The 144,179-nt window shown below is 43.5% G+C and overlaps 1 protein-coding gene across 2 annotated transcripts; it reads left to right on the top strand.

Annotated features, from left to right (window-relative positions):
* The first annotated feature begins 79,672 nt into the window (after positions 1-79,672).
* LOC109876984 (cAMP-specific 3',5'-cyclic phosphodiesterase 4D-like) lies at positions 79,673-138,488 on the top strand. 2 transcript variants are annotated; one of them, XM_020469312.2, is made up of 14 exons: positions 79,673-80,019; positions 105,198-105,389; positions 108,518-108,554; positions 108,743-108,819; positions 109,408-109,457; positions 120,376-120,488; positions 130,568-130,661; positions 130,785-130,963; positions 131,175-131,273; positions 131,381-131,545; positions 131,731-131,830; positions 132,239-132,393; positions 132,618-132,923; positions 133,097-138,488. In XM_020469312.2, exons 1-14 carry the CDS (start codon positions 79,901-79,903, stop codon positions 133,574-133,576), a joined length of 2,166 nt encoding a protein of 721 aa, XP_020324901.1. In that variant the 5' UTR covers positions 79,673-79,900; the 3' UTR covers positions 133,577-138,488. The 2 variants fall into 2 exon arrangements, with proteins under 2 accessions (XP_020324901.1, XP_020324906.1); XM_020469317.2 differs by lacking the exon at positions 79,673-80,019 and adding an exon at positions 88,229-89,095.
* The last annotated feature ends 5,691 nt before the right edge of the window (positions 138,489-144,179 follow it).

Genomic DNA, 144,179 nt, shown 5'->3' with positions numbered 1-144,179 from the left:
TGATTTCCACGTTTTTAGTGTGTTTTTTCAAGATAAGTGATGAGAAGAGAATCATCCAGCCCATTGGTATCTCACTATACCCATCTATGTCATGTCTTGAAATATGCAGACAGATGGATTAAAAGTAAGTTTACATTGTAATACTTCTGACAGACAACTTTCTAGTTCAAATCAAATCAATTTGTATTTGTCACATGCGCAGAATACAAAATGTGTAGACCTTACAGTGAAATACTTACTTACAAGCCCTTAGCCAACAATGCAGTTTTAAGAAAATACCTGAAAAAAGTAAGAGATAAGAATAACAAATAATTACAGAGCAGCAGTAAATAACAATAGCGGTGCTATATACAGAGGGTGCCGGTACAGAGTCAATGTGTGGGGTCACCGGTGTCGAGGTAATTGAGGTTGTATGTACATGTAGGTATAGTTATTAAAGTGACTATGCATAGATAATAGCAGATATGCATAGATCATTCTGCCCACAATTTATGAACATTATAGTATTCCCAGAAAGCATGGATAATTGAGCCATTATTAGTTTTACACTTGTTACATGACTCTGTTATTGTGCAGTAAAATTTGTGAATTTTTTTCTCTTGTATAATAAGTTCTGTATGCTCTGCAAAAAAAGAAGCGTCCCTTTTTCAAAACCCTGTCTTTCAAAGATATATTTTTTAAACCAAATAACTTCATAGATCTTCATTGTAAAAGGTTTAAACACTGTTTCCCATGCTTGTTCAATGAACCATAAACAATTAATGAACACTCACCTGTGGAATGGTCGTTAAGACACTAACAGCTTACAGACGGTTGGCAATTTAGGTCACAGATGAAAACTTAGGACACTAAAAGGCCTTTGTACTGACTCTGAAAAGCACCAAAAGAAAGACGCCCAGGGTCCCTGCTCATCTCCGTGAACGTGCCTTAGGCATGCTGCAAGGAGGCATGAGGACTGCAGATGTCGCCTATGGGCACAAACCCACCGTCGCTGGACCAGACAGGACTGGCAAAAATTGCTCTTTACTGACGAGTCGTGGTTTTGTCTCACCAGGGGTGATGGTCTGATTCACGTTTATCGTCGAAGGAATGAGCGTTACACCGATGCCTGTACTCTGGAGCGGGATCGATTTGGAGGTGGAGGGTCCGTCATGGTCTGGGGCGGTGTGTCACAGCATCATCGGACTGAGCTTGTCATTGCAGGAAATCTTAACACTGTGCGTTACAGGGAAGACATTCTCCTCCCTCATGTGGTACCCTTCCTGCAGGCTCATCCTGACATGACCCTCCAGCATGACAATGCCACCAGCCATACTGCTTGTTATGTGCATGATTTCCTGCAAGACAGGAATGTCAGTGTTCTGCCATGGCCAGCGACAAGCCTGGATCTCAAACCCATTGAGCACGTCTGGGACCTGTTGGATCGGAGGGTGAGGGCTAGGGCCATTCCCCCCAGAAATGTCCGGGAACTTGCAGGTGCCTTGGTGGAAGAGTGGGGTAACATCTCACAGCAAGAACTGGAAAATCTGGTGCAGTTCATGAGGAGGAGATGCACTGCAGTACTTAACGCAGCTGGTGGCCACACCAGATGCTGACTGTTACTTTTGATTTTGACCCCCCTTTGTTCAGGGACACATTATTCCATTTCTGTTAGTCACATGTCTGTGGAACTTGTTCAGTTTATGTCTCAGTTGTTGAATCTTATGTTCATACAAATATTTACACGTGTTAAGTTTGCTGAAAATAAACGCAGTTGACAGTGAGAGGACGTTTCTTATTTTGCTGAGTTTATTAGTTTACTCTGGATTAAGCGTACATTTTCATTAACTGTAATTTCAATAGTTATGCTCCAACTTTCCCTCCATCTTGTGCCAAGAACAGTTATTTTTAAGTCTTGGTGATGCTAAATAGCTGAGAGCGTGGTAGAAACTTATTTAGTTGAAACTGGAATTAAATTACATTCCATCAGCGTTCTCTCTCTCTCTCTCTCTCTCTCTCTCTCTCTCTCTCTCTCTCTCTCCCACCTCCTAGTATTGACACTCGTTCAGCAGAAGATCCTCCTCTACCTGTCAGAAGGTCTATTTATAGAACTTCATTTGGCTGTGTCGTGTGCCGTGTTTGCCCTGTTTTTTGCAGTATTGCGTTGTTTACAATGTGTGTGTGCTTGCAGTGTGAGCGGTGGCTCTGATAACAGTGCAGTAGTATCTAACAATTCACAGAAATACACAAATCTAAAAGCAATGTCGGAGTGGCATTGGCTAAAATACAGTAGAATAGAATACAGTATATACATATGAGATGAGTAAAGCAGTATGTAAACATTATTAAAGTGACTAGTCTTCCATTATTAAAGAGGCCGGTGATTCCATGTCTATGTATATAGGGCAGCAGCCTCTAAGGTGCAGGGTTGAGTAACCGGGTGGTAGCTGGCTCGTGATGGCTATTTAACAGTCTGATGGCCTTGAGATATAAGCTGTTTTTCAGTCTCTCGGTCCCAGCTTTGATGCACCTGTACTGACCTCGCCTTCTGAATGATAGTGGGGTGAACAGGCCGTGTCTCGGGTTGTTGATATCTTTGTTGATCTTTTTGGCCTTCCTGTGACAGCGGGTGCTGTAGGTTTCCTGGAGGGCAGGCAGTGTGCCCGTTGATTCGTTGGGCAGACTGCACCACCCTCTCAAGAGCCCTCCAGCCCTCCAGTTGCAGGTGGTGCAGTCGCCGTACCAAGTGGTGTTACAACCCGACAGGATGCTCTCAATTATGCATCTGTAAATGTTTGAGGGCTTTAGGGTTCAAGCCGAATTTCTTCAGCCTCCTGAGGTTGAAAAGGCATTGTTACACCTTCTTCACCACACTGTCTGTGTGGGTGGAACAGTTCAGGTTGTCAGTGAAACTAATATCACATTTTGATTGATTTCCTCAATCAGCGTTTGGAATTGAGATTGAGAATGTAGTACCACAACCTTTATAGTGAGTCTGAGCTGTGTGTATAATACATATCCTGAACCATTTTAACATTCACTATGTAATCTGTAGACCAATGTATATAATTATTCTAACAAATACAGGTGTTCTTACCATGACTGTCAATATTGTTATGTATCCATATGGTTTTGTATTTATGACACACAATGCAATATGGTGGATGTGGGCTAGTGATGCGCTGGTCAGTTGTTTGTTCACCTGTACCAGCCCACAACTGCTAATAAGCCATCTGTAACCTCCCGACTATATGTGATGAAGTGAAAATCTGAGGTCAGCACCCAACCCTAACCTACAAATAGGAAATGTGCTGTACAGTTAGAGATTTCCAACATTTTGGTAGGCTATTTGTTGGTCAACTTGTCTATAATTAAATAGCCTACATTTAGCTTCTCTTCTGTATACTAAATAAACCCTTGCTCACCAAAAAAATTTAATAAATCGCTGGGTGGGTCACAATTGAGACCAGCGACTCATCTGCAAGAGAGCCATGTGAACATGGACAAACAATAAATCATATCAATACAATAAATACAACAAGATTAATCAAAACAAACACAACTCTCACATATCACCTCCCTTAAACTGTCCAATGGAGACCAGTGAGTCTAACTTCAAGGTGGCCTGAAGGTTATTCCACGAGCTGGGGGCATTAAAACTAAAAGCATTTTTCCCCAGCTCAGTGGAGACCTGCAGAACCTCCAGAACCAGCCAGTCCAGAGAGCGGGTCTGACAATTGCTGAATCTTTAGTTAATACATGAGCTGAGTTAGTGGGGGAGTCGCTTCATTTGCAAGAAGTAGCCAATGCTGGGCCCTTCTGGTAGTCAGAGACTCCCAGCCAGCTATACAAAATGCAGTGATGTGTACAAAAATTGTCCCTAGTAGTAAAACGCAGTGCTGATTGAAAGACTGAATGTTACGGTTTTAAAGCAGAAGCTGCGGCTTGCGTGTCGATGATATCACCATAATCAAGTAATGGGAGGAGCGTTGTTTGAACAATCTTCCTTCTAGGGTGGCAGGTAGCCGGGCGGTTGAGAGCATTTGGTCACTGGTTCGATTCCCTGAGCCGATTCCCTGCGCCGACTAGGTGAAACATCATTCGATGTGCCCTTGAACAAGTCACTTAACCCTAATTGCTCTTTTAAGTTGCTCTGGAAAAGAGCGTCTGTAATTGTAAAATATACTTTCCAAAGTAAGGTAGGATTTATTTCTATAACCTAATCTTAATTCTCAGCTGTTTTGTCTGTTTTTCAATGTGTGTTTATAAAAGAGAGCTTATTGTTATTATTTTTTATTTATACCTTTATTTAACTAGGCAAGTCAGTTAAGAACAAATTCTTATTTTCAATGACAAACTAGGAACAGTGGGTTAACTGCCTGTTCAGGGGCAGAACGACAGACCTTGTCAGCTCGGGGGTTTGAACTTGCAACCTTCCGGTTACTAGTCCAACGCTCCAACGCTTATTATGTGGAACTTGCTGAATTTTGGCTCCCTTTAATGTGCACGTACTCAGGTCCTCAGGGTCAATATTACGAGACCTAGAGAACAACATACATACATTTGGTTTTATTAGCATTTAACACTAGTTTAAGATCAGTAAGCAATTTTTGAATTGAGTCAAAACCATGTTGAAGGTAATGAATGACCTGCTGTACTGAGGGGGCACAGGAGTAAGTATTTGTATTATCTGTGTAGAGATGAATGTTACAGGTGTTAACAGAGACCAATATTATTTGTTTAAATAGCGAAGAGAACAGGGCCTAAATTCTACCCCTGCGGCACACCTTTCGTAATATTGAGGAAACTACATTTGATATCGTCAGTAAGCACACATTGTGTAATGCCGTTAGACAGTTCTTGAACGATTTGCAAGTTGCCTGATCTAGGCCTATTTCAGACAACATTTGAACAGGTAAGGACTGGTCAACCATATCAAATGCCTTCAATGGGTCAATAAATAAAGCAGCACAATGATTTTTATGGTCTAAACAATATAGGACATCATCTAAGACAAGTGTAGCCACTGAAACAGTGCTATTCCCAGGTCTAAAACCAGATTGGTGCTCCGTAAGAATAGAATGACAATTAAAACAAGTTCTAAGCTGAGAGTTGACCAGGGACTCTTTAGCAAGGCAAGAACTTGGAAAATGGACAGTAGTTAGCGAAGTCAGAATGATCTCCGCCTTTGTGTAGGGGGAGGACTGAGGATAACCCCAGAAACAATTGTCAAGTAAAAAATATAGCTTAGTGATTCTGCAATAAGTGGGGCAGAAAGTTGTAGCAAAAGGGATCAAGTGTGTCATCCCCAGTTCATAATTTTTTATTTATTTTACCTTTATCTTCAATAAGGCACTTAGTACATCATAGACATGAAATGGTTGAAATGAAAATGAGGGAAGTGTAGCTGGGAATGTATCTTTCTCTGCAACCTGGCTTGAGGTGGCTTGGAGGCATGAATGACTCCCTCTACTGGAATCAGTTTTCAGAAGCAATTTTATCAAATAGGTGACCCGCTGAGGCGAAGTGGTTATTAAAAGCACCACAAATGTCCATCTGTTATGGGACCATAGCAGTGGCGGCCGGTGCCATTTACTTTGTGCTTCATGAGCTTGGCCTTATTTCTATTACAGCATATTGGATGACTGTCATTCATATTCCATTCACCCAGCTCAATGTAACATCAATAGGTTTAGGCTACTACATGATACACACATTTTCCCTGTACCCATCATGAGGTTGCTACAACCTAGCCTATGAATGAAAGTTTACAATATGCTGTAGGTGCACAGGTCGAGAGACGTTTGAGTAATCGAGGTGACAGAGAGTGACACATTCAATACCACCTTGCACACTCTTGCCTGCGTCTAGCTGATCTAGGGTGTAATCATTAGTCCTACAGTTGCAAATGAGATTCCAAGAACACAGGATGAGATGTTACTATCCTTTGTGCAAGCACTTCCAAGAGTTAATGAACAGTGAGCGTGGTGAAATTTGGGGAGCGCATCATCAGTAGTGTACCTTTGGTTCCTAGGGTGTTTCGGCCTTTCACACTATACACCCTCCCCAAAGGCGACAGGGTGATCAATCCTACGCTTGCGTCCCATTTGTCCAATAGAGTTTCTATTGGACAAATTCAGGTATGTGTATCCCTGTTTCTTTCTGTTTGCTTCCGATTGATAAACGTTTTTCAAAATAATCGGTGGAATGAATAGACCCCTGATCACACGCAAACACAGTTCACTTTCATAGCAGCCATATACAGTAAAAACATCATGATCACTTTGCTCCTTGTACTGTATATATGATTCCTTCTCGCGACTATCTACGCTCTCTCCTCTTCTCATGTTTTCCCTTCGTTTGTGGACTTTAGTGCACAAAACATCAGCTGTCTGTGACAGGGCGAAAAAACCTTTCCAAGCTGCTACACATAGCCTACATCATTGTCATACATAGCTACTAGAACTAACGCGTTTGTAAACCTGTGTATATTGGTTCCTAACTTTCTTGAAAAGTTGCATATCGTGGGGGCTATTCGATGCTAATGCAGTACGCCACAGGATGTTTTTGTGCTGGTCAAGGGCAGTCAGGTCTGGAGTAAACCAAGGGCTATATCTTTTCCTGGTTCTACATTTTTTGAATGGGGCATGCTTATTTAAGATGGTGAGGAAAGCACTTTTAAAGAATAACCAGCCATCCTCAACTGACAGAATGAGGTCAATATCCTTCTAGGATACCCGGGCCAGGTCAATTAGAAAGGCCTGAAGTGTTTTAGGGAGCGTTTGACAGTAATGAGGGGCGGTCATTTGACCGCAGACCCATTACGGACGCAGGCAAAGAGGCAGTGATCGCTGTGATCCTGGTTGAAGACAGCAGAGGTGTATTTGGAGGGCAGGTTGGTTAGGATGATATCTATGAGGGTGCCCATGCTTACGGATTTGGGGTTTTACCTGGTAGGTTTATTGATAATTTCTGTGAGATTGAGGACATCAAGCTTAGATTGTAGGGTGGCCGGGGTGTTAAGCGTGGCCATCTAGTGCGTTCGGAACAGAGAGTAAAAGGAGCAGGTTTCTGGGCGTGGTAGAATAGATTCAAGGCATAATGTACAAACAAAGGTATGGTAGGATGTGAGTTCAGTGGAGGTAAACCTAGGCATGTGACGATGGGAGTGACGATGAGAGAGGTATTGTCTCTAGAGACACCATTTAAACCAGGTGAGGTCCACCATAGGAGGTGGAACAAAAGGGTTAGCTAAGGCATATTGAGCAGGGCTGGAGTCTCTACAGTGAAATAAGACAGCAATCACTAACCAAAACAGCAATGGACAAGGCATATTGACATTAGGGAGAGGCATGCGTAGCTGTGTGATCATATGCTCCAGTGAGTAGCTAGGTGGGCTGGAGACACGGCGATTCAGACAGCTAGCGGGCCGGGGCTAGCAGAAGGGCCTTAGAGGGACATCGCGACTGAAGAAGTCTGTTGTAGCCCCCTCGTGCGGTTACGTCGGCAGACCAGTTGTGATGGATCAGCAGGGCTCCATGTAGTAAAAGGGTCCAGGCCAATTGGCAAAATAGGTATAGTAGCCCAAGAAATTGGCTGATGGACCTCTTCAGCTAACAGTCCGATATGCTCTAGACAGCTAGCGGGTCGCGGCTAACAGGCTAGCAGATGGGCATTCAGGTTGACGTCGCAACGGAGGAGCCTGTTGAAAAGCCCCCTTGGGATGGTTACGTCGGTAGTCCAGTCATGATGAATCGGCGGTGATCCGTATAGACAGTAAAAGTCGAGTTTGAAGGTAGGCCTTGAAATACATCCACAGGTCCACCTCCAATTGACTCAAATGATATAAATTAGCCTATCAGAAGCTTCTAAAGCCATGACATAATTTGGGGGAATTTTCCAAGCTGTTTAAAGTCACAGTCAACTGTATGTAAACTTATGACCCACTGGAATTGTGATGCAGTGAATTATAAGTGAAATAATCTGTCTGTAAACAATTATTGGAAAAATGACTTGTGTCATGCACAAAGTAGATGTCCTAACCGACTTGCGAAAACTATAGTTTGTTAACAAAAAATTTGATGAGTGGTTGAAAAACGAGTTTTAATGACTCCAACCTAAGTGTATGTAAACTTCCGACTTCAACTGTATCAGAATGTACACGTTGGTTAGAGTAAGCCAGAGTAATAATAAAATATATTTTTGAGATCAAATTTCTGCCATCTACATGAATCAGTCCAATGCCGCAGCTGCGGCTGTCAGTTGGTAACCCCTTAATTGAAAATGACATAGGGCTAGTTTGAATTGGTATAGATACAAGATTGTCTATAACTGTACCATTGGGCCCAATGCTTTGAGTGAGGACATGGATTAAAATGAGTCAATGAGGGTTACCTGTTGCGGCCTGCCGCATGATGAGAATGCTGATAATTTATGGTTAGGATTTCCTGAGCGGAACTTCGGGTGTTAAATAAATCAGACTGAATGCTTCAATCTAGTTGACATTGGTAAAGTTCTCTTTCATCTCTACTTCTCTTCCGCAGCGAAGACGTTTAGGGGCCGGGGAGTAAATGCAATAATTTAAATATAACATTTCTAAATGACATCAGTTTGACTGTTTTTATAGAAATTAAAAGCTGTGAAAACTACCCAACATGTTACTAATAAGATTTCCTGTCAGCTTGGATACATATTTTATGTGGTTGAAATACTATCAGCATGCTGAAAGAAATTAATCCTATTTCTCCACTCCTGTTCCTGAGTCAAAACCGATATTTGGTGTAGCATTTTACTGCAAGAAATGCTTAATTGTGCAGTGGTTTATATTATATAAGGCTCTATGAGAGGTTAGTCAGTGTCCAGATTCCAGGCTACTATTCCATTTAACCCATCTGAACATACAGTTACATTAACGTACCATTTTGAAGTCCCCATCTTGTGACTGTCAAATATATATAGCGCCTCAAAATCATCATACATACGGTATCATATATACATCATACATACTGTATCATACATACATCATACATACATCATACATACAGTATCATACATACAGTATCATACATACAGTATCATACATACTGTATCATACATACATCATACATACTGTATCATACATACATCATACATACATCATACATACTGTATCATACATACAGTATCATACATACTGTATCATACATACATCATACATACTGTTACCACTTCACCAAATCTTTCCTAAACATCAGGCTGTTCTGACCCTCCTATTTTTTTTCTGCCCTCCATTTCGCAGCTTTTCTCTTATTGAATTAAACAACGACGTTAACTTTTTCTGCCCAAGTTCCCAAAAGCATTTGGCAATTGCTGTGTATTTGGCGAGCGTACAGTTAGACCCTATTTAGGATTAGGCTATGCACTAACGGCAAATACAAATTATGAAAGAAAAACCTCAATGTAGCTTATAGATATGAATTGCACAGGAATGATACATTTATGGATTTTCTTTTGCATTGTTTTCTCTTTATTCCACCCACCGCCCCTCATCCACACAATATTTTTTGACCCTAAACTTGCCCTCACTGCAGATATAACCGCAAGGACTGCAGGTTATGAGTCAACCCTCACATCCCTAATGTAGGCTGTGAGTTTCCCAGCTTTTCAAAGTAGATTATGCTCGTGTCATACAGGTTCATTACAGAATGAGGAGGTTTTGACATCCATGTTCCCTCACAATCTTTAAATAAATATTCTCATAGCCTCTTTTCAATCCTAAAAGCAGACAGTTAACTGTAACTATGTAACTTGGCAACAGGTTCTGCTGAGATGCCCACACACAATGTAAACCAAACAGGAAACAGGAACACAAATAAACACGTACTCTCTCACACTGCCCACACACACACAAACACACATGCACGCACACACACACACATGCACACACACCAGCCTGGATTACTGTTTTTCATACCAGGATCAGCAGTATGACTGAAATTATACTTCTCATTAAGCAGGATGAGATTGATCATCACAATTGTGTTTCAGGAAGCTCTGGTGCAGCACCCAGGTGACTGATAAACTGTACAAACTGCCATATGTAAAGCCCTTTGAGACCTAGTGGAAGGGCCAGACACACATATGACCCACACAAAAATACATTTCCTCTAAATCCACTTTTCTTCTGAATGACTAGCTTTATGAATTATGATTTAAGAGATAGTCTTACAGTGTAATGACATTATCACTTTTTAAATAGTGTTTTTATTGAAAATAGAATATACAGTGGGGCAAAAAAAGTATTTAGTCAGCCACCAATTGTGCAAGTTCTCCCACTTAAAAAGATGAGAGAGGCCTGTAATTTTCATCATAGGTACACTTCAACTATGACAGACAAAATGAGAAAACAAATCCAGAAAATCACATTGTAGGATTTTTTATGAATTTATTTGCAAATTATGGTGGAAAATAAGTATTTGGTCACCTACAAACAAGCAAGATTTCTGGCTCTCACAGACCTGTAACTTCTTCTTTAAGAGGCTCCTCTGTCCTCCACTCGTTACCTGTATTAATGGCACCTGTTTGAACTTGTTATCAGTATAAAAGACACCTGCCACAACCTCAAACAGTCACACTCCAAACTCCACTATGGCCAAGACCAAAGAGCTGTCAAAGGACACCAGAAACAAAATTGTAGACCTGCACCAGGCTGGGAAGACTGAATCTGCAATAGGTAAGCAGCTTGGTTTGAAGAAATCAACTGTTGTGATCAATTAGGAAATGGAAGACATACAAGACCACTGATAAACTCCCTCGATCTGGGGCTCCACGCAAGATCTCACCCCGTGGGGTCAAAATGATCACAAGAACGGTGAGCAAAAATCCCAGAACCACACGGGGGGACCTAGTGAATGACCTGCAGAGAGCTGGGATCAAAGTAACAAAGCCTACCATCAGTAACACACTACGCCGCCAGGGACTCAAATCCTGCAGTGCCCGACGTGTCCCCCTGCTTAAGCCAGTACATGTCCAGGCCCGTCTGAAGTTTGCTAGAGAGCATTTGGATGATCCAGAAGAAGATTGGGAGAATGTCATATGGTCAGATGAAACCAAAATATAACTTTTTGGTAAAAACTCAACTCATCGTGTGTGGAGGACAAAGAATGCTGAGTTGCATCCAAAGAACACCATACCTACTGTGAAGCATGGGGGTGGAAACATCATGCTTTGGGGCTGTTTTTCTGCAAAGGGACCAGGACGACTGATCCGTGTAAAGGAAAGAATGAATGGGGCCATGTATCGTGAGATTTTGAGTGAAAAACCTCCTTCCATCAGCAAGGGCATTGAAAATTAAATGTGGTTGGGTCTTTCAGCATGACAATGATCCCAAAACCACCGCCCGGGCAACGAAGGAGTGGCTTCGTAAGAAGCATTTGAAGGTCCTGGAGTGGCCTAGCCAGTCTCCAGATCTCAACCCCATAGAAAATCTTTGAAGGGAGTTGAAAGTCCGTGTTGCCCAGCAACAGCCCCAAAACATCACTGCTCTAGAGGAGATCTGCATGGTGGAATGAGCCAAAATACCAGCAACAGTGTGTGAAAACCTTGTGAAGACTTACAGAAAACATTTGACCTCTGTCATTGCCAACAAAGGGTATATAACAAAGTATTGAAATAAACTTTTGTTATTGACCAAATACTTATTTTCCACCATAATTTGCAAATAAATTAATAAAAAATCCTACAATGTGATTTTCTGGATTTCTTTTCTAATTTTGTCTGTCATAGTTGAAGTGTACCTATGATGAAAATTACAGGCCTCTCTCATCTTTTTAAGTGGGAGAACTTGCACAATTGGTGGCTGAATAAATACTTTTTTTGCCCCACTGTAGCGCTATAGGCCTAGTTGACGTGTGTCCACTGTATCTACATAGTTCTCAACGCAGTGACTTACAGTGTTTGTAGGACATCAAACATCTACAAATGTGACTGCCATGTCAGCAATAAGACCGTGGTTTAAATTGCTTTCAGATGAAAAGTCAAGTGTCACACTGATGATTGAAGAAGTGTCAGGGTGTGTGTGTGTGTGTGTGTAAAGCCATTTGCTCTCCTCAATTTAGAAATTGGCCCTGGCATAGGATGATAAGTCCTTTAAGGGGAAACTCCACTCAAAAATTATATTTTTGTATTTTTTCCCATTAGTCCATTGTTAATACAGTGATTGAGGAAAAGATGCTTTCACTATTCACCTGTTGTGCACAGATGCCCAGTGGTTACCAGGGAAACAAGGTGCCAACCTATAAATGATCCGGCGGTAGCCAACATTGACAGGGAACTCTTTACTGCAGAGCATATCTTGGTCACTGCAGTCATGAGGTCCCCTCTGTTACTCTCGCAACAACTATGACCTTTAGAAATGTCTCTCTGTTCAGGCATTTTTTCCTCTTTTCTGTTCCTGCTACATTATCACAGTGTACAACGGTTTCCCTTCCCATCAGCATGTTGTTGGGAAGGGAACGGAGAAGTATGTCTATCAATCGCCACAACAATAAACACTATTGAATGGAAGTTCCCTTCCATGTCTGTTTCTTAATGGTTTGCTTTGTTGGGCTTGTATCTGCTAGTTCAGAAGCCTATTGGAACGGCCTTAATCCTATATCTACCTCATTCTGTCAAGTCACACTTCTCTGACTGCTCTGTCTTTGGGATGGTGGTGTCACTATGTCTTTGACATACTCTGTCATCACTTCTCTCTGTTTCTGCTTCAGTCTGCTACTGTTTGTTAGCTGCCTCCACTACAGTAACAGTATAAGGTCTTGGTAATAGTCTGGCAGTTAGATGTTAAACAATGTAGTTGTGTTTAGTTTCCAGGATCAGGGCCCATCAGGTCTCATCAACAATCTCAGTATTGGGAGAGAGAGAGAGAGTACAAGGAGGGCAATCAGATGCCAAACTCTAAACTGTTTGTGTGGTATGAAAAAAGCCTAATGTGGAGAATGCACTTCTAGAAACAAGGTGTCCTGGTCTGGTGAATAATGTGCGTGGGTGTAGACTTAGCAGGTAGACTTGTGCTACTGTATGTATTTGATCAGGAAGTTGCAGTGTCCTCTCTGTGGTGTAGCTAGAATGTATGTGTTTGTCTTTTAGCGGCAGCAGGGGGTATAATTAATTTGAGAGCAGAACTACTTAATCCTTCTTTTAAGTAGGAATTCAAGAGGGATCATGGCATCCAGAAAGGAGAAAATTAGAGATGAGGATGGGGAAAGAAAGGGGGATTGGAGTTGGTTTGCATCAGTGGCTGCTTGCTGCATCCAATTCTTTGTTTGAACTCTACTCGTTTCTATTCGGATGAAAAGAGGAACTCACATCCTCTCCTCTGTGAATGAGGGAACGGGGAGAGATAAATCTGTTGTTGGAGGAGTGCCAGACAGGTAGATAGTCTGTTCTCTAAGACGTGCAATTTTCGTCTCAACACTTTCTCAAAATGATGAATGCAGTGACGCCAGTTCCACAGAAAGCACAATGGTAGTGGCTCTAGAGCAGAGATGGGCAAGTCCAGTCCTCGGGCCGGAGTCCAGTCCTCCCCCATCCCCAGCAAAGACAGCTGAAAGATCATAAACTGAAAATCATGATTAGGGGATTATTGGAGTCAGGTGTGTTAGCTGGGCATGTGGCAAAAGTGTGACACTAATCAGGCCTGCGAGGACTGGAGTTGCCTTGCCCACCCCTGCTTAGAGTGTAGAGTGAAATCAACTCTAAGGCTTTGAACACAGCACTGTAGGTGTTAGTATCAAGACCACTTGATTGAACAGGGAAATCTAAAGTGGAAGGAATTCAGTTCTGAAGTGTCACATGCATATAACAGATGTGATCTTCAAACTCTCTTGCGTTGTGTTTTTAAAGAGAGGAATGCCCAGCCAGTGGCCCTCGTTGATGAGCGTTTATTCTGATGATAGACACAAGGAAGCACATTAGATGTGCAGGACAACAGTATGTTGATGGCTGTATATTTGTGTTGCGTCTGTTAGCATGTAAATAACTGTGAATTAGCAGAGAGTTAATGTGACCATTACGATTTAGAGCATGCCAGCTAACTCGCTCTTACAGCAATAACTTACAAAAGCACATCCCAGGATTCCCCCAATATCTAGGTACCGTACACATATACTGTATTTACATCAGGACATGGACAGAAAGTATTCAGACCCCTTGACTTTTACCATACTTTGTTACGTTACAGCCTTATTCTAAAATGGATTCAATAAAAAATGTCCCTCATCAATCTACACACAATACCCCATCATGACAAAGCAAAAACAAAGTTTTAGACATTTTTGCAAATGATTAAAAATTAAAAACAGAAATAACTTATTTACATAAGTATTCAGACTCGAAATATAGCTCATGTGGATCCTGTTTCCATTGATCATCCTTGAAATGTTTCTACAACTTGATTGGAGTCCACCTGTGGTACATTCAATTGATTGGACATGATTTGGAAAGGCACACACCTGTCTTTATAAGGTCCCACAGTTGATAGGGCATGTCAGAGCAAAAACCAAGCCACGAGGTCGAAGGAATTATCTGTTTAGCTCCGAGACAGGATTGTGTTGAGGCACAGATCTGGGGAAGGGTACCAAAAAATGTCTGCAGCATTGAAGCTTCCCAAGAACACAATGGCCTCCATCATTCTTAAATGGAAGAAGTTTGAAACCACCAAGACACTTCATAGAGCTGGCCGCTTGGCCAAACTGATCAATCGGGGGAGAAGGGCCTTGGTCAGGGAAGTCACCAATAACTTGATGATCACTCTGAGACAGCTCCAGAGTTAATCTGTGGAGATGGAAGAACATGACACATGACAGCCTGCTTTAGGTGCCAAAAGGACACGATTCTCTGGTCTGATGAAACCACAATGGATTTCTTTTGATCTCTTTTGCCTGAATGCCCAGCATCCCGTCTGGAGGAAACCTGGCACCATCATGCTGTGGGGGATGTTTTTCAGCGTCAGGGACTGGGAGACTAGTCTGTATCGAGGGAAAGATGAACGGAGCAAAGTACAGTGAAATCCTTAATGAAAACCTGCTCCAGAGAATGAGAGAAACTCCCCAAATCCAGGTGTGCCAAGCTTGTAGCATCGTACCCAAGAAGATTTAAGGCTGTAATCCCTTGCAAAGGTGCTTTAACAAATTACTGAGTAAAGGGTCTGAATACTTATGTAAATGTGATATTTCGGTAAAACTTTTTTTATAAATTTGCTAAAATGTAAAAAACACGTGTTTTTGCTTTGTCAATAGGGTGTTATGTGTAGATTGATGAGGGGGGGGGAAACAATTGAATCCATTTAGAATTTGGCTGTAATGTAACAAAATGTGGGAAAATGGGGTCTGAATACTTTCTGAATGCACTGTACATTGTGATGAATATATACAGTATTTCAGACTGGGAATAATTGATGTTTGGGATTTGCCCACATCTGCAAGCATGACGAATGCATAACACCTTACTGATATGTAAATTCGACCAACCAATAGGAATACATAAACATTGCATACATATTTCTGCAGTGGCAAGTGGAAACATAACCAACCCTGTTACATACACAACCCTTTTCACCCCACAGCCTGAGCCCAGTGATCTTTGTGACTTCTGGAGAAGACCTAACCTTTGTTGATAAAGCCATCAGACAACACAGCAGGCTATATCTAATCTGAGAGACATAGGGTATTTCTTCTCTATCTCTTGCTTTATATCACTACAGTTTTCTTAACATTCATGATTACAGCCAAACACATGATGTACAGTAGCCTTCATTTGGAATGACTCTAAAGGCCTACTGGTGTTGCTGAGAGGTGTATCCCAACCCTTTGAAGCAGAGAGCATTATTAGACCAGACTAGAGGAATGAGCTGTTCTGCCTCTGACCCCTAATTAACTAACTATATAAATAACTAGAGAAATAACAAACTAACTACCGATTGGTTATTGTACAGTTATTTGGACAAAAATGATGCCACTGTGCATCATCACGTCTTTCATTTTGCTCTTCAAAACTTCCCTCTCATGTCCAAAGACATGTCCTAGTATATTATCCATAGATGATTCTTATGCTGTATAATCTAATGCTAGGCTACTGTAAATATATAATTGTTGTCACCACCGTTTAACACATCAGATTCATAAAACAATTATTAGATTAGATTAACCGTGCATGTTGCAGCCAGATCCTAATGAAATTCGAAGGTAGCTATGAGTGAAGACGTTTTTTAATGTAGAAAATGCTTGATATGCGATAGACCAACAAAAGCGCAGCTCGGCACTTTAAAACACATCTGACTGTTAAATTAACTTGTAATTAAATTAGGTTGGATTTAATCACTAGCCAGACATATTTGTGCTGTGTGAAGGGACAGCATACATTATGAATGCAGCTTTAACAGTAAATGATGTCTTTCTGTGAGTCCTGTAGTGAAATAACAAGCTATGTAGCTCTTTGCTCCAAGGCCACATACAGATGTGCTGTTAGAACCAGCTAATTATAGCCTCACCACCCCATGTATCTGATAACCTCTAATTGGAGAGATTGAAGGGAAGCAGCAATATTACTATAAGAAGAGTAAGTTTGATATCCATGCTCACATGTACTTCAAACTCTCTGAGGAAGATGATGAAACTCTATGGCACGACTATAGAGTGAGACCAGACATTATGCATACAGCAGGATTGACACAGAAAAGAGTAACACTTTGTAATTTTGTCCAGAAATAAACCATGTGTAAGGCAACAAATATAAACACCACCCACTTGGGAGCCTGGCCCACCCACTGGGGAGCCAGGCCTAGACAATCAGAATGAGTTGTGTCCACAAAAGGGCTGTATTACAGACAGAAATACTCCTCAGTTTCATCCTCTGTCCAGGTGGCTGTTCTCAGACTAACCCGCAGGTGAAGAAGCCGGATGTGGAGGTCCTGGGCTGGCATGGTTACACGTGGTCTGCATATTTATGCCTTATAAATGGTTTATTAATGGATGTTATTATAAAATGTTGCCAAAAATGCATACAGAATCTGTTTCAGAGACAAAAAGACTGGGAAAACTTTGTTTTTGGGTTAATTCTGCCCCTTGGAGCACATACTTAAATTGATGCTGTATTTCTGCATTTAATTAGGCTCTTCGTTTAGTTTGGATACCTTATCTATCGACCTCAAGTGGTTGGTAGAGAATGGAAGGAGCTGAAGAGAACCCCGCCCCCAGACCAGACAAATGTTAGATCTTGTTGGTGTTGTGTCGTATATGCATATGTGGTGTGGCAGGGTGCCAGTGTTGGGGTGCATTGGCGTGTTACTGCGGGGGGCTCTGACGTATGGAGCGGACCTGTAGGAATGCTGTGTGTTTGTGTGTGTCTGAGTGTGTGTGTGAGCAGGCCTCTGGGTGCCGGCAGCAGCGGCGCCTGTGGACGGTGGGAACACAGGCGAGAGTGGGTTCCCGGTCAGTCCGGAGTCACAGGGAATAAGCCAGTATGATTAGGTAGAGCTTTGGGCCCTTCTCTGCGTTTGTTGTGGAGCTTAAGCTCTTAAGAGTCTGTACTGAGGTGAGGATCTGCATTATTCTGCTTCTCCCTTTTCTTTCTTTCTTTCCCTCCGTTTCTTCATGACATGGTGTGTTATTTTGTAACATCCTGGCTCTGTGTGTGTGTGCGCTTGTGCGTGTCTGCATGTGTGCATGTTGAAGGATGATGGTGTGAGAGTATTTTGTAGCATTCATAATGTTTGATGTTGGAGAACACACAGCCTCTCTATGTATTTTACACACACGTACACGCACATGCACACACACACACACACACACACACACACACACACAGCCTTTCTCCTCTCTGCTCTCCACCACCCAGAGAGTGGGTGATTAAATCCGTTTGTCGCTCTGGCTTTAATGAGAAACACACACCTGTTTTCCACAGATGTTCTCTTTAACAAGCTGCTGTCCTTCATTCTCAGATGGGAGGTGTGGAAGTGATGGCCATCTGATGCTATAAATCAGACAAACCAAGAACCTCTTAAACAGGCCATCAAATCCAGGACAAGTGTAGTATGAGCTCATGTAATCAGGCTTCTCAGTGAGCTCCAAATCTGTGAGTCATATAGCTAATTCAGGGGTCACACACAAGCTATGACAGGGCCATCACGGAGATGGTTGTTGATTTGGGCTGCAGTCAGGGTAAGACTCCTTGGTTCCTGTCAGTCCCGTCCCGTCCCGTCCCGTCTCCCCCCCCCCCCCCCCAGGGTTCAGAGAGGGTAGAACTGGGCTCCAGTTACACATGCCTCAGACTCAGTGGTGTTAAGTACTTTAGTCAAAATACTTTAATGTACTATTTAAGTCATTTTTGGGGGTATCTGTGTAGTGGACATTAATGTTTGATATGTGAATATGCAAGACTAAGCAATTAGCCTATAAAAATGTATCTGACTCCATAAAGATAATTAGCAATATGCAAGAAACAATGATTGATTTACAGTAATAGGCAATGAAGAAATGTCTGAAAATGGATTCTAAATACAAGTGTATTTAATTGGATTCACATACAAGACATAAACTTAATTTATAAAGCATTAACAAGTATTACAAGGCATTAGTCTAAGCGTGGTCAGGGAGAGAGCGAGAAACGATTGCCTGAAAGGCACTGTCCCAAAAGTCCATGGGGTGGAGAGAGAAAGAAAGAGTATTTCCCTGCAGGTCAGGCACAAATAAGAGAATGAACAATGAATCTTAAACCCTTTTTATAAGCATCTGAGTTGTTTGGATTCAAAACCTGACGTGTTGACCAATAGTATTACTGCAAAGTTAACCTCCAATCAGATATTAGACATACATGATGTAACCTCTGCTTCTCAGAGGTGAGACAAATTGATTGGCAAGACCAACGCAGAGAATGCTGAATTCCTCAGACAACAGAGGAAATTCTAGCATACAGTTTATAAGAAGAGTCACTTCGGAGGCTGCCCTGCAGTACATCTTACTATTTAGATTTTTGACTAAAACTTTTACTTTTACTTCACTACATTCCTAAATATAATAATGTACGTTTTACTCTATATATGTTCCTTGACACCCAAAAGTACTTGCTACATTTTGAATGCTTAGCAGGACTGGAAAATGGTCCAATTCACGCAATTTTCAAGAGAACATCCCTGGTCATCCCTACTGCCTCTGATCTGGCGGACTCACTAAACAAACATCTTGATTTGTAAATGTCTGAGTGTTGGAATGTGGTCCTGGCTAGCTGTAAATTTAAAAAAGAAGAAAATTGTAGCATCTGGTTTGCTTAAATAAGGAACTTTAAATTATTTATACTTTTACATTTGATACTTACATGTATTTTAGCAAATCATTTACTTTTGATACTTAGGTATATTTAAAGCCAAATATTTTTAGACTTTTACTCAAGTAATATTTTACTGGGTGACTTTCACTTTTACTTAAGTCATTTTCTGTTAAGGTACAGTATCTTTACTAAAGTATGACACTTGGGTACTTTTCCCACCACTGCTCACACTCTGTCTGTCTGTCTGTCTGCCTGTCTGTCTGCAGTCACACTCTGTCTGTCTGTCTGTCTGCAGTCACACTCTGTCTGTCTGTCTGTCTGTCTGTCTGCCTGTCTGTCTGCAGTCACACTCTGTCTGTCTGTCTGTCTGTCTGTCTGTCTGTCTGCCTGTCTGTCTGCAGTCACACGCTGTCTGTCTGTCTGTCTGTCTGTCTGTCTGTCTGTCTGTCTGTCTGTCTGTCTGTCTGTCTGTCTGTCTGTCTGTCTGTCTGTCTGTCTGTCTGTCTGTCTGTCTGTCTGTCTGTCTGTCTGTCTGCAGTCACACTCTGTCTGTCTGTCTGTCTGTCTGTCTGTCTGTCTGTCTGTCTGTCTGTCTGTCTGTCTGTCTGTCTGTCTGTCTGTCTGTCTATCTGTCTATCTGTCTGTCTGTCTGTCTGTCTGTCTGTCTGTCTGTCTGTCTGTCTGTCTGTCTGTCTGTCTGTCTGTCTGTCTGTCTGCAGTCACACTGTCTGTCTGTCTGCCTGTCTGTCTGCAGTCACACTCTGTCTGTCTGTCTGCCTGTCTGTCTGCAGTCACACACTGTCCTGTCAGACAGACAAACAGACAGACAGACGTATTATAAAGATTCTTTAGGTTTTGGAAGAGCACTAAATAAGACCTTGTTATGTATTGTTATGTATTACAGAGATATACTTTATATCTTCATTACTCCCCAAGTGCCTTGACGTATCCACCCCATTAGAATAACAGACAGACGCTTGGCACTTATGTGTTTCACAATAACTCAGTCCTCTCCCTGTGAGGTATGAGCCTGAGAGAGCATGTCATGTTTTTAAATCTGGTGTCTGTCTGCCAACTGTCTCTGTAGAAATGTCAACAGCTAGCGACATGTTATAGGCAGTTAACAAGAGGATGCTCCACCAGCTCATAGATACATGGTTAAGTTTTCAGCCTCTCAGAGCAGCACAGGGAGCAGGAACATCTAAATAACATCAAGTCATCATGACTGACAGGGAGATAACTGGCTGATGCTCTTATGAATGTCTAATATGCTCCATAACTGTCTCAATCCCAAATGCCTAGGGTTGATGGCTAACCTTTTGGCAGCGATGTGATTCTGTATAGCTAGCTACCCTCGAGCTGCAGCAATTGGATCTACGTAGCTATTGACTCTTTAACAATTGATACTGTTTATGGGTTGATAATAGAAATCCAGAAATCAATCAAATTTGAGAATATATTTCATTCTCCATTACTTGTGATCTACTATCTATAGCCTTTAGTCATTTTCTTGCCTGGCTATGCTGCTCCCCTGGCTGTAAGCCAGTCCTGGCTAGATATCGTCATCACTCCTGGGGCTGTATTGACCGTTTGGTTGTCACAGCAAAGACCAACACCAGGAAGACTACAGGGAGACACAGCCCAGACCAACACCAGGAAGACTACAGGGAGACACAGCCCAGTCCAACACCAGGGAGACACAGCCCAGACCAACACCAGGGAGATATAGCCCAGACCAACACCAGGGAGACACAGCCCAGACCAACACCAGGGAGACACAGCCCAGACCAACACCAGGGAGACACAGCCCAGACCAACACCAGGGAGACACAGCCCAGACCAACACCAGGGAGACACAGCCCAGACCAACACCAGGGAGACACAGCCCAGACCAACACCAGGGAGATACAGCCCAGACCAACACCAGGGAGACACAGCCCAGTCCAACACCAGGGAGACACAGCCCAGTCCAACACCAGGGAGACACAGCCCAGACCAACACCAGGGAGACACAGCCCAGACCAACACCAGGAAGACTACAGGGAGACACAGCCCAGACCAACACCAGGGAGACACAGCCCAGTCCAACACCAGGGAGACACAGCCCAGTCCAACACCAGGGAGACACAGCCCAGACCAACACCAGGAAGACTACAGGGAGACTACAGGGAGACACAGCCCAGAACAACACCAGGGAGACACAGCCCAGAACAACACCAGGAAGACACAGCACAGTCCAACATCAGGAAGACTACAGGGAGACACAGCCCTGCCCAACACCAGGAAGACTACAGGGAGACACAGCCCAGTCCAACACCAGGGAGACACAGCCCAGACCAACACCAGGAAGACTACAGGGAGACTACAGGGAGACACAGCCCAGAACAACACCAGGGAGACACAGCCCAGAACAACACCAGGAAGACACAGCCCAGTCCAACATCAGGAAGACTACAGGGAGACACAGCCCAGTCCAACACCAGGAAGACTACAGGGAGACACAGCCCAGTCCAACACTAGGGAGACACAGCCCAGTCCAACACTAGGGAGACACAGCCCAGACCAACACCAGGAAGACACAGCCCAGACCAACACCAGGAAGACACAGCCCAGACCAACACCAGGAAGACTACAGGGAGACTACAGGGAGTCAGGCTGAATCTAAATGAGGAGCCATACCTTCACTCTGTGTAGAGAGTGGCCCTCTAGAAATACTTTACGTTGAAATCACTGTTGTAGTCACTGCATTTTCACTTGTTTTTATTGTTATTGTCATCATTGTCATTATCATCATAGGAATTGTCATTACCATTTCTAAAGCATCTTCATTGTCAAGTTGTCATAGTAATAATCTGTACTCTACTAGGAAGTATAGAGGGCGAAGAGGGATGAATAGAGGAGAAGGAAGACGGCAGATGGAGGGAGTGTGACCGTGGAATAGATATTTAGAGAGAAATGGACAGATGGGAAATACATAGAAAGAGAGAGAGTTGATGTGTTGATAGCCACTCTCAACCTATGTCCATGACTTGTGTGTGTGTGTGTGTGTGTGTGTGTGTGTGTGTGTGTGTGTGTGTGTGTGTGTGTGTGTGTGTGTGTGTGTGTGTGTGTGTGTGTGTGTGTGTGTGTGTGTGTGTGTGTGTCAGCTGCACTCAGCAGCAGGTGTTGGAGTAGGCTTGGGGTCACACACTCCACAGCCCTAGTGCTTGTTTCCAGAAAATGACACCTAATTGCAGTCAATGGCATGCCCTGATTTTGTCTTTCCCTCTCTCCCTTCTTTCTCTTTCTAGGTAAGTGACACTTCAGAAGCGGTTTTCTGAGAATCTGAGGCTACAGAAGGTAACACTGCTCTGTGGTTTTGACCATCGGTCTACAAAGGATGGACTCTTCTCCTGTTAAGGGATGGCGTTACAGTAGCTACCCTAGGGTATGGGTGTCCTTGCTTGTGTTTCAAATGGCACCGTATTCCGTACTGCACTAGGGCCCTGGTCAAAAGTAGTGCACTACAAAGGGAATAGGGTGCCATTTGGGATGCATGCAGACCCTTTTGTTATATTATAATGGGATGTGACACAGTTTGACGAATGCATATGGACCTGCTTGGGCCACAGAATACAGTATGTACGTTTTCATAGTAGCCAGCGATGAGCAATCACCAAAACTAACACAGCTAGTCAGATGTTTTGTTTGTCTGTTTGCATATCCTTGAAAAAGTCCTTGATTTGGATTTACTTGATTTCTCACAGGCTCACAGAACTACAGTAGGATCAGAATTTTATCAGCCTATTGAAAGAGAACATTCCTGCAATGCAGATTTTTTTTTACATATTATATGAGGTATAAAAAGTCTTCTGAAGACTAATTTCCACTTTTGAAATTTCAGACTTGACTTTCCCTTACGAAAAATGTATCAACCCCTACAATGTATCAACCCAATCATCCATTCATTATAAACCACATAATAATTCACATTTTCTGTTGCTGCAGGATTATTTTCCTGCTGTAGCAAACTGGCTCAAATTAAGCTCCAAAATCAGTAGAGACATATCCTACTTTATAGCTAACCCAGGAAGCAGCTGCCGTATCCAGGCCATCCTGGTGTTGATCAGTCCCTACAATTCTACTGTTGTGTTGTTTCCATGAGTCTCTCAGAGTGAGTGTGGCCAGCTGTGGCCGTATAGGGGCCAGTGTGTAGTTCTTGATGATAATCTGTTGATGTAATCAGATGGTCGGGGTTAAGGGTCAGATGGTCTGGGTTAGGGGTTCTTCTCATTATCTCCCAGTCTATTAATTTTCTGTGGTTACGCACGACAACGCAGCTCAGCTCAGCGCTGCCCCTCTCTCCTCCACAGTTCATCAATTAATCCTCCCAGGCTGAGCTTTTAGTGTGTGTGTTCATGTGTGTAGCATATCTTTGTGTTTTTATAGCCCATCAATACAGATCAATGAAGGGAGAAATTAGATCTCTTTATAGCACTGAGAGAAAGTGTTAATTAAGTAAAATCGTGGGGCTTGCTTTACCATTTAAACATATCTTTGTGGTAGTTGTAGAAGTTTAAAAAGTTCTACTTAAATAAAGCAGTTCAATTAAATAAATAATAGTCAAAGTTAAGTGTAGTAAAATAATTGGTCTTATTACTTTGGATTGTGGGGCAGTTAGATCGAACATTTCATCAAAAATAACTACACTCTGGCTACTACAATTGTATACACTCTCCTACTAGAATACCACAGTATATGACAACTGTATTAAGAGTACAGAAGGCAGTGAGGCATTGTTGAAGTAAAAAATAAAATAAAAAATACTATTCAATTGGACAACAGTGGGATGCACATGAAGCCCTCTCTAAGCTGGAGGGGGATCAGTGGGAAGAGGGAGACACTGGCCAGAAAGGGGAACCCTTTTAACTGAGCATAGCATACCTAGGGCCTTAAAAAATCTGGTTTTGCCTGATTCCATTTTGTTTCTTCCCAAATTCAGTTTTCTGCATTTTGTTTTTCCAGGTTTTCGTTTTTCCCTGTTTTTTAAACGTTTTTCGTTCTCAAAATCACACATGTTTAATAGAAAAACAATTCAGTTGGATGTTCTAAGTCCACAACAATATTTAAACCACTTTTGAGGTCAGGAAATAAATTAAGAAATTTGGATTTTGGGCTGTGGTTACCCTTTAATGCAAGTGCACACCAGCAAGAGACAGTTGTTTTGTTAGCCATGTTTCTGTAGCATTCATGTGATTGCAGAGTTTGCTAAACAAATGGCCACTGGATTTATGCAAATAATCATATCATTCTGCCAGGTAGACATAGGCTACTTTTTAGTTAACATTGAGAAGATGTTTGGGAAAGCCTTTCCATCTCTACAAGAAGGTTATCATTAGCATCATCGCTAACGGCAAAGTGTAGACATATGCACGCACTAGTGGTGACTCTTAACCCATAGTCACCGCATGGGGCAAGCCGGTTTAGGGTCATGAAATATTGTGTGGATGACTGGCACATGGGTGGTGGGCGGGTTGAATAAAGAAAAAAATATGCATCAAAAAATAGGTTTGTTATTGTGCAATTCATATCTATGAGTTAGATTGAGGTTTTTCTTTCATCATTTTTTCTGGCATTAGTGCATAAACCTAAACTTTAGGGCCTAACTGCATACCCACCGACTGAAACCTGGCACAGTGAAGTGGACTCTATTCTGTTTCTCAACAGTGCTACAAAAGAAAGGAAGACAAAGTAGGCAGTTATAAACTCATAACTGGACAGTGTTGTTATTTGCCTTTTTTATGTCTGTATAGGCTGTTAACCCACACAGGCAGTTGGCTTACAAGATCTCCATTTATTGTTTGACATTTTGTTTCATTTCAGCTAAACTGTAGGCTATGTTCAATAAGCCTTTTCAAATGAATAGGCTTAAATGCTCAATAAATACAAGGGCAAAGTAGCCTGATCGTACAGTGCATTTTCACTCATTTATGTGCAAGGTGCCATTTTAGGCTATTGTTTGAAATGTTTTGTTTCTGCAAAATATTAGGCTACTGTTCAATAGGCCTGAATATTCAATGACTAAATGAATAAATGTTAATTAAAACAGAGTTTTCAGTAAATGTTCAAGAGAAAAAAGGGAAATGTACAGCTCATTTTCTATATTTGCAGGTTTAGGGTCGGTCGGTCGGGTGCGGGCCTCAGAGTTTTACTTTATCACATAGTCGAGGGGTTGCAGATGGGTTATTAAATCCAATCCAATCACATTTTATTGGTCACATACACGTATTTAGCAGATGTTATTGCGGGTGGGGTGAAATGCTTGTGTTCCTAGCGCCAACAGTGCAGTAGTATCTAACAATTCACATCAATACACACACATCTAAAAGTAAGAGAATGGAATAAAGAAACATAAATATTTGGATGAGCAATGTTGGAGTGGCATTGGCTAAAATACAGTAGAATAGAATACAGTATATACATATGAGATGAGTAAAGCAGTATGTAAACATTATTAAAGTGACTAGTGTTCCATTGTTAAAGTGGCCAGTAATTCCATGTTTACAGACAGATTATTTCACCTACAATTCACTGTATCACAATTCCAGTGGGTCAGCAGTTTACATACACTAAGTTGACTGTGCCTTTTAACAGCTTGGAAAATTCCAGAAAGTGATGCCATGGCTTTAGAAGCATCTGATAGGCTAATTGACATAATTTGAGTCAACTGGAGGTGTACCTGTGGATTTATTTCAAGGCCTACCTTCAATCTAAGTGCCTCTTTGCTTGACATCATGGGAAAAAGACGCTTTCTGTCTCATAGAGATGAACATACTTTAGTGTGAAAAGTGCAAATCAATCCCAGAACAACAGCAAAGGACCTTGTGAAGATGCTGGAGGAAACCGGTACAAAAGTATCTATATCCACAGTAAAACAAACCCTATATCGAAATAGCCTGAAAGGCAGCTCAGCAAGGAAGAAGCCACTGCACCAAAACTGCCATAAAAAAGCCAGACTATGGTTTGCAACTGCACATGGGGACAAAGATCGTACTTTCTGGAGAAATATCCTCTGGTCTGATGTAACAAAAATAGAACTGTTTGGCCATAATGACCACCGTTATGTTTGGAGGAAAAAGGGGAGGCTTGCAAGCCGAAGAACACCATCCCAAACGTGAAGCACGGGGTGGCGGCATCATGTTGTGGGAGTGCTTTGCTGCAGGAGAGACTGGTGCACTTTACAAAATAGATGGCTTCATGGGGTAGGAAAATGATGTGGATATATTGAAGCAACATCTCAAGACATCAGTCAGGAAGTTAAAGCTTGGTCACAAATGCGTCTTCCAAATGGACAATGACCCCAAGCATACTTCCAAAGTTGTGGCGAAATGGTCTAAGGACAACAAAGTCAAGGTATTGGAGTGGCCATCACAAAGCCCTGACCTCAATCCTATAGAATATTTGTGGGCAGAACTGAAAAGGCGTGTGCGAGCAAGGAGGCCTACAAACCTTACACCAGCTCTGTCAGGAGGAATGGGCCAAAATTCAACCAACTTATTGTGGGAAGCTTGTGGAATGCTACCCGAAACGTTAGACCTAAGTTAAACAATTTAATGGCAATGCTACCAAATATGAATAAACTTCTGGCCCACTGGCAATGTGATGAAAGAAATATAAGTTGAAATAAATTATTATCTTTACAATTATTCTGACATTTCATATTCTTAAAATAAAGTGGCGATCCTAACTGACCTAAGACAATTTTTACTAGGATTAAATGTCAGAAATTGTGAAAATGTAAACTCTAAAATTGTGAAAATGTAAACTTCCGACTTTGACTTTATATAGGGCAGCAGCCTCTAAGGTGCAGGGTTGAGTAACCGGGTGGTAGCTGGCTTGTGATGGCTATTTAACAGTCTGATGGCCTTGAGAAAGAAGCTGTTTTCAGTCTCTCGGTGCACCTCTACTGACATCGCCTTCTGAATGATAGCGGGGTGAACAGGCCGTGTCTCGGGTGGTTGATATCTTTGATGATCTTTTTGGTGCAGTTGAATTGCCAGGCGGTGTTACAGTCCGGCTCTTAGGGGGCCAAAGCTGAGGTTGAAGAAGCACTGTTGTGCTTTCTTCACCACACTGTCTGTATGGGTGGACCATTTCAGAGTGTCAGTGAAGGTTGTCACCTTCTCCACTGCGGTCCCGTTGATGTGGATAAGAGCGTGCTCCCTCTGCTGTTTCCTGAAGTCCACGATCAGCTCCTTCGTTTTGTTGAAGTTGAGGGAGAGGTTATTTTCCTGGCACCACTCCACCAAGGCTCTCACCACCTCTCTGTAGTCTCGTCATTGTTGGTAATCAGGCCTACTACTGTTGTGTCGTTTGCAAACTTGATGATTTATTTGGAGTTGTGAATGGCCATGCAATCATGGATGAACAGGGAGTACAGGAGGGTGCTGAGCATGCACTCTAGTGGGGCCCCTGTGTTGAGGATCAGTGAAGTGGAGGTGTAGTTTCCTAACTTCACCACCTGGGGGAGACCCGTCAGCAAGTCCAGGACACAGTTGCACAGGGCGGAGTTCAGACCTTCCTCTTGTCCAGATGGGATAGGGCAGTGTGATGGTGATTGAATCGTCTGTGGATCTATTGGGGCGGTAAGCAAATTGAAGTGGCTCTAGGGTGTCAGGTAAGGTAGAGGTGATATGATCATTAACTAGCCTCTCAAAGCACTTCATATTGACAGATTTGAGTGCTACGGGGCAATAGACATTTAGTTCAGTTGCCTTTAATTTATTGGGTACAGGAACAATGGTGGACATCTTGAAGCAAGTAGGGACAGCAGACTGGGAAATTGAGAGGTTGAATATGTCCGTAAACACTCCAGCCAGCTGGTCTGCGCATGATCTGAGGATGCGACTAGGGATACCGTCTAGGCCTGCAGCTTTGCGAGGGTTAACACGCTTAAATGTCTTACTCACATCGGCCACAGAGAATGAGAGCCCACAGTCCTTGGGAGGGGGCTGCATCGGTGGCACTGTGTTATCCTCAAAGCAAGCAAAGAAGGTGTTTAGCTTGTCTGGGAGTAAGACGTCTGTGTTTTCCCTTTGTAATCCGTCATTGTTTGTAGAACCTGCCACATACGTTTTGTGTCTGAGCCGTTGAATTGCGACTCCAACTAGTCTCTGTACTGACATTTTGCCTGTTTGATTGCCTTACGGAGGGAATAACTACACTGTTTGTATTCAACCATTTTACCAGTCACCTTTTCATGGTTAAATGCGGTGGTTCAAGCTTTCAGTTTTGTGCGAATGCTACCATCTATCCATGGTTTCTGGTTTGGGTAGGTTTTAATAGTCACAGTGGGAACAAAATCACCTATACACTTCCAATTTCGGGTGTGTGCAGGTGAACAAACAGCTGACCCGTGCATCACTAGTGGGCTCCACGCACGCACACACACACACACACACACACACACACACACACACACACACACACACACACACACACACACACACACACACACACACACACACACACACACACACACACACACACACACACACACACTCACTCACTCACACAGGAGCATTCCTATACCATTTCAGAAAGTTGCAGGAAAATACAAATCACTGATGCATTTTGTTCATGTCTTGTGATTAGCTTGGGCAACATTTTCTAATAAGTACATTACATTTAGTTGATTTAATTGATTTCCTATTCTGTTTTTATGTCTGGATTCCGTGATTCCGTCCGCGTTCTCTCAACGCAGATTTTATTAGGCCCTACATTCTTTGAAATGCAATTGTTGTTGTTTTTAACCATGAGCATGAGCTTGTTTCAACTGCGCGTAGTATCCCACGCGAAACAACGTCAAGATGGGCTTTGCTTGCTCGACCTTGACAGCAGATCCTTGTTGAAGTCGCCACAAAAAATGTCAGTTCAGTGCCTTTAAACTATGACAATAGAAGGTGTGTGTATGTGTGTGCGTGCATACTGGTTTCAATGTGTTTGTGTTGTCTTACCTGTAGAGAACGATAATTGAAACATTTCAAACAGACTGAGTTAGCAGGGCTATTAATGCACAGTGAGATCAAATGTTGCTATGGTAACCAGGAAAATGTCACGTAACAAAGTTACATGACAGTGGGAAGTAAGCTTTAAGCTTAAAAAGGATTGGACCCTTTTTTTCCATTTTCGCCCAAAATGACATACCCAAATCTAACTGCCTGTAGCTCAGGCCCTGAAGCAAGGATATGCATATTCTTGCAGTGGTCTTATCAGACCACTGCAAATCTACCAAGACCTGGCCGTCCCTCTAAACTTTCAGCTCATACAAGGAGAAGACTGATCAGAGATGCAGCCAAGAGGCCCATGATCACTCTGGATGAACTGCAGAGATCTACAGCTGAGGTGGGAGACTCTGTCCATAGGACAACAATCAGGCGTATATTGCACAAATCTGGCCTTTATGGAAAAGTGGCAAGAAGAAAGCCATTTCTTAAAGATATCCATAAAAAGTGTTGTTTAAAGTTTGCCACAAGCCACTTGGGAGACACACCAAACATGTGGAAGAAGGTGCTCTGGTGAGATGAAACCAAAATTGAACTTTTTGGCAACAATGCAAAAACGTTATGTTTGGCGTAAAAGCAACACAGCTCATCACCTTGAACACACCATCCCCACTGTCAAACATGGTGGTGGCAGCATCATGGTTTGGGCCTGCTTTTCTTCAGCAGGGACAGGGAAGATGGTTAAAATTGATGGGAAGATGGATGGAGCCAAATACAGGACCATTCTGGAAGAAAACCTGATGGAGTCTGCAAAAGACCTGAGACTGGGACGGAGATTTGTCTTCCAACAAGACAATGATCCAAAACATAAAGCAAAATCTACAATGGAATGGTTCAAAAATAAATATATCCAGTCAAAGTCCAGACCTGAATCCAATCGAGAATCTGTGGAAAGAACTGAAAACTGCTGTTCACAAATGCTCTCCATCCAACCTCACTGAGCTCGAGCTGTTTTGCAAGGAGGAATGGGAAAAAATGTCAGTCTCTCGATGTGCAAAACTGATAGAGACATACCCCAAGCGACTTACAACTGTAATCGCAGCAAAAGGTGGCGCTACAAAGTATTAAGGGGGCTGAATAATTTTGCACGCCCAATTTTTCAGTTTTTGATTTGTTAAAAAGGTTTGAAATATCCAATAAATGTTGTTCCACTTCATGATTGTGTCCCACTTGTTGTTGATTCTTCACAAAAAAATACAGTTTTATATCTTTATGTTTGAAGCCTGAAATGTGGCAAAAGGTCGCAAGGTTCAAGGGGGCCTTACTTTCACAAGGCACTGTAGCTGCACCTAATTAAAGGCCACACTTAAATGCGCTGTTTTGTCACACAACACAATGCCACAGATGTGTCAAGTTTTGAGGGAGTGTGCAATTGGCATGCTGACTGCAGGAATGTCCACCAGAACTGTTGCCAGAGAATTTAATGTAATTTTCTTTACCGTAAGCCGCCTCCAACGTCATTTTAGAGAATTTGGGAATGCGTCCAACGGACCTCAAAACTGCGGACCACGTGTAGTCATGCCAGCCCAGGACCTCCACATCCGGCTTCTTCACCTGCGGGATCGTCTGAGACCAGCCACCTGGACAGCTGATGAAACTGGGTTTGCATAACCAAAGGATTTCTGAACTAACTGTCATAAACTCTCTCAGTGAAGCTCATCTACGTGCTCTTTGTCCTCAGAAGGGTTTTGACCTTACTGTAGTTCGGCGTCGTAACCTGACTTCAGTGGGCAAATGCTCACTTTCGATGGGCACTGGCACGCTAGAGAATTGTGCCCTTCATGGATGAATCCCGGTTTCAACAGTACCATGCAGTTGGCAGACAGCCTGTATTGCGTTTTGTGGGCAAGCAGTTTGCTGATGTCAACATTGTAAATAGAGTGCCCCATGGTGGCAGTGGGGTTATTGTATGGGCAGACATAAAATACGAACAATGAACACAATTGCATTTTATTGATGTCAATTTGAATGCACAGAGATACAGTGACGAGATCCTGATGCCCATTGTCGTGCCATTCATCCGCCGCCATTACCTCATGTTTCAGCATGATAATGCATGTCACAAGGATCTGTACAGAATCCCTGGAAGCTGAAAATGTTCCAGTACTTCCATGGCCTGCATACTCACCAGACATGTCATCCTTGAGCACGTTTGGGATGCACTGGATTGACATGTACGACAGTGTGTTCCAGTTCCCGCCAATATCCAGCAACTACGCACAGCCATTGAAGAGGAGTGGGACAACATTCCACAGGCCACAATCAACAGCCTGATCAACTCTATGCAAATGAATCTGGTAGCTTCTGACATTACTTACTGCATCTTTAATGAAAGCAGTTGATGGGTTTCTAAAACAGCTCTACCTCTGATTTCATAAGCTCTAACTTTTTGGGAAAAGGAAATGTTGTTGATGCGATTAGTTAAACCTCTTATGGATCCCTTAACGCACCAATACCTTTAGCGGGATCAATTTGACAACATCCAGTGAAATGGCAGCGTGCCAAATTCAAACTACAGGAATATCAATATTCAACATTCACGAAAATATATGTGTAATACATCAAAATAAAGCTTAACATCTTGTTAATCCAGCCGCTGTGTCAGATTTCAAAAAGGCTTTACTGCGAAAGCAGACCATGTGATTATCTGAGGACAGCGCCCCGCATACACCACATGAAAATTATTTTTCAACCAGGCTGGTGCGACACAAAAGTCAGAAATAGCCATATAATAAATGCCTCTTATTTTTGCAATCCCAAATGTCTCATTGACACAATGAATGGTCGTTTTGTTCGATAAATTCCTTCTTTATATCCTCACCAAAAGCCCTCACAAACTTCTACAGATGCATGATTGAGAGCATACTGTCAGGCTGTATCAAAGCCTGGTACGGCAACTGCTCCGCCCACAACCGTAAGGCTCTCCAGAGGGTAGTGAAGTCTGCACAATGCATCACCGGGGGCAAACTACCTGCCCTCCAGGACACCTACACCACCCGATGTCACAGGAAGGCCATAAAGATCATCAAGGACAACAACCACCCGAGCCACTGCCTGTTCACCCATCATCCAGAAGGCGAGGTCAGTACAGGTGCATCAAAGCTGGGACCGAGAGACTGAAAAACAGCTTCTATCTCAAGGCCATCAGACTGTTAAACAGCCACCACTAACATTGAGTGGCTGCTGCCAACGTACTGACTCAACTCCAGCCACTTTAATCATGGAAATTGATGGGAATTGATGTAAAAATGTATCACTAGCCACTTTAAACAATGCCACTTAATATAATGTTTACATACCCTACATTACTCATCTCATATGTATATGTATATACTGTACTCTATATCATCTACTGCATCTTGCCATCTTTATGTAATACATGTATCACTAGCCACTTTAAACTATGCCACTTTATGTTTATATACCCTACATTACTCATCTCATATGTATATACTGTACTCTATACCATCTACAGCATCTTGCCTATGCCGTTCTGTACCATCACTCATTCATATAGCTTTATGTACATATTCTTTATCCCTTTACACTTGTGTGTATAAGGTATCAGTTGTGGAATTGTTAGGTTAGATTACTCGTTGGTTATTACTGCATTGTCGGAACTAGAAGCACAAGCATTTCGCTACCCTCGCATTAACATCTGCTAACCATGTGTATGTGACAAATAAAATTAGATTTGATTTGAAAATGTCTATTTATTTGGCGCGTTTGATTCAGAAATTCACCGGTTCCAACTCGCCCAACATGACTACAAAGTATCTAATAAGTTACCTGTAAACTTGGTCCAAACATTTCAAACAACGTTCCTAATCCAACCTCAGGTATCCTAAAATGTAAATCATCTATAAAATTTAAGACGGAATAAACTGTTTCCAATACCGGATAAAAACAACTTGAAGCGCGTTCCAGTTCACGCGCATTTCACGCGCACCAAAAGACTAAGTGACACTTACAAAGAATAGCCGTACTTCTTAATTTCTCAAAAGAACAACGTTGAACAATTTCTAAAGACTGTTGACATCTAGTGGAAGCCATAGGAACTGCAACCAGGTTGCTATTAAATAGGGCTTCCCATAGAAAACAATTGGAAAACACAATGACCTCAAAAAATGTTTTCCCTGGATGGATTGTGCTCGGGGTTTCGCCTGCCAAATCAGTTCTGTTATACTCACAGACATTATTCTAACAGTTTTAGAAACTTCAGTGTTTTCTATCCAAATCTACTAATTATATGCATATCCTAGCTTCTGGGCCTGAGTAGCAGGCAGTTTACTTTGGGCACGCTTTTCATCCGGATGTCAAAATACTGCCCCCTAGCCTTAAAAGGTTTTAATTAATTAAACAGCTCTATCGTTTGATTGGTAGAATATATTTTTGTTACGATTTCAGATTTGAATATTAGATGTAAAAGAAGATTACAAACCCATTTACTTTTTTTGTTACATTGTTGTTGGCAAAGTGGTTAAAGTAGCTGATTTGTGTCAGAAGTTACATTGTTTACAGTGAATATAATAGAATGTTGGGAGTCATGATGTCACAATGGGCCCTTTAGAATGCTTAGGAAATCCCATGAAAGTGGATGGAGGAAAAAAAGAAGGAAAAAATGCTTCAAAGTTTAAAATATATAACATAAATCAAAAAGTTGTACACAAGCACATTATTCCAGACTGAGCTGCACGTTTTAAAGTTTGAATTACGTTTGTAGGAGAAGTAGCGTTCCAAATTAAAATAAGAAGAAGTATGACTTGCTTCGCAAGTCCCACTGATAACAAGCAATCTGTGCCATTAATTCTCTCCTTGTGGCTAATTAATTCATGAATGTGCACTATATATACCGGAGTGTGACCATGTCAGTTGAAACATTATTGCTATACGAATAGGTTTTCTTTAAAGATCTGAGAGGACTGGGCAGGAAGTAAAGCAGGGATTTAAGAGTGGACATTTGCTTTCTATTCAGTGCCATTTGATCTGTGCTGGCTGAGTGTGTTATGATACATTTATCCCTGTCACTGTGAGATGTTGATAGATGACTATGATTGGCCCTCCTGTACTGGGCACATCAGTGCCATTGGCCGTGTTCAGTGTGGTGCATCACTCTGTCTCTCAGTCAGGAACTCCCCTCAGGCTGCTCCCCTACTCCTCACACCCCTTACATAACACTGCTATTCTTACCCCTGGAAGTGTGTGTGCGTGTGGGTGTGTGTTTGCGACTGTGCACATGCGCATGTGCGTGTATGCCGCAACACATTGCAACACTCCTCACAGAGCAAGCTCAACACATCCACAGAATCAGCACTCTTTCGCTATCTTCCTTTCTCTGTCTGTCTCTCCCTCCTCCTCACCCCCCTCTCTCGCTCTCCTCCTGAGAGACAGCTGGAGGTGCAGCAGGCTTCCACAGGAGAATACGTGCATGACTTATTTATACTCTATCCTCCATGGGAGTGAACACAATCATTTATTCACTTAACAGCATTCAGAGATGGGCCAGGGAGAGAGAGAGTTGGGCAGACAGAGAAGAGCAGTAGCTAGTGAAGTCTACAAGGTTGAGGTGCATGGTGGGTGACATTCCATTCCATCGGGAAGGATTTGGGAAGGCACTTGATATTCCTCATGTTTAGCATCATTGTTTCCAAAGGATGCCCATTGTAACAATGATGCTGGGAGTCAGGAAGCAGGTGCAGTGGGTGAGTTTAATAAAACAGAACATGGAGTGATATAAAACAGGAGAAGTGTCTGGACATGAACACAAAACCAATACTGCCTGAAGAGTAATGCTAGGGAGTGTTAGATAAAGGGAAAGTATTCAGGGCAGTGATGAAGTCCAGGTGTGCCTAATGATGGGTTGCCAGGACCGGTGGTTAGTAAATCGGCGAAGTTGAGCATCAGAGTGGGAGAGGACGTATTAGTGCCCCCTCACGTTTGTTCCAAAGCTCTTCCCATCTGAACCACTCGTCCATTGCAGGAGCTTCGGTCTGGCTCGGTGTCCACAGAGCCAGAGCTGGCTGATATCCCAGAACACACTGGAAGGGAGTCAGCCCGGTAGAAGTGTGTACTTCACCCAGGGAAGGAATCAGGCCCACTCCCCCTGCCGGTCCTGGCAGTGACTCCTCAGGAACCTCCCCAGCTCCTGCTTCATCCTCTCCACCTGCCTGTTAGACTGAGGCCGGTACCCAGAAGTTAGGCTGACGGGGACCCCCAGCTTCTATATGAAGGCTTTCCATAACCGTGACGTGAATCGAGGGCCACGGTAGTAGACGATATCCTCCGGAAGGCCATAGTGCCGGAAGCTGGAACAGTCCCTCAATGACCTGAAGAGCAGTAGGGAGACTAGAAAGAGGGATAAAACAGAGAATATGTCCACAACCACCAAAATGGTGCTGAAACCATCAGATGAGGGGAGATCAGTGACAAAATCAATGGACAGATGAGACCAGGGATGCTGAGGCATGGGAAAGGGAAGGAGTTTCCCTGCTGGAGCGTGCCGGGGAGACTTAGTTTGGGCACATATGGAACAGTAGTTGACGTAGCAAGTGACGTTCTGCGCCAAGGTGGGCCACCAGTACTGTCCGGAGATAGATTGAATAGTGCGGGTGATACCTGGATGCCCAGCGACGACAGGTGTGTGCGCCTAGGTCAGCAGCCGATCCCTTATCTCCATTATAACGTAGATGTGCTCAGGAGAACAGGTAGCGGGTGCGCGTCACCACGGGGGCTACGACTTGAGCGGGTGGAATTATGGGTATACTCAGGGCAGGAACCTCTCCCGAATCGTAGAGCCGGGACAGGGCATCCCTTCAGTGGTTGGAAGGCTTTATCGGCTGTAGGACTCCACCTCAATTTACGAGGACCAACCTTGAGGAGAGAGGTGAGAGGACAGGCGATAGAGCTAAAGTTCTTGATGAAACGGCAGTAGAAGTTGGCAAACCCCAAAAACCATTGTTACACCTTTATGGTGGTTGGGACTGGCCATGATCTGACAGCATCTACATTCTTACTGTTCATCATCCCTCCTTGCAGGCCTATCTGGTAACCCAGAACCCTCCTGATGGAATTGGCACTTCTCCGCTTTGACATATAGGTGGTTAGCTAAGAGGCGTTCCAGGACTACTCGGGATGTGAGCGATGTGATCATCCAAGGTAGCCGAGTAGACCAGGACGTTGTCGATATACACGACTACCTGGCGTCCGAGCATGTCCCGGGATCACCTCGTTAACGAATGCCTGGAACACTGACTGAGCATTGGCTAATCCATAAGGCATCACCAAGTACTTGTAGTTACCAGACTGTTTTCCATTCATCCCCCTCCCGGATGAGGATAAGATTGTAGGCACTCCACAGGTCCAATTTGGTAAAGAACCGGGCCCTGCGGAGCTGTTCGATCATTGCTGGCACCAACGGGAGAGGGTAACGGTATTTAGTGGTAATGTAATCAATGCACGATGTAACCCTCCATCCTTCTTTGCCACAAAGAAGAAGCCTGCCGACACAGGGGAGGTGGTCATGCAGATGAAACCTTGTTGGAGCGCCTCATGGATGTACTCCTCCATAGCCTTGGTTTCAGCCACCAACAGAGGGTAGATGTGGCTAAGCGGAGGCGCAGAGCCTGCAAGCATGTCGATGGCATAGTCCCAGGGGTGATGAGGAGGGAGACAGGTGGCACGGGTCTTGGAAAAAGCCTCCCGCGGATCTTGTTACACCTCCAGGATGTTGGGCTGAAGGGCAACCACAGGACTCTCAACTGTTGAACCACAGGGGAAGGGAAAGCAGGTCCTCTGGCATTCGTGCGCCCAGTCCGTGATTATCATCCTCGACCATGAGATGGTGGGGTTATGGCGTTGGAGCCATGGGAGGCCGAGGATGATCTACTGTACGGGTGCACTGATGATGAGGAAGGGAAGGCTTTCTTGATGTATGGATTCCACAGTGAGGGTGAGTGGTGTTGTGATAGTCCCGGATTCCAGTGGTTGATTATCCAGCGCTTCAACCGGAAACAGAGAGGAGAGGGGGTATGAGGTGATGTTCAGGGAGGAGGCAAGGGTCTGGTCAATAAAATTATCTACGGCACTGGAAACCACTAGAGCTGTAGAAACAATGCACAAGGGACAGCCAGCTAGTGAAATCGATACAAAAAAATGGTTTGGCGGAAAGTGATAATGGAAAGCTTACGCCTAACCCAGGAGACGGGTGACCACGGGGCCGTTCCTCTGCTCTCGTGGACCCCGGGTTGGAACGTACCGGACACCGTTGAAGCTGGTGCCCCTCTTGACCACAATAGGGACAGAGCCCCAGCTGTCTCAGACGGCGTTGCTCAGCCGCGGGAAGGCATTTGGCCCCATCCTCCACGGGTTCAGGCTCTGACAGTCAACGAAGGAGGGAGGGAGGCGATGGGGGTGCCGACACTCTCGAAGAAGGTTCTCCATACGGATGGCCATCGCAATGAGTGTGTTCAAGGAGAGGGAGTTGTCTCGGTATACCAACTCTGTCTGGACCTCTTTGCACAGTCCTCTTCTGAATAGGGTGTGGTGCACCAGCTCATTCCATCCACTGGATGCTGCCACTGTCCGAAAAGTGAGGCCGTACTTCGTAGCTGTCTGGCCATCCTTCCGTAATTGGAGTAGATGCTCACCCCCCTCTCTGCCCTCCGGTGGATGATCAAAGACTCCTCTGAACAAAGCCCTGAACTCCTCATAGGAACCCAGCTCCTCCTCTCCTCTCTCCCAGACAGCCATAGCCCACTCCAATGCCCGTCAGGTCAGCAGGGAAATAACAGTGGCAACCTCTCGGTGGTGGGGGCTCCCATCTGATGAGCGAAGTAGAGGGAGCACTGAAGTAGGATGCCATGCCATTGAAATGATTAGGGTTGACCTCTAAACATGACGGGATGGAGTCCCGTCATGTTTAGAGGTCAACCCTAATCATTTCAATGTGCACTCACCGTTTCCCAAGACTGTCTGTGCCTGTTAGTAATGCACTGTTCAATTCAATGTGAATATATACCATTAGCTAAGGTAACTTTCTGTTCACTTCCTGTATGTTTGTTCTCTCATAATATTCCTAGTCTTGCTTCCTCACACCCTTACTTCTCCACAATGGCTCTTAGAGCTTTTACAGGATCCTTGCAGGCTGACCTTGCTCTTAAAACACCACTTCCTGCAGTCCTTTATAGTGTGAATATAGGAAAGGTCAAATTCAGTTCATTGAATGAAGCCTTGTTCATTCAGCCAACCCAAGATGTAGCCTTTTCATCCACCGCACAAACCTCGACCCTGGCTTTCAGAGAACCCTTGCAGGTCTTTAAAACATCCACTTCCTTCAGCCATTCTGGCACTTCGGCTTATAAAACATTTATTTGAACGGTCTGTATTCCTCCTCTTTCTCCTGTCCTCTCTCCTCTCTTTTCCCTCCTGTCTCGTCACATCTGTAATAACACTTTTATTCTATTTCTCCCCTCCACTAATTCCCTCGTTATAAGCCCCAGCTACATATTTGTCTGTCATTCTTCTCTTCCTCCCTTTGAAAAACAACTTGAAGTGATGGGGACTTGACTGTAGAGTCAGGGTCATACATGTACAGTGCCTTCGGAAAGTTTTCAGAACCCTTGAACCCTTTTTCCACATTTTGTTTCATTACAGCCTTATTCTAAAATGGATTAAATTAATATTTTTCCTTATCAATCTACTCTCAATACACCATAATGATAAAGTGAAAACAGGTTTTAGAAATGTTTGCAAATGTAAAAATAAATACAACTGAAATACCTCATGTACATAAGTATTCAGACCCTTTGCTATGAGACTCGAAATTGAGATCAGGTACATCCTGTTTCCATTGATCATCCAACTGGATTGGTGTCCAGCTGTGGTAAATTAAATTGATTGGACATGATTTGGAAAAGCACACACCTGTCTATATAAGGTTCCACAGTTGACAGTGCATGTCAGGGCAAAAACCAAGCCATGAGGTCGAAGGAATTGTCTGTAGAGCTCCAAGGCAGGATTGTGTCGAGAAATCTATCTGGGGAAGGGTACTCAAACATTTATGCTGCATTGAAGGTCCCCAAGAACACAGTGGCCTCCATCATTGTTTTATTATTTATTTGAAAAAAAATGTATTATCTTTTTCTCCCCATTTTCGTGGTAACCAATTGATACAGTCTTGATCCATGGCTGCGACTCCCGTACGGACTTGGGAGAGGCGAAGGTCGAGAGCCGTGCGACCTCCGAAACACAACCCAGCCAAGCCGCACTGCTTCTTGACACAATGCCCGTTTAACCCAGAAGCCAGCCGCACCAATGTGTTGGAGGAAACACCATGCACCCAGTTACCGTGTCAGCGTGCTTCGCGCCTGGCCCACCACAGGAGTCGCTACTGCGCGATGGTGCGCCACTCAGGAGGCCCGCCTCCATCATTCTTAAATGGAAGAAGTTTGGAACCACCAAGACTTTTCATAGAGCTGGCCTCCCGGCCAAACTGAGCAATCAGGGCAGAAGGGCCTTGGTCAGGGAGGTGACCAAGAACCCTCTGATAGAGCTCCAGAGTTCCTCTGTGGAGATGGGAGAACCTTCCAGAAGGACAACCATCTCTGTAGCACGCTACCAATCAGGCCTTTATGGTAGCGTGACCAGACAGAAGCCACTCCTCAGTAAAAGGCACATGACAGCCAAGACTCTCAGACCATGAGAAACAAGATTCTCTGGTCTGATGAAACAAATATTGAACTCTGCGGCCTGAATGCCAAGCCTCACGTTTGGAGGAAACCTAGCACCATACCTACTGTGAAGCATGGGGGTGGCAGCATCATGCTGTGGGGATATTTTTCAGCGGCAGGGACTGGGAGATGAGTCAGGATCAAGGCAAAGATTAACAGAGCAAAGTACAGAGATATCCTTGATGAAAACATGCTCCAGAGCACTCAGGACCTAAGACTGGAGTGAATGTTCACCTTCCAACAGCACAATGACCCTAAGCACACAGCCAATACAAAGCAGGAGTCAACCAGCCAGAGCCCGGACTTGAACGCAATCAAACATCTCTGAAGTGACCTGAACATGGCTGTGAAGCGACACTCTCCATCCAACCTGACAGAGCTTGAGAGGTTCTGCAGAGAAGAATGAGTGAAGCTCTCCAAATATACAGTTGATGTCGGAAGTTTAAATACACTTAGGTTGGAGTCATTAAAACTTGTTTTTCAACCACTCCACACATTTATTGTTAACAAACTATAGTTTTGGCAAGTTGGTTAGGACATCTGCTTTGTGCATGACACAAGTAATTTTTCCAACAATTGTTTACAGACAGATTATCCCAGTGGGTCAGAAGTTTACATACACTAAGTTCACTATGCCTTTTAAACAGCTTGGAAAATTCCAGAAAATTATGTCATGGCTTTAGAAGCTTCTGATGTATTTCAAGGCCTACCTTCAAACTCAGTGCCTCTTTGCTTGACGTCATGGGAAAATCAAAAGAAATCAGCCAAGACCTCAGAAAATATATTGTAGACCTCCACAAGTCTGGTTCATCCTTGGGAGAAATTTCCAAACGCCTGAAGGTACCACGTTCTTCCATACAAACAATAGTACGCAAGTATAAACACCATGGGACCACACAGCCGTCATACCGCTCAGGAAGGAGACGCGTTCTGTCTCCTAGAGATGAATGTACTTTGCTGCGAAAAGTGCAAATCAATCCCAGAACAACAGCAAAGGACCTTGTGAAGATGCTGGAGGAAACAGGTAAAAAAGTATCTATATCCACAGTAAAACAAGTTCTATATCGCCATAACCTGAATGGCCACTCAGCAAGGAAGAAGCCATAAAAAAGCCAGACTACGGTTTGCAACTGCACATGGGGACAAAGATCGTACTTTTTGGTGAAATGTCCTCTGGTCTGATGAAACAAAAATAGAACTGTTTGGCCATAATTTGCATATAAATTCATTAAAAATCCTACAATGTGATTATCTGGATTTTCTTTCCTCATTTTGTCTGTCACAGTTGAAGTGTACCTATGATGAAAATTACAGGCCTCTCTCATCTTTTTAACTGGGAGAACTTGCACAATTGGTGGCTGACTAAATACCTTTTTGCCCCACTGTATATTATCTGTCCCTAAGCTGTGTGTCTCTGTCCTAGATATCATCTCCCAGTGGGGGTTTTCACTCAAAACCCTCCACTCACTGGTGGTAAGGTATAGGTGGGAATGACTTGAGGCAGGAGAATCTGTGGTGAACCCTTGACTTTTAAATGTCATCTGGGCTTTGGCAGGAGCAGACACAGTGGCCCAGGTCCTCTCCTTTGGGCTCTGTCACTGTTACTCAGGGGAGAGGACAGTAGCACGGGGGGTTCAAAACCATAACCAGTTATGTTAGTATTACAGTCAACTCCTCTTCTAATAATACAATTGATTCTTATCACGTTTATAAGTAACTACAAAATAACTACATATGTTACTTATCTGTAAATCCTGTAAAATAATGTTACTGCCATGTACTGTAAAGCCTTAGTGTTGTCATCAAAACAGAATAATTCAATATTACATTAGATCACACCAACCTAGTCGTGTCCCTGAGCTATCAGACATATCATCTCATAGACAGAGCCTTTTGGGTAATGTTATGGCCTGGCTGCCTCCACCTGGCTTGTAATTGCTTTTACAGTTTAATGTTGCCCAAGTTCCTCTTACACTCAGCTGTTTTCATAATTGATGCTCCGTAATGGAATTCGAGAGAAATGTGTTATATGAGAAACGTGTTGTTCAATGAATTGCCATTATGCAAATGAGCCTCCAACATGAGGTGTTGATTATTTAATTCATCTCAGTTAATTGTTCTCTAACAAAGAGCCTGAACCAGTTCTAAATGACTGGATCATATTTCCTCCTGCTCCACTCTGCTCTTCCCTGGAAGGACAGGACACACAGTTATTGGTTGGAGGGAGGTCTGGTCAACACAGTTATAGATGGAGGGAGAGGTCTGGTCTGCTCCACTGTTGCTAGGCAGGTTACCCACATCTCTCACAGCACCATTGTCAATCACTGATGATTTTGCAAAATACAATTGTATTCTATAATTTATCATATGAGTTTATCATAGTAAACACAAGTATGATATCAATTTAGTTTAACATTGCCATAGAATTTGATGTGAAGGAAATTTAAATTGACCATAGACACTGAAGCTCAGTTTTGGCTTGTTTGGCTTGTTAAGATTAGGATTTCCGGAGGGTCAGCTGATATAGTAGATCTGTGCTTCGGGCCAACTTTATCCTTTGATTATTACCATATCCTGGAGGTCATTGGAGATCATTGCATCACTCTGAGGCAGTACTAATAACACCCAGATACTGTAGATGAGTGTGGCGATCTGAGCAGTGTGATCAGTGATTCATTTCCAAACTGAGAGAAGCACTGGGAGAAGCAGACCAGCATCAGGCAGAGCTGCCATAATGACATAACACTGGTGCAATGCAGGACAAATTATATTTCTGGACGTGATTAACGAATCAAGGCACGATGACCAGGGGTGGAGTTGAGGGTGCTCGGACAGTCACCTGGAGCTGGCTAGTGGGGTTAGTAAAATGGCATTAGCCTGAGATCCAGTGATGGGGTGGAGGTGGAGGGGGCTTGTCTGGTCATAGGACAGAGAGTGAGGGGTGATGGGCTAGAAGCCAGGTGGAGTAGGCTCCGAGCTGGTTGTAGTCAGGGATGTAGTAAGGGTGGAGTAGGCTCCTAGCTGGCTGTAGTCAGGGATGTAGTAAGGGTGGAGTAGGCTCCTAGCTGGCTGTAGTCAGGGATGTAGTAAGGGTGGAGTAGGCTCCTAGCTGGCTGTAGTCAGAGATGTAGTAAGGATGGAGTAGGCTCCTAGCTGGCTGTAGTCAGGGATGTAGTAAGGGTGGAGTAGGCTCCTAGCTGGCTGTAGTCAGGGATGTAGTAAGGGTGAAGTAGGCTCCTAGCTGGCTGTAGTCAGGGATGTAGTAAGGGTGGAGTAGGCTCCTAGCTGGCTGTTGTCAGGGTGGAGTAGGCTCCTAGCTGGCTGTAGTCAGGGATGTAGTAAGGGTGGAGTAGGCTCCTAGCTGGCTGTAGTCAGGGATGTAGTAAGGGTGGAGTAGGCTCCTAGCTGGCCGTAGTCAGGGATGTAGTAAGGGTGGAGTAGGCTCCTAGCTGGCTGTAGTCAGGGATGTAGTAAGGGTGGAGTGCCCTGACACTGCATAATAAACAATGTGCCCTCTGTCACCCCAACTGTGATAGAGATTCAGATTGGCTCACACTTTCAACTGGTCCTCTGAGTAAGAGGGGGAGTAAGTCTTACAGAGAGGCATGTTAGTTAGCTGCAGCTGGTGGTACTGTAGTGAGAATTGCCTGCAGTCATGGCCCATTGATATTTAAACAGCTTCCCATCTGTACCTGCTCCAGGGAGAGGCAGTTATTAAAACAGAGAAACAGATAATAGCATCAACAACAGCCAAAGTACCTCAAACCAGATTCTCTGCAGCATGGTGCCTGGTGATCACGCCATATTACCGTTTTTTAGCCACTGAAGTAGCATCCATCTCATATCATTTGCTAAAGTCAGTGAATCTATGTAAAGCATACTTCAATATGTAGCCAACCTTGTTAGCCAGCTGAATTAAAGGCAAGGCATGAATGTTGAGGATCTATGGGGTCATTGGGGTGGCATGGTGTGCTATTAAAATTATTCACGTGTGAGTGACCTTTTATTATTTTTGGTGCTAAAATGGACATATCCCATTCAAATGTGAACATTGTCTTCCTAACGGTTTCAGAGTCAGGGATTTACAAGAGAAGAACAGTGGAATAGGCTTCTTGTTGATCTGCACCTAATGCAACATTTTAGTATTGAGATGCTCAAACACATTATTTCTCCAACCAGCGCTTAATGCTACCAACCCCCACATTAGGTTTTGTGTATCTAATTACCAATGTATAATTTGATGGGAAAATTTGTTAACCTTTAGTGAAATGCCATCTCATCACAGGCTATGAATGACAAGGAGGGCAAGCGGGGGCCTTGGCATTTCCACGGCTACCCGTTTGACGGACAGCTTGCCGAGATAGCCCACCTACATCTCACCCTCTCTCTAGGGCCTGATGTACTGAGAATAGAGGGTCCTTCACTCTTCACTCAACTGTTCACATTTCTGTTGTATTTCCATATGAATTTGAGATGAAGAATACTTTGATAGATTTGGCAGCCCGCCAGGCCTGTGGCGGTCATGAAATTTCATAGGCCGGTGATTGTCAAGCAAATAACTGTTGGTTAATTAACATAAACACATTTAGCATCTCCTGGCTTCCACACATCGACTACAAGCCATTTTAAAAAGTCTAATAATTCCATGTAATATAGCCTCTACACCTTCACAATACATCCATGTATTATAGCCTACACCTTCACAATACATCCATGTAATATAGCCTACACCTTCACAATACATCCATGTAATATAGCCTCTACACCTTCACAATACATCCATGACTTATTTTAGACAGGTATAAAGAAGCGTGATATGAAGAAAATAATAGCATACTCTGATATTCTGAGTTGTCCTTATGTTAGATCCTGATGTGACTATGGCAAATGGCTGTGGGCTACACTAGTTCATTTAGCAGACAAGATTTGCTTTTAATTCTGTGGCATTATTTTATATTATTTAATAGTATGAATAATACAATTGAACCAAGCTGAATAAAATAGAAAGGATATGTTCTCCAAACAATTTGAGGGAGTGCGCACATGCTGCTATTCTGTGTTGAGCGGTTAAAAAAGAAATAGGTACTCCTATATACTTAATTTAGAGTTATTCATGTACTTAGTTGTTCTACAAAAGTTGAGCTATATGTTTTGATTTTTAGTACATTGTAAGGCTGCATAATGAGTGTGTACAGCGCAGGCTGCACTCACTTCAGTATTCTCTCATTCACAATTTGACAAGCACTTGATAATGCCTCGAATTTCACGGCGGCATCCCCTTTGTGGACACAATGCACCCTAGATTTGGCAGCCCGGCGGGCTACCAGACCCTAATTTCTGTCAATAAGCCAACACCACCTATTTGCGACTGAGAACTGAGCAGTGAGATGGAAGAGATATTTCTGGGATTAAATGACAAATAAAGCACTTAGAGACTCACTATCTCATTACCTATGTAATTTAAATGGCATTGTATTGTTTTCTAAGTAGACATATTGGAGGTTGTTCTCCACTGTTCTCTCAGCTATTGATCTGGAGATAAATGTCAGCACACATGAAATCGATATCCAAATCCAAGGACTATAAAATCCTGGCCTCCATTTCCACTCCAAGCATAGGAATCCATAATGTTTTGTGATGTTAACAGAAGTGATGTGTGGGAAATCGATACAGTTACATATCGCAATATTACTTAGGTCAATATTATATTGATACTTTGACTCCAAGTGTCGATTTGTTAAATATAAATATATATATGTACTGTATTTATTTATTTAAAAAAAATCCTATGTAACATTAGCTAGCGCTAGTCGGCTGTACCTGCGCCAAAACGCTGGTACTTTTCATCCTATAGCTGGTTCTCCATCTTCTTTTTAAATAGTGAGCCAACAAGTTTTCAGCACTTTTATTTTCATGACTGATCAACACTCATTTTTATTATGGCTCTCTCTTGTCTCTCTGCAGCTGACATACACTGAGTGTACGGTCGTGGCCAAAAGTTTTGAGAATGACACAAATATTAATTTTCACAAAGTCTGCTGCCTCAGTTTGCATGATTGCAATTTGCATATACTCCAGAATGTTATGAAGAGTGATCAGATGAATTGCAATTAATTGCAAAGTCCCTCTTTGCCATGCAAATGAACTCAATCTCAAGAAAACATTTCCACTGCATTTCAGCCCTGCCACAAAAGGACCAGCTGACATCATGTCAGTGATTCTCTAGTTAACACAGGTGTGAGTGTTGACGAGGACAAGGCTGGAGATCACTCTGTCATGCTGATTGAGTTCAAATAACAGACTGGAAGCTTCAAAAGGAGAGTGGTGCTTGGAATCATTGTTCTTCCTCTGTCAATCATGGTTACCTCCAAGGAAACACGTGCCGTCATCATTGCTTTGCCCAAAAAGGGCTTCACAGGCAAGGATATTGCTGCCAGTAAGATTGCACCTAAATCAACCATTTATCGGATCATCAAGAACTTCAAGGAGAGCAGTTCAATTGTTGTGAATGCTTCAGGGCGCCCAAGAGAGTCCAGCAAGCGCCAGGACCGTCTCCTAAAGTTGATTCAGCTGCGGGATCGGGGCACCACCAGTACAGAGCTTGCTCAGGAATGGCAGCAGGCAGGTGTGAGTGCATCTGCACACACAGTGAGGCGAAGACTTTTGGAGGATGGCCTGGTGTCAAGAAGGGCAGCAAAGAAGCCACTTCTCTCCAGGAAAAACATCAGGGACAGACTGATATTCTGCAAAAGGTTTAAAAGAAACTTGTCCAGAGAAGACAAGGTGAGCGCTACCATCAGTCCTGTGTCATGCCAACAGTAAAGCATCCTGAGACCATTCATGTGTGGGGTTGCTTCTCAGCCAGGGGAGTGGGCTCACTCACAATTTTGCCTAAGAACACAGACATGAATTAAGAATGGTACCAACACATCCTCCGAGAGCAACTTCTCACTACCATCCAGGAACAGTTTGGTGATGAACAATGCCTTTTCCAGCATGATGGAGCACCTTACCATAAGGCAAAAGTGATAACTAAGTGGCGAACAAACATCGATATTTTGGGTCTATGGGCAGGAAACTCCCCAGACCTTAATCCCATTGAGAACTTGTAGTCAGTCCTCAAGAGGCGAATGGACAAACAAAAACCCACAAATTCTGACAAACTCCAAGCATTGATTATGCAAGAATGGGCTGCCATCAGTCAGGATGTGGATCAGAAGTTAATTGACAGCATGGCAGGGCGGATTGCAGAGGTCTTGAAAGAGAAGGGTCAACAATGCAAATATTGACTCTTTGCATCAACTTCGTGTAATTGTCAATAAAAGCCTTTGATAGTTATGAAATGCTTGTATTTATACTTCAGTATTCTATAGTAACATCTGATAAAAATATCTAAAGATCACTGAAGCAGCAAAATTTGTGAAAATTAATATTTGTGTCTTTCTCAAAACTTTTGGCCATGACTGTATATAACATTAGGAACACCTTCCTAATATTGAGTTGCACCCCCTCTTCCCCATCTCGCTATGATTTTTAGTGCAGCTATGTTAACCCACTGTGACCTTTCCCGTCTCTCCAATCTCCTTTCTCTTTTCTACCCCCTTCCCCCTGGGGCAGCAGGGTAGCCTAGGGAAGCCTAGTGGTTGGAGCGTTGGACTAGTAACTGGAAGGTTGCAAGTTCAAATCCCCGAGCTGACAAGGTACAAATCTGTCGTTCTGCCCCTGAACAGGCAGTTAACCCACTGTTCCTAGGCCGTCATTGAAAATAAGAATTTGTTCTTAACTGACTTGCCTAGTTAAATAAAGGTTCAATTTTTTTTTTAAATACACACACACCCGCCATCCTTCTCTCTGTCTCTCTCTGCCTCTCTCGGTCTCTCTCCCCCTCCCTCTCTCTCTCTCTTTGTCTCGGTACCCACCACTGTGGCCTTTCCCTATCTCCCCTGTCTGTCTGTAGTGTGGCAGGCTGCAGGATTGCTTGTGACAGCTTACCAGTGTTCAGTAGAGCAGGAGGAACAGCCCGAACACTGGGACCATCGTTATGAAACAAAACCACAGACAGACAGAGACACAGAGATGCTAGATGAGATAGGGTCTCTTTGGATGATGGCGTGTGTGTGTGTGTGTTAGTAATGCACAGGTCAGCTGCTTGTTCACCCGCACCCGCACCCGCACACAACTGCTAATAACCCATTCGTAACCACCCGACTATATGTGGTAAAGTGAAAATCTGAGGTCCGCACCCAACCCTAAACTGTAAATATAGAAAAAAAGGCTGTACAGTCAGAAATGGCAGAAGGATTTTGAAGGTAGGCTTATGTTTCTGCCTATAATTTCCAACATTTTGTTAGGCTATTTGTTGGTCAACTTGTCAAATCAAATCTTATTTGTCACATACACATGGTTAGCAGATGTTAATGCGAGTGTAGCGATATGCTTGTGCTTCTAGATCCGACCATGCGGTAATATCTAACAAGTAATCTAACCTAACAATTTCACAACAACTACCTTATACACACAAGTGTAAAGGAATGAATAAGAATATGTACATAAAATATATGAATGAGTGATGGCCGAAAGGCATAGGCAAGATGCAGTAGATGGTATAGAGTACAGTATATACATATGAGATGAGTAATGTAGGGTATGTAAACATTATATTAAGTGGCATTGTTTAAAGTGGCTAGTGATACATTTTTACATCAATTCCCATCAATTTCCATGACTAAAGTGGCTGGAGTTGAGTCAGTACGTTGGCAGCAGCCACTCAATGTTAGTGGTGGCTGTTTAACAGTCTGATGGCCTTGAGATAGAAGCTGTTTTTCAGTCTCTCGGTCCCAGCTTTGATGCACCTGTACTGACCTCGCCTTCTGGATGATAGCGGGGTGAACAGGCAGTGGCTCGGGTGGTTGTTGTCCTTGATGATGTTTTTGGCCTTCCTGTAACATCGGTGTAGGTGTCCTGGAGGGCAGGTAGTTTAGATACATTAAAATAAGGCCTGAGGAGGTGTGGTATATGGCCAATATACCATGGCTAAGGGCTGTTCTTATGCACAATGCAACGCGGAGTGCCTCACAATCATCATACACACTGTAACACATCTGCTATCATCCTGCTATCATCCTGCTATCACTGCTATCACTGCTATCATCCTCTTTTACCACTTCACCAAATCTTTCCTAAACATCAGGCTGTTCTGACCCTCCTATTTTTTTCTGCCCTCCATTTCGCAGCTTTTCTCTTATTGAATTAAACTACGACGTGGCTTTTTGCCTCAATGGATCGACGTTAACATATTCTGCTCAAGATCCCAAAAGCATTTGGCGATTGGCGTGTATTAGTTGAGTGTACAGTTAGGCCCTAAAACATGGGCCAGATAAAAAGAATGAAAGAAAAACCTAAATGTAGCCTATAGACATGAATTGCACAAGAATTATACATGTATGTACTTTTTTATGTATTTAAATGTTTTATCCCGCCCGCCATTCATCCACAAAATATTTCATGACCCTAAACCTACCCGCCCTGCAGATATAACCGCTGGGATTGCGGGTTATGGGTCAACCTGCCCATCACTAGTGTGCGTTGATAAAAAGAAGATTACAGTATACACAGTAAACTATGTATTACTTCACCCTAGTCAAAGGAAAGGAATTCCTCTACTTGGTTACCACCCAAATGAACCCCATACCTTCTCCTCTCCACCCTTCCACTCCTTCCTCTCTCACTGACGGGTGGTTGATAGAGAGGGTTTGTGGAGGGCAAGCGGCGTTTTGACTCCTGGCAGGAGTTGAGAGACTGCTGACGTGTGTGTTGGGCAGGATGTGTGTAAGAGGCAGGACTGAATCCTGTTTTTCAGACCGCAGCAATTGGCTCAGAGCCAGGATGATAGTTTTAATGCTCACACACACACCCACTCACATACTCAGAATGGGCTAACGCTGACCTCAACCCAGCATCACACACACACACACACACATACACACACACACACACACATGCAAGCGCAGACTTGCACACACATTTTCCTACACACACACACACACACACACACACACACACACACACACACACACACACACACACACACACACACACACACACACACACACACACACACACACACACACACACACATCTGCATTGTACAACATACACTGAGTATACCAAACATTAGGAAAACCTTCCTAATATTGAGTTGCACCCTTTTTTACCCTCAGAACAGTCTCGTCGGGGCATGGACACAAGTTGTCGAAAATGTCCCACAGCGATGCTGGCCCATGTTGACTCCAATGATTCACACAGTTGTGTCAAGTTGGCTGGATGTCTTTTGGATGGTGGACAGTCCTTGATATACACGGGGAACTGTTGAGCGTGGGAAACCCAGCAGCATTGCAGTTCTTGACACACTCAAGCCAGTGCACCTGGCACCTACTACCATACCCCGTTCAAAGGCACTTAAATATTTTGTCTTGCCCATTCACCCTCTGAATGGAACACACACACAATGTGTTTGAGCGTTTGAGATTAGTGGTGGTATTGTAATGAGTATAGATACAGAGTTGGATAACTGTCAGGAGAGCTCTACATTTCAGAGGGCAAATGTTAATCTCTGCCCCATGGCAGAATGAGTAGAGTTGCATGAAATGTATTATAAAACAGCAAAATGTTCATCTCTGCCCCATGGCAGAATGAGTAGAGTTGCATGAAATGTATTATAAAACAGCAAAATCTTCTCTCTGCCACATGGCAAAATGTTTTGAATTTTTCCAAACTTGCTCTAAAACTGCAACAATAAAACGCCAACAAAATGTTAGAGACGACTCTGATTGCATGTGTCGGTATTGATGTGGATACGCAGACCCACGCATCACTTCATGATGAGTTCTTTTTTGTGGCCCCCACTCCCATCAAAGTTGCCCATCCCCAAACTAGACACATACAGACACAGAAACATGCGCCAGCATTAGTTCTGCAGTCTGAAAGGTCATGGTTCAATGATGTGTTGGCACAGTGAGAGAAAGAGAGAGAGTAGGGAAGAGGAAGGAGAGAAAGAGAGAGATAAGGGAAGAGGAGGGAGAGAAAGAGAGAGAAAGTGGGGGAGGGACAGAGAGAGTGGGAAACCATAGTGAGAGAGAGAAAATAAATTATAGAAAAGAACCAACACAGAGAAGCCCCAGACTGGATAGAGATGGAGAAGGAAGGAGCTAGAGAAAGATAGTGGTGTTGAAGGACAGAGAAAGAGGGAGAAGAGGGAGGCAGAGTGAGAGAGTTTTTGTTTTAGCGTTCATGGTAATATGTACATTTGGGAAGTGGCAGATGTCGCCACCACACTAGCCTATCTCTGAGAAGAAATCTGTGTGTGTGTTTATGTGCGTGCATGCGGTATGCATGTGTGTTTGGTTCACCTCACTGCAGTGCCACAAGTTGACAAGCTGCACACTCACACACACACACTCTCACACACATGCACACGCACTCTTGCACACACATTTTCCTACACACACACGAACACAGATGTCTGCAGTCTGCATTGTACATACATCTGTGACTGCAGGTCAGCAAAACCAAGCCTTAGAGGACTGGGAAGCTTCTCTCCTCCCTCCCTCCCTCCTCTCCTCCCCTCCTCTCATCTCCTCCTCTCCTCCTCTTCCCACTGAATGAAGGCTGAGCTGTGTGCACTAAGAGGATCAATAGGTTTAGCTCACTGTACACAGAAGGAGCAGTCACACACCTAACAGGGTCAGGACATCCCTCAGACTGACTAGGAAGGAAGGAAGGAAGGAAGGAAGGAAGGAAGGAAGGAAGGAAGGAAGGAAGGAAGGAAGGAAGGAAGGAAGGAAGGAAGGAAGGAAGGAAGGAAGGAAGGAAGGAAGGAAGGAAGGAAGGAAGGAAGGAAGGAAGGAAGGAAGGAAGGAAGGAAGGAAGGAAGGAAGGAAGGAAGGAAGGAAGGAAGGAAGGAAGGAAGGAAGGAAGGAAGGAAGGAAGGAAGGAGCTTGAGAGAGAGGGAGAGCAGGGATGAGAGCGCAGTGCTTCACACATTTTTTTACCCCTTATTCCTTCTTCCCTGGGAGCTAATGGGGACAGGCAGAATCTAGAGAGGAAGACATAGACATAGAGATAGGAGAGAGGAAGATAGAGATAGGAGAGAGGAGGATGGAGAGAGGAGAGAGGAAGAGAGAGATGGGAGAGAGGAAGAGATCGAGATAGGAAGAGAGAGATAGAAATAGGAGAGAGGAAGATAGACATAGAGATATAGGGAGATACAGAGAGAGAGTAACATGCTCTGTCACGCCAGTGTTGACTGCTCCTGCTCCAACCGTCTTCCCTGGCTTTCAGGAAAAGGAATGGTTTCCGGATAGATTCATTCCTGAGCCCGTTCACCATGAGGATGTGGGACAGCGATTTCCAGGTCCTCGCCGGAAGAATCCCTCGGAGAAAAGAGCAGCCGCCTGAGAAACTAGTAGCTGATCCTGTGTGGACTCCTGGGTCACAGCTCTGAGGACTCTCATTTACACCGCTGAAGGCTTGCATGCACCAAACTGCATTTGTTTATCCAAGCTTGGGTGGCCTTGCAGTATGTAGCCTTTTCATATCCCATCTACTGACTACATGATGACTTGTTCACGTGGTGGCACATCACTGGAATGAGTATTATTAATATGGTGTAGAGCACTGTAAGGGGCATGCAGACATGATGTTGTTTTGGAAGTGGTTGCAGCACGTGGAGGGCAGTATGTGTAGATCGTGTTAAAGGTTAGAGGAAAGATTCAGTACACAGTTCCAAGAAGCCTGGACTCTGCCACAGGGCGCGGGAAAGGACTATGATGCACTTCAGCAACTTCCCTTTCAGGAGACACTCATGGATATGGTGAGTGTGTGTGTATGTGTGTTTCTGTTTGTGTGCTTGTGTGTGTCCATGATGGCAGCAACAGTAGTGGACGTGAGTTCAGCAGCTCTCTTCCATCTAAACTTAATCCCCCCCCCCCCCCATCAATATTTGTTTTTGTGCATGTTCTCCTGTGTCTCCTGTATTTATGTTCCAGGGCAGTTAGTACTCCCGACAGGCAGCCCAGTTCAGCCCAAACCCTTCTCTGGGAGATTTATTGTTCATTGGGCCACATATTTCCTGCCGTTTTCTCCCACAATAAATGCTTGAGTTGATCCATAAATAAGTCTAAATCAGACATAAACTGCAGCAGCAGCCAGCCGTAGAGCTTTCAGAGCTTTTATTCATCCCAGAACAGAAGACAGGACAGTGCAGCCAGCCGTAGAGCTTTCAGAGCTTTTATTCATCCCAGAACAGAAGACAGGACAGTGGAGGCTCAGCCATTTAAATCGACACTCCTTTTGGGGATGTGGCTTTCTCAAAGCCATGAAATGATGTACTGCTGTGCAATGTTTCCTCGCTGCTTCCCATCTTCAAATGGTCTGTTATTAGAGCTAGTCATATAACAGTGACTCAATATTTGGACCATAATAGTCTCTGTCAGGTTATTGACCCATACCTCAACCCATACCTCCTGCTTCCTGCTTTCTTCCTGACCAGCATTAACATGCAGCAGGTACAGTACAGTTTAAGACAGACAGACAGACTTCTGCTTATGGTTGCTTGCGGTACTTGAAGTGAGCAATGACAGAAGTGTCTGGAGCGTGAGCTCAAATGTCACGCTGTCTATAGAACATACTGTGCAGATTAATCTAAATGATTTTGGTGCTCTACATGTGTTCAGCCAAACATTGTCTCAGGTCAGGAAAACTCCATATAAGACAATATAATAACTATGTAACACATTTTATGTTTCAGAGGTTTTAGCATTGGCTATTGAGTTTCTCTTGGTCAGGTCACATGGTCGGGAGCTCTTGTCCCAACCCATTGTTTACTCTAATCAGTATTAGATTAAAGGTGTTGGAGGGATGCCAGACCAGAGGCTGTGGCTGTATAGGGGAACAACAGACAGACAGACAGACAGACAGGCAGGCAGGCAGGCAGGCGAATGTTCCTAGCTAATCCAATGGCAGCTACGTAAACAGAAAACACAACGAGATATCCTCTCTCCCCCCCCCCCCCTTTCTCTCCCCTCTCTCTCTCTAACACACACACACACGCTGAGAATTACTGCTGGTTATTTAAGTGATGATGCTCTCGAAGCCAGTGTTTGGAGTATATATTGGCACGGGTGTTGTTATGCCCTCCACACACCGGCTTCGAGGGCATTATAATTTTTATTCAACAGGTTACCAACATATTTAAGTAATGATTGATACATTTTCATAAAAAATGTTATTTTGATTAATTTATTCATACTATTTCATCCTTCCATGAAATATAGTCCCGACACAAATCTAGGGTTGCTACCCAAGCTGGCTGGTTGTTCTTTCTATTGGTTTGGTTGCCAGAGACGCAACCTAGTCGTTAAGTCTTTTTGTTCTGTATCTATAGACGCGACCCAGTCGTTTGTTCTAGATGTCCCATTGCCAATGCTATGGCTAACTTACAGTCACGACAAACGTCAAACATTATAACAACAGTAGCTGCATTTGCATTTGTTTAAGCTATTTTCTAGAGACATTTATTTGGATACATCCATTACAATGCGCTAATGAGGTGCGATTTCGCCTGGCTCAGAAAATGTGGACATGGGATGATGTGTCCACATCACCAACAAACTAACATGGTCCAAGCACACCAAGATAGTCGTGAAGAGGGCACGACAAAACCTATTCCCCCTCAGGAGACTGAAAAGATTTGGCATGGGTCCTCAGGTCCTCAAAAGGTTTTACAGCTGCACCATCGAGAGCATCCTGACTGGTTGCATCACTGCCTGGTATGGCAACTGCTTTTCCTCCGACCGCACAGCACTACAGAGGGTAGTGCGTATGGCCCAGTACATCACCGGGACCAAGCTTCCTGCCATCCAGGACCTCTATACCAGGCAGTGTCAGAGGAAGGCCCTAAAAATTGTCAAAGACTCCAGCCACCCAAGTCATAGACTGTTCTCTCTGCTACCGCACAGCAAGCGGTACCGGAGAGCCAAGTCTAGGTCCAAGAGGCTTCTACCCCCAAGCCATAATACTACTGAACATCTAATCAAATGACTACCCAGACTATTTGCATTTCTTGTTTTTTTTAGGTATTTTTCTTAAAACTGCATAGTTGGTTAAGGGCTTGTAAATAAGCATTTCACTGTAAGGTGTACACTTGTTGTATTCGTTGCATGTGACAAATACAATTTGATTTGATTTTGATTTACTGAGACAGTCTTGCAGCTCATCTGGTAATTACCATGAAATGCTCTATTTTGTGCGGGTAACTTTGTAGGAGTTTTACATTGTGTTGATTGCTGTGTTGCGGATGCTTAAAGGCCCAGTGCGCTATGTAGGGAATAGGTAACCATTTGGGACATAGACTATGTAGGGGAGTTATGTAAGGATGCTTAAGCCTTTAACTGATAGACTATGTAGGGGAGTTATGTAAGGATGCTTAAGCCTTTAACTGAGGAAATAAGTGATGCTCAGTAGTTATTATAGATTGAATGGCTTAGCTTCAGCAGGCTGCTATTAATGTATGGTAATAATGTATTATATTAATGGTCATAATTGGTTAGATAATCTGGATGGGTAATCATTCCTTAGAATTCCAGGATAAAAGTATATGTTAAGTATAGTATTAATATGTATAGTACAGACTTCCAGTTTAGTATACTTGTGTTTTTGTTTTTCAATCATGTGTTTTCCCTTTTATGGGTAGTCTCAGTGGTTTGGTGTGATATAGCAGTCAGATGAAGTGACAATGTTCATAAAACAACATGTCCATGTTGTCAAGGTTGTCTGAACACAGGCTTTCTCCTGTTTCCTTTAAAGATGAGTTGTCTGAACCCATTTTAGCAGTGTGTCTGTTTGCTGCAGAGGGACCTAGCCCTGTTTCAGTCCCCATAAACAGGAATGCCCCATCCATCCCCTACTGTGTGTGTGTGTGTGTGTGTGTGTGTGTGTGTGTGTGTGTGTGTGTGTGTGTGTGTGTGTGTGTGTGTGTGTGTGTGTGTGTGTGTGTGTGTGTGTGTGTGTGTGTGTGTGTGTGTGTTTGTGTGTGTGTGTGTGTGTGTGTGTGTGTGTGTGTGTGTGTGTGTTCGTGCGTGCGTGTACAGAGGAGCTTTTAGATGGATGTACATTATTTATCACTATAGTCTTAATAATGGACAAGCCTTTACTCTGTCGGACTGCCAGATGTTGAAGCGTGATTCACCACTCTGGAGAACGCATTTCCACTGCTCCAAAGTCTAATGGCAGCGAGCTTTACACCACTCCAGCCGGTGCTTGCCATTGCGCATTGTGATCTTAGGCTTGTGTGTGGCTGCTCGGCCATGGAAACCCATTTCATGAAGCTTCCTACTAAGTTCTTGTGCTGACGTTGCTTCCAGAGGCAGTTTGGAACTCGGTATTGACTGTTGCAACCGAGGACAGACAATTTTTACATGCTACGTGCTTCAGCACTCGGCTGTCCTGTTCTGTGAGCTTGTGTGGCCTACCACTTCGCGTTTCCTAGACATTTCCACTTCACAATAACAGCACTTACAGTTGACCGGGGAAGCTCTAGCTGAGCAGAAATTTGATGAACTGACTTGTTGGAAAGGTGGCATCCTATGAAGGTGCCACATTGAAAGTCACTAAGCTGTTCAGTAAGGCCATTCTACTGCCAATGTTTGTCTATGGAGATTGCATGGCTTTGTGCTCAATTTTATACACCTGTCAGCAACATGTGTGGCTGAAATAACTGAATCCACTACTTTGAAGGACTGTCCACATACATTTATATATAGTTTATAATTTCAAATATCTTATTCAGAGTACATGTTGAGCTCTGAACTCAAGCCTGTGTTATTGTTTGCCGAGTGTGTTGGGCTGTGAAATTGTGCTGAGCGTTACAATAGAGTATGTATCTATTTGGTAGCCCCATGTCCTCATTGATATAGTAGGACATTAGGAACCCTAGCAGATGCCGGACTAAATTTACCACTTACCTCCATGACAACAAAGCCTCACCTGGGGAGAGAGAGGCTGAGTGGCTGTTACACAAACCCATTTTGACTTGGATTTAGCACTCAGCAAGCATGCATGCACACACAAACACACACATACGTAGCAGAGCAGGAGAGTGAACCATGTCCTCTGATTCTTCCTCTACTCCTCAGACCTGTAGACAGGAAGTGATGTCTTTGTCAACAAAGGAAGCTGGGTTTAGAGCGATAATTTGGCAGTTAGATAGTCGAGACTTTACAGCTCTTATTGAAGGGATTAATGAGTGTCTAAGATTAGTGTCAGGTTGGCAGACTCACTTTTAGTTGGTCACCATAGTGATTTGCAGGGTTGGATCTCAGAGTGCTAGTGCCTGTTCTTGTCTGCCTCTTGACGGTTTTCAATATTATTACATGAATACTTACAGAAACAGCAGTCGTTTCAGGAACAGAGTTCATGTGGGAGGAATAACATACTGTAGCTGGCACTGACAATTTGACTTAATCTATAGGCCTATACATTTTGTGTTGCCTGACGCTATGAATCCGCTATATCCGCTATTTGTCTGTCATTTTGTCAGTCCTTACCTTATCTTTCCAGTGGATTTCATATTTTCACTTGGCTGCATTATAAAAATATTTGACCCCCTAACTCAAAATAACGTTTTCATCCTGCATCAATATTTTTCATTTAATGTTATATTACCATGTTTGTGTGGTTGGTACTGAGCACTTTAATAATGACAGTAAAATAAACGTATTATGTCAATTTCTATTTTCAGAAATAAGGCTAAACGTAACAACTGCAGAGCGTCTAAAGTAATCATATACAGTGAACCCAATGCACTGTGGTGTGCTGAGGGAGGAGAGAAGAGAAGAATTGTGAGGTCTATATTTAGATAGTATGGTAGCAGTTGAGAAGGAGCTCTTTGCTGAAGAGCTGTTGGTGCTGTGATGCCTCAATAATCAAGTCACGTGGTGAAACTGGGAAAATTAGATGCTCTCTTTCTCTCCTAGACCTCTCTTTGTCTCCTAGAGCTCTCTTTCTCTCCTAGACCTCTCTTTCTCTCCTAGAGCTCTCTTTCTCTCCTAGACCTCTCTTTCTCTCCTAGAGCTCTCTTTCTCTCCTAGACCTCTCTTTCTCTCCTAGAGCTCTCTTTCTCTCCTAGACCTCTCTTTCTCTCCTAGAGCTCTCTTTCTCTCCTAGACTTCTCTCTCTCTCCTAGACCTCTCTTTCTCTCCTAGACCTCTCTTTCTCTCCTAGAGCTCTCTTTCTCTCCTAGACCTCTCTTTCTCTCCTAGAGCTCTCTTTCTCTCCTAGACTTCTCTTTCTCTCCTAGACCTCTCTTTCTCTCCTAGACCTCTCTTTCTCTCCTAGACCTCTCTTTCTCTCCTAGAGCTCTCTTTCTCTCCTAGACCTCTCTTTCTCTCCTAGACCTCTCTTTCTCTCCTAGGCCTATCTTTCTCTCCTAGACCTCTCTTTCTCTCCTTGACCTCTCTTTCTCTCCTAGAGCTCTCTTTCTCTCCTAGATCTCTCTTTCTCTCCTAGACCTCTCTTTCTCTCCAGGAGCTTTCTTTCTCTCCTAGACCTCTCTTTCTCTCCTAGACCTCTCTTTCTCTCCTAGGCCTATCTTTCTCTCCTAGACCTCTCTTTCTCTCCTAGACCTATCTTTCTCTCCTAGACCTATCTTTCTCTCCTAGGCCTATCTTTCTCTCCTAGTCCTATCTTTCTTTCCTAGACCTCTCTTTCTCTCCTAGGCCTATCTTTCTCTCCTAGGCCTATCTTTCTCTCCTAGACCTATCTTTCTCTCCTAGATCTCTCTTTCTCTCCTAGTTCTCTCTTTCTCCCCTAGTTCTCTCTTTCTCCCCTAGACCTCTCTTTCTCTCCTAGACCTCTCTTTCTCCTCTAGAGCTCTCTCTCTCCTAGACCTATCTTTCTCTCCTAGACCTCTCTTTCTCCTCTAGAGCTCTCTCTCTCCTAGAACTCTCTTTCTTCTCTAGAGCTCTGTCTCCTAGACCTCTCTTTTTCTCCTAGACCTATCTTTCTCCTCTAGAGCTCTCTTTCTCTCCTAGACCTATCTTTCTCTCCTAGAAATATCTTTCTCTCCAAACCTCTCTTTCTCTCCTAGGCCTATCTTTCTCTCCTAGACCTATCTTTCTCTCCTAGACCTATCTTTCTCTCCTAGAGCTCTTTTTTTCCTCATTTAAGTTTTGTACAGGATCAAATAGTGTAAACTCAAACTTAGATTACTTTGCCTGACTCAGTTACTTTACGCACGACCGAGGTGGAGGTTTAGAAAATTGGCTTTTGGGGAACTCTGAGCGCTGCCAGAATCACAGCCTTTTGGAGGCAAAGCCATTTCTCAGTGAAACCATAGGACCAGCAGAGATGAGAGAGAGAGAGAAACAGAGATGAGAGCGAGACAAATTTGTGTGTGTGTGTGTTAAATGCTGCTTCTTCGCTCTCCCACAGCATCAATCTTTGTCTTCCTGTCGTGCTACTTGTGACGCACAGATCTTTATTAAGGTGGGCTCTATACAGCCAGACTGGGGGGTCAGTCTGCTCCAGAGCTCTGCGGGGGGTGTATAGACACAGCTTGTTGGAGAAATGTTTGTGTGTGGGTGTGTGTGTGTGTGCCTGCCTGCCTGTGTGCGTGCCTGCGTGCGTGCCTGCCTGCCTGCCTGCGTGCGTGTGTGTGCCTGCCTGCCTGCGCGTGTGTGTGTGCCTGCGTGTGTGCGTGTCTGCCTGCCTGCCTGCGTGCGTGCGTGTGTGTGCCTGCCTGCCTGCCTGCGTGCGTGTGTGTGCGTGCCTGCCTGCCTGCGTGCCTGCCTGCGTGCGTGCGTGTGTGTGCGTGCGTGCCTGCGTGCCTGCCTGCGTGCGTGTGTGTGTGTGCCTGCCTGCGTGTGTGTGTGTGTGTGCCTGCCTGCGTGTGTGTGTGTGTCTGCGTGTAGTTATGTTCCATGGAAAATGACAGCTGTTGACTTCGTCTGGATAGGAAGAGCCTACAGCATCAGACTGTATTTTTATTTTTTATTTTTCTATTATATTGGTCACTTTTGGCAATTTCTACACAATAAAGGAATTTCTTTGTTACTTCTATTTAGTTGGTATTTCCTAATTCACAGCTTGGTTTGGGTCTTTTGGTAGAGCAGTGTTTCTCAATGGGGATTGAGTGAGTCAGTCAGTCAAAACTGGCCTTAGTCTTCTCACCAGGTGTGAGGCTACCCTCTCTCTCTCCCACACACACGCAAACACACACACGCGCACACACACACACCCACGCCCACACCCACACACACCTTTTTCTTTCACCCTTATATCACTAGGTCTCACACTCAGATACTCACATGCACACATGCATGCACACACCCAGGCACTCAGCTCAGGTCAAGCAAGGTGCAGTGAGTCATGGCTGGAGATAATGTTCCCGTTATTCACGATAAGCAGCACAACCAAGATCCAATTACACATCCAGCACCACGTGTGTGTGTGTGTGTGTGTGTGTGTGTGTGTGTGTGTGTGTGTGTGTGTGTGTGTGTGTGTGTGTGTGTGTGTGTGTGTGTGTGTGTGTGTGTGTGTGTGTGTGTGTGTGTGTGTGTGTGTGTGTGTACGTGTATGTGTATGTGTATGTGTGTGTGTGTGTGTGTGTGTGTGTGTGTGTGTGTGTGTGTATGTGTGTGTATACGTGTGTGTATACGTGTGTGTATACGTGTGTGTGAGACAGTGAGCGTTAATGAACCATTGTTCTGGACAGAATGTGTGCTTGGCAGGACCAGTTTCTTCAACTAACCATGCATCACTTTGTCTGGGATCTGTTGTCAGTTTCGATGCTCAGTATATTATCCATAAAGGGGCCATCTTTACAAAGACACCATAGACCTCATGCCGTGTTTGACTGTCATTTTCAGAACAATTGTTTTGTGTACCTTCTAAATAGCTGTGAAAGACCAGTTGAAAAACAAGATTGAAAGGTGTTGTATTTTCAAAACCAGTCTCTGTGCTTACTACTAAGATGTGCAGCGCCAAACTTACACAGAGAGCACTGTACTGCATTGCCCCAAAACTCACATTCATTTCATTCCATCTGCTCTGGTTCTCCTGCATCCCCAGTTTAAGCTGTAAGATAGAACATTTCATCTTCTGTATCGCTTTGGAACATTCAGAACACGACAGTCAGATCAATTAAAATGCGACCCCGGCATCAAATCTGTCAGAGGGGAGAAAGGATGGCCGCAGGTGGTTCATGACTAATCTCACCATAAATCAGATCTATCTTCTATCTCTGCTTCTGAACGGTTGAACCTCTCAGAGCAGGGGCACAGCAGGCTGGCAGCATGTCATCTAACAGCATGCAGGGACTAGAGATACACAACTCCAAATGCAAACATGACCACAAATAGCAATGAAGCAGTCCTAGTTCTTCCTTTAGCCAGCCGTACAGTAGAGCTGCTACGGCCTAGTTGTTAGGGAACTGTTAATATCATTAGTGAGTTTGAGGTCAGAGAGCTGGTGCTGTGTCCATGCCTACGTCACCATGCCTGCGTCACCATGCCTACATCACCATGCCTACATCACCATGCCTACATCACCATGCCTACGTCACCATGCCTGCGTCACCATGCCTACGTCACCATGCCTACATCACCATGCCTACATCACCATGCCTACATCACCATGTCTACGTCAACATACCTACATCAACATGCCTACATCACCATGCCTATGTCACCATGCCTACATCACCATGCCTACATCACCATGCCTACGTCACCATGCCTACATTACATGCCTACGTTACCATGCCTACATCACCATACCTACGTTACCATGCCTACATCACATGCCTACGTCACCATGTCTATGTCACCATGCCTACGTCAACATTTCTACATCACCATGCCTACGTCACCATGCCTACGTCACCATGTCTACGTCACCATGCCTACATCACCATACCTACATCACCATGCCTACATCACCATGTCTACGTCAACATGCCTACGTCACCATGCCTACATCACCATGCCTACATCACATGCCTATGTCACCATGCCTACGTCACCATGCCTACATCAACATGCCTACGTCACCATGCCTACGTCACCATGCCTACATCACATGCCTACGTCACCATGCCTACGTCACCATGCCTACATCACATGCCTACTTCACCAGATTTTAGTCCCTGTCCTTCAGGGGTAGGATGCATATTTATTTGTCATTTAGGTCATTTGGGAACAGAAGTGAACTTTCAGCTGATCTGTTAAACTGACGTCTGTATTGTCATATTGTTTCTATCCATTGCCCTGAGTGTGACATCACTATGCTAATCACATAAGGCTACACTTGCAGAAACTCTGGAGGATGAAAATATTTATGAGAACAGCAACATTAGAGGCCTATTGCTTATGACAACAAAAAGGTGATTCTGGTCAGTATGATGACAACAATGGACAGAGTAGCTTACTTTGCATGTGGGGATTTCCCCTCATGCACACAATATAGTCTAGACCAGACATTCCCATATTACAGCACCAGAGGGCTAATACCATATTGATAATCCAGGAGGGGGAACCCACAAGGGCAATATAAGGAACTTGTTGGAATCCAAATGAAGGAGTGTGCTAGTGCTTACATTTGTGTGTACCAAATCATTCCAGGGGTGAAGATAGGATCCTGCTGGAAAATGGGAGGAACTTACAGACCCCAATACCTGGTGGTCAAACTCAGAAAATAGACTCAAATTTATTTTGCCATTACAGCAGCCGAATAGTCTTCTTTGCTATGTGCTATGTTTTGGTGGTGGTCCCAGTGTAAAAAGTGGAGGAACTAAGTTGACGTATAGAGTGTACTACTTTTGACCAGGGCCCATGGTCAAATATTGTGCACTATATAGGGAATACAGTGCCATTTGGGACACAGGCATGTTTTGTTGGACCTGTGCCTTCTGGTCAATCCATAAGCATATGGGTGTGTGACACAGAATTAGGAATTAGAACATGGGTGTGACATCACAACGTCTATTATAAGGTGCTCAACTACTGATGAAAATAGGATCTCTGAGGATGATGACGATGTTGGTGTGTTTATGACAACGACAGAGTTAATGACGGACTATGGGTGGGCCGTCATTATAAATAAGAATTTGTTCTTAACTGACTTGTCTAGTTTAAAAAAAAATTCAATAAAAAACATTTCAAAAATAGAATGATCATTACCATGGTGTCGTTGTATTATTATGGTTGTCATGGTGACCCATGTTCTGTTTGGAGAACAGCTTAACCTGCCTTATCTCCAGATTCCTTCGGGATCTCCGGGAATCCTTGATTGGAGGCACACCCTCACACACGCATGCTTGCGCAGACACACGCACGAGTGCACACACACATACTTTGTTTGCGCCTAAATGTCCTCACTCACTCTCCTACCTCCCAAACAAACACACTGACACCACGTCATAATGATGTCATCAAGGTTTTAAAGAGGGATTACTCTGACATCACTGGGATGGGTGCCAGACTAAACCTATTAGCATAAGCGTGTGTGTGTATGCGTGTGTGTTTGTGTGTGTTTTCCCAGAGATGAGAAAAAAATAGCATGTCAGTTTGATTGAATGATTGATGATTTGATTATTCATGATATTTAGCAGGTCTGTCATTAGTCTGTCATTACTGTTGTGTCATCCATCTTGAGACTTTCCATGTCATTAGCTGTGATGTGTCAGAATGGTGTTGAGTTGATATTGGAGTTGACCTGTAAACAGCTTAATGATGGTCCATGTGCTTCAGCCAGAGACCAGAGAGACAATGATATAGTGAGGCTGTTAGCCTCCATACCATGCACTGGTTAGCGAAGCTGTTAGCCTCCATACCATGTACTGTTTAATTAAGCTGTTAGCCTCCATACCATGCACTGTTTAATGAAGCTGTTAGCCTCCATACCATGTACTGTTTAGTGAAGCTGTTAGCCTCCATACCATGTACTGTTTAGTGAAGCTGTTAGCCTCCATACCATGCACTGTTTAGTGAAGCTGTTAGCCTCCATACCATGTACTGTTTAATGAAGCTGTTAGCCTCCATACCACGTACTGTTTAGTGAAGCTGTTAGCCTCCATATCATGCACTGATTAATGAAGCTGTTAGCCTCCATACCATGTACAGCTGTTAGCCTCCATACCATGTACTGTTTAGTGAAGCTGTTAGCCTCCATACCATGTACTGTTTAGGGGAGCTGTTAGCCTCCATACCATGTACTGATCATTGAAGCTCTTATCCTCCATACCATGTACTGTTTCGTGAAATTGTTAGCCTCCATATCATGCACTGATTAATGAAGCTGTTAGCCTCCATACCATGCACTGATTAATGAAGCTGTTAGCCTCCATATCATGCACTGATTAATGAAGCTGTTAGCCTCCATACCATGCACTGATTAATGAAGCTGTTAGCCTCCATACCATGTACTGTTTAGTGAAGCTGTTAACCTCCATATCATGTACTGGTTAGTGAAGCTGTTAGACTCCATATCATGCACTGATTAATGAAGCTGTTAGCCTCCATACCATGTACTGGTTAGTGAAGCTGTTAGCCTCCATACCATGTACTGATTAAAGAAGCTGTTAGCCTCCATACCATGTACTGATTAATGAAGCTGTTAGCCTCCATACCATGTACTGATTAATGAAGCCGTTAGCCTCCATACCATGTACTGATTAATGAAGCTGTTAGGCTCCATATCATGTACTGATTAATGAAGCTGTTAGCCTCCATACCATGTACTGATTAATGAAGCTGTTAGGCTCCATATCATGTACTGATTAATGAAGCTGTTAGCCTCAGTACCATGTACTGCTTAATGAAGCTGTTTGCCTCCATACCATGTACTGATTAATGAAGCTGTTAGCCTCCATACCATGTACAGCTGTTAGCCTCCATACCATGTACTGTTTAGTGAAGCAGTTAGCCTCCATACCATGTACTGTTTAGTGAAGCTGTTAGCCTCCATACCATGTACTGATCATTGAAGCTGTTATCCTCCATACCATGTACTGTTTAGTGAAATTGTTAGCCTCCATACCATGTACTGATTAATGAAGCTGTTAGCCTCCATACCATGTACTGTTTAGTGAAGCTGTTAGCCTCCATACCATGTACTGTTTAGTGAAGCTGTTAGCCTCCATACCATGTACTGATCATTGAAGCTGTTATCCTCCATACCATGTACTGTTTAGTGAAATTGTTAGCCTCCATACCATGTACTGATTAATGAAGCTGTTAGCCTCCATACCATGCACTGATTAATGAAGCTGTTAGCCTCCATACCATGCACTGATTAATGAAGCTGTTAGCCTCCATACCATGTACTGTTTAGTGAAGCTGTTAACCTCCATATCATGTACTGGTTAGTGAAGTTGTTAGCCTCCATATCATGCACTGATTAATGAAGCTGTTAGCCTCCATACCATGTACTGGTTAGTGAAGCTGTTAGCCTGAATACCATGTACTGATTAATGAAGCTGTTAGCCTCCATACCATGTACTGATTAATGAAGCTGTTCGCCTCCATACCATGTACTGATTAATGAAGCTGTTAGCCTCCATACCATGTACTGATTAATGAAGCTGTTAGGCTCCATATCATGTACTGATTAATGAAGCTGTTAGCCTCCATATCATGTACTGATTAATGAAGCTGTTAGCCTCCATACCATGTATTGATAATGAAGCAGCCTCCATACCATGTACTGCTTAATGAAGCTGTTAGCCCCCATACCATGTACTGATTAATGAAGCTGTTAGCCTCCATACCATGTACTGATTAATGAAGCTGTTAGCCTCCATACCATGTACTGATTAATGAAGTTGTTAGCCTCCATACCATGTACTTATTAATGAAGCTGTTAGCCTCCATATCATGTACTGATTAATGAAGCTGTTAGCCTCCATACCATGTACTGATTAATGAAGCTGTTAGCCTCCATACCATGTACTGTTTAGGGGAGCTGTTAGCCTCCATACCATGTACTGATCAATGAAGCTGTTATCCTCCATACCATGTACTGTTTAGTGAAATTGTTAGCCTCCATATCATGCACTTACTAATGAAGCTGTTAGCCTCCATATCATGTACTGTTTAGTGAAGCTGTTAGCCTCCATATCATGTACTGTTTAGTGAAATTGTTAGCCTCCATATCATGCACTGATTAATGAAGCTGTTAGCCTCCATATCATGTACTGTTTAGTGAAATTGTTAGCCTCCATACCATGCACTGATTAATGAAGCTGTTAGCCTCCATACCATGCACTGATTAATGAAGCTGTTAGCCTCCATACCATGTACTGTTTAGTGAAGCTGTTAACCTCCATATCATGTACTGGTTAGTGAAGCTGTTAGACTCCATATCATGCACTGATTAATGAAGCTGTTAGCCTCCATACCATGTACTGGTTAGTGAAGCTGTTAGCCTCCATACCATGTACTGATTAAAGAAGCTGTTAGCCTCCATACCATGTACTGATTAATGAAGCTGTTAGGCTCCATACCATGTACTGATTAATGAAGCTGTTAGCCTCCATACCATATACTGATTAATGAAGCTGTTAGGCTCCATATCATGTACTGATTAATGAAGCTGTTAGCCTCCATATCATGTACTGATTAATGAAGCTGTTAGCCTCCATACCATGTCTTGATTAATGAAGCTGTTAGCCTCCATACCATGTACAGCTGTTAGCCTCCATACCATGTACTGTTTAGTGAAGCTGTTAGCCTCCATACCATGTACAGCTGTTAGCCTCCATACCATGTACTGTTTAGTGAAGCTGTTAGCCTCCATACCATGTACTGTTTAGTGAAGCTGTTAGCCTCCATACCATGTACTGATCATTGAAGCTGTTATCCTCCATACCATGTACTGTTTAGTGAAATTGTTAGCCTCCATATCATGCACTGATTAATGAAGCTGTTAGCCTCCATACCATGCACTGATTAATGAAGCTGTTAGGCTCCATACCATGCACTGATTCATGAAGCTGTTAGCCTCCATACCATGCACTGATTAATGAAGCTGTTAGCCTCCATACCATGTACTGTTTAGTGAAGCTGTTAACCTCCATATCATGTACTGGTTAGTGAAGCTGTTAGCCTCCATATCATGCACTGATTAATGAAGCTGTTAGCCTCCATACCATGTACTGATTAATGAAGCTGTTAGGCTCCATACCATGTACTGATTAATGAAGCTGTTAGCCTCCATATCATGTACTGATTAATGAAGCTGTTAGCCTCCATACCATGTATTGATTAATGAAGCTGTTAGCCTCCATACCATGTACTGCTTAATGAAGCTGTTAGCCTCCATATCATGTACTGATTAATGAAGCTGTTAGCCTCCATACCATGTACGGATTAATGAAGCTGTTAGCCTACATACCATGTACTGATTAATGAAGTTGTTAGCCTCCATACCATGTACTGTTTAGGGGAGCTGTTAGCCTCCATACCATGTACTGATCAATGAAGCTGTTATCCTCCATACCATGTACTGTTTAGTGAAATTGTTAGCCTCCATATCATGCACTTACTAATGAAGCTGTTAGCCTCCATATCATGTACTGTTTAGTGAAGCTGTTAGCCTCCATATCATGTACTGTTTAGTGAAATTGTTAGCCTCCATATCATGCACTGATTAATGAAGCTGTTAGCCTCCATATCATGTACTGTTTAGTGAAATTGTTAGCCTCCATACCATGCACTGATTAATGAAGCTGTTAGCCTCCATACCATGCACTGATTAATGAAGCTGTTAGCCTCCATACCATGTACTGTTTAGTGAAGCTGTTAACCTCCATACCATGTACTGATTAAAGAAGCTGTTAGCCTCCATACCATGTACTGATTAATGAAGCTGTTAGGCTCCATACCATGTACTGATTAATGAAGCTGTTAGCCTCCATACCATGCACTGATTAATGAAGCTGTTAGCCTCCATACCATGTACTGGTTAGTGAAGCTGTTAGCCTCCATACCATGTACTGATTAAAGAAGCTGTTAGCCTCCATACCATGTACTGATTAATGAAGCTGTTAGGCTCCATACCATGTACTGATTAATGAAGCTGTTAGCCTCCATACCATATACTGATTAATGAAGCTGTTAGGCTCCATATCATGTACTGATTAATGAAGCTGTTAGCCTCCATATCATGTACTGATTAATGAAGCTGTTAGCCTCCATACCATGTCTTGATTAATGAAGCTGTTAGCCACCATACCATGTACAGCTGTTAGCCTCCATACCATGTACTGTTTAGTGAAGCTGTTAGCCTCCATACCATGTACAGCTGTTAGCCTCCATACCATGTACTGTTTAGTGAAATTGTTAGCCTCCATATCATGCACTGATTAATGAAGCTGTTAGCCTCCATACCATGCACTGATTAATGATGCTGTTAGCCTCCATACCATGCACTGATTCATGAAGCTGTTAGCCTCCATACCATGCACTGATTAATGAAGCTGTTAGCCTCCATACCATGTACTGTTTAGTGAAGCTGTTAACCTCCATATCATGTACTGGTTAGTGAAGCTGTTAGCCTCCATATCATGCACTGATTAATGAAGCTGTTAGGCTCCATACCATGTACTGATTAATGAAGCTGTTAGCCTCCATACCATGTACTGGTTAGTGAAGCTGTTAGCCTCCATACCATGTACTGATTAAAGAAGCTGTTAGCCTCCATACCATGTACTGATTAATGAAGCTGTTAGCCTCCCTATCATGTACTGATTAATGAAGCTGTTAGCCTCCATACCATGTCTTGATTAATGAAGCTGTTAGCCTCCATACCATGTACAGCTGTTAGCCTCCATACCATGTACTGTTTAGTGAAGCTGGTAGCCTCCATACCATGTACAGCTGTTAGCCTCCATACCATGTACTGTTTAGTGAAGCTGTTAGCCTCCATACCATGTACTGTTTAGTGAAGCTGTTAGCCTCCATACCATGTACTGATCATTGAAGCTGTTATCCTCCATACCATGTACTGTTTAGTTAAATTGTTAGCCTCCATATCATGCACTGATTAACGAAGCTGTTAGCCTCCATACCATGCACTGATTAATGAAGCTGTTAGCCTAAATACCATGCACTGATTCATGAAGCTGTTAGCCTCCATACCATGCACTGATTAATGAAGCTGTTAGCCTCCATACCATGTACTGTTTAGTGAAGCTGTTAACCTCCATATCATGTACTGGTTAGTGAAGCTGTTAGCCTCCATATCATGCACTGATTAATGAAGCTGTTAGCCTCCATACCATGTACTGATTAATGAAGCTGTTAGGCTCCATACCATGTACTGCTTAATGAAGCTGTTAGCCTCCATATCATGTACTGATTAATGAAGCTGTTAGCCTCCATACCATGTACTGATTAATGAAGCTGTTAGCCTACATACCATGTACTGATTAATGAAGTTGTTAGCCTCCATACCATGTACTGATTAATGAAGCTGTTAGCCTCCATATCATGTACTGATTAATGAAGCTGTTAGCCTCCATACCATGTACTGATTAATGAAGCTGTTAGCCTCCATACCATGTACTGTTTAGGGGGGCTGTTAGCCTCCATACCATGTACTGATCAATGAAGCTGTTATCCTCCATACCATGTACTGTTTAGTGAAATTGTTAGCCTCCATATCATGCACTGACTAATGAAGCTGTTAGCCTCCATATCATGTACTGTTTAGTGAAGCTGTTAGCCTCCATATCATGTACTGTTTAGTGAAATTGTTAGCCTCCATATCATGCACTGATTAATGAAGCTGTTAGCCTCCATATCATGTACTGTTTATTGAAATTGTTAGCCTCCATACCATGCACTGATTAATGAAGCTGTTAGCTTCCATACCATGTACTGTTTAGTGAAGCTGTTAGCCTCCATATCATGCACTGACTAATGAAGCTGTTAGGCTCCATATCATGTACTGTTTAGTGAAGCTGTTAGCCTCCATATCATGTACTGTTTAGTGAAATTGTTAGCCTCCATATCATGCACTGATTAATGAAGCTGTTAGCCTCCATATCATGTACTGTTTAGTGAAATTGTTAGCCTCCATACCATGCACTGATTAATGAAGCTGTTAGCCTCCATACCATGTACTGTTTAGTGAAGCTGTTAGCCTCCATATCATGTACTGGTTAGTGAAGCTGTTAGCCTCCATATCATGTACTGGTTAGTGAAGCTGTTAGCCTCCATACCGTGCACTGATTAGTGAAGCTGTTAGCCTCCATACCATGCATTGATTAATGAAGCTGTTAGCCTCCATACCGTGCACTGATTAGTGAAGCTGTTAGCCTCCATACCATACACTGATTAATGAAGCTGTACTGATTAATGAAGCTGTTAGCCTCCATACCATGCACTGATTAATGAAGCTGTTAGCCTCCATACCAGGTACTGTTTAGTGAAGCTGTTAACCTCCATATCATGTACTGGTTAGTGAAGCTGTTAGCCTCCATATCATGCACTGATTAATGAAGCTGTTAGCCTCCATACCATGTACTGGTTAATGAAGCTGTTAGCCTCCATACCATGCATTGATTAATGAAGCTGATAGCCTCCATACCGTGCACTGATTAGTGAAGCTGTTAGCCTCCATACCATGCATTGATTAATGAAGCTGTTAGCCTCCATACCATGCACTGATTAGTGAAGCTGTTAGCCTCCATACCATACACTGATTAATGAAGCTGTTAGCCTCCATACCATGTACTGATTAATGAAGCTGTTAGCCTCCATACCATGTATTGATTAATGAAGCTGTTAGCCGCCATACCATGTACTGATTAATGAAGCTGTTAGCCTCCATATCATGTACTGTTTAGTGAAGCTGTTAGCCTCCATACCATGTACTGTTTAGGGGAGCTGTTAGCCTCCATACCATGTACTGTTTAGTGAAATTGTTAGCCTCCATATCATGTACTGATTAATTAAGCTGTTAGCCTCCATACTATGTACTGTTTAGTGAAGCTGTTAGCCTCCATATCATCCACTGATGAATGAAGCTGTTAGCCTCCATACCATGTACTGATTAATTAAGCTGTTAGCCTCCATACTATGTACTGTTTAGTGAAGCTGTTAGCCTCCATATCATGCACTGATTAATGAAGCTGTTAGCCTCCATATCATGCACTGATTAATGAAGCTGTTAGCCTCCATACCATGTACTGATTAATGAAGCTGTTAGCCCCCATACCATGTACTATTTAGTTAGGCTGTTAGCCTCAATACCATGTACTGGTTAATTTTATTTTTTAACCTTAATTTAACCAGGCAATTCAGTTAATAACAAATTCTTATTTACAGTGACAGCCTAGTAACAGTGGGTTAACTGCCTTGTTCAGGGGCAGAACGAGAAATGTTTACCTTGTCAGCTCGGGATTCGATCTGCAACCTTTCGGTTACTGACCCCTAGGTTACCTGCATGGTATGGAGCTGTTAGCCTCCATACCTTGTAAGTTGAGGTAAAGCTAGTTTAAATATTGTCCCTAAAATAATTTTAAAAACAACAAGGTGTGTTCAGTGGGCAGCCTACACTCTCTGAGGTAGAGCAAGGTGTGTTCAGTGGGCAGCCTACACTCTGAGGTACAGCTAGGTGGTTCACTGGTTAGTGAAGCTGTTAGCCTCCATACCATGCATTGATTAATGAAGCTGTTAGCCTCCATACCGTGCACTGATTAGTGAAGCTGTTAGCCTCCATACCATGCATTGATTAATGAAACTGTTAGCCTCCATACCATGCACTGATTAGTTAAGCTGTTAGCCTCCATACCATACACTGATTAATGAAGCTGTACTGATTAATGAAGCTGTTAGCCTCCATACCATGCACTGATTAATGAAGCTGTTAGCCTCCATATCATGTACTGATTAATGAAGCTGTTAGCCTCCATACCATGTATTGATTAATGAAGCTGTTAGCCTCCATACCATGTACTGATTAATGAAGCTGTTAGCCTTCATATCATGTACTGATTAATGAAGCTGTTAGCCTCCATACCATGTACAGCTGTTAGCCTCCATACCATGTACTGTTTAGTGAAGCTGTTAGCCTCCATACCATGTACTGTTTAGGGGAGCTGTTAGCCTCCATACCATGTACTGATCATTGAAGCTGTTATCCTCCATACCATGTACTGTTTAGTGAAATTGTTAGCCTCCATATCATGCACTGATTAATGAAGCTGTTAGCCTCCATACCATGCACTGATTAATGAAGCTGTTAACCTCCATACCATGCACTGATTAATGAAGCTGTTAGCCTCCATACCATGCACTGATTAATGAAGCTGTTAGCCTCCATACCATGCACTGATTAATGAAGCTGTTAGCCTCCATACCCTGTACTGTTTAGTGAAGCTGTTAACCTCCATATCATGTACTGGTTAATGAAGCTGTTAGCCTCCATACCATGTACTGCTTAATGAAGCTGTTAGCCTCCATACCATGTACTGATTAATGAAGCTGTTAGCCTCCATACCATGTACAGCTGTTAGCCTCCATACCATGTACTGTTTAGTGAAGCTGTTAGCCTCCATACCATTTACTGTTTAGGGGAGCTGTTAGCCTCCATACCATGTACTGTTTAGTGAAATTGTTAGCCTCCATATCATGTACTGATTAATTAAGCTGTTAGCCTCCATACTATGTACTGTTTAGTGAAGCTGTTAGCCTCCATATCATCCACTGATGAATGAAGCTGTTAGCCTCCATACCATGTACTGATTAATTAAGCTGTTAGCCTCCATACTATGTACTGTTTAGTGAAGCTGTTAGCCTCCATATCATGCACTGATTAATGAAGCTGTTAGCCTCCATATCATGCACTGATTAATGAAGCTGTTAGCCTCCATACCATGTACTGATTAATGAAGCTGTTAGCCCCCATACCATGTACTATTTAGTTAGGCTGTTAGCCTCAATACCATGTACTGGTTAATTTTATTTTTTAACCTTAATTTAACCAGGCAATTCAGTTAATAACAAATTCTTATTTACAGTGACAGCCTAGTAACAGTGGGTTAACTGCCTTGTTCAGGGGCAGAACGAGAAATGTTTACCTTGTCAGCTCGGGATTCGATCTGCAACCTTTCGGTTACTGACCCCTAGGTTACCTGCATGGTATGGAGCTGTTAGCCTCCATACCTTGTAAGTTGAGGTAAAGCTAGTTTAAATATTGTCCCTAAAATAATTTTAAAAACAACAAGGTGTGTTCAGTGGGCAGCCTACACTCTCTGAGGTAGAGCAAGGTGTGTTCAGTGGGCAGCCTACACTCTGAGGTACAGCTAGGTGTGTTCTGTAGGCAGCCTACACTCTGAGGTACAGCTAGGTGTGTTCTGTGGGCAGCCTACACTCTGAGGTACAGCTAGGTGTGTTCTGTGGGCAGCCTACACTCTCTGAGGTACAGCAAGGTGTCCATTCAGTTGGCAGCCTACACTCTCTGAGGTACAACAAGGTGTGTTCAGTGGGCAGCCTACACTCTCTGAGGTACAACAAGGTGTGTTCAGTCGGCAGCCTACACTCTCTGAGGTACAGCAAGGTGTGTTCAGTGGGCAGCCTACACTCTCTGAGGTACAGCAAGGTGTGTTCAGTGGGCAGCCTACACTCTGAGGTACAGCAAGGTGTGTTCAGTTGGCAGCCTACACTCTCTGAGGTACCACAAGGTGTGTTCAGTGGGCAGCCTACACTCTCTGAGGTACAGCAAGGTGTGTTCAGTGGGCAGCCAACACTCTCTGAGGTACAACAAGGTGTGTTCAGTGGGCAGCCTACACACTCTGAGGTACAGCAAGGTGTGTTCAGTGGGCAGCCTACACTCTGAGAAATCAGTGACATAAAGTGATCAGTAAGGTACCAGCGGGAGAAGAGAAAAGCAGCAGTGGCATTGATAGCCTACCGATTACCAAATCCCAGTGCCACAGAAAATTAAGCTTTTTAAAGTGATGTAACATGGAGAAAAGGTCAGTTTTCTACACACAACATCCCTGTTGGGATCTTCAGGCCTGTGTGAACACAGAGCATAGAGAACACCTGGGCTCAAATCAGTCCAATAGTTTCCCCTATGCAAAGGCATGCATTCAGGCATGATCAATGACACACACACACACACACACACACACACACACACACACACACACACACACACACACACACACACACACACACACACACACACACACACAAGGAGCCTTATCCCCTGGTGTGTTACGCTTGTCCCGTTATCTGAAGTGTGGGGAAACGTTTTGACTTGTGAGCCTCTCTGCTTTGTGAGCCAGCTCCTCACTGAGACCTCCAACTTAATGGCAGGTAGAATAGTCATGAACAGTCCACGGCTGTTGTGACCCTTCAAGTGATGGTGCTTTTCACACATTGTTCTCTTCATGAGACTTGTTTAACTTAAGGTACAGCTTCAGAAAATAGTGATTTTGTCCATTTATATCAGATTATATCAATAGATTTATATCAATCATCATGTCATGTAGATATAGACTTATTGAATGTTATGAATTGTTCCACGAGGCCTACATGAATAGGTATGTTCCATTCTCATTCATTCTGATCTTGTACATTCCTTATTTGGCTTGTCATCTTCTGTAGCTTTCTCAATAGTGCTCGTTGGGTAAGCTCGGTGGTTGTACCCATTCATTTTCCCATTCGTTGTACCCATTCATTTTAAATTAGTGATTATTAAACCTGCGGCTGTCTCCTAGCAACTGAGGCCTGATTGGTTATCGGGACCTACATGCCCTTCTGAATTCTGTCGTTCTGCAACCATGGAAACCAGTTTACAAACATGAATCTGGGAGGAGAACTTCAAGATAAAGAGGACCTGAAAGAACCTGATCACCGCCACAATGCAAAGGGTACACCGACAGAGACAATGGCCCACCGCACTAGAGTGGATTTGTTAGTCCAGTACTTTAGGTTCCCTCAAAAATGTTTTGACCTATGGGAGTTTTTAGTCACTTGGAAAACATACCATAAGGTTTCCATTTGAGATATGTAAGGATTTCTTTGAATGTCTTCCTCTCTTTATCTCTCGTTTTCTAGAGATGGTATGTTGGAGACTCTAGAAAGTGAGCTATGTTACACAACACTGAAGTGGGTTGTGAACTGATTATACATGTGAAGCAGGCATCCAATCAAAGCAGTGGCCATCTCTAGGGTGGAGGGGCAAAGGAGAGGATCCCTCTCCCTCTCCACACCACTTATGAGACAGTATGAGAAGTGAATGTATCCCCAAGGCTCACCCTCTTCACCCCTCACCCAGGACAGGTAACCCACTCTATGATAGCCCTCAGAATAAACGCCCATGCTTGGACTGGTGCTTCTCATTTCACATCCACCCTTTGAACCTGAGCTGAAATCTCAGTTGAATGGTTTTAAAATGCAAAATAAGATACACACTTCAGTTTTGAAGATAACAACTTGAGTCCTGTGAGTCTGCTACCAGCAATATGCTACATTGGTCGGTAATAAGGGAACATCAACAACAGTCGCTGTGGTCTCACTCACCAATGGCTTTTGCTTGAGACTACAGTTGGGATAGATGGTAAGTTATTAGATTTCCTTTCAGTAGAAGCTGGTCTTTATTTGAGCCTGCTTTGGCGGTATAGGTTGGACAGTAACATTACAGTAAAGCCCTGTTGGTTGGGTTCCTGGTTGGGCCTAGCGAGGGGTGTAGGGACACAGGAAGTGTGAATGAGTCATTGAGGAGCAGAGATGGAGAGAGGCCCCTGTGACATAAAGTACCATTCACCCCCTAATGAGGGGAACTTGCACCCTCCCTCTTATTTTCTCACACTCTTGGTCTTCTTCTTCCATTTGAACTCACTCACTCCCCTTCACTCTCTCTCTCCCTGTTGCTCCTTCACAGGTGATAGTGGGTTGTTTTTAAGCTCCTAACGAAGTCTGTGACCCTACACTGTCGAGTAGATCTGTAGCACTCTGTGCCTCATAAGCCAATCACAATGACGGCATGTCCAATTAGACACTTTTATCCAAAGAGACTTACAGTAAGGCACGCATACATTTCCGCATTGGGTGGGCCTATCAGGAGTCGAACCCACAATATTGGTGTTGCAAGTAGCATGCTCTACCAACTGTGCCACACAGGACCATTTCTCTGATAGCATGTTCAGTTGGCCGTGTGCCTCAGGGAGACCTTGTGACAACAGCCTAACGCCATTCCTGGGTGCTCATTTCACAATGCTGCAGTCAGTGATCGTGTGTGGCCGATTTGGCAGCCAGGTGTGTGTGCTGTGTCCATGTCTGGGTGTGTCTGGATGTGTTTACACATGTACAGTTTTGCATCTGTCTTTGTATCTGTGCCTTTAAAATCACCAAGGAGCAGTCGTCACCTGCTAGCTCTGTGAAGCCATGGCAGACAAACGCAGGTGTGTGAGAACGTGTGGTGTTCAGCCTTGACTGTCATACTTCTTAGAAGAGACTGCCCACTGTTGGCCATAGAAGGCATGCTCATTACAAACCCAAATTAGCCTGGCAACAATTCACCTACATATGGTCAAATATTGGTTGAAGTATCAATGCCATTGCTTGCAGCCATAACAAACGTCAAGTTCTAGCTATTGATTGAGATTATGGGAAGGATTTGGAGTGGAAAGGTAGTCTAACTGAAAAAGGATGTTTTGTCAAATTGTCAAACATTTTAGCAATTAGCTAAAATGATAGCTGGTGTTATGTTTCTTGTGGTGATGTTTTTGATAAGACTATTGCAATAACAATATAATGGTGAATTACAGTAAGTGCAATCCAATTGAATTTAGCTTCATGCCCTCTCAACCAGTACATCAGCCTGAAATTCAAAGTCCCTGTATGGGGCACTGCTGCCCCCTAGATTTGGAAGATGGGTATCACAGCTCTTATGGGTAGGCTATCACATCACTGAGTGAGTGGGTGAGTGAGTTCGATTAAGTTCACCGGGCTATGGCCCATGACGTGAACATGCAAAAGCGGTGAGGGAGGAGCGCCCTTCTCAAATGGAACAGTACTCAGCGACCCTCTGCAGTGTTGGGGAGTAGAGAATTTAATTGTAATTTAACCACATTTTGCAGTAGCTTGGTGGAAGTTGAACTAAATTCCCTATCTGGCCCTCGTACCATCACGGTCACCTAATCATCCCCAGCTTATAATTGGCTCATTCATCCCCCCTCCTCTCCCTGTAACTATTCCCCTGGTCATTGCTGTAAATGAGAACGTGTTCTCAGTCAACTTACCTGGTAAAATAAGGGTTAAATCAAATCAAATCAAAAATTATTGGTAGTGTTTTCAGTAGTTACAGTTGAAGTCGGAAGTTTACACACCTTAGCCAACTACATTTAAACTCAGTTTTTCACAATTCCTGACATTTAATCTAGTCAGGTCAGTTAGGTCCACCACTTTATTTTTAGAATGTGAAATGTCAGAATAATAGTAGAGAGAATGATTTATTTCAGCTTTTATTTATTTCATCACATTCCCAGTGGGTCAGAAATTTACATACACTCAATTAGTATTTGGTAGCATTGCCTTTAAATTGTTTAACTTGGGTCAAATGTTTCGGGTAGCCTTCCAGAAGCTTCCCACAATAAATTGGGTGAATTTTGGCCCATTCCTCCTGACAGAGCTGGTGTAGTTGAGTCAGGTTTGTAGGCCTCCTTGCTCACACATGATTTTTCAGTTCTGCCCACACATTTTCAATGGGATTAAGGTCAGGGCTTTGTGATGGCCACTCCAATACCTTGAATTTGTTTCCCTTAAGCCATTTTGCCACAACTTTGGAAGTATGCTTGGGGTCATTGTCCATTTGGAAGACCCATTCGCGACCAAGCTTTAACCTCCTGACGGATTTCTTGAGATGTTGCTTCAATATATCCACATAATTTTCCTACCTCATGATGCCATCTATTTTGTGAAGTGCACCTGTCCCTCCTGCAGCAAAGCACTCCGACAACATGATGCTGCCACCCCCGTGCTTTACGGTGGGGATGGTGTTGTTCGGCTTGCAAGCCTCCCCCTTTTTCCTCCAAACATAACGATGGTCATTATGACCAAACAGTTCCATTTTTGTTTCATCAGACCAGAGGACATTTCTCCAGAAAGTATGATCTTTGTCCCCATGTGCAGTTGCAAACCGTAGTCTGTTTTTTTAAAGGTGGTTTTGGAGCAGTGGCTTCTTCCTTGCTGAGTGGCCTTTCAGGTTATGTCGATATAGGACTCGTTTTACTGTGGATATAGATACTTTAGTACCTATTTCCTCTAGCATCTTCACAAGGTCCTTTGCTGTTGTTCTGGAATTGTTGTGCACTTTTCGCACCAAAGTACGTTCATCTCTGGGAGACAGAACGCGTCTCCTTCCTGAGCGGTATGACGGCTGCGTGGTCCCATGGTGTTTATACTTATTGTTTGTACAGATGAACGTGGTACCTTCAGTGTTTGGAAATTGCTCCCAAGGATGAATTTGGTCTTGGCTGATTTCTTTTGATTTTCTTTTGATTTTCCCATGATGTCAAGCTAAGAGGCACTGAGTTTGAAGGTAGGCATTGAAATACATCCACAGGTACACCTCCAATTGACTCAAATGATGTCAGAAGATTCTAAAGCCTTGACAACATTTTCTGGATTTTTTTTTAAGGCACAGTCAACTTAGTGTATGTAAACTTCTGACCCACTGGAATTGTGATACAGTGAATTATAAGTGAAATGACTTGTGTCATGCACAAAGTAGATGTCTTAACCCACTTGCCAAAACTATAGTTTATTAACAAGAACATTCTGGAGTGGTTGAAAAACAAGTTTTAATAAAACCTACCTAAGTGTGTGTAAACTTCCGACTTCAACTGCAATTACTTGTTTGCCATGTAGCGATGTAGCTAACTACTGGAACGACACACTACTTTTCTTTGAAAAATAAAATAAAATATGAGTGAAGTAGGCAAGTATTTCCTTTCATTTTAGTCATGAGACCTGCCTCTTTACATAGTTTTTGTGTTTAATAGGCTAAATTACACATTATGTTAACATCTGACTCCAGAGTGATCTGTTCTTGCAATTTGACATTTCAGATTGAGATATGATAATTCTTCACAAAGTATTTTGGATGTAGTGAACTACTTTTTTAAAATAACTTTAGAAAATTATATTTTAGTGTAACTTAACTTCTTCCAGTGTGAAGTAATTGTTAGCTTGGTAAACTATATTTTCAGAGTAGCTTCCCCAACATTGCTGCTCAGTCATGTTGTCAACAAGGTTCCAAAACGAATGCAATCCATGCTAACCCGGTTCACCCGGTGCAGGCCCAGGGCATTTATCGAATCCCCTCAGTCAGTGAGTGACTGAGTGACTGAGTGAGTGAGTGATTAATTGAGAGAGTGAGTATTATCTTCTTAGCTGTTTCAGATGGACTTAGAGGCAGACAGTAATAGTGTCTCTCTTAGAGACTTAGACTTAGAGACAGACCGTAATAGCACTGCTGTCTAAAGTAACTGACATATAAAGTATCAGCCAGTAGCTGTGTACCCGCCCCTCTGCACAATCATTCAGTCTCTCTCTCTCTCACCTTATCTCATGCTTCTCCCTCCACCTCTCCTTCCTCTCTCTCATCTCGTAGAGGGTGATGTCCAGTGGAGCTCTCTAGAAGGAGTGTCCTCCCTGGCGCTTGTGTGTGTGAGTGTGTGTGTGTGTCTCTACCGTGTGTGTGTGTGTCTGCTGTAAGGGAGTGTTCCCTTGCACGTATGTGTGTGAGTGTTTGTCTCAGCTGTGAGTGTGGAGGTGCAGTAAGATGAGTCTGCCAGTGAACGCCGAGTCTCTTGAGAGGATAGCACGCTACCGCCATGCCTGCTCCAGTGGCTCTCCATACGCCACCAACAAGCCCATCGACATCAAAGCCAGGAGGAGAGGGTAACTTTGGGCACTGGGGATAGGGGAGGGAGGGTAGGCTATTGTGACTCTGTATTTATTATTAATCAACCAATATGTCATGTTTCTGTTTAGTTATTATTCCAAGGCTAGATGTCCAGTGGTGCTCTCTAGAAGGGGTGCAGTTTTGTCCCAGAGAAAACTGTCTTGAGATGGACTAGAATGGGATTGTTGCTGTGATTGTTGGACTGTCATAGTTATTTTTCAACTGCTCCCCCTCACAAAGCTTTCTGTTTTGTGAGAGATCGTCAGTGGAAGAGGAGCAGACAGGGGAAGTTGAACATGTCATAGAGCTCTATTAGCCAACTGGATTGATCAATAATAGTTCTTTAAAGCCCTTCCTCATTTTGTGTGTGTGTGTTTATGTGGATGTGTGTATGCCCGTGTGTATGTTTGCTCACTCATCTAAGCCCTACCTGGCCTACCGGGGATAAATAGCTCCACCGGGGCAACCCTAACAAACAGATCAGCGTTCACATTGAAGTGCGCCACAGTGTTATGTAAAATGTCGTTGCTCCATTTGATCACTATTTTGTTGCTGAGAATTTCTCTGCACCACAGGAAATGTTCATGCAAATTAGCTTTGTGATTTACATACATTCACTGAAAACCCACACTAACACAGTTATATACATTTCTTGTACAGTGGCTTCAGAAAGTATTCACACCCCTTGACTTTACCAAAATGTTAAAAGTGGGATTTAAATGGATTTTATTTTATTTTATTGTCAACGATCTACACAAAATACTCTAATGTCAAAGTAAAAAAACAACATATATGTATATACTGTACCAGTCAAAAGTTTGGACACACCTATTCATTCAAGGGTTATTCTTTATTTTTACTATTTTCTACATTGTAGAATAATAGTGAAGACATCAAAACTATGTAATAACACATATGGAATCATGTAGTAACCAAAAAAGTGTTAAACAAATCTAAATATATTTTATATTCTTCAATGTAGCCACCCTTTGCCTTGTTGACAGCTTTGCACACTCTTGGCATTCTCCCAACCAGCTTCATGAGGTAGTCACCTGGAATGCATTTCAATTAACAAGTGTGCCTTCTTAGAAGTTAATATGTGGAATTTCTTTCCTTAATGCGTTTGAGCCAATCAGTTGTGTTGTGACAAAGTAGGGGTGGTATACAGAAGATAGCCCTATTTGGTAAAAGACCAAGTCCATATTATGGCAAGAACAGCTCAAATAAGCAAAGAGAAATGACAGTCCATTATTACTTTAAGACATGAAGGTCAGTCAATCTGCAAAATGTCAAGAACTTGAAACTGATTCTCATGAGGACCGCCACAGGAAAGGAAGACACAGAGTTACCTCTACTGCAGAAGATAAGTTCAGGATGCTTCACAGAGTTCAAGGAACAGGGCCGGCAGATAGCCTAGTGTTTAGAGCATTGGGCCAGTAACCGAAAGGTTGATAAATCAAATCCCTGAGCTGACAAGGTAAAAATCTGTCCCTGAACAAGGCAGTTAATCCACTGTTCCTAGGCCATCATTGTAAATAATAATTTGTTCTTAACTGACTTGCCTAGTTAAATTGGGGTTAAAATAAAAAACAGACACTTTTCAACATAAACTGTTCAGAGGAAACTGCATGAATCAGGCCTTCATGGTTGATTTGCTGAAAATAAGACACTACTAAAGGACACCAATAAGAAGAGACTTGCTTGGGCCAAGAAACATGGTCATTAGACGGGTGGAAATCTGTCCTTTGGTGATTCCAAATTTGAGATGTTTGGTTTTGGCTTTGTGAGACGCAGAGTAGGTGAACGGAGGATTTTTGCATGTGTTGTTCCAACCATGAAGCATGGAGGAGGAAGTGTGATGGTGTGGGGGTGCATTGCTGGTGACACTGTCTATGATTTATTTAGAATTCAATGCACATTTAACCAGTATGGCTACCACAGCATTCTGAAATGATAGACCATCCCTTCTGGTTTGCGCTTAGTGGGTCTATAATTTGTTTTTCAACAGGACAATGACCCAAAACACACCTCCAGGCTGTGTAAAGGCTATTTGACCATGAAGGAGAGGGATGGTGCTGCATCAGATGACCTGGCCTTCACAATCACCCGACCTCAACCCAATTGAGATGGTTTGGGATGAGTTGGACCACAACTCAGAAGAAAAAGTATCCAACAAGTTCTCAACCTATGTTGGAAAAGCATTCCTCATGAAGCAGATTGAGAGAATGCCAAGAGTGTGCAATGCTGTCATCAAGGCAAAGGGTGGCTACTTTGAAGAATCTAAAATCAAAAATATATTTTGATTTATTTAACCCTTTTTTGGTTACTACATGATTCCATATGTGTTATTTCATAGTTGTGATGTCTTCACTATTATTCTACAATGTAGAAAATAATTAAAATAAATAAAAAGCCTTGAATTAGTAGGTATCCAAACGTTTGACTGGTGCTATATATATATATATAAATGGAAAATAAATCATTAATATATCTTGATAAGATATATATTCAACCCTCTGAGTCACTACATGTTAGAATCACCTTTGGTGTCTTTCTGGGTAGGTCTCTAAGAGCTTTCCACACCTGGATTGTGCAAAATTTGCCCATTGTTCTTAAAAATGGATTGTTGATCATTACTAGACAGACATTTTCAAGTCTTGCCATAGATTTTCAAGGCGATTTAAGTCAAAACTGTAACTTTTCCAGCAACATTCAACGTCATCTTGGTAAGCAACTCCAGTGTAGATTTGGCATTCTGTTTTAGGTTATTGTCCTGCTGAAAGGTGCATTTTTCTCTCAGTGTCTGTTGGATAGCAGACTGAACTAAGTTTTCTTTAGAATTTTGCCTGTAGTTAGCTCTATTCCCTTCATTTTTATCCTTAAAAACTCCCTAGACCTTACCGATGACAAGCATACACACAACAGCCACCACCATGCTTGAAAATACGAAGGGTGGTGCTTACTGACGCGTTATGTTGGATTTGCCCCAAACATAACACTTTGTATTCAGGACAAAAAGTTCATTTCTTTGCCACATGTTTTGCATTACTACTTTAGTGCCTTATTGCAAACAGGATGCATGTTTTGGAATATTTTTTATTCTGTACATGATTTCTTTATTTCACTCTGTCATTTATGTTAGTATTGTGGAGCAACTACAATGTTGTTGATCCATCCTCAGTAATCTCCCATCACAGCCACTCATCGGCAACTGTTTTAAAGTCACCATTGGGTGGTTTCCTTCCTCCCCAGCATCTGTGTTAGGAAGTATCTTTGTAGTGACTGGGTGTATTGATACACCATCCAAAGTGTAATGAATAACTGCACCAGGCTCAGAGGGATATTCAATGTCTGCTTTTTTATTTTATTTTTTATCTTTTGTTCCCCTTTGAGAACCATTGGAAAACCTCTCTTGTCTTTTTGGTTGAATCTGTGCTTGAAATGTACTGCTCGACTGAGGGACTGTACAGGTAACTGTATATGTGGGGTACAGAGATGGGGTAGTAATTCAAAAAGCATGTTGAACACTATTATTGCACACAGAGTGAGTCCATGCAATAAATGATGTGACTTATTTAGCACAATTATATTCCTGAACTTATGTAGGCTTACCATGAGAAAAGAGTTGAATACTTACTGACTCAAGACATTTCAGCTTTTCATTTTTACTTTATTTGTAAACATTCCCAATAACATAATTCCACTTTGACATTATGAGGTATTTTAAATGCAACAAAATTTTGAAAACGTCAAGGGGTGTGAAAACTATCTGAAGGCACTGTAGCCTACTTTTGGCCAGTTAATAGTCTCACCACTGATCAAACAACATTATGGACTAAACTTTTAAATCCTGTTGCCGTAGGATTATTTTGTTGTGACAATATACTGTAGGTCAAATCTGTGGCTTTGGTTTTTATTAGTTCTGGTGTTTGGTCTGTATAAATCCAATGTTGCGCAGGTGTTGGTCAATATCTGCAGTAGACTTTGAAGTGTGTGTGTGTGTGCGTGTGCGTGTGCGTGTGTGTGGATGCAGCAACATGTTTACTGTTAGATAGAGAGATTGGTGCTATTAGAAGTATGAAAGGTGACAAATAAGGGAATGGGAGAGCTCCATCAAATCCTGCACTTTACTCCATGTTCTGGGAGACGGCTCCATTCAGTTGATTATTCAGCTTATTGGTTGTTCTAACGCTCATAGCCAAGGCACTTTCCTCCCATTAGTGCTAATTCTGCAGGGTCTGTCTGTCTCTCCAAGTAATCATACTAATCAGATGTGTGCTTTATGATTATCAAAGCAGGTTATTTCTGTATTTGTGTGTGTGTGTCTGCTCGTACGTAAGCATGTGTGTGTGCGTGTGTGAATGACGTGCGTGCATGTGTGTCTGTGTGTGTAATGTGGTGTGGTGTGTGAGTCTTGGCGCCATAACCAAGTCATGAGGTAAAGGTCAGAATGTTTTTCTAGACATAGATATGGGTGGAACTTGACCTGTGGATTGAGTGGGCTGACCGTCTGTCCTCTGCAGCCTCACTTCAACCTATTGATGACAAGTTCAAATCAAATCAAATGGTATTCGTCACATGCGCCAAATACAACAGGTGTAGACCTTACCGTGAAATGCTTACTTACAAACCCCTAATCAACAATGCTGTTTCAAAAATACAAATAGGAACAAGAAATAAAAGAAACAAGTAACATTACAGAGCAGCAGTGAAATAACAATAGCCAGACTATTTACAGAGGGTACCGGTACAGAGTCAATGTGCGGGGGCACCCGTTGGTCGAGGTAATTGAGGTAATATGTACATGTAGGTAGAGTTATTAAAGTGACTATGCATAGATGATAACAGAGAGTAGCAACGTTGCACTGATAGTAGAGTGAATAAGGTCATATGCATCATGAATTCATTTTACAAAGGCCTATTTAACAAAATCAATTCAACCAAGTAACTTTGGAATATTCCTATTCTTAGCTTGGTCTATTCTTGCCTTATTGCTAGGCCAACTTCAGGTTAACTTTCATGACCACTAGGGGGACATAATGCTTTAGAATTGTCCACTGGCACTGCCCTAGCATATACAGTATGCCTATTTCAGCACTAGATGGCAATAATGATTCAAATGACCTGTGTGCTGAACTTTGTTATCGCTATCTTGTGTTTAAGTTGCTAACCCTTTCTTGTTGGGTTGTATGCAACAATGACAGTATGTCACTGTGGACCTGTGAAATTACCACAGTTTAAAATAAATGATATTGCCTTTAGCCTGTAACTATGTCCCTGGGTAAGAAAAAACTCAGGTTGTGACTGATGCTTTAACATGAACCAGTGGGTTGTGCCTATTCATGTCCACTTCATTCACTGCCAATGACTGACAATGAGTCACGTGATGTGAAAACCATGGACAGCCTCAGGATGCAGCCAGTCAGCCAGTCAGCATGAAATCAGTCACATTACTGTACCTCTGCTGTTAGAGAAGCTCATTGGTTTGCCAACCTCACACAGAGGTTCATCATCTGACTGACTTGCTGGAGAAACATGGGATGCGTCCCAAATATCACCCTACAGTATTCCCTATGTAGTGCACTACAGGGCCCACAGGGGAAAGTAGTGCATTATATTGGGAATATGTTGCTATTTGGGACGCACATATGATACTTTCAACAGAGGATAGATGGTGGAATGTATGTGTATACTACACCATGACAGGATGTATATATACTACACCATGACAGGATGTATATATACTACACCATGACAGGATGTATATATAATACACCATGACAGGATGTTTATATACTACACCATAACAGGATGTATATATACTACACCATGACAGGATGTTTATATACTACACCATGACAGGATGTATATATACTACACCATGACAGGATGTTTATATACTACACCATGACAGGATGTATATATACTACACCATGACAGGATGTATATATACTACACCATGACAGGATGTATATATAATACACCATGACAGGATGTTTATATACTACACCATGACAGGATGTATATATACTACACCATGACAGGATGTTTATATACTACACCATGACAGGATGTATATATACTACACCATGACAGGATGTTTATATACTACACCATGACAGGATGTATATATACTACACCATGACAGGATGTATATATACTACACCATGACAGGATGTTTATGTACTACACCATGACAGGATGTATATATACTACACCATGACAGGATGTATATATACTACACCATGACAGGATGTATATATACTACACCATGACAGGATGTATATATACTACACCATGACAGGATGTATATATACTACACCATGACAGGATGTTTATATACTACACCATGACAGGATGAAATGACAGTGTAACGTCAACCAGGGGATGTTGTCTTTTGTTCTGCCAGGGAAGAGGGAGAGGGAAAGAACAATGGAGGGAGGTGAGAGAGAGAGAAAGAATGAGAGAGAGAAAGAGAAGCCAGGCCACTCAAGCATCTCTATGAGGGATACTATGGCTGTCATTGGCTTTATGTGCTGCTTGGGAACAAATTAAAAATCAACAAATTGATTTGATGTATGTAGAATAGCTGTTTCTCTTCATGTCTGACCTAAAACAAATGCTGTATGTTAGACTTTATGTGGAGTCAGAAGGTCAGGGAGTAACTCGGCTCAGGGTCCACAAAAATTACCGGAAGAAGGAATAAGGCAAGATTGCCCCCAATCAAATGACATCCTGTTTCATCCTGTTGTGTGGTGAATAGGCCTATTCGTTAGCTGATGTATGTGGGTACGCTACATACATTATTACCTCATTATCTGAGGTCAGCATTGATTATGTCGAATTACAGCTCATTGTGTGAGTGTGTGTGTTTGAGAGTGTGAGAGAGTGTGACGTGCGGCCGATGGCGGCCCCAGTCCTGTCTCTTTTCTCTCACACAACATAAAAGAAAAGAAGCAGCACATGAAGCAAATGACCAACGTATTATAGTTTCTCTCTCTCCCTCTCTCTTTCTTTCTCTCTCTCTTTCTTTCCCTCTCCCTCTTCTCTGGCAGAACAAAAGATGACATCCTCTAGTTGAAGTCACTCTGTTGTCACGGCACACAATTATGCCAAGGTATATGAGATGCAGGTGTGTGTGTGAGTTTGTACGTGTGTGTTGCTGTTACTTATTACATTATTACTACCGGGTCTTATTATGAGCTGTTGTTGTGTCTAAGACGTGCTTCATAAGAGAATCAATTGAGTATTGTCATGAGTATTGTTACCTGTCCCAGTCAGACCCTATGAGGAGCTCTCTCTCTCTCTGTGACCAGGTTATGAGGTAATTGGGCTTGTGTAGTAGCCCTGACAGAAACTTTGGCCAAGTTCTGCCATGTGGTGGAAGCCTCCATGTTTGTTGACAAAACTTCCTCAGGAGCCGGAGCATACCCTGATTCCACATTCACCATGTTCTTTCTCTGTTTGATAAGAAAAATGTTGATTGTAGACGTTGGCTACAGTTGAAACAGTACTTACTATTACCACACCAAATAGAAGATGATCAAGTTAGACTTATAAGTAACATTTGATGGTCAAGTTACACTCTCCTGGTTGGTCACTCATTGTCCCTCCCTCCCTCCCTCCCTCACTCCCTCCCTCCCTCGCTCGCTCCCTCGCTCCCTCCCTTCCTCGCTCCCTCGCTCCACTATTATGCAAACGGTTTTCAGTCATTGAAATTGCTTAATATGTAAGATTTTACTTAATTTACATTGCTCATATTATGACTTTTATTCACTTTCTGTCTTTACTACACCTGTCTTAGTCACTGTGGATAACTTCAATTGTAATTCATTGGAAGTCACAGTGGATTTGTGCCACATGCCACTACGCTACTTATCTAGCACATTGTGGATAACTTCAATTGTAAATCATTGGAAGTCACAGTGGATTTGTGCCACATGCCACTATGCTACTTATCTAGCACATTGTGGATAACTTCAATTGTAATTCATTGGAAGTCACAGTGTATTTGTGCCACATGCCACTATGCTACTTATCTAGCACATTGTGGATAACACAACATGGGTGTTGGTGTTTGGTTACCTTGGCAGCAGTGTGATTGATGTTTGAGACAGCGGCTGTACTATGGGATAGAGCCCCGCCCCTGAAGGAGGTACTGCAACCTCAACAACCCCACCCCTGCCAACACAAACCCCCCCTCAAGCTGCAGGAAGGAGAGAGAGAGAAAGAGAGAGAGCTTACACATGTGGCCAGGGAAGGAGGGAAGAGTCAGAAGACAGAGAGAAAAAAGAGGGAGAAGAAAGAGAGGAGGAGGGCTTATACTCGCTGGCCAGGAAAAGACTGTCGAGAGGGAGAGGAAGGAGAGGTAAGGAAAAAAGTGGAAGAGAATTGACACACGTTGGTAACAACTACAGAGCAAGAGAGAGAGAGAGAGCAAAGCAGGAGTCCGAGGAAGGGAAAGAGAAAGGAAGGGGGTGAGAGAGAGCGTTTAATAGAGGAGGCGGATCCGACTCACACTGTGGTCTGAGAGAGAGGATTCCTGTGTAGTGAATAGTTTTAGTTGGGACTCCAGTCCTGTGTTCTCTGACTTATCTACCAGTCTCTGTTTCTGTCTGGACCATAAGCTCCCAGGCTGGGGCACAGAAGCCCTAAACACAACACGACCACAACAGGAACATTACAGGACCGCTCTGTTGGACCCATGCACAGGATTATTGCAGTTCGAAGGAGAGGTCGAAACACGGTCTGAAAATAATCTTATCAGAGCAGGACCGCTTTTTGAGATAACTGTAGAAGTGAAGAGTGACCACTGTGGTTTGACCACAATCTGAACACAATAGGACCGTTTGACCAGGAGGGGAAAACGTGGGAACTGTGGGAACCGTGGTTTGAACAGGAACACTTTCCTTTCTAGGGAGTTGTGGGGTCTGTGGTTTGACCTGAACAGGACCGTGGGGGCTGTGGCCTGGACAGGACAGTAACGTGTGGGAGAGAAGGTGACATCATGAGTATTGTTATGAAGCCACGATCTCGCTCCATCAGCTCTCTACGGAACATGGAAGGAATCTGGTAAACAGACACACAATGTCTTCCAACCACACACTGTCCTGTTTCTCCCTGTTTCTGTGTTCTCTTTCCCCTCTCTCTCAAACCTTTATCTCTCTCACCCTTTTCTCTCTCTCCTTTGTCCTGCTCCTTTCCTCTCTCACTCGCCCCATTTCCAGTCCCCTAGTAGTAACTTTATCGGTCAATTGCACATAAGGTCCAACCACTTTTAATCCAACCCCTCCAAAAGACACAAATACGCCTCTCTCTCTCTCTCTCTCTCTCTCTCCTTCCATCATCCTGTGTAAGGCTCTGTCGTTTATCTCCACATCATCTTCCTCTCCCTGCCTCTGTCTCCTGCCTGTCATCTCAATCCTCTCCGCCCTCTCTCCTGCACCCTTATCATACTTCCCACTGTTCTCTGGTTCCTTTCCTTCTTCAGGCTGTCAAGCTCTGGCCTGTCCGTTCATATTTGTTGTTTTGACTGTGGAACATGAGAAGTTCTTGGTTAACTACAGTAACTGTATGTGAGAGATGTATTTTTCTAGTCTTCCTCTCTGTTGTACTCTGTTAACTATACAACACAGTGAAAAGAAGAGAAGTGATCCAGCATGGATGTTTGCCTCTGTGCTGTGGTGTCTCTAGTTACTATGTTTCCATCAGAACTCACTATGTCAACACCATACAACAGCCAACTCTCATAAGGTGGCAAAGGCTGTATGTTAATCATCATGTACTCTGGAATGTGTCAGTCACTGGCTGACGTCTCCCTAGCAGCGCCCCCAGGGTTCTCCTCTTCCATAGAATGCACCTCCAGGTGGCTGCTCTCCCTGCCCTCTTCTCTCCCTCCTGTCTCCACTTGTCTATGGCTTCTTTTTCTCCCTCATCACTTCTGTCGAAGACTAGTTTATTTTCACAGGGTTTTTCCGACGTACTTCAGGCTGAGCAGTACAGTCCAGTTGTGAACAAACACACAGCATGCTGGTTCCCTCCTCGACCCTGGCCTTAGGGTCGCTCTGTTCTCACACAGCCTGCTAATTATCCACATAAGCCTCTCAGACTGGGAGAAGGCCTGTGTGAACTAAGCCCCATCATCATTAAAGCCATTGCGGAGTTATCCATCTGAATGAGGATGCCTTTCAAGGACAGGTATTATGTTCAGTTTAACATGGAGAAGGATATCTCTAATAGTCTGCCCTGAGGATTCAACCTCATCTTTCTCTTCTACTCAGATTTCAGCTGATGTGAGATCGTATCTGCCTATATCTGTAATCTTTTGTAACAGTGTGCCGTTTCAGTCATTTAAGACAACAGAGCATTGGGTTGATATGAATGGATGGTGACCACAGATACTATCGTTTAAATTATTTATTTTTTATATCTCCATCGGTCCAGTACTGGGCTGTTGTTTACTTCTCAGTTTGTCATAACTCTTCTTCTCTTATGGACTTACAGTTGAAGTCGGAAGTTTACATACACCTTAGCCAAATACATTTAAACTCAGTTTTGCACAATTCCTGACATTTAATCAGAGTAAAAATTCCCTGTCTTAGGTCAGTTAGGATCACCACTTTATTTTAAGAATGTGAAATGTCAGAATAATAGTAGAGAGAATGATTTATTTCAGCTTTTATTTCTTTCATCACATTCCCAGTGGGTCAAAGGTTTACATACACTCAATTAGTATTTGGTAGCATTGCCTTTAAATTGTTTAACTTGGGTCAAACATTTCGGGTAGCCTTCCACAAGCTTCCCACAATAAGTTGGGTGAATTTTGGCTCATTCCTCCTGACAGAGCTGGTGTAGCTGAGTCAGGTTTGTTGGCCTCCTTGGTCGCACAAGCTTTTTCAGTTCTGACCACACATTTTCTATGGGATTGAGGTAAGGGCTTTGTGATGGCCACTCCAATACGTTGACTTGTCCTTAAGCCATTTTGCCCCAACTTTGGAAGTATGCTTGGGGTCATTGTCCATTTGGAAGACCCATTTGCGACCAAGCTTTAACTTCCTGACTGATGTCTTGAGATGTTGCTTCAATAAATTCACAGAATTGTCCTTCCTCATGAAACCATCTATTTTGTGAAGTGCACCAGTCCCTCCTGCAGCAAAGCACCCCGACAACATGATGCTGCCACCCCCGTGCTTCATGGTTGGGATGGTGTTGTTCGGCTTGAAGCCTCCCCCTTTTTCCTCCAAACATAACGATGGTCATTATGGCCAAACAGTTCTATTTTTGTTTCATCAGACAAGAGGATATTTCTCCAAAAAGTATGATCTTTGTCCCCATGTGCAGTTGCAAACTGTAGTCTGGCTTTTTTTGTGGCGGTTTTGGAGCAGTGGCTTCTTCCTTGCTGAGTGGCCTTTCAGGTTATGTCAATATAGGAGTTGTTTGTGGATATAGATCTGATTTGAACTTTTCACAGCAAAGTACGTTCATCTCTAGGAGACAGAACGCGTCTCCTTCCTGAGCGGTATGACGGCTGGGTGGTCCCATGGTGTTTTTCCTTGCGTACTATTGTTTGTACAGATGAACATGGTACCTTCAGGCGTTTGGAAATTGAATTGCTCCCAAGGATGAACCACACGTGTGGGGGTCTACAATTGTTTTTCTGTGGTCTTGGCTGATTTCTTTTGATTTTTCCATGATGTCAAGCTAGGAGGCATTGAGTTTGAAGGTAGGCCTTGAAATACATCCACAGATACACCTCCAATTTACAAATTATGTCAATTAGCCTATCAGAAGCTCCTAAAGCCTTGGCACCATTTTCTGGAATTTTCCAAGCTGTTTAAAGGCACAGTCAACATAGTGTATGTAAACTTCTGACCCACTGGAATTGTGATACAGTGAATTATAAGTGAAATAATCTGTCTGTAAACAATTGTTGGAAAAATGACCTGTGTCATGCACAAAGTAGATGTCCTAACCGACTTGCCAAAACTATAGTTTGTTAACAAGACATTTGTGGAGTGGTTGAAAAACGTGTTTTAAGGACTCCAACCTAAGTGTATGTAAACTTCCGACTTCTACTGTATCTGTGTGTGTGTGTGTGTGTGTGTGTGTGTGTGTGTGTGTGTGTGTGTGTGTGTGTGTGTGTGTGTGTGTGTGTGTGTGTGTGTGTGTGTGTGTGTGTGTGTGTGTGTGTGTGTGTGTGTGTGTTTGCATGCGGGCACACATTTGTGTCTCTGTTTGTGGAATCTGGACATCTTTCCCTTTCGCCTTTCAAACCAAGTCAGTAGGGTTATTAACTCACATGGACTGGGACTGGGAAAGGTGGAGTCTACTGTGGACTATATTGCATGCCTGAACAGGACAGAACCAAGTGTCTAGGCCTGCTCTATGTCAACTCACTATCAGAGCTCTCAGGCTGCTTTGATACTCATAAAGGTTCCATGCTTTCTAACATACAGAACATACAGAAACCCTTGAGAGGGGGGGGGGGCTGGAATAGTATAGGTGTCATTGATTGAGTGGGTGTGTGACAGAGAGAGAGGCAGAGAGAGCAAGACAGAGAGACAGAGCGAGAGAGACAGACAGAGACAGAGAGAGAGAGACAGAGCGAGAGAGAGAGAGACAGACAGAGCGAAAGACAGAAAGACAGAGAGACAGAGACAGACAGAGAGAGACAGACAGAGAGAGAGGCAGAGAGAGCAAGACAGACAGAGAGAGACAGAGCGAGAGACAGACAGACAGAGAGACAGACAGACAGAGAGACAGAGACAGACAGAGACAGAGAGAGTTTATTTTCTATTTCACTTGCTTTGTCAATGTTAACATTTTTTCCATACCAATATTCAGCCAATGAGAGAGAGATATTAATGTTTAGTTTTTTTCCCTTCTGTACTTGAACTATTTGCACATCATTACAACACTGTATATAGCCATAATATGACATTTGAAATGTCTCTATTCCTTTGGAACTTTTGTGAGTGTAATGTTTACTGTTCATTTTATTGTTTATTCCACTTTTATTTATTATCTATTTCACTTGCTTTGGCAATGTAAACAAATGTTTCTCATGCCAATGAAGTCCCTTAAATTGAAATTGAGAGAGAGAGATGAGCAATTCTTCATGGCTGACAGATTGAACAGCAGGTTCTACTACAAGGGAACTCTCCATTATGTCTCCTCCTGTTATGTCACAGTAGCTGCAGTACAGTATATGTCTCCGTGACATCACAATACCTCTCCCCCTCCAACCATGCCATGTCTCTGTGACATCCATCACATCTCACCTTCCATTCTGTACAGAATATCACCCTATGTGAAATCACAATACCTAACAGACATGCCATGTGTCTCAAAGAAGCAATACCCCTGAAATACCCCCCCCCCCCCTTCTTTTCTGTGTCACAAACCCCACCTCACATTTACCATGTCACATGCCACGTCTGTATGACATCATAATACTCCCTCCCCATATCTCACTGTCTCTGTATTTGCTGGCTGATATCTTTAGTTGTTTATCTGACATGTTTAGTTGTGGCCAAAGGCAAGACACACTGTCAGCACCACAGTGTCTCTCCTTCTCCATCTCCTCTGCTTTCTACACATGGATTATTTACCAAAGACACTCATCTCTGGCCTCCCTAATAGCCATCTAGACCAAGCCCGTCTGCTGTGTCTAAAGGGATACAGTTTATGTCAAATTAATGTCAAAAGTTGACATTTTGGCATTTAAGCTAATCCTTATCCTAACCCTTTTCCTAACCTTAAACTATTTCTCCTGGCCTGCTATGTTAATTCTCCTAACCTGGTGCACAAGTTCTCCTAACCTGCTACGAAAAGTAAATTCTGACATAAGCTGTATACCATCTAGTCAATACCCCCTTCTGTTGTGGTTACTGTTCTGATGACCCTGCCATGGAGATGTGTATTAATAACCATCACCTGTGACTCAGAGATGTCCTATGGCAAGTCAGTTGACTGGGTTTATAGCCTAACTACAGCAGGGGTTCTCAACCCTTTTGGGACTGGGGACCCCTTTTGTGATAGAAAATTCATCAGGGACGCCCTCATAATCAGAACACAACTTGTGTGTGTGAAGAAAATTGCCTAAAAGTAGTTTTACTATAACACCTGCAGTTGAGGGCTGGACGAACCAAGTCTCTGGCCTGGGAAAATAACATTTAAAAGTCCTCCCTCTTGGCATGAGAGAGAACGTTTTCAAGCAAATATCCTGCAGTTCTACACATTTTGTTATAGGGCAGAGATGTTTTTTATTGTTGCAGTTTTAAAGGTAATATTTTGCCATGACACAGATAGAGAACTTTGCAGTTTTAAAGCTTAAATTACAATGCATTTATGTAAAAAAATAAAAAATTATTAAAACACATTTTGGGGCAATAGTATGGAGTTGACAAATTGATTATTTGTGGAGGAGTGTGGATACCAATATCCCTGTGAGCCTCCCAGGCCCATGTTGCCCAGGGTTAAGAACATAAATTGTAGATTAATAACATCACACTGTATTACACACTTTAAACTTATTCCACAGATTCTTTGGCCAAAAGCAATTTAATATGTTGTTTAATCAGCACATTTTTCCCTCTTGTCCTCTTTGTTCGCCTAGTTTGCATTCAGTGTTCTCCCATTCATTTATATGTAGCACACATGTACACACTGTATCCTGGTTGTCACGTGCATTATTATCAGTTATGCTTGGTAGTGCAGTGTGTGACATCAGGATAATAACTGACTCATGGGACACACATACAATACAGAGACTAACTCTTAATGAGAGCAGTGTGTGTTGTGTATCTGAGTCCAGGTTTATAATTGGAAAGGAGGATACCTAGCCAGTTGCACAACTGAATGCATTCAACAGAAATGTATCTTCCGCATTTAACCCAACCCCTCTGAATCAGAGCCGGCTCAGAGATTCGAACAAGCAACATTTTGGTTATTGTCCCAATGCTCTAACCGCTAGGCTACCTGCCACCCTTATTCAACGTGGTGTTAGTGTGGGGAAAACGTCATTTATCAGTCACTTAGTGTGATAGCAACTGGGGAGGGTTCAGCGCTGCTTTAACAACTATGACATAGAGACAGAAGGGGAGAGAGAGGGAGAGGGTGCAGAGAGCGGCCAGAAAGAGACAAACAGGACCGAAAGAGAGAAAGAAGACAGGAAGCTGGGTACAGCGTAATGAGGACAATATGTGTTCCCTTCACTCACTAATTAGGCACCAGTCCAAACTGGCACATTTTTCATCCAAAGGTCAGAGCAGTTAGACCCTACGTGGCTGTCTGCCTCCCAGACCCTGCCTTTCAGCCACGCAGGCCCTGCCTCTTAAGGTATCGCTGTCTCATTACCACTAAGGCCTCTCAGCCTCTCTGCCTCTCTGTCTCCTAGGCCCTGCCTCTCTGTCTCCTAGACCTGCTTCTCTGCCTCTCTGTCTCCTAGGACCTGCCTCTCTGCTTCTCTGTCTCCGAGGCCCTACCTCTCTCTCTCTCTCTCTCTCTCTGTCTCCCAGGCCCTGCCTCTCTCTCTCTGTCTCCCAGGCCCTGCCTCTCGCTCTCTCTCTCTGTCTCCCAGGCCCTGCCTCTCGCTCTCTCTCTGTCTCCCAGGCCCTGCCTCTCTCTCTCTCTCTGTCTCTCTCGCTCTCTATCTCCCAGGCCCTGCCTCTCTATCTGTCTATCTCTCTGGCTACCAGGCCATGCCTAAGGCATTGGCGGTCACAAAATTTCGTCAGCCGGTGATTGTCAAGCAAATAACTGTCGGTCTCACGGTAATTGAGTGTTAATGAACATAAACACATTTAGCATCTCCTGGCTTCCGGATGCATATCATCCTTTATCGGTGTAATGAGGTCTGTGTGTAGCTTGTGTAGAGGAGTCAGGTGCAGGACAGCAGATATGAGTAAATAAACGTAATTTACTCAAAAATAGACAAATACTATACTAAATACTATTGTCCAGTGAGGGAGGAAGACCCGTCAGGAAGTACACCGACAGGTGCGACCATGGCCGTTGTGGAACGGGTAGGGGTTGTAACTTCCCTCTGGGCAGGTGCCTGGGAGCCTTGCACTGGGCGCACACAGAGCAAGAGGAAACATAAACCCTCATGTCCTTGGCCAAGGTGGACCACCAGTACTTCCCACTGAGGCAATGCACCGTCTGACCGATGCCAGGATGACCAGAGGAGGGTGACGTGTGGGCCCAATAGATCAAACGGTCGCGAAAAGCAGACGGAATGTACAGGCGCCCAGCTGGACACTGGGGGGGAGTGGGCTTTGTGCGTAACTCCCGCTCAATGTCCGCGTCCAGCTCCCACACCACAGGGGCCACCAGGCAGGAGTCCGGAAGTATGGGATTGTGATCCATGGACCGCTCCTCTGTGTCATACATCTGGGACAGCGTGTCTGCCTTAGCGAACCTGGTCTGTAGGACAGAGTGAAAACAAAACGGGTAAAAACATGCCCCACCTTGCCTTGAACCCTCGCCGCCCGGATGTACTCCAGATTGTGGTGGTCAGTCCAGATGAAAAAAGGGTGTTTAGCCCCCTCAAGCCAATGTCTCCATGCCTTCAGAGCCTTGACAACAGCCAACAGCTCCCGGTCCCCCACATCATAGTTTCGCTCCGCCGGGATGAGCTTCTTCGAAAAGAAGGCACAGGGGCGGAGCTTCGGTGGCGTGCCTGAGCGCTGAGAGAGCAAGGCTCCTATCCCACCTCCACTATGAACGCCAAAGAGGCATCAGGATGGGCCAGCACGGGAGCCGAGGTAAACAGAGCCTTCAAGTGACCAAAAGCCCTGTCCGCCTCAGCCGACCACTGCAGCCGCACCGGTCCCCCCTTCAGCAGTGAGGTAATGGGAGCAGCTACCTCACCAAAACCCCGGATAAACCTCCGGTAGTAGTTGGCAAACCCTAGAAACCTCTGCACTTCCTTTACCGTGGTGGGAGTCGGCCAATTATGCACGGCTGAAATGCGGTCACTCTCCATCTCCACCCCTGAAGTGGAAATGCGGTACCCTAGGAAGGAGACGGACTGTTGGAAGAACAGACATTTCTCAGCCTTGACGTACAGGTCATGCTCCAACAGTCGACCAAGCACCCTGCACACCGGGGACACATGCTCGGCGCATGTAGCGGAGTATATCAGAATGTCGTCGATCTACACTACTACACCCTGCCTGTGCAGGTCACGGAAAATCTCATCAACAAAGGCCTGGAAGACTGATGGAGCATTCATCAACCCGTACGGCATGACGAGGTACTCATAGGGCCCTGAGGTGGTACTAAATGCCGTCTTCCACTCGTCCCCCTCCCGGATATGCACCAGGTTGTAAGCGCTCCTGAGATCCAATTTTGTGAAGAAGCGCGCCCCGTGCATTGACTCGATCGCACTGGCGATGAGAGGCAGCGGGTAGCTGTACCTCACAGTGATCTGGTTGATACCCCGATAGTCAATAAACGGGCCCAGACCTCCATCCTTCTTCTTCACTTAAAATAAACTCGAGGAGGCAGGTGAAGTGGAGGGCCGAATGTATCCCTGCCCCAGGGATTCGGAGACATATGTTTCCATAGCCGCCGTCTCCTCCTGTGACAGAGGATACACGTGACTCATGGGAAGGCTGCGTCTACCAGGAGATTTATCGCACAATCCCCCCCGTCGATGGGGTGGTAATTGAGTCGCCTTCTTCTTAGGGAAGGCGAGAGCCAAACCGGCATATTCTGAGTGGATGAGCACGTTGGAGACCTGGTCTGGACTTTCCACCGTAGTCGCACCGATGGAAACCCCCACACACCTCCCTGAGCACTTTCGTGACCACCCCTTGAGAGCCCTCTGTTGCCACGAAATAGTGGGGTCATGACAGGCCAACCAGGGTAGACCCAGCACCACAGGAAACACAGGAGAATCAATAAGGAAGAGACTGATTCTCTCCTTGTGACCCTCCTGCGTAACCATGCTTAGTGGTGCGGTGGCCTCTCTAATCAGCCCTGACCCTAATGGTCGACTATCTAGGGTGTGCACGGGGAAAGCCATATCCACAGGAACAAGGGGAATCCCTAAACTACGGGCAAATGCACGGTCAATAAAATTCCCAGCTGCGCCTGAATCTACGAGCGCCTTATGCTGGGAATACGGGGAAAACTCAGGAAATGTAATAAACACATGTGAGCAACAGGGGGCTCTGGGTGAGCCTGGTGACGACTCACCTGGGGTGGCACGATAGTGCCCTGCCTGCTGCCTCGACTCCCTGAGGAACCCCCCCAGCACCGACCAGTTATGTGCCCTCTGCGGCCACAGATGGTGCAGGGAATGGCCCCTCCTCCGGCCGCCCTAAGTGCAGCACCTCCCAGCTCACTGGCATCCGGCAGCCGTCCCATCATACTCTCTCGGGAGCACAAGCCGAGTCCCGCTGGGACTGGGTGAAGGAGGGGTGGACAGTGGGTCCTGCTGTAGTGGGGCTGGTGGAGACGACCTCATTACAGAATTACTCACCAAGAAGTCAGCAGGAGCAGACGCCCTCCCTATGGCGATAGAGCAGCACGCGTCCAGCAGCACGCGACCATATTGCAACGTCTGGGCACCGCCATGGATCACCGCCATGGATCGCCTCCTCCTCTCTCATTGGGAAAGAGAATGAGGCGATCCATGGCGGTGATCCAGGGCGGTGATCCATGGCGGTGCCCAGACATTGCAATATGGTCGCGTGCTGCTGGACGCGTGCTGCTCTATCGCCATAGGGAGGGCGTCTGCTCCTGCTGACTCCATTCTTGGTGAGTAATTCTGTAATGAGGTCTGTGTGTAGCTTGTGTAGTGGAGTCAGGCGCAGGACAGCAGATATGAGTAAATAAACAGAATTTACTCAAAAATGGACAAATACAACACAATAAAGCGAGCCCACATAACGGACCGTATTACATAAAAACAGTTACTCACAAACAAACATGGGGGAACAGAGGGTTAAATAATGAACAAGTAATTGGGGAATTGAAATCAGGTGTGTAAGACAAAGACAAAACAAATGGAAAATGAAAAGTGGATCGGCGATGGCTAGAAGGCCGGTGACGTTGACCGCCGAACGCCGCCCGAACAGGGAGAGGGACCGACTTTGGCGGGAAGTCGTGACAATCTGTGCTGTGGTACTGCATAGTAACAAACATAGTCATCTACGACTTAGGAAACATGTTGTTATATAACATGTACATTAAATGAGACTACAATTTGAAATAATTACAACTTCTTTTGAATGTAAACATGCAACAGAAGTGGTTGCCTTATTATCTATGCAAAAAGTGCACTGTGAACCATTGTACATGGTCCTTGAATGATTATTTTTTATAAAATAGGGTGTATGTTTTCTGGAGAACAAAAGAGTTTAACCAAAATATTAATCTGAATGCACAGAACGTCACTGTGGGCCATGCAATATTCATGTTGAGTCACTGTAGGCCATGCAATATTTATGTTGAGTCACTGTGGGCCATGCAATATTCATGTTGAGTCACTGTGGGCCATGCAATATTCATGTTGAGTCACTGTGGGCCATACAATATTCATGTTGAGTCACTGTGGGCCATGCAATATTCATCTTGAGTCACCGTGGGCCATGCAACATTCATGTATAAGTCACTGTGGGCCGTGCAATATTCATGTATAAGTCACTGTGGGCCATGCAATATTCATGTTGAGTCACTGTGGGCCATACAATATTCATGTTGAGTCACTGTGGGCCATGCAACATTCATGTATAAGTCACTGTGGGCCATGCAATATTCATGTATAAGTCACTGTGGGCCATGCAATATTCATGTATAAGTCACTGTGGGCCATGCAATATTCATGTATAAGTCACTGTGGGCCATGCAATATTCATGTATAAAGTCACTGTGGGCCATGCAATATTCATGTATAAGTCACTGTGGGCCTTGCTCTGCATTAATGAGAGAAATTACAATTTCTGTATCCTGCCAATGCTTTGAACTTTGGCACAAGTGGTGTGAGAGCCACTCGGAGACACTGGTGCAGGTGTTCATTGGTGAGCCTGGTGCGGTGTTTGTTTGTAATAAAGTTCATTGTGGAGAAGGCTGATTCACAGCTGTATGTGGAGCCAAACATGGTCAGGATGTATGGTGCCAAAAGGGACATCAGCTGCAGGCACCATCATTCCCCAGAAAGTTACAGGGTCACAATCACCAGCCTGCTCCTTCAAATACACATTTTCTTGCAGCTTAATCAACTCCATTTGCTGTGATGTAACATCTACCCATCTGAAGATCTGTTTTGCTTCTTCTGACAACCTTGTCACATTTGTGACCAAGAAGGGTTTCTGGATGATCAGCAACAGTTCTCTTCCAACAAAGCGAGCCTTGAAGTTATCCATAAGCTTCTGGATGAAATCAACATGGTTGGGAACATCTTTGTCTCCCTGCGTTTGCACCAAAAGATCAGAGAAGTGGACAAGTTCTCCCTGGAGATCATTCTTGGACTGCTGTTATCATATCACACACTGTGTTGTCCCGTCCCTGCAGCTTAACATTCAGTTTATTAAGGTGTGATGTAATGTCTGTCAAAAATGCAATTGTTTCCATCTTCTCCTCATCTTCCGAAAACCAAGTTGCCTTTTCACCCTTTTGCTCTGATAAGAAAGCTTTGATGGCCTCCTGAATGGCCCAAAAGCGTTCCAAAACCCTGCCTTTGCTGAGCCATCTGACATTGTTGTGCTGTAGTAAGTCATCAAAACTGGCATTGACCTCTATCAGAATGCCTCATAGCAGGCGGTGTTGTAGGGATGATGTTGCTCTCAAAACGTTGATCAGTTTCATCATCATTGTTATGACCTCCAACCCAGAAGCCAGCCGCTCCGGGCGTCGGAGGAAACACCTGGCGACCTGGTTAGCGTGCACTGCGCCCAGCCCGCCACAGGAGCTAGTGCGTGATGAGACAAGGATATCCCTACCGGCCAAGCCCGCCACAGGAGCTAGTGCGTGATGAGACAAGGATATCCCTACCGGCCAAGCCCTCCCTAACCCGCTGGGCCAATTGTGCGTCGCCCCATGGACCTCCCGGTCGCGGCAGAGCCAGGACTCAAACCCAGAGTCTCTGGTTGCACAGCTAGCACTGCGATGCAGAGCCCTAGACCGCTGCGCCACCCAGGAGGCCCTGTTCAGGGGATGCTTCTGATCGAATTTACTATGCCTGGTGTCATAATGGCACTTAACATTGCCACTTTTCACGAGAGCTACGGACTCACTGCATATCAGACACATTGGTTTTGTGTTAGTTGCGGAGAGAATGAATAAATACTGTTCCGTCCACTCGTCTTTGAATGAATATATGGTTTTCAGAGTCAACTTTTCTTTTTTAAGAACAATCCATATTAACAAAGATACTGGTAACTAAGCTCCTTCTATCTGTAATATTTGCATAGATGTCAGCGTGATTCGAGGGACAATAGAGTGATGAGTACCAGGCACTTAGCAAGTTTGGTAGGCTATTAACGACCATCAGCGAAACTCAAGCTACTATATTTGCAGATGATACTACAATTTATGCAGCAAGACAATCGGTTCAACAGGTACAGCAAGCTTTGCAAGGAGATTTGGAGATTATCAGGAAATGGGTTTGCCAAAACAAACTTGCTTTTAAACACCAAGAAAACCAAAGTTATGTTGGTCTGTTCAACTAGGAAAAGGCCAAAACAGCATGGGATACAATTATGTATGGGAGGAATACAAATTGAAGAAGTGGCAGAAACCAAACTACTGGGAGTGCAGCTAGACAACTGCTTATCATGGTCGTCTCAAATAACTAATCTATGTAAAAAAAAATATTAAAACAGCATGCATAATCAGAAGGATAGCTAAATATTTACCAGGGAAAATCCTTCAGCAAATAACACAGGCATTGGTTGAGAGTCAAGTGAACTATTGTTCGGTGGTCTGGGGAAATGCATCATCTAGTGAAGTTAGGAGGCTGCAGAATGCACAGAATAAAGCAGCAAGGATTGTTTTAAGGCGGAGATATGGTTCTTCTGTTGCAGTCATGCGCAGTGTTCTTGGTTGGTCATCAATCGACAAGATAATTAAAAAAAACATGCTTATTTTATAATATACATCATTTAAAACAGCCAAGTTCTATTCACAATGGTATTCAGTTGGTAAGAGACAGACATTCCGTAAATACTAGGAATAGATTGTCCACCATCTATGCGTTATCCAGACAGAAAAAAGAAATAGGCAAAATAACATTTCGATTTAGAGCAATAAAGAAATGGAATAAATTAACTGAGCAAACTAGAAACCTTTCAATATATAAGTTTAAACATTATTTAAAAACAATTTAAATATAGTATATAGAAATGTTGTGGGACTATAGTAGATGAAGAATCAATATTTTTTAGGATTGAGTATTTATTGGGTCATTATGCTAGTCTATTATGTATGTTTGTAATAGTGTGTTATATGTGAAAGTGTGTTATAAATGGTATTTTAATGTTAAGGACTCTTGGAAGATTAGTCCAAATGGGGACTAAAAGAGATCCTAATAAAATAAAATAAAAATCAAATCAAATCAGCAGCATCAGAGATTGGAGAAGCTTAATTTCCATGACTAAATGGTCACATGGAATTTGACTGCCTTCGTAACTAGTGACTGCCGGTGTGGCAGTAATATGGTCACCACAACAGCCCTAGCTATGCCTCTCAGCCACTCTGCCTCTCAGGCTCTGCCTCCCAGGCCCTGCCTTTCAGCCTCTCTCTCTCCCAGGCCCCGCCTCTCAGGTTCTGCCTCCCAAACCTTGCCTCTCTGTCTCTCTGTCTCGTAGGCCCTGCCTCTCAGCCTCTCTGTCTCCAGGCCCTGCCTCTCAGCCTCTCTGTCTCCCAGGTCCTGCCTCTCAGGCCCTGCCTCCCGGGCCCCTCATCCCCTCTGCCTCCCAGGTCCTGTCTCTCAGCCTCACTGATCAATTAGGGTCACTAACTAGTTTGGAACTCTTCTCACCTCGTTGTCTAGGTCTTAATTGGATACAAATTGAAAGGAGAAAACAAAAACACTCTGTCCTCCATGGAAGGAGTTTGACACCCCTTGCTCTAAGGCCTACAGTATCTGCCTCTCTATCCTTTGCTTCCTAGGCCCTGTCTCTCTGCCTCCAAAGTGCTTTGCAGACACCAACTGGAATATCGCAGAGTACCCTGCCGAATACACCACTTATCCCTTTAGTCAAAGCAGCTAGTGCCTTCATAACAACAAAATAAACAAACATTATCAACATGCAAAGAGCAAACCTCTATAACACCATAAGCATCCATAAAAACGTATTTACATGCAACATAAATTATTATTCCATTAGATTACAGTTAACAAAATGCTTAATCCAGTATAAATTAACGTATCCAAATTATTATACAAGATTTAAAAATTCTATAGCTCAACGGCAGAGTCATGTCTGAAGAGTAAAACTACTAATGGCCCAATAATTTATGCCTTCTGGGAAAAATAGTACAGTTTGAGAACAGAAAGTTCTGACAGAAAGTGATGCGGGCGCCGGAGATAAGAGTGGGGGAGTAGTGGGTCTGGGTAGGGCTGATGTAGGTAATGTTTGTATTTGTATGTGCATGTTTTGTATTGTTTATCAAATATTTTTAAACATCTTGTAAAAATGAAATAATAATAATAATGATGAATACAAAAATATATTAGAAAACAATGATTTTTATTGTTAAACGTGACTCTGTAAACATAGTGTCGGCTAGCTAGCTAGAGTGGGAAAGTTAGCTGGTCCGGCTGTTGGACGTACTGCTGACGTTTCACCACACAGACTACGTTCATGCAATGTTACTGTTTACTGCATTGTTGAGTTTAGAGCAAGAAAGGCATTTCACTCTATTTGTGCACGTGACGTTAAAACTTGAAACTGAAACTTGAATTTCGCCCCCCCCATCATTAAGTTAATGGTTTATATTTGGGATCATGTTTTACAGCTCTGCCATTATTAGCACTTTATTAGATTAAAAATATATATTTGACATGTGTAAAGTCCACACAGAGGGCCAGAGATAATTACAGAAACCTGTGATAATCTGAAGTACCCAAAAAGGCCACTAGAACATGTCACCTGATAACATTTGATTTTTTCCTTGAAAGTTACCAAAATGCAGATAGTTTACTGGTAAACTTCAAAAGTATACCCTCTCTGTGCAACCCTACCCAGGGGGAACATAGTGTAGGCAGCAGGCCCTGATACACAGAAGGTTGGTGGCACCTTCATTTGGGGGGACTGGCTCGTGGTAATGGCTGGAAAGGAATGAGTGGAATGTTATCTAATACATCAAGTGCATGGTTACCATGTATTTGACCCCAGTCCATTTACACAGCTCCAGACATTATTATGAGCTGTCCTCCCCTCAGCAGCCTCCACTCTACTATTGTGAATGTCTGTGTGTCTGAATGACCCTGGTATTATGAAAGGAGCAGGAAGATGGGAGAAAAGACTTAAATGATACACCACAGTGGAATCGCCGTCAGTGCTGTATATGAATATGTGACTTGATTGCAGTAATTTTTCGTTAGTGGCATTTTAATAAGCTTGCTGAACCAGAATTCTGACTGGGTCAGAATCAGCTGACCCAGTCCACTCAGCTCACACTGTTCCCTTCACCACACACACAAGCACGCATGCACGGAAGCACACACGTTATCACCACAGCTTTTCTCACCACATAGCTGACAGTGGTGATTACGATGATGATGATGTGTCTGGTGCTACACGGAGGGGGATCACTTCAACTGGAGGATTAGGTTTAGTTACCCAGGTAACAGGTCAGGTAACCCTGGGTGACAGGTGTAATCCCTGGAGTGAGGATCATCTGGGGGGACACTAAGGAGCGGTGACATCACAGTGGGATTACGTCATTGTCCCAGGTGGTGGCGGTGACCCAATGAGTCAATGTCTTTATCAGAGCTGTGTTACTCACCAATACAGCTGCAGTACTGGCCTGAGATACAGTTGCCACATGAAGGCTTTTGGATATCTGAGAGAATGTTTAGAATCCTAAATAACCTGCCCAGTGTTCTTTAAAGTAGAAATGAACAAAAAGCCAATCAGACATCCAGTGTTTCAAACAGCCACATTGGTTAATGATTATGTCTAATGTTTCTTCTCTCTCTCTGGTTGTTGTGTGACAGTTTCGATGTGGACAACGGCACATCGTCGGGGCGCAGCCCACTGGACCCCATGGCCAGCCCGGGGTCTGGGCTCATACTGCAGGGTAACTTTGTCCACAGTCAGCGGAGAGAGTCCTTCCTCTACCGCTCCGACTCAGACTATGACCTGTCACCCAAGTCCATGTCCAGAAACTCCTCCATCGCCAGTGACATGTGAGTGTTTCTTTCTCCAGCTGCCTCTCTGTTCACACTCAGTCTCACACTCTCTCTCTTGTTCTATTTCAGTCGATCATAGCTCACCTATTGCCGCCCCCCATCCACACACACACATTATCTTTCTACACATGCATTACTATTTATCTCACTGAAGAGATGGAGTGTTTTCATAGGGGTTATTTGATAGTTGTCTGTCAGTGTGCTTGTTGTCCCTCCCCAGGCCACTGTTTGATTGAGGTGTCACGTCTGTATTGTAAGCCTGTTTCCCTCAGCAGTAGGGGAAAGCAAATCTTACACTTGTAGGACAGCTGGCTGTAGTTCCCTGAGTGTGAACCTTGAGAATGTAAAGGCCTTGCATTCTTCAGTTAGTTTGGTGATCACATTAGAAGGCTCTATTTTTAGCTATGTATTGTCCTAAATTGCTTCACTTACTACAACAACTATAGATTGCCTTTGGGTCACCAACTTACTCATTATCCCCAAGGTGACCAAATCAATACACACACGTCTAAGGTTTCCAATGTGCTTCAGTTTAATTTCTACCTCTCTTCTAGCTTTAGTAACGGACACACATGTAACTTGAACAGTGAACACAGAGACAGAGACAGAGAGAGACACAGACACAGACAGAGACACAGAGATTAGTTACCATTGAAGTATATTAGTATAGAGCTGTGTAACCATCAACCATCTGCCCCTTACCAAGATGACTATCCAGTTACGCTCAAACAGGAAATGATGTATTGACTGGAGACAGTGTATCTCCATTCAGTCTGTAGTAAGGCAGTAACCATATCCCTCCTGTCTCTCCCTGTCACTAGGTATGAGTCCCAAATGGTACCCTATTCCCCATGTAGTGCACTACTATTGTTTACCCACATAGGGCTCTTGTCAAAAGTAGTGCAGTGTGTGGAGAATAGGCTGCCATTCTGGACGCACCCTATGATAGTGGCTGAATAACCCTGCCTTAGCCTAACCCACCTATCAGAATACCACACTAAAATCACCCTGCCTCTCTAAATGGTATTGATCACAAGCCAGCTCCTCGCCAGGCTCTATGTTACATGATGTTCATACTGAGTCCCTTTACTTTTCCCAGTTGACACATCCAGACCGACTTACATGAGCAATTAGGGTTAAGTGCCTTGCTCAAGGGCACATCAACATATTTTTCACCTAGTTAGCGCAGGGATTCAAACCAGCAACCTTTTGGTTAGTGGCCCAACACTCTTAACCACAAGGCTACTATTTTTTTTATTGGTATTTTTATTTTTATTTTGTCACATACAGTACACCGGATAGGTGCAGTGAAGTATGTTGTTTTACAAGATCAACCATAGTAGTTACTCTGGAGGCCAACTGTTACTCTGGGGGCCAACTGTTACTCTGGAGGCCAACTGTTACTCTGGGGGCCAACTGTTACTCTGGGGGCCAACTGTTACTCTGGGGGCCAACTGTTACTCTGGAGGCCAACTGTTACTCTGGGGGCCAACTGTTACTCTGAGGGCCAACTGTTACTCTGAGGGCCAACTGTTACCCTGAGGGCCAACTGTTACTCTGGGGCTTATCATTGATGTACAGTAAAATTAGAAACCAATGTTTTTGCTATCTAACACTGACATGAATCCCAAACACAGTATATTGGACTAAATGACTTTGTTTTCTAGGGAAACAAACATAGGGAACATAGATGTCTCTAAGGAAATAATTTACTGACAGAATCTTATTGAAATTTCTTTGGTGCCTCTATGTAAACAGTTCTGTCTGCAGATAAAAAATAAATAAATCCTGCCGGGTACTAGCTAACACAAACCAGTGTTAGGGGCTGGGGGAGGGAAGACAGGAGGAGAGGGAAGCTGGAATGCAACCTCTAACCTAATCTCTCTCTCTCTCCCTCCCTCCCTCCCCTCTCTCTCAATTCAATTTAAGGGGCTTTATTGGCATGTGAAACATCTCTCTATCTCTCTCCCTATCTCTCTTTCGCTTGTCCTCTTTTTCTAGCTCTGTAAAAGTATTTTCCCCTTTACTGAAAAGGTACGATATAGAAGAATGTTATGGAGAAATAGAGGATTGAGACGCCTCTGTAATAGTTAACTAGTTTACTTCTATGACCATAACTACTACTGCTGCTAATGAAATGCCAGTGATACAATAGTGTACACAACCTTGGAACAGGTGATTTTTCTTCATGTCTATTTCTTCCTCCCATTCCCCGCCCTTTCTTTCTCTAAGTTCAGAGGGCAGTGTTTGTGGCACATTCCACCCTAGTCTCCTAGGATGACAGGGCATGATGCCACCCCCTTACTTTGTGCCCTCAGACTTGTGACAGCACAGGAAGTGGGTGGGGATTGGGGGATAAAGTGAGGAGGGGTTGGGGGGATTGCACACTGTTTTACACCCACAGGAATCTAGGGAGACAGTCATTTAGAAGGAGAGGAGGAAAGAGTTTTCTTGCGGTCATTGTGACCAGTGTCACAATTTAGGAGCTGCCATGCGAGTCATAGGCAGGTTTTTCAGAGAACCGGGGGGGTCCACTCTATTGGCATGTTCCTGGCTCGTGGTAAAAAGTGAAAGTGCATAGAGTCAATGAAGAAGCAGATATGTTTATTGATATATCCATAATATAGCCTAGTAGACTTGCCATATATCCATGCTACACGTACTGCCATAACATGGCTGGAGTCATTTCCTCTTTGTCACAGAGCGGGCTGGAGTCATTTCCTCTTTGTCACCAAGCGGGCTGGAGTCATTTCCTCTTTGTCACCGAGCGGGCTGGAGTCCTTTCCTCTTTGTCACCGAGCGGGCTGGAGTCATTTCCTCTTTGTCACTGAGCGGGCTGGAGTCATTTCCTCTTTGTCACCGAGCGGGCTGGAGTCATTTCCTCTTTGTCACCGAGCGGGCTGGAGTCATTTCCTCTTTGTCACCGAGCGGGCTGGAGTCATTTCCTCTTTGTCACCGAGCGGGCTGGAGTCATTTCCTCTTTGTCACCGAGCGGGCGGAAATGTGGACATTTGTCATGAACATTTGTGATAAACATTGTCATGTTTAGATCTGTGTATAAAAGTGTGTCCAGGTGTGTCAAAAAATCTAATGTAACCTCTCTTTATCTTGTTCTCTTTTTGCAGTCATGGCGACGATATGATTGTAACACCATTTGCACAGGTGAGCAATGGCACATATGCTAAACAAGTTGTATTGGGTTGTTTTGCTGCCTTATTCCTTGGGGAAACCACAGTAGAGTATGTTATCATGATATTGTGCAATAGACACAGGCCCATTGTTCAATCACTGTTCAAATGTGTGAGATTATTTTGAGGGTTTTAATGTTAATCTGTCCTGATCTCCTTCAGGTTCTGGCCAGTCTAAGAACTGTACGAAATCATTTTGCTGCATTAAGCAATTGTTCACAAGACAGAGCGTCCAACAAGTAAGTCCTCAGAAGCATTCAGTGTATACACAATGAATCTGTATTTACTGCTGTGTAGTAGTCGAAAGCAAGGCACCCAAATAACCCATTTATTGCCAAATATTACTGTTGTTTTTCTTTTTTGGGACTATATATGTATTTATATGATGATATCGCAAAATGTCTCCTGCTATGGTGTTTTGTTAAAAATGGCTTCAGTATTCCCCATAACATCTCCCTTTGGTCTGCGCGCTATACCGCCAGGCACTTGCTGCATTTACACAATGTGGTGGAGAAGATGTGAATGTCACTCCTTTGCTGTAGTTCTCCCCCTACTGTTCTTGACTGGGACTACAACAACACTCAGTAAAAGTGCCCCCCCTGCCATATTGCTCCAGTTCAACGTGAGATCTGTGATGAATGAGGACTGATTCAGCTGAACAGGGAACGTTGCAGTATATTGACCTCTGTTAGTGAGACAAAGAGGGGGGAAAAGAGAGGGGGAAGATAGATAGGAGGAGTTCGATAGGGGAGAGATAGGAGGATAGGGCAGTAGTGTTGTTTTGGGAGGAGATGTATCAATGTGTGTTTTGTTTCTCCCCACACCAGGAGATCACCCATGTGTAATCCACCACCCATCACCAAGACCACCTTCACAGGTACGCTGATAGTCTTTAAGTGTGGTCTTTGTGTATGTTAGTGTGTGTGAGTGTGTGTGTGTGTGTGTACTGTATGAATATGTTGATACAATTGAAAGGAGGGAGAGAAAATGCTCTACCATTCTACAGCAATATTGTCCATTCTATTAGCTGTGGAAAAGGCAAGAGGCCTTGATGATGGTGTCATCGCATTCTGATATGACAGATGGGGGATGGGAACTGTCAGACCAGAGACGGAGGATGATGACACAGACATCCTTTAGGGGGAGCCAAACAATAGGACACTGGATAAAAGCCATCCATGTTTAGAATAGATACGCCTCTAGCTACAGTATAGCACAATGGGAACCAAAAACCATATAGGCTGCAGGACAGTGGTTAGCAACCCTGGTACAGTACGACCAGCAGGACTGTTTGACTTGTGGTTCATCTGTCTGTCTGTCTGCCTGCCTGCCTGCCTGCCTGCCTGCCTGCCTGCCTGCCTGCCTGCCTGCCTGCCTGCCTGCCTGCCTGCCTGCCTGTCTGCCTGCCTGCCTGTCTGTCTGTCTGTCTGTCTGTCACTCAGCCTTTTGTGTAAAGGCTTCTGTGCCCAAGTGCTGTCAGGCGCCATGCTCCATCTCCTGACTGATAGCTCATAGCCAGTCCCTACATTCCACACAGCCCTATGGGATCCTGCTAGCATCATGTCGCTACATTCCACACAGCCCTATAGGATCCTGCTAGCATCAGGTCGCTGCTGTACGTCTGTGGCTGTGTTTAGCATGACAGTGTGGCCCCTCACCTTTAACTACCCACTGTAGCAGTGACCTGGGTATACAGTGATAGGAGGTCAGTAGAATGACATCTAAATCAGTGTGTCTAACTAACACACCATGAAAGGGACCGGGAATTCACAAGCAATGTACTTAATTACCCAGCGCCAACCAACAGAACAGTGAAATGACAATATCAAATTAGCTTTCATATTGTACTGTTATCTATAAGATACAGATTGTGGGTAGCCTTTGTCAAAGAGGAGAGGAGAGTCGTCCACTTTTTCTTCAGCATAGGGCTTCTCTCTCAGGTGTTTTTAGGGAGAGGCGACAGGGAGAGGCGACAGGGATAGAAGCCCAGTGGACCAGAAGAGATCTGTTCTTGAAGGGCTCCTCTCCTTGCCCTCTAGCACTATGTACGGCTGGCAGTTTGGCAGGGTGAGCAGCCAACCGTGGTAGTAGGTCCCATGTTCTGTTAGTTGGTCCTGTAGTAGGGCCTATACTCTGTTAGTTATTCCCATACTCTGTTAGTAGGTCCCATACTCTGGTAGTAGGACCCATACTCTGGTAGTAGGACCCATACTCTGATAGTAGGTCCCATACTCTGTTAGTAGGTCCCATACTCTTGTTAGTTATTCCCATACTCTGTTAGTAGGTCCCATACTCTGTTAGTAGGTCCCATACTCTGTTAGTTATTCCCATACTCTGTTAGTAGGTCCCATACTCTGTTAGTAGGTCCCATACTCTTGTTAGTTATTCCCATACTCTGGTAGTAGGACCCATACTCTGATAGTAGGTCCCATACTCTGTTAGTAGGTCCCATACTCTGTTAGTAGGTCCCATACTCTGTTAGTTATTCCCATACTCTGCTAGTAGGTCCCATACTCTGTTAGTAGGTCCCATACTTTGTTAGTAGGTCCCATACTCTGTTAGTAGGTCCCATACTCTGTTAGTAGGTCCCATACTCTGTTAGTTATTCACATACTCTGTTAGTAGGTCCCATACTCTGTTAGTAGGTCCCATACTCTTGTTAGTTATTCCTATACTCTGGTAGTAGGACCCATACTCTGATAGTAGGTCCCATACTCTGTTAGTAGGTCCCATACTCTGTTAGTAGGTCCCATACTCTGTTAGTTATTCCCATACTCTGCTAGTAGGTCCCATACTCTGTTAGTAGGTCCCATACTCTGTTAGTAGGTCCCATACTCTGTTAGTTATTCACATACTCTGTTAGTAGGTCCCATACTCTGTTAGTAGGTCCCATACTCTGTTAGTAGGTATTGTAGTAGGTCCCATACTCTGGTAGTAGGTCCCATTCTCTGGTAGTAGATATTGTAGTAGGTCCCATACTCTGTTAGTAGGTCCTGTAGTAGGAACCATACTCTGGTAGTAGGTCCCATGCTCTGTTAGTAGGTCCCATACTCTGGTAATAGGTCATGTAGTAGGAACAATACTCTGGTAGTAGGTCATGTAGTAGGACCCATACTCTGGTAGTAGGTCCTGTAGTAGGTCCCATACTCTGATAGTAGGTCCTGTAGTATGTCTCATACTCTGGTAGTAGGTCCCATGCTCTGTTAGTAGGTCCCATACTCTGTTAGTAGGTATTGTAGTAGGTCCCATACTCTGGTAGTAGGTCCCATTCTCTGGTAGTAGATATTGTAGTAGGTCCCATACTCTGTGAGTAGGTCCTGTAGTAGGAACCATACTCTGGTAGTAGGTCCCATACTCTGGTAGTAGGACCCATACTCTGGTAGTAGGACCCATACTCTGATAGTAGGTCCCATACTCTGTTAGTAGGTCCCATACTCTTGTTAGTTATTCCCATACTCTGTTAGTAGGTCCCATAATCTGTTAGTAGGTCCCATACTCTGTTAGTTATTCCCATACTCTGTTAGTAGGTCCCATACTCTGTTAGTAGGTCCCATACTCTTGTTAGTTATTCCCATACTCTGGTAGTAGGACCCATACTCTGATAGTAGGTCCCATACTCTGTTAGTAGGTCCCATACTCTGTTAGTAGGTCCCATACTCTGTTAGTTATTCCCATACTCTGCTAGTAGTTCCCATACTCTGTTAGTAGGTCCCATACTCTGTTAGTTATTCCCATACTCTGTTAGTAGGTCCCATACTCTGGTAGTAGGACCCATACTCTGGTAGTAGGACCCATACTCTGATAGTAGGTCCCATACTCTGTTAGTAGGTCCCATACTCTTGTTAGTTATTCCCATACTCTGTTAGTAGGTCCCATACTCTGTTAGTAGGTCCCATACTCTGTTAGTTATTCCCATACTCTGTTAGTAGGTCCCATACTCTGTTAGTAGGTCCCATACTCTTGTTAGTTATTCCCATACTCTGGTAGTAGGACCCATACTCTGATAGTAGGTCCCATACTCTGTTAGTAGGTCCCATACTCTGTTAGTAGGTCCCATACTCTGTTAGTTATTCCCATACTCTGCTAGTAGGTCCCATACTCTGTTAGTAGGTCCCATACTTTGTTAGTAGGTCCCATACTCTGTTAGTAGGTCCCATACTCTGTTAGTAGGTCCCATACTCTGTTAGTTATTCACATACTCTGTTAGTAGGTCCCATACTCTGTTAGTAGGTCCCATACTCTTGTTAGTTATTCCTATACTCTGGTAGTAGGACCCATACTCTGCTAGTAGGTCCCATACTCTGTTAGTAGGTCCCATACTCTGTTAGTAGGTCCCATACTCTGTTAGTTATTCACATACTCTGTTAGTAGGTCCCATACTCTGTTAGTAGGTCCCATACTCTGTTAGTAGGTATTGTAGTAGGTCCCATACTCTGGTAGTAGGTCCCATTCTCTGGTAGTAGATATTGTAGTAGGTCCCATACTCTGTTAGTAGGTCCTGTAGTAGGAACCATACTCTGGTAGTAGGTCCCATGCTCTGTTAGTAGGTCCCATACTCTGGTAATAGGTCATGTAGTAGGAACAATACTCTGGTAGTAGGTCATGTAGTAGGACCCATACTCTGGTAGTAGGTCCTGTAGTAGGTCCCATACTCTGATAGTAGGTCCTGTAGTATGTCTCATACTCTGGTAGTAGGTCCCATGCTCTGTTAGTAGGTCCCATACTCTGTTAGTAGGTATTGTAGTAGGTCCCATACTCTGGTAGTAGGTCCCATTCTCTGGTAGTAGATATTGTAGTAGGTCCCATACTCTGTGAGTAGGTCCTGTAGTAGGAACCATACTCTGGTAGTAGGTCCCATACTCTGGTAGTAGGACCCATACTCTGGTAGTAGGACCCATACTCTGATAGTAGGTCCCATACTCTGTTAGTAGGTCCCATACTCTTGTTAGTTATTCCCATACTCTGTTAGTAGGTCCCATACTCTGTTAGTAGGTCCCATACTCTGTTAGTTATTCCCATACTCTGTTAGTAGGTCCCATACTCTGTTAGTAGGTCCCATACTCTTGTTAGTTATTCCCATACTCTGGTAGTAGGACCCATACTCTGATAGTAGGTCCCATACTCTGTTAGTAGGTCCCATACTCTGTTAGTAGGTCCCATACTCTGTTAGTTATTCCCATACTCTGCTAGTAGTTCCCATACTCTGTTAGTAGGTCCCATACTCTGTTAGTAGGTCCCATACTCTGGTAGTAGGTCCCATACTCTGTTAGTAGGTCCCATACTCTGTTAGTTATTCACATACTCTGTTAGTAGGTCCCATACTCTGTTAGTAGGTCCCATACTCTGTTAGTAGGTATTGTAGTAGGTCCCATACTCTGGTAGTAGGTCCCATTCTCTGGTAGTAGATCTTGTAGTAGGTCCCATACTCTGTTAGTAGGTCCTGTAGTAGGAACCATACTCTGGTAGTAGGTCCCATGCTCTGTTAGTAGGTCCCATACTCTGTTAGTAGGTATTGTAGTAGGTCCCATACTCTGGTAGTAGGTCCCATTCTCTGGTAGTAGATATTGTAGTAGGTCCCATACTCTGTTAGTAGGTCCTGTAGTAGGAACCATACTCTGGTAGTAGGTCCCATGCTCTGTTAGTAGGTTATGTAGTAGGAAGCATACTCTGTTAGTAGGTCCCATACTGTGGTAATAGGTCATGTAGTAGGAACAATACTCTGGTAGTAGGTCATGTAGTAGGACCCATACTCTGGTAGTAGGTCCTGTAGTAGGTCCCATACTCTGGTAGTAGGTCCCATACTCTGGTAATAGGCCATGTAGTAGGAACAATACTCTGGTAGTAGGTCATGTAGTAGGTCCCATACTCTGTTAGTAGGTTGTGTAGTAGGTCCCATACTCTGGTAGTAGGTCATGTAGTAGGCCCCATACTCTGTTAGTAGGTCCTGTAGTATGTCCCATACTCTGGTAATCGGTCATGTAGTAGGTCCCATACTCTGGTAGTAGGTCCCATACTCTGGTAGTAGGTCATGTAGTAGGTCCCATACTCTGATAGTAGGTCCCATACTATGTTAGTAGGTCCCATACTCTGTTAGTAGGTCCCATACTCTGTTAGTAGGTATTGTAGGTGGTCCCATACTCTGGCAGTAAGTCCCATTCTCTGGTAGTAGATCTTGTAGTAGGTCCCATACTCTGTTAGTAGGTCCTGTAGTAGGAACCATACTCTGGTAGTAGGTCCCATGCTCTGTTAGTAGGTCCCATACTCTGTTAGTAGATCCTGTAGTAGGAACCATACTCTGGTAGTAGGGCCCATACTCTGTTAGTAGGTACCATACTCTGGTAGTAGATCATGTAGTTGGACCCATACTCTGGTAGTAGGTCATGTAGTAGGACCCATACTCTGGAGGTAGGTCGTGTAGTAGGTCCCATACTCTGGTAGTAGGTCATGTAGTAGGTCCCATGCTCTGTTAGTAGGTCATGTAGTTGGTCCCATACTCTGTTAATAGGTCATGTTGTAGGTCCCATACTCTGTCAATAGGTCCCATACTCTGATAGTATGTCCCATTGTCTCACACAACACTCTCCTATCTACCCTGGAACATGCGTAGAACACAGTGTATGATGAATTGATGACATTGCACTATATTTAGATCTGATCAGAGTGCATCCATTATGGGCTATAAAAGAGACCTTGAGTCATCAGCTTGATTGTTTGAGTGTATTGACTACTTGTAATTCATGCAGAGGTCTGTGCTGGCCAGGCAGTGCCATCCTGTTGAGACAGACAATAAGGAGGTGATTTATAACAGTCTAAATGGGACATAGAGAGGCCAGTGGGGCATTAGACGAGCCCTGCCATGAGTCCCACATGACATTTAGGCTGGTCTCTTCCACATTTGTCCCCATCCCTTCCATCTCTATCTCTTAGTTTATCAGACATCCATCGATTGGTTGGTGTTTGAAGATGGCTAATTTTAGAGCGGGCTAAGAATAGACTGATGAGCAGAATAGACCAATGAGGAGTGATGTAGGTTTATGAACTCTGAGCTCTGAGAGACAATAGTGCTGGTCTAGTAGTAAGCCACCTGCTGTGATCCAGACTAGGTGGTGAGGGAGTAAAAACAGTTGACATTTTATTCATTGTGATCTGATGTGCTTCACTTAATAGGGACAGACTGCATCCTGGATAATTGCATTGTTGTTATCATAGTAGTTATAGAAGAACAACATAGTATAAGGGACAAAGTATTGCCATGTAATAATAATATCATTTTTTAGCATATCTCAACTCTCCCTGAGACACCCTCTGCGAGTGGGGTCACAGCCTTGGTCTGCCATTATCAATGGCAACCCTGGGAGGGTTAAGTGCCTTGCTCAAGGGCACATAAACAGATGTTTCACCTTGTCGACTCTGGGATTCCAACTGATGACCTTTCAGTTACTAGGCCCGTCGCTAACCACTAGGCTACCTGCCGCCCGGTGTATCTCTCGAAGAGTTTCCTTCTAGTTTTATATCTTTAAGATTGGACATCAGATATAATGGAATCAAACCAAACACAATGATGATGATGGTTATGATAATTATGATTTCCAAAGCAATGACAACATACATTAGTTTAGAACAGCAACATGTCCCTGATGGCGGTATGTACAGCATTACCCTTCTCCCACTTCCAGCTCCAGTGTTCCTATCTGCTCCGGTCCAGGGTTTGGCAGCAGCCTGCCATCTGTGCAGCAGAGTAGTCTCTCGTGCACTGGTGTCTGATGTCGCACTAGGCATGAGAAGAATGTCATTGACGTCAGTGCAGTCCCTGTCAGAGAGAGTGGCACCCCACCCACTGATACCAAATCAGAAAGGGAGAGAGATAATGAGAGAGGGATATCGAGAGAGGGAGAGGAAGAATGATACACAGAGGGAGAGGGGGGGAAAGGAAAAGGATGAGGAGGAGGAGGAGGAGAGGCAGAGAAATGTAAAAGAGAGGGTGAGGGAGGGGGCAAAGAGGAAAAAGTAATGCAATGCCGATGTTTGTGAGGGTTGTGAGTTATGTTGGGAATATTACTGTACATGTGGCACACACATACGCACACACACTCCATTGCCCTCCACACTGCCTTTTCCCACCTTGACAAAATGAATGCATTGCTTGCTGTTTGGGGTTTTAGGCTGGGTTTCTGTACAGCACTTTGAGATATCAGCTGATGTACGAAGGGCTATATAAATAAATTTGATTTGATTTGATTTGAATACCTACATGAAAATGCTGATCATTGACTACAGCTCAGCATGCAACACCATAGTGCCCTATGGTGAGGGTTAAGTGCCGGGCCTACTCCAGGTGGTGAGGGTAAGCAACAACACATGCGCCACACTGACCCTCAACACAGGGCCCCTCAGGCCCTGTTCACCCACAAAGTCTGCCGACGACACAACGGTGGTAGGCCTGGTGGTGGTAGGTCTGATCACCGACGGCAATGAGACAGCCTGCAGGGGGAGGTCAGAGACTTAGCAGTGTGTTGCCAGGACAACAACCTCTCTCTCAGTATCAGTAAGACCAAGGAGCTGATCGTGGACTACAGGAAACAGAGGGCTGAGCACGCCCCAATTTACATCGACGGGGCTGTAGTGGAGCAGGTCGAGAGCTTCAAGTTCCTCGGTATCCACATCACTAAGGATCTATCATGGTCCAAACACACCACCACAGTCGTAAAGACGGCACGACAACGCCTCTTCCGCCTCTGGAGGCTGAAAAGATTTGGCATGGACCCTCATCCTCAAAAAGTTCTACAGCTGCACCATCGAGAGCATCTTGACTGGCTGCATCCCCGCTGGTATGGCAACTTCTCGGCATCCGACTGCAAGGCACTACAGAGGGTAGGTGTGTATGACCCAGTACATCACTGAGGCCGAGCTCCCTGCCATCCAGGACCTCTATACCAGGCGGTGTCAGAGGAAGGCCCAAAAAAACTGTCAAAGACTACAGCCACCCAAGCTACGGGCTGTTCTCTCTGCTACCGTACGTCAATACTTCCTGTATATAGCCATGCTATTTTTACTTGTTATTTGTATTTATTATTCACTGTGTATGTATTCCTTGTGTCATTATTTCATATTTTTAAATGTTATTTTACCTTAACTTTATTTTATCTTTAACTCTGCATTGTTGGACCCTTTGTTGGACCCGTAAGTAAGCATTTCACACCTGTTGCCTACGAAGCATGTGACAAATAAAATGTGATTTGATTTGAATGTTCTTTACTTTGCGCCAGCTGTATTACTGTACATTAGTTCATAATCAGACACACTCCAGTGCCTACAGTATGTGTGTTTCTTAATCCACAGCTGATTGCTCTCTCGGTATGCTTTAGTTTCCACATGGTGTAAAGCAACATATCTAGGGTTGCAAAGCTACTGGTAATTTACCAAAGTTACCGGAGTCTTCAGTCATTTTGGTGATTTATACTCGAATAACTTATTAAAATGTATTCATTCATATATAGTATTCATTATTTATATCTGTGTCCATTTTGTCTATGAGTTTCTAATGGATAGACCTTATGATTCAAGAGAAAATAGCCAAATTAATGAAAAAAGCATATAATCAACAATGGCATTGTTTTCAACTATTGACAACTATTGACTTTTTTCACAACTGCCACCAGTTTGACGCCAAAACATTGACAGCAAATACATATTGACATAGTAAAAAAAAAACAAGTGTGTACATTTTTTTTTTTTAAGGATATTTCATGACGAAACCGTTATTAAACGCCAATGTTACTTTATAATGTTTTACAGCTTTGTCATTCTACTTTTTTTGTCATCTTAGTTAACTATTTCATATATTTTACATATGATAAGGCCAGAGATAATTACAGACACGTGATAATCTGAAATACCCTAAAGGGCTGCTAGATGTATTTTGATAAATTACATCAAATCTGGTAGTTTACTAGGAAACTTAGACAGTCTCCAGTAATAGATCCTGCCTTAGCAACCCTAACCATATCCCATTGCCTTAAAAGTTCTCCCCAATCCTAATTTAGACAATATTCATATTAATTGGCTTTTGACGTGACACATTTTATTCATGTATGATTTGCATAAATTTGCAGTGGAAATAGGGAATATGGACTACAATAGGAATGAAAATGATTTGATACACTGTTATTTCAGGTTTGAAAGGGGTTAGAATAGACTTCTGACACCTCAACCATGACATTGTTTGAAACTGTCTGTCTTCACCCGTATTATTTAGACTGTTCCTTTTGAAAAAGCTTCTAGTTCACTGTCAGACATCTGACTCAGGCACATACTGCATGGTACATCTCTTTTTCTCTGTCTCTCTCCTTATCTGTACATCACCCCTCCCTCTCTGTAGAATGGATACACACATTGAGCTCCAGATCTACTGCCCCATACTCCAGGCCAGGCTTTCAGTGCGGCCCTCCCCTATCCACAGTGCAGTCCTCTCAGGCTTTAGGTACAAGCTCTGAGGAAGAGCATCGATCTGCCGTCTGGATACCAGGGAGGCTACACACACAGCATCTATAGGACGGAGCCCAGACAAAACACACACCCATTGGATTATAAGCACTTTTGTCTCTGGATAACGTTGACGTGTAGCTTTTATGCTCCAGGGAGGCTGAGAAGGCAGAGTGATGTGTTACGTTTAGCTCTCCATCTGGCGCGCGCGTGTGTGTGTGGTGTGTGCGGTAAGCGCGCACCCCCCAGCAAGCCGGCCAGGCATGCTACAGTGTGCTCCCCATTGTTCCTGCCTGGAGATGAAAACCTGCTGGGTGTGAGATTGTGCTTTGGACAGCGTCTGGACCTACTGCCCCTCCTCCTCCATCCCTCATCCCTTCATCCCTCCTCTGTGCAGACATGGGCCTGCTAATTAAACTGCTCTTCATCCTGCTCCATGACTGGAATTATATATCTTCTATGGACTGTATACTGAATCTCAGACACACACATCATTGAGAGACTGGGGTTCTGTGTTGTTTTGCATTTGTGTGTATGTATGCGTGTGTATGTCTCTGTTTTATTGTTTAATGTATCAGATCTGAACCTAAAGGCCACCCTCCATATTCCCTGTCTCAGCTGTGATTTTAACTGAGGCACACTCAACAGCCTTCCTGCTCTGTAACGCTGGATGCTCATGTAAAGGACGTCACGCTGCTTGCTTAGCGAGTACCACCTTCCTCCTGATTCAGCCCATATCTGGCGTGAACTCAGGACCTGTGCCTTGCTAGCACACGTGACCGCCCTCCTGAAGCGTCTTACCAGTCAGCACCACATGAAAAGCTAGCCATTCACTGGCGCAAGTGGGGACACTTCAGGCTGAGGAGTATGTTTCACACATCCCCATGTGCTACACTCCGCTCTGGTTGACCATGTTCGTTCCCCGTCTCTCACGGTTCCAGGACTATACGCCCCTGTCATTCCTCCAAAGGTTTGGACAGTAGGACCTTTGGACACAGGGGGGGGAAGGGGGGTCTCTGGCTTTGAACAACCTGGTTCAGGGTGTTGGTCTCTGGGATAGGATTCAGGACTCTAGGCCCCTCTGGTCTCTCCCTATCAGGGTGTCTGTCTTGGGGTGGAAATCAGCCTTGTGACTTGGCCTCTCTCACTCTCCTACTGGCTCCTCTGCACCAGTATGAAGAGTCACCCATGCGTCCACTCGGGGCATCTCAGCATCGCTGTGTGTGGGGAGGCAGACCCCGGGCCAGCAGCCTGCGCTAGGCCCCTGAAGCGCCCCTGTACTGACCCCCTGCCCCCCTGTCTCGTCCCCCCAGAGGAGGCCTACCAGAAACTGGCCACCGAGACGTTGGAGGAGCTGGACTGGTGCCTGGACCAGCTGGAGACCCTGCAGACCAGACACTCAGTTGGCGAGATGGCCTCCAACAAGGTAACGACAAGAACCTTTCACTTATGTGTCATATTTAGTTTTATTTTATTTCGTTTTTGTTTAAAACAGGTGAGTAATTGGATGACCAATTGTCATTTGCAATTGAGATTGTTGGCTTCCCACATGGTTGGAACAACAACAACAATAACTATTTTCTCTCTCTTTCTCTGGCCTCTTCGTGCCTCTTCTCCAACAGTTGTATCTGTACTAATATTGGTATTAATTCATACATCTCTTTTGTATCAGTATCTGTAACTGTATCTAGCATTGTCATGCAGGGAGGGAGGTGTGCAGGGAGCATGCTCAGCTCAGCTCTCCAGCAAGGCCTTGACGTGCTGCATGCTGATCAGCTCTGGGCTCTGCTGAGAGACTGCCTGCCTGCCTGCTGATGTCACACTCTGTGATGTCACAATAGGGGGATGGGCATGAGATACAGGAGGGGCAGGCAGATAGACAAATGGATGGGACACAGTCAGACACAGATCTGGTAACACTACCAGATGGCAGTACAGCCACAGACAGACGGACGCACGCACGCATGCACAGGCTCTACTCTGTAGCATTGTCACTCTGTAGCATTGTCGCACACAGCTATCCCTGGTTTCCATAGCAACACACACAGGCCTGGTTGGCTTGCCGTCTCACTCCAGCACACAGTAATGGTGCTCCAATACACACACACAACCATCAACCTACAACATGGCATTTCATGACTATAACATCAAAATGAAGTATTTCATTCCGTAAATACAGAACAGTAGTATTGGATACCAGAATAGCAGTATCAGTCATATATATTTGTGTTATTTTGTGCTATTCGTATATTGTGCTATACTCTGCACAGGAAGGCTTATAATGATGGCTGGAATGGAGTGAATATAATGGTATCAAACACATGGAAACAAGGTGTTTGATGTGTTTTGATACCATTCCATGAACTCTGTTCCAGTCATTACTATGAGCACATCCTCCCCAATTAAGGTGCCCCCACCCTCCGGTGATACACAGAGTGTACAAAACATTAAGAACAATCTTTCCATGACATAGACTGACCAGGTGAATCCAGGTGAAAGCTATGATCCCTTATTGATGTCACCTGTTAAATCCACTTCAATCAGTGCAGATGAAGGGGAGGAGACAGGTTAAAGAAGGATTTTTAAGCCTTGCGACAGTTGAGGCATGGATTGTGTGTGTGTTCCATTCAGTGGGTAAATGGGCAAGACAAAAGATTTAAGTGCCTTTGAACAGAGTATGGTACTAGGTGCCAGGTGCACTGGTTTAAATGTGTCAAGAACATCAACGCTGCTGAGTTTTTCACGCTCAACAGTTTCCCGTGGTGTGTATCAAGAATGGTCCACCACCCAATGGACATCCAGCCAACTTGACACTGTGGGAAGCATTGGAGTCAGCAAGCATGCCTGTGAAACGCTTTTGACACCTTGTAGAGTCCAGGTCCTGACGAATTGAAGCTGTTCTGAAGACAAAAAGGGATGCTGCTCAATATTAGGAACATGTTCCTAATGTTTTGTACACTCAGTATGGCTATAAAGGGTTAGCAGGTTGCATCGTGTGCATTATAAAGGACTTAAGTAGAACTTGGAGTACAGGCTGGGGGTTCATAAGAGCTAGCTGGTGTAATTGCATGTACTGTATGCAATGGTGACATCACAGTTATTTTTACACAGGAGTGATGTCATTCCATAGAGAATGTTTGTTTTGGACTGATGCCCAACTGAGCATTCTACTCGATGCATCGTCATGACGATTTAATCAAAAGTGTATTACAACGGCTTGGAAATACAGTACCGTTCTATAGGAGGAAAATAATTAGTAGGAAAACCTTGTATCATTTTGATGTCGGCAGATTGACTTTAGACGCAGTATAACCTTCGCTAGTTAGCTAAGATTGAGCGGAGGACACAAGATTTTAGATAGCTAATGTTAGCATTTCTAGCTATTTTTGATTATCTTTCCTAGCTAAAGACAACATTGCCATCTGTCTAAAGTAAATTTGACGACATGATAATGCAGGAAAAGTTGTGTCCTACTAAATATTTGACCAGTTTAGCAATGTCATCGTATTTCCAGGCACCATAGTATAATTTAGAACAACAGTTGTTAGCCTCCTTCCAGAATGAATGGGCTTTTCACGACTTTAGGGCATCACTATTGCACAGCCGGTAGAGTGCGACTTGAGAAGGTTCACGAGGTGATGGATGTGCAACCTATTAATGAAATTACTAGAGAGGCTATGTCATAAACGCTCAGAGTTCTAAACGGGGATCAAAATGGTGGGCATATTGGTCAGGGGGAAATCCAAACTATTCTAATTGGAATGAATGGCAAGAAGCATAATCCAGATTTTACTTATGAAGGAAAATAAAAGTAAGGCATGTAATATATAAGAAATTGTATAACAGAATTATTACCAACCCAAAATCTTGTCATATAATTAGAAATACACAGGTTTTATACACATTTTCTGTATATATAGCCCCTAAAATATATGTAACTTTCCAAGGATACAAAATTGTTGTATCCTTGGAAAGCTGTACTATTGGTTAGTACTATTAGTACTATTAGTACTATTATATGATACAATATCAGTACTTGTTGCATTTCCAACTTGTCTATCATCAACTGATCTGAGCCAGTGTATGTCTGTGGATTGACTGCATTGTTTGAATGGAATGTTGGCATATTGGCAGTTAATTAGAAAAATGTATAGAATATTCCTTTAAAACTGGTTAGCTAGCTAACAAACATACACCACTGTTCAAAATTTGGGGTCACTTAGAAATGTCCTTGTTTTTGAAAGAAAAGCAAATTTTTTGTCCATTAAAATAACATAAAATTTATCAGAAATACAGTGTAGATATTGTTAATGTTGTAAATAACTTGTTGCTGGAAACGGCAGATTTTTTATGGAATATCTACATAGGTGTACAGAGGCCCATTATCAGCAACCATTACTCCTGTGTTTCAATGGCACGTTGTGTTAGCTAATCCAAGTTTATCATTTTAAAAGGCTAATTGATCATTAGAAAACCCTTTTGCAATTATGTTAGCACAGCTGAAAACTGTTGTTCTGATTAAAGAAGCAATAAAACAGGCCTTCTTAGGACTAGTTGTGTATCTGGAGCATCAGCATTTGTGGGTTTGATTACAGGCTCAAAATGGCCAGAAACAAAGACTTTTCTTCTGAAACTCATCAGTCTATTCTTGTTCTGAGAAATTAAGGCTATTCCATGCGAGAAATTGCCAAGAAACTGAAGATCTAGTACAACGCTGTGTACTACTCCCTTCACAAAACAGAGCAAACCGTCTATAACCAGAATAGAAATAGGAGTGGGAGGCCCCGGTGCACAACTGAGTGTCTAGTTTGAGAAACAGACTCCTCACAAGTCCTTAACTGGCAGCTTCATTAAATAGTACCCACAAAACACCAGTCTCAACATCAACAGTGAAGAGGAGAGTCCGGGATGCTGGCCTTCTAGGCAGAGTTGCAAAGAAAAAGCCATATCTCAGACTGGCCAATAAAAATAAAATATTAAGATGGGCAAAAGAACACTGAACAGAGGAACTCTGCCTTGAAGGCCAGCATCCCGGTGTCGCCTCTTCACTGTTGACGTTGAGACTGGTGTCGTTGAGACTGGTGATGTTGAGACTGATCAATTAGCCTTTTAAAATGATAAACTTTGATTAGCTAACACAATGTGCCATTGGAAAGCAAGAGTGATGGTTGCTGATAATGGGCCTCTGAACGCCTATGTAGATATTCCATAAAAAATCTGCCGTTTCCAGCTACAATACTCATTTACAACATTAACAAGGTCTACACTGTATTTCTGATACATTTTATGTTATTTTAATGGACAAAAAATTTGCTTTTCTTTCAAAAACAAGGACATTTCTAAGTGACCCCAAACTTTTGAACGGTAGTGTACATTTGCTGATCATTTCTTCAAATACATTATTTTACACAATATCTTATCACAGCACTGGCAAACCATGGTTGACCAACTCCCTGACCAAAATGGCTGACATTTGTCCCATTAAAAGAAGGTTAAAGTCCATTCTATTATTCTAATTCCTAATTCTATGTTTCATTCACTGGCAGTGTTGGGGAGAAGTGAACTACATGTAGTTGAACTAGTTGTTACAAGGTTAAAATAGATACAACTCAAAGCTTAACAGTTTAGGCATTCATTCTGAGGTGTTTATTTTTGCATTTTTTGTATTTTTTTATTTCACCTTTATTTAACCAGGTAGGCTAGTTGAGAACAAGTTCTCATTTGCAACTGCGACCTGGCCAAGATAAAGCATAGCAGTGTGAACAGACATCACAGAGTTACACATGGAGTAAACAATTAACAAGTCAATAACACAGTAGAAAGAAAAGTGGGAGTCTATATACATTGTGTGCAAAAGGCATGAGGAGTTGGCGAATATTTACAATTTTGCAGATTAATAACACTGGAGTGATAAATGATCAGATGGTCATGTACAGGTAGAGATATTATGGGGATGAGGTAGGTAAAAATGGGTGGGCTATTTACCGATAGACTATGTACAGCTGCAGCGATCGGTTAACTGCTCAGATAGCAGATGTTTGAAGTTGGTGAGGGAGATAAAAGTCTCCAACTTCAGCGATTTTTGCAATTCGTTCCAGTCACAGGCAGCAGAGAACTGGAACGAAAGGCGGCCAAATGAGGTGTTGGCTTTAGGGATGATCAGTGAGATACACCTGCTGGAGCGCGTGCTACGGATGGGTGTTGCCATCGTGACCAGTGAACTGAGATAAGGCGGAGCTTTACCTTGCATGGACTTGTAGATGACCTGGAGCCAGTGGGTCTGTCGACGAATATGTAGCGAGGGCCAGCCGACTAGAGCATACAAGTCGCAGTGGTGGGTGGTATAAGGTGCTTTAGTGACAAAACGGATGGCACTGTGATAAACTGCATCCAGTTTGCTGAGTAGAGTGTTGGAAGCAATTTTGTAGATGACATCGCCGAAGTCGAGGATTGGTAGGATAGTCAGTTTTACTAGGGTAAGTTTGGCGGCGTGAGTGAAGGAGGCTTTGTTGCGGAATAGAAAGCCGACTCGATATGATTTTCGATTGGAGATGTTTGATATGAGTCTGGAAGGAGAGTTTACAGTCTAGCCAGACACCTAGGTACTTATAGATGTCCACATATTCAAGGTCGGAACCATCCAGGGTTAAGGGTTAAGGTTAGGGCTTTTTATTTATTTATTTAATTTAACCTCTATTTAAATAGGCAAGTCAATTAAGAACAAATTGTTATTTACAGTGACAGCATACCCCGAGCTATAGTTTTGGGAAGACTTAAAACAAAATGTTCATCGTATTCTCACGGCTTGCTAGAGCATTGTGAACTGCCATGGCGCAGTGGTTTAAGGAGTGCACTCTGACTCCAAGCCCCACGAAAAAGGCATATACTGTATCAATGTTCTCATCACCTTTTCAAACGTCTGAAATCGCTGTCTATTTCTAGGGTGCACCTTGTCTTTTTCAGCCACCTATTTGATTATGTCAGACTCACATGTCATTATTGTCCCTGATCTACCCTGAGATTGTAGAAAGACATATTGGTTATTGATAGCAAAGGGCATGTTGTATTAATAATGGACATATGTCATTATGTGGAATCATGTGTAAACTGTGTGTGTGTTTGTTGTACATGTTGTTAGCTTTTACATGCACACAAAAAAGTGAGAAAACAAACAATAGCTCTAGATATGAGATCCATTTGATTGGGTCTGTATTCCATAGGGAATTCCTATTTTGGGTCCCACTTCAAATTACATACAAGTCTCAGCTAAACATGGTGTGATTTCTACCCAAAGGTGTGTGTTCACACCTCTTCGCTGAGCTATCAATAGCATATCGGCTAGCTAGCTGACCGTGTGTGTGTGTGTGTGTGCGCATGTGTGTGCACACGCATTTGTACGTGCGTGGGTGTTTTGTGGGCCTGTGACGGCCTGTTCTTAGTCTCTTGGACCCAGGCAGAGGCGCTATATCTCTCTCAATGGGTGACCAGCAGTCTCATCTGTTCCAGCAGCTGAAACTACCCACATTCCATTCTGGGCACCTTTGGGGACACAAGGTGTAAAGTAATCTGAGACACGACAGTACCCTCACACTGATATAGTGGCTCTGTCTGTCTAACATCTACTGAGGCTATTTTGGTTGTTCCAAAGCTTTACTTCATTGTTTTAGGTAGGAAACTAATAGTGTACTAGTCTAAGTCTTCCCCACCAGTCTAGTTTGCCATTCTAAATACTTTGAGGTGGCATGTTAATTTAAGCAAAACTATATCCTGCTCACTTTTCCTCTGTTAATGATTTGAATGTGTTCTGACTACCATCCATCCATACTCCATCCAAACTGCTTCAGATGTACACATACAGTGGTGCTGTACCCATCCCCAGTTCAGAGAAAGCTCGCCATACAACTCTGGACCATGGGTTGTGTCCCAAATGGGACCATATTCCCTATATAGTGCACTTCTTTTGACCAAAGGACAAAGCCATGGTCTCATAGTCAAACAAATGGAATCCAGCTTCAGGTATGACCCTTAGTGAAGTGGCATACACTATTCTCTATGCTGTACTAACTGTTCCAGACAGTCCAGTGATGCTCATGACTTGTGAAAGTTTAACAGGATTTAAACGTGTGGTTTTCTCCCAGGAAATTTGCCTGAATTATTTTCAGTGTGAATATTGCATGACCAAGATGAGACAATCTCCGCTTCCAGCAAATGTCTCACAGATTACCTCAGCTAGATGACACACACACAGCACAAGCAAACAGTATGTCCCCATCCCGCTGTACTGCACGATTTTCTTTTAAATATGGGGAAAAAAGCTCCTCAGAGGACTAACTTCCAACCTCGACCTCAACCAATTACACAGAAGGATGAGCTCACTCTGCTCCTGTCCAGCCAATTAGCTGTGGTGATGAGCTCACTGTTTTCCCTTTCCGCTCCCTGATAGGCTGTGTGTGTGGATGAGGGCAGCAGCCGTGTGTGTGATAGACAGGCAGAAGCAGCCTTATTTACAAACCATTGACAGGAGACCTTCTCGCTCCACGAGCACCAGCAGCATCCAAGCATCCTCCTCTCACTTCATCTATTATTCACACACCCCAGCTGTGTGTGTGTGTGTGTGTGTGTGTGTGTGTGTGTGTGTGTGTGTGTGTGTGTGTGTGTGTGTGTGTGTGTGTGTGTGTGTGTGTGTGTGTGTGTGTGTGTGTGTGTGTGTGTGTGTGTGTGTGTGTGTGTGTGTGTGTGTGTGTGTGTGTGTGTGTGTGAGAGAGAGAGAGAGAGGATGCTCTCATCAGAGCCCCGGGCACCTACACTCTGTCCCCTGCTACCCCAGAGTGCAGTGCCCCAGTCAGGATCCTGGACTATTGCTTTCCCAATAGGGAGGAACGGAGCAGATATGACGGACTGTGTTCAGTGGATGGACCTGCTGTACACCTCAAAGCTCCTCTTATTCATGGACTCTGTGCTCTTGCTGTATTGAGCTGCTTTTGCTGGTGGTCTTTCTCGCCTGTTTTTCTGTGCTGTAGCTGGCTCTAGTCTGCCTGTTCTCTTTATATTTGGACCACATATTTTGTTTTTTCAAAATGCCTGAGGCCAACTACCTGCTCTCTGTGTCCTGGGGATATATCAAGGTAAGATGTGAGGTGGATTTTATTATTCTAATACTATTAATATATTGTTTTCTGAAAAAGCAGCCATCATTCCTCTGATGAGGTGAGAATGATGTCATTACCAGACAAAGGAAAAGCAGGCTTGTCCCTGACATCCACTTGAACTTTGTTTATTTGAGCTGTAAATAGAGAGACAAAGGTGTTATGTGACATAATCCATCTGTACTTCTGGCATTATAAATAAATGTTAGTGTGGCTGGGTGTGTCGTCTGCAGCTCCCCCCAGTTGGTGTGATAATGGTGTTGCTCTCACTGCCGGCTACAGATGTCTCTATGGAACAGTATGTCCACATGACTTATAGCTTATAGCTTACAGGGACTAGTTTTGGTATGAAATGCAGGAAAAGGGATTTGCTGTGTGGGAAAGGGTGGCATTGAGTGCATTGGTGAATATCAAAGGCATGTATCAACGGCAGTCACTTTCTAGAACAAAGATTATTTTGCTTTGGGTACCAAAATAATTGCAGCGACTCAATTGTAAGGAAGGGAAGATTCAAGCTTCATCAACATGTCCAGCGATACAGAGATGTTCAGCACTTTGTTCCACACTCATATACACAGTGTATGTCTGTTTGATCATTGGATAAGGTCGCTTGAAGGTGTTGAGTTCAAATCCCCTAGTTTGGCCAGGCTAACGCGGGGTCAACAATTGCCAGGTTTAGAATTAAATGTAAATGTTGTCAGCACTACAGTTGAGGACAGCAGACACCTAGGGCTGGAAAATTGCCAGGGACCTCACGATACGATATTCTCATGATTCTCACGATTTTACTATGATTTTGACGTTCAAAACAAATTGCTGTCAATACCTGCTGCAGAGAGACAATAGAGAGCATGAGAAAACAAGTTCTGATCAGTCAGGGAAGTAATAGTGCTAAAAACATGTTGGCTCACTATTTTAAAAGAATATGGAGAACCAGTTATAGGATGAAAGATATCGGAGTTTTGGTGCAGGTACAGCCGACTAGCGCTAGCTAACGCTACCTACAGTAGCCCAAAAAAATTAGATTTTTATTCATCAATATTTGGAGATAAATATCTATAAAATATTGTCCCAAAATAATATTGTAGTATCATATTGTAATAGTAGACACTCTTAGAAATATCACTATAGGTTATTGGGCTTTATCTACTTGCGATGGGATATTGTAGCTAAATCTAATTTACAAATTATAGCCTATATATATGTGTGAAACTAGATACATATAACTAGGTATAGCTGCGGGAAGGTGTGATAAAATGTATTATTTTACGGAACTGCTTCGCAGCGCTCGCTGAAGCCTTCAGCCTGGTTTCGCAATCACTGTTTTTTAAGAGTTCAGCTACAGATTCCTCTGAATGTCCTCCAAATCGAAGGCCAAAGCTAAATTTGGGTCTGCCATTCCAGAGGGCGAGACTGAGGGAGAGTGGGAGCAAAGGATAGGGAGAATGAAAATGGGTGACAGAGAATTGGGTTACTGATTACATCAGAACTGTTGCTAGCAGGGGGGTGCAGCAGGTATCTCACCTGATCTGTACTCCCTTCAACCTCTCAACTGTGTGTGTGTGTGTGTGTGTGTGTGTGTGTGTGTGTGTGTGTGTGTGTGTGTGTGTGTGTGTGTGTGTGTGTGTGTGTGTGTGTGTGTGTGTGTGGAGGGAGCATGCTGTAATAGTACTGATTAAAGTGTGGTGTCTCACAGATTAAAGTGTGGTGTCTCACAGTGTCTGCTGTTTCCCTTGTAAAAGACTCTCCTACCTTTAGAACTTACTTTAGCTGGGGCCTCCCGAGTGGCGCAGTGGTCTAAGGCACTGCATCACAGTGCTAGAGGCATTACTACAGACCTGGGTTCATTCCCAGGCTGTACCACTTTGGGAGTCCCAAAGGACAGTGCACAATTGGCCCAGTGTCGTCTGGGTTAGGGGAGGGTTTTGCAGGTGGGGCTTTAACTTGGCTCATCTAGCGACTCCATGTGGTGGGCCGGATGCCTGCAGGCTGACCCCGGTCCCCAGTTGAACAGTGTTTCCTCTGACACGTTGGTGCTTCTCAATTAAGCTGGCGGGTCATTTTTCGAAGCCTGGGGAGTTGCAGTGATGAGACAAGAACGGGGTGTAAAATAATCATAAAAAATATATATAAAATATGACTTTGGCCATAAAATGGCAGATATGGCCATACAGAATCCGTCAATTTGTGCTTCAGGATTCCACCAAGTTAAAACTTAAATAATTCAAAATCATGGTTGACACATCCAGTGTAGAATGTAACTCCATATTTTTCCCCTGGTACGCTGCACACTGTAACCCCTTCTCTCTGTGTCTGTATGTCTGTGTGTGTGTGTGTGTGTGTGTGTGTTGTGTTGCAGTTCAAGAGAATGTTGAACAGGGAGCTCAGCCACCTGTCTGAGATGAGTCGCTCAGGGAACCAGGTGTCAGAGTTCATCTCCAGCACCTTCCTGGGTGAGTTACCACTGGGCTCCTCCCTGCTCATTCTGGACCCTGTAGAGAGACCAGAGCTGTGTCCCAAATGGCACCCTATTGGATATCTCACTCACTGTCTCTTATTCTATGTGTTTGACACAGACAAGCAGCACGAGGTGGAGATGCCGACTCCCCAGACACAGAAGGAGAAGGAAGACAAGAAGAATAGACCCATGTCTGAGATCAGTGGAGTGAAGAAACTGCAGCACAGCTCCAGCCTCACCAACTCTAACATACCCCGCTTCGGAGTCAAGAGCGAGACAGAGGACGAACTGGCTAAGGTGGGCAGCAGTGGGAGAGAGGGTTAGGAAAGGGAGGGCGAGGAGACATGAAGAGACAGGGTGAGGGAGAAAGAGGGATAGAGGGTGATATAGGGGAGAGGGTTGTAGGGAAAGATCTAGAGAGGAGGGATAGAGAAAGGAGGAGAAGACCAAGAGAGTGAGGCTCTAAAACGACTGTAATAGTGTAAGAATGGTTGTTTTCCCTTTGCAGGAGCTGGAGGATGTAAATAAATGGGGCCTTAACGTTTTCAAAGTCACTCAGTTCTCTGGGAACAGGCCCCTGACCGTCATGATGCACACTATATTCCAGGTATAGATAAGTTCAATTTGATCTGCTTTATTTTTGTTGACTAACATGACTTGTATCCACAGTCTATTACAATACAATATTATGTTTTTGTTTTGTTTTTCTTATAGGAAAGAGACTTGTTAAAAACTTTTAAAATTCCACTCGACACTTTTATAACCTACCTGATGACCTTAGAAGACCATTACCATGGCGATGTGGCCTACCACAACAACATCCATGCTGCTGATGTCACCCAGTCCACTCACGTGCTGCTATCCACCCCCGCTCTAGAGGTTGGACCCCTCAATCAATCAGTCAATTCATCAATAATACTGCATTTGTATTTGTACAAAACCTAGACCCACAAAAATATACTTCAGCTTTAATTTGTCAGGATTGTAACTGACAGATTTCTGATTTGCTGTTATTTGGTTGAATGGCTGGTGTGACCCTGTACTGTCCTCTCTGCTGTTCCCAGGCTGTGTTCACAGACCTGGAGATCCTAGCTGCCATATTTGCCAGTGCTATTCATGACGTGGACCACCCTGGAGTCTCCAACCAGTTCCTCATCAACACCAGTGAGTCTAAATACAGACCTGACTTAACAGTTATGTCACTGACTTACACAAGGCATGATGGATGCCCTCTGTCTCTCCCCCGCATTTGAGATTAACACTCCATTTCAAGCACACAGGTTACTAAACAACCCTACTGAGAGATTCAAACCACCCATGTGCTCACACACACAAACACACACCTCCTCCTCCGTTGTGCCATGTGGTGTCTCCCTGAAGTCCAGAGGGGGATGCCCTGCAGCGAAGGCAGTAGGAGTCGTCAGTCAGGAAACACTAGAATGAGCCTCGGTCAGCCAGAACACCAGATCTGTTTAAAGTGAATATTTATGTTAAAGCTATAAGGACCTCAACAACACCTCTTCATTGAACATGTCAAACATCTGAGTCAGTGTATGTGTGTTTGTCCCCCAGACTCGGAGCTGGCCCTCATGTACAATGACTCGTCAGTGCTGGAGAACCACCACCTGGCTGTGGGCTTCAAACTGCTTCAGGAAGAGAACTGTGACATCTTCCAGAACCTGACCAAAAAACAACGACAATCACTGCGCAAGATGGTCATCGACATCGTTAGTGACTGGATAGTAATCAGTAACCAATAGCAATATGAACATCTCTGAAATAGTGTTCACATCAGCTTAAAAAATGTCCATGATTATACTTGAGTGCTACTGTTTACTTCTTCTATGTTATCAGATGTTACCAAACTCTCCATTAATATAGAAGATGTGTTATATTGGTTTGTCCCTGGCAGTATTGTGACAGCCTGTGTTGTGTCTCTGGTGGTTCCCAGGTCCTAGCGACTGACATGTCCAAGCACATGAACCTCCTGGCTGACCTGAAGACCATGGTGGAGACCAAGAAGGTGACCAGCTCTGGAGTTCTACTCCTGGACAACTACTCTGACAGGATCCAAGTTTTGCAGAACATGGTGCACTGTGCAGACCTGAGTAACCCCACCAAGCCCCTGCAGCTGTACCGCCAGTGGACCGACCGCATCATGGAAGAGTTCTTCACACAGGGGGACAGGGAGAGGGAGAGAGGCATGGAGATCAGCCCTATGTGTGACAAACACAACGCCTCTGTCCAGAAGAGCCAGGTACCCCCAACAAATCAGACGTGCAAGAACTGAAACACTCACTCTGCTTTGAAACAAACCACACCAAAACACTCATACAACCCCAAACAACATGCACACACCAAACACACGCACACACACAAATCCTTTCTATTGTTTTTCACTAACCCTAACCCTCTCTGTCCTCTCTCCAGGTGGGCTTTATTGACTACATCGTCCACCCTCTATGGGAGACATGGGCAGACCTGGTCCACCCTGACGCTCAGGACATCCTGGACACTCTGGAGGACAACAGGGAGTGGTACCAGAGCACCATCCCCCAGAGCCCTTCACCCACCCTGGACGAGCCTGAGGACGGCAGCCGTCCCCCTGGAGGGGACAAGTTCCAGTTTGAACTCACCCTGGAGGAGGACGGGGAATCAGACACGGAGAAGGACAGTGGCAGCCAACCCGAGGAAGAGGATGAAGAAGAGGAGAACAGTTGTAGTGACTCAAAAACACTCTGTACGCAGGACTCAGAGTCGACAGAGATACTACTGGACGAACAGGTGGGGGAGGAGGAGGAAGAGGAAGTGGAGGGAGAGTCCTCTTCATCACAACCTTGTGTAGTGGAGGAGGAAGAGGAGGGGGAGGAAGGGGAAGAGAAGGGCGAGGAGAAACCAGCCAATACATAGCAGTGTATGCACTGCAACTAAACTTTTCTTCTTAGTAACCAGAGATGATTATTTCTAGAATATTTTGGGGGATTTATGGACTATGTCTATTATTTTTTTAAATATATTTATGTTTAGGGTTCCAAAGCGCACGCTGTTCACCCCTTGGCCACTCCTCCCTCCTCATCCTTGGTCAGCTTCTCAGACACACCCATTGGTACTTCTACAACTTTTTTGCACTCAGGAAAACTCTTTTCCATTCCCGTTTGTACCGGAGTAGTCTGTGTGTTATTTCACTTCAAAACCTAGTCCTAGTGTGTTGAAGTTACATTAAGGATTATGATTAGAGTTTAGAGTGTGTTTCATGCTGTTCATATACAGTATATCTCTACTCCTTTCAGCCTTGGCTGACCAATGGCGGTGTTTCTGTGTGTTATTAAGTGCCCATTCTTCAGAAGTCACTATAGTGTCTGTTTTTCTTAGTTGTTTGTATTTATCAGCAAAGCAACACGCTACGTTGTTGTGTGGTCTGGATGAATGAAATCCCAACAGGACACGTCACGATGGAGAGAGGCGCTGCAGCACATTGAGAGAAAAATGCATTGTGGGAATTTATCAAGACACTTTTCTGAAGTTGAAGTCTTCCTTGAAAACCTGACTAAAAAGGCTAAGATCTTACAGCTCTAATGCTCGGTTTAACCTCGATAGAGTTTTTGTATCGTACCATACATAACATGGAGATCTATTGTAGATTCTACTTTTGTTAACCAAGAAAAAAAAAGTGACTTTTGAAAACATTTGAAAGGCACTTGAAAACTGTTGATGAGAAATGCCTCATCTGCCACTGCTTTTCTGTGTGTAAAGGGTAACTTTTTATTGTTTTGGGGGAGTATTGGGGAGTATTCTCAGACTTCAAGCCCTTGCCCCTACCCTCTGCGCAGTAGATCTGAGAGGATTGGATAGATATTAGCGGATCCAATCCTCTCAGATCTACAGGAGTGCCTAAAGGGTAGGTGCTAGGGCTTGATTTGGGATTGCACGTTTATCAAAAAGCATTTACACTATTACTCCCATACCACTGTCCCCATGTTCGGTTGTCATAATCGTGCAACAATCATTTCAAGGATTGTTTTCCCTGAAGAAAAACATGACACATGTTGACACATACTTGACTTTACGTTGAATGAAATCATTTTGTCTGACTGACCAGAAAGAATCCTTGAAGTTCTACTTATTGTTGCCTGCAGTAAATATGAGCGCATGTCATCTTACAATGCAATGCTTGTTAGAAGCATTGGAGTGCTGCATTGGAGTGCTGCATTGGAGTGCTGCATTGAAGTGCTGCATTGAACTACTGCATTGGACTGCTGCATTGGACTGCTGCATTGGACTGCTGCATTGGACTGCTGCATTGGACTGCTGCATTGGACTGCTGCATTGGAGTGCTGCAAGTGTACAGAGGTGATGTCACCACACTCTGCTGTACTGTGGAAGTCTATGGGGGGTTTGATACCTATAGCAATGTTATAATAGAATTTTGGTAATTTGGCGGGTTGCGACACTTTTTGTGCTACGCACATGGTGACCTTATTTCCTATTACTTGTCAATCATGTCTCCATTTCCTGATTGTGGTGTAGGGAGGTGGTCAATTCGATTTCATATTCGGGACGCAATTTATTGAATAATAGTTCAATAATAATTAATAATTAATAAACACAGAGATTAATCTTTCAAATCCCTCAGATAAAGTAATAGCTTTGTGAGATGTCTGAAATATGTAGTGACAGTCATTATTACAGCAACATTTGTGAGTGCTAATAAGAAACAAATCAATTCCGGTTCAATAATTGAAAGTTCCTCATTGAAAATAAATAGCTCTTTTCAAGTCTTGAATAGGAATTTCAATTAATATCCTGAATTTACTGCAAATAGAATTGTCCACAGCCCTTACTGCAGGTCAGTAATATTTTCCAATGCACTTCATGGTTGATGTTTTCACACATTAGCGGTCACAGCCATTCTGATTCCCATGTAAAATAGCCTTTTGAGTGACTAAGATATCACTCATAATATTTGGGGGGGATAGAAATGTTCAACAACAAACAAATAACTACCAGGAAGTTTTAAGGCGAGGAGCTAATATTCATGAGCTTGCCTTGATTGACAGCTCTTAGAAAGGCCTCTGTCATGAAACTTGAATGCAGTGAGCAGTGTTGCAGTAAAATCATCTCAAGCAGATTTGGTGAAACACAAGCAACTCAAACAACATTGAAATTGCATCAATGATGTACATATTTTAATCTCCCATTCGGCATGTCTCTTGTGATGCGGTTCACAGCAGCACTGACAGATGTGTTGACATGAGAACTGCGTCATAGTTTTGTTCGACCCTCCCCCCTTTTGTTCCATGCTGTCTGAAGACCTAGCTAGCCACTAGCTAACACCAGACACAGATGAAGACCTAGCTAGCCACTAGCTAACACCAGACACAGATGAAGACCTAGCTAGCCACTAGCTAACACCAGACACAGTTGCAAGGGGAGACATATAAGTATCTTTGCCATAGATGAATAGTGTAGACTTTTAATTATATTTGCTGATACCCTACAGTCTAAATTTGGCAACAGTAGAGTAGCTATATAAACCAAACCCCTCAGCAAACACTATTTCTAAAATGTTGGTAACAAGGCGGTACTTATTTAAATTAGGTAAGAGAATATCATGTTACCGTTGGTGTGTTAAAATTAGAGTTAGGGTGATGTCACCCTATCCCTTTAATAATCCTGAATCCAAGTGTTTGACATGGGGGAGGGGACCCAAACTTTTTCAATGTAGAAGCAACAGTCATTTTTCATACTTCTGATCATTGTATTTTGATTTGGTTTCATCCAAATATCATCCAGTTTGATTTAAAACATAATTTTGACTGTTCATGACCCTCTGTCATTGTCCTCACACTAACCTTGGATTTGTTTGTTTTGACCAAGAACACAAGACAATCAGCTCCATGGTGCAGTGGTCTCATAAGAAGACAAGTTGGCTATAGATAATGCCTTGATGTTTTCATATCTCACTACTTCACTTTTTTAAAATTTAAACTCGCCCAAACTCACGTGCTCATTGGGCTTGAACAAGACTCTTTACACTTCAGCCAAGAGACTTTCTTTTACACATTTCTATTGTTGTTGGTATTACAATTGATGCTATTATTTATTGATATATTTTTGTATTAGTTGTGTCTTTCTTGCCATATAAAGGCGGTACAGTCAAGCTCTCGCTGTAGCATAGACCGCTGTACAGGCTTTCCAGTTACTATACCCAAATAGGCTTTTTTTCTCTAAATATGTACATACAGTATAAAAAATTCAAGAATTGTTAGAGTGCTTATTTGAAAAGAAATGTGTAATTTGAAATGTTTTATTTCATTCTTATGTTCTTGTGCCAAGTTGTTTTTCTCCATCCTCACCCGATGACCTTACCATAATACCGCTTATCTGGTTGTATCTCTGTTTACAAACATATATTTATTGTGTTGTATATACTATAATTATTATTATTCTCATCATGATGCTGTTTGTTGTAAATGATTTACTCGTATCATCCCTTATGGTGATGGTGTGGCTGTATTACGTACCTCTTGTTGAGAGAATGTTTATTACACATGCTTATTCAGTGTAAAATGATCCATTGGTATTGGTTATCTGAGACGCTTGCTCAGAGCGAAGGAGGACAGGGGAAAGCCAAATAGTTTTTTAGAGGAAGCTGTTCCTTGGCCCATGGGCTGTGCCTTAAATTCAACATGCCATGTTTTAGTGTCTCTGTTATTTTTCTTCTCCTCGTTTGCTGCATTAGGTAGTCTTGTGGTTTGAGCTGACCTGACCCAGACAATGGCCTCGAGTTGTGAAAGGAATTCATGAAATAATGTTGCCTTTTTCCTTCACAGCCAAATCAGAAATATTATGTGAACATGGAAAAAACGGCAGCACGTGCTACACATTCTGTTGTCAAGTTTGAAAATGGAGGTCATGGCTGTGGAGTTCCAGGTCAACTCGGGCCAAGCTGGATCTATGGGGATCTGTGGGGACGGTGGATCCTATAGGGTTGTGAAGCACCAAGACGTAGAGACACATCCACGTGTTCAGTCACTGCTGCATTTATTTAGGCTGAAACACTCACGATGTGCTACTCAGCCATGCTTGGCAAGCACGTTCACTCATACCACATGCAATATCCAAAACCACTGTCATCTTTCTGCTTAAAGAGGAGAAGGCTAGTAATTATGGAGTGAGGTGGGGTGGGGGTAAGGGGGGGGTGTCATCCTAAAAACATGTCCTTCGATGGGGACTCTTATTTTGACACGCATACTGTAGATTCTAAACAGCCCTGGACCAATGGAAGCGGTGGGTTCTTTTCTCATTTTGTGTTCTTATGGGATGAAAGAAATACACAAACTGTAACACACAAACTGTAACTTCAAAAAGGTCTTCAGGACAATTATTTTTGGGTTATGTCTTTAGAATGCCAACTTGTCTGGAAGTTTCACAAGACAATATAAAGTTATTTTAATGGATTCCTTGTTAATTGCAGTCTATTGGATAGCACTGTAGATCATAAACTTTCAGTAAAAAAAAATAAAACTGAAGAAAAAATGTTTTTATATGCAACAGATGAAATAAAAGCATGGGTTGATTCTGCCTACCCGTTGGTCTGTGTCATTATATAGGAACTTGTACAGTTTATTTAGTAAAGATAAGCCTGTCTGTGATGATGATGATTCTAACAATCTTTAAGTGAAGTTGGCTTGGAGCAGAGATGATGACTGGTTAGTCATTATGACAGATTCAGAAATATACTGAACAAAAATATAAAGGCAACATGTAAAGTGTTGGTCCCATGTTTCATGAGCTGAAATAAAATATCCCAGAAATGTTCCTTATGCGCAAAAAGCTTATTTCTCTCAAATTTTGTGCACAAATTTGTTCACATCCCTGTTCGTGAGTATTTCTCCTTTGCCAAGATAATCCATCCACCTGACAAGTGTGGCATATCAAGAAGCTGATTCACCACCATTACACAGGTGCACCTTGTGCTGGGGGTAATAAAAGACCGCTCTAAAATGTGCAGTTTTGTCACAGAACACAATGCCACAGATGTCTCAAGTTTTGTGTGAGCTTGCAATTGGCATGCTGACTGCAGAAATGTCCACCAGAGCTGTTGCCAGAGAATTGAAAGTTAATTTCTCTACCATAAGCTGCCTCCAACGTCGTTTTAGATCATTTGGTAGTACGTCCAAACGGCCTTACAACCGCAGACCACGTGAATGGTTTAGTGTGGGTGAGCGGTTTGCCCCATGGTGGCGGTGGGGTTATGGTATGGGCAGGCATAAGCTACAGACAATGAACACAATTTCATTTTATTGATTGCAATTTGAATGCACAAAGATCCTGAGGCCGATTGTTGTGCCATTCATCCGCCGCAATCACCTTATGTTTCAGCATGATAATGCACAGCCCCATGCAACAAGGATCTGTACACAATTCCTTGAAGCTGATAATGTCCCAGTTCTTCCGTGGCCTGCATTATCACCAGACATGTCACCCATTGACCATGTTTGGGATGCTCTGGATTGACGTGAACAACAGTGTGTTCCAGTTCCTGCCAAAATCCAGCAACTTCGCAAAGCCTTTGAAGAGGAGTGGGACAACATTCCACAGGCCACAATCAACAGCCTGATCAACTCTATGCAAAGGAAATGCCGCACTACATGAGGCAAATGGTGGTCACACCAGATACCGACAGTTTAAAAAAAAAGACAGATTCCATTCATATGAGCAGTGACATTTTCTGTTTGCTCAGGGTATAAGTCACAGGCTGCAAGTGGCACCTTATTTGGGGAGGACGGGCTCATAGTAATCATTGGAACGGAATAAATATAATTGTATCAAACATGATTTCCATGTGTTTGATACCATTCCATTCACTCAATTCCAGCTGTTCTCCCCTCAGAAGCTTCCTGTGGTATATATAGGGTAAGCAGGGATCTGGAGAGTGCTACTGTATAATCAAAATACATGTCCATATGAACTTTTCAGACAAGCAGACCTTTGTTGGCTTAGTAGTGCCATCTTCTGTTTGCTCAGGGTATATATTGTGGTCGGCAGTGCAGCTGTAGAATGAATGCTTATTAAATGTTTACTATCCTTTTTAAAATGTTTTATCTACCTACCCAGGGACTACAACTACCTAGCTGGTTAAATCTGGCATATTTACAGAAATGTTGATCAATGTGCATTGAAAATGAAGGAGAGCCACACACTCTTAAGAACTCAGATGCAAAGATGTAACGTTTTTGCATCTGAGCTCTTAGTGTGCGGCTCTCCTTTTTTTCAACTGTTCCACTTCGCTAGCCAGCACCTTGCCTAATTAGGTGTGCGTTTCTTTTTCATAAAACTATTTTGTTGATATAGCCTCTAACATAATATCAAATCAAACATTTTATATTAACTGCAATACCACCTATATCATCTACAGACTGGGATGTCCACTGTGCACATGTCCACATCTCCAGGATCGTTTGGCTAAACATAAATACCCCATACATGTAGGTGACAAGGACTACCCCATGGCGAACCACTCACTACAAGTCCCTACACCAAAGCAATCCTACCTCAGCCTCAATTAGAAAAGCTGACCATCTTAAACAACTGAACCATAGGGAAAGCTTATTTTCAAAATTAAAAGAAGTTGAGAACAAGTTCTCATTTACAACTGCAACCTGGCCAAGATAAAGCAAAGTAGTGCGACAAAAACAACAACAAAGAGTTACACATGGAATAAACAAACGTACAGTCAATAACACAATAGAAAAAAATATATATTTACAGTGTGTGCAAATATAGTAAGATTAGGGAGGTAAGGCAATGAAAAGGCCGTAGTGGCGAAATAATTACAATTTAGCACTGGAGTGATAGATGTCCTGATGATGATGTGCAAGTATTGATACTGAGGTGCAAAAGAGAGAAAAAAATAACAATATGGGGATGAGGTAGTTGGGTGGACTATTTACAGATGGGCTGTGTACAGGTGCAGTGATTGGTAAGCTGCTCTGACAGCTGATGCTTATAGTTAGTGAGGGAGATGTGAGTCTCCAGCCTCAGTGACTTTTTCAATTCATTCCAGTCATTGGCAGCAGAGAACTGGAAGGAAAGGTGGCCAAATGAGGTGTCAGCTTTGGGGATGACCAGTGAAATATACCTGTTGGAGTGCGTGCTACGGGTGGGTGTTGCTATGGTGACCAGTGAGCTGAGATAAGGCGGGGCTTTACCTAGCAAAGACTTATAGATGACCTGGAGCCAGTGGGTCTGGCGACGGATATGTAGTGAGGGCCAGCCAACGAGAGCATACAGGTCACAGTGGTGGGTAGTATATGGGGCTTTAGTGACAAAACGGGTGGCACTGTGATAGACTACATCCAGTTTGCTGAGTAGAGTGTTGGGGGCTATTTAGTAAATTACATCGCCGAAGTCGAGGATTGGTAGGATAGTCAGTTTTACGAGGGTATGTTTGACAGCGTGAGTGAAAGAGGCAGACACCTAGACACCTAGGTATTTGTAGTTGTCCACATATTCTAAGTCGGAACCGTCCAGAGTAGTGATGCTGGATGGGCGGGCTGGTGCGGGCAGCAATCGATTGAAGAGCATGCATTTAGTTTTACTAGCATTTAAGAGCAGTTGGAGGCCATGGGAGGAGTGTTGTATGGCATTGAAGCTCACCTGGAGGTTCATTAACACAGTTTCCAAAGAAGGGCCAGATGTATACAGAATGGTGTCGTCTGCGTAGAGGTGGATCAGAGAATCACCAGCAGCAAGAGCGATATCATTGATATATACAGAGAAAAGAATTGAACATTGTGGCACCCCCATAGAGACTGCCAGAGGTCAAGACAACAGGCCCTCCATTTTGACACACTGAACTCTATCTGAGAAGTATTTGGTGACCCAAACAAGCCTGTCATTTGAGAAACCAAGGCTATTGAGTCTGCCGATAAGAATGCTGTGATTGACAGAGTCAAAAGCCTTGGACAGGTTGATGAAGACGGCTGCACAGTGCTGTCTTTATTGATGGCGGTTATGATATCGTTTAGGACCTTGAGCGTGGCTGAGGTGCACCCATGACCAGCTCGGAAACCAGATGGCATAGCGGAGAGGGTACGGTGGGATTCGAAATGGTCCATGATCTGTTTATTAACTTGGCTTTCGAAGACTTTAGAAAGGCAGGGCAGGATGGATATAGGTCTGTAACAGTTTGGGTCTAGAGAACATCTAGAGAACATCAGAACATCAGCTATCTGGATTTGGCTGAAGGAATTGTGGGGGGAGGGGGCTTGAGCAAGTTGCTGCGGGGGGTGCAGAGCAACAGCAACTGCCTAGCTTCTGATGGAGGTTCCAGTTATAAGGTATAAAAAAAAATAGCAGATCCGTACCACATTGGGCGAGGCATGTTGCAGGAAAGTATATTTAGTTTGTAGGTGGAAAGTGAGATTAAAATATGATTGAAAAAAATACGAAAAATAAATAAATATTTACAGACTATTAACATGGGACAAGACAAACACACGTCCAACTGCTACACCATCTTGGAATCTGGATTTACAAACTACAAGCCACTAAGTACACAGGGTTTAAAATCCCTAAAGGCGATGTCCACACATTTATTAGTATAATAAAAAAAATCCATCAAAATCTGTCAATTTAAACTAAAGATATGTTTTTTTTTGTTGCATTGATGCGTCTCAATTCACCGCATCTGCCAATGGAGGCCTTCCGCAACTACAGTGAAAGGTGTCTGAGCTATAGCGGAGTTTGTCAGACCATGAGACATCTACAGTGAAAGGTGTCTGAGCTATAGCGGAGTTTGTCAGACCATGAGACATCTACAGTGAAAGGTGTCTGAGCTATAGCGGTGTTTGTCAGACCATGAGACATCTACAGTGAAAGGTGTCTGAGCTATAGCGGTGTTTGTCAGACCATGAGACATCTACAGTGAAAGGTGTCTGAGCTATAGCGGTGTTTGTCAGACCATGAGACATCCTGAAAATCGGTCTTATCACGGAAACTATAAGGGCACAATGTGGAACCCAAATGCAGACACAGGAGGCAGATGGTTGAGCTCTGATATTAGCAAAAGGGGGAGGCAAAAGGCAGGTCGAGGACAAGCGAGCATTCATAAACCAGGTCAGATTCCAAACAGTACCAGGCGATAGGCAGGCTCGAGGTCAGGCAGGCGGGTTCGATGTCAGGACAGACAAGGGTCAAAACCAGGAGGGCTAGGGAAAAACAGAGACTGGGAAAGATGGGAGCTAGGAAAAACGCTGGTTGACTTGGCAAAACAAGACAAACTGGCACAGAGAGACATGAAACACAGGGATAAATACACCAGGGATAAATACACCAGGGATAAAAAGAGACACCTGGAGGTGGGTGGAGACAAGCACAAGGACAGGTGAAACAGATCAGGGCGTGACAGAAATGTCTGTGGTGTCCACAAGGTTTGGCCTACAAACTAATATGACCCCTCTATGGAACATGTACATGTTGGTTATTTTGCTCTAGGACGCCCACAAGCCTCGCAAGACTCATCTGAAGGTAGCCCTGTACCAGTTAAAAATGAATGGAAGTACTGTATTGGCTGTATAGATGTAGTTTAGTGCCAAAATGTTTTTAAAAAATGGGTTAAAAAAACCAGAAATAAAGATCCTGATCCTTCTTATGTCTCTCAGATATGTGACAAACACATAAATCAAACTTCCTTTTGGTTTATTTTTGACTATGTATGAATCTGTTATTCACTGCGTTTCTATGGGCTACTAGCAGTAAGGCCAATTTCAATGTTTCATCAAAAAAAATTGAAAAAAAACTAAAGGGGTCCTAAAATTGCAAATCAAATATCTAAATGATCTGTTGTATTACCATCTTAAAACAATTTCATATGTTAGTTTAGTTTAGACCCAGTGGGACTTAGCCCCCAATTACAGTGTTTACTCCTGAGTTACAGATTATACATATTGCAGCAAGCTAATAAAATGTGCAAACTGGGCAAGCTTGAAATGAAATGAAAATACAACATACTACCTTAATTATTATTCAGATATTGTCCCTTGTAGAACAACATTTTACCTCAGCAAAACTTAACTTCACTCAAAATATCATAACAATATCAATATTGTTGTAAGAATGATACTGTAATTTAGATTTTACGATGTCAGTGGAAAACAACTATATAGTTAGTTTCAAAATATATTTATTGTGATTGTGGAGGCCAGGTCATCTGATGCAGCACTCCATCACTCTCCTTCTTGGTCAAATAGCCCTTACACAGCCTGGAGGTGTGTTGGGTTATTGCCCTTTTGAAAAACCAATGATAGTCCCACTAAGCGTAAACCAGGTGGGACGGCGTGCTGTTGCCCTTGAATTCTAAATAAATCACTGACAGTGTCACCAGCAAAGCACCCACACACCATCTCACCTCCTCCTCCATGCTTCACGGTGGGAACCACACATGCGGAGATCATCCATTCACATATTCTGCGTCTAAAAAAGACAGTGGTTAGAACCAAAAATCTCA

The sequence above is a fragment of the Oncorhynchus kisutch genome, linkage group LG3, assembly GCF_002021735.2.
Source record: "Oncorhynchus kisutch isolate 150728-3 linkage group LG3, Okis_V2, whole genome shotgun sequence".
NCBI classification, from domain to species: domain Eukaryota; kingdom Metazoa; phylum Chordata; class Actinopteri; order Salmoniformes; family Salmonidae; genus Oncorhynchus; species Oncorhynchus kisutch.
This window is presented reverse-complemented; position numbering and strand designations above follow the sequence as displayed.

Bases quoted from the DNA above. Each gene is read 5' to 3' on its own strand.
- LOC109876984 (XM_020469312.2), top strand. From the start codon at position 79,901: ATGAGTCTGCCAGTGAACGCCGAGTCTCTTGAGAGGATAGCACGCTAC. The intron at 130,662-130,784 runs GTGAGTTACCAC...TGTTTGACACAG, and splicing joins CATCTCCAGCACCTTCCTGG to ACAAGCAGCACGAGGTGGAG. The intron at 132,924-133,096 runs GTACCCCCAACA...TCCTCTCTCCAG, and splicing joins CCTCTGTCCAGAAGAGCCAG to GTGGGCTTTATTGACTACAT.